We start from the raw sequence: 128175 nt of genomic DNA, 5'->3' as shown, positions 1-128175 counted from the left end.
TGACTAGTTCCTAATCGGAGTCAGTCCATTCGTTCACATTTCACACTCACAACAACTCTACCATTTAAGCAACGATCAAGGTTTTAAAACTTTCAAGATGATTGGAAGTTGTATCAGTGGACAGGATAGATTACAATTGAATCAGTTAAGGGACTAGACATAGCAGATTATATTTGTACTAGTTGTGGGAGTTGACATAGCATTTTGCACTTATATTTGATAGACTTCAAATTTATATTCGATTATACTTTATTTCATTTTACACTATCCACGAGTTCATTGTAAATCCTTATTTTTTTTCACATTTATGCATGTATCTAAGCCTTGTAAAGCCTTTAAGGCTATTCCCAAAGCATGAAATTGACACTTATATGATTGGAAAGAATGAAAACTTGATGTGTATCAATGGGACTCATTGTACTTTTGATTTATCAAAGTAATTATAGTTTGTCAAAGTACCTAAAATTTTTGTTGTGCTTTAATATAAGATGGATCTTGAGGCTACAGCATTTATCAATGGTATGACACTGAAATGCAATGGAAGAATTTATGCCCCAAAGGACTTCACAAACTGGACCGTTGTTGACATAACAAAGAAAGCATGGTCCTTGGTACCTTACTAGGAATAAAATTTGAAAAAGATAGTAGTACAATGATGATTTACACAAAGTCAAGAATGAGCAACAGATTGTGAATACTTTTAGGGTGTCATTGAACAAGGTTCAACTTCATTGGAGGGACTTAAGGTGCAAGAATCCAAACATGAGAAAGGAAGTGATGAGACATGCCATGTAGACCTGGTTCATGGTAATAGAAATGAGAGAGTAACTGGAGCAGATGAGACATAACATATTGTAGCATTGGATGAGAGTCTTGTACACATGGATTCTTACAAGGGATCTACATCTTAGACAGGAAGTGAATTGGCTGAGACACGACATGCATCAGATGATACAGGATACCTTGATCGAGGTATGTCAGCTACCACGATACCTCGATCGAGGTATGTCAGATGCCATGTTGGATGCCATATACCTCGATCGTTGCATTTGACATGCAGCCAAGTCATCGGTCCAGCACACCACGGTCGAGGTTATTGGACTTGCCATGCTACTTGGATCGAGGTATGTCATCCGCCATGTCGGACGACCTATACCTTGATCATGGTATGTGACACGAGCAATGTCATCTGTCCATGATACCTCGATCGAGGTATAGGTGGCTTGCCATGATACCTCGATCGAGGTATAGGCTCAGTTCGGTGAAAGTAAGTCTACAACCTCGATCGAGGTATTGGCTTGGTTCGGTTGTCCTCGTGTGCGAATTTCATTTGGAGATGATACCTCGATCGAGGTATTTCACACCAAAGCAAAACCTTTGTATTTTCACTCAAGGGGGTGTCACACTCACCTGCAAGTGGTCCGGAAGTGGACACCCTTAGCTTGCTACCTCCCTGGATCTCAACTCATCTGGCACATGAACATAGGAAATGCAACCAAAAACTTTCAAATGAGAAATATCTAGTCTCCTACAAGTATACCTCTCCTCTGGTGTCATGCCATGTATTGCTTGGAAGTCCTTTTCATTATGTAGACTGCTGTAGCAATTGCTTCAACCCAATAATAATATCATGCCAGGTTTTTTCGTTAAGCATGGCACGAGATATCTCTCCAAGATGCCTATTTTCCTTTCTACAAGTCCATTTGTTGTGGGGTATGACTGCATGAATATTGCTGCTTTATGCCATGCTCCTATAGAAAACTTGCAAACTCATTTGAGAGGTTCTCTCCCCCTCCATCTGACCTTAGGCATTCTATTTGCGACACCACCTAGGCACTAGTTGAGTAGATCCCCATTCATCTTGGCCCACACTTGGTATTCCCTTGCCCCTAGTATCATGGATTTACTGTAGAGGACATAGACTCGTCCCATCATATGCCTCGCTTTTTGATGATATTTTCTAGGACTTCCGCGGGAGTACAGGCCCATCCTACCTTCCATTCGCTAAGTGGTTTGGCAAAGATGTCTGCAAGCTTCTCTTTGCTATCACAATGATGTAGTGTGATGTCACCAAGTAACACTCTTTCTCTGATGAAGTGCTCTTTGACATCAATGTGCTTGGTCTTGGAGTGATATACTGGATTCTTGGCCAATGCTTGAGCCAATTGATTATCACAGTATATTGCTGTTGGCTTGGATTCATCACAACAATCTATTTCTAACAATAATCTTCTAAGCTTGAGTGCTCTATATTGTGCTTTAGTTGAAGACAAAGAAATGCTTGGCTGTTTGTTTGATAACCATGATATAGCACCTTGACCAACGAAAAATGCATATCCTTGTGTCAATCTCCTGGTCTCATGATCTTCAGCATAGTCTCAGTGTCATAGTATCCATGCAACCTTGGATGATTTTCTTTGTATTCTATTCCAAACTTTCTTGTACCTCTGATGTATCTCAAGACTCTTTTGGATGCATTGCAGAGAGACTATTTTGGATTTACCATAAACTGTGCAAGTGAGCTTGCTTCAGAACAAGTATCTAGCCGTGTGATAGTTAGATATATAAGAGATCCGATGAGCTGCCAATAGTACTTGTCATTGACATTAGGATTTTTTGAAATTTTTGTAAGTTTCAAACTCTGTTCCATGGGAGTGGCCGCAATCTTGCAATCTGCCATATGAAACTTCTTCAGAGACTATCAACATACTTTACCTGACTCATGAAGGTGTTGTTTGAATCTCTCTAGAACTCAATTCCAAGACAATAGTGTAGAAGTCCAAGATCTTTCATGTCAAACTCTACAAATAAGTCTTGTTTAAACCTTTTGATGAAGCTATCATTGCTTCTGATCAGAATCAGATCATCTACGTACAAAAGTGCAATAGTAGTGTCTTCCCCTTGAACTTTGTAGTAGAGAGTATAATCTGCATTGGATTTCATGTATCCCAGATTAGCAAAATACTTATCTATTCTGTTGTACCAACTTTGGGTCTTACTTTAAGCTGTAGAGACTTTTCTTGAGATGGAAAACCTGATTCTCTTTTCCTGGTTCAACATAACCTACTGGTTGTTGCATGTAGACTGGCTCATCTAGGTAACCATTGAGAAGAGAATTCTTGACATGTAGCTAGTACACATTCCATTTGCTGTGTCACTAGTGATATCAAGAACCAAATGGAATCCATCTTTGCTACTAGAGCATAAGTTTCATCATAATATTGACCATATTGTTGTGAAAATCCTTTCGCAACTAGTATGGCTTTGTATCTTTCAATGCTTCCATCTGGACTGTACTTCACTTTGTATACCCATTTGTTTTCTATGGCCTTCTTTCTTGGTGGAAGGTCACATAATTCCCAAGTATTATTCTTATATAAAGCTTCCATTTCTTCATTCATTGAAGTTTTCCATTTTGGCATGTTAACTGCGTCTTCGAAGTACACTGGCTCTTCTACAGCCATGATGATCCCCCATTGCCTATGGGGCTACGTAGATACTCAAAGGATTTGGCTTGTGTCTTTTTGAATAGTGGCTAGTGCACAAGGAATTCACTTGGGGGGGATGGTAACATGGCTCACAGAGGGTGGGCACGATTTTTCCATCGGCCCAGTGTCACTAGCTTAGAGGATCCATGGCCAGCAGGTCTCTCGAATAGAGGCCTATGATGCAGTACCACCTTTTCGCTCATGCCCCTGTTTCTCACTAGAGAACAATGTCTAGGAGATAGTGGCTAGCATCACCGCCTGGTGCATTTGGGTTGGTCATTTTGCAGCTAGGTGATGGGGGCACCAACAACGACTCCCACGACCATTTTAGTGGCCATTTGGTAGGATATCATCTTCACATTATTGCATGGTACTTGGGAGCATGGAACTCTAGGTTTGAGAGGGACCGTCAAAAGGTGAGACCAATTCTACAAGGCTTGGCCTGTAGGGATTTTTTACACTTTTTCCATGGGTGATATCCGTTGGATGTATAGACCACCTTTGTGGATGTTAGCCCCTATTCTTAAGGCAACCTAGGCAGTAAGCAAGTGCCTTGGGAAGATGCTATTTTTCCTTTCCTAATAGCCTTTTCAATGTATTTACCATCTCTAGCCCCTTTATAAAGGCTAGAAGCACGGGTTTTTTCAAGCCTTAATAGAAGTTTAAACACAAGAGTGGCGTGGTGGTCCTCCTCTCATCAATGAGATCGTGGGTTCGAACAATGGTTGCTTTTTGTGAAAGAGGACATGCTATTTGGGCATCCTTTAGAGGCAGCCCAAGTAAAATTCAAATTTTGTTCATGACTCAACTCCATGTTGGATTGCCCTTCACCCATGTCCACTTGTGTGTGAAGCCCCTCTCCATCAGCTCTTGAACCTTATTGGAGGATGACCCTTTCTTGTACATGTTCGTAGACATGTGTGAATCTGGACTTATGCTACCTTGCAAACCCCCTTCAAGTGTTGACATCCTCCCACTAGCTCGCCCTGTTAGCTTCGATCCAGCTTGTCCCTTAGATCCATAGCCCAATTTCAGTTGCTGCCCTCATCATAAGTTGCCATTCTAGCCTATTTTCAGCTGTAACTTTCTCAGCCACTACCCTTAGCTTTGTTCCAGCCAACAAGGAGCCTTCAAGTTCATGCCAGTAATTTGTCCGTATACAACACAACAATAATAGATTTTGAACTAGCTAGCAAGTTTAAGGTTCAACAAGTTTAGTAGATAACTTTATTCTAGTTCATTTCCTCAGTTATGAACAGGTCTAATGGGGTTAAAAACAATAGATTTCATTTAGTTTACCCAACATTAATAGAACCTTGCTTTTCCTTTCTCTAAACCCCAAGCTATGATGACCCCCTAGCCCTAAGGGTTAGTTTTAGCTAGGGGTACTTAGACTTATGCAAGCTAACATGGAGCTCCCCAAGAAGTCATTTGCTACTTCAACTTTCGTAAGCAAGCCCTCATACTCATCTGTCATAACATTATTGTCAAAGTTATTCAGAAGTTTGTAACTAGCCAAATTATATTCTAGCCATTTTTTATAGCCTAAAACTAGGGGTACTCAAACATATGCAAACTAGCATGGAGCTCCCCAAGAAGTCATTTGCTACTTCAACTTCAGCAAGCAAGCTCTCATATTCAGCCATTGCAACATTATTGTGAGAGCTATTTAAAGGTTTGTAACCAGCCAAATTATGCTTCTAGCTATTGTTTCTAGCCCAATTACACTCTAGCGATTCTTTCTACCCAAATTATGTCCAGCAATCCTTGTGTCATTTAATGATTGTTAATCTATGTAGGTACAACTGGCTTGAAGTGATAGAAGGTGGGAGCTGCAGATTATAGAGCTTCCAAAATTCCCAAAGGAGTACACATATTCTAATATTGCCTTGGTTGAGGTAATCTATATACTGTAGCCCTCTGGCCATGTTTTATTTGCATGAATCATACCCCTTTCAATGAAAATTGTGTTTTTCCATCTTTGAAAATCTTAAGCTCAAGGCTTTTTAATATCCATCTTCCTTTATGTTTCGGTCAGACCGATAACTATTAAATTACATGGCGCAACAGAATAAAAACTGAACAAAGAATAGAGATTACATAGCAAACTGGATATGAACAAAATTTTCCTTCAATACTGATGTAGTACAGATGATGGCTCCGTCCACCTGTGTGCTCCCCCAGTGGAGCTTAGATGGCGATCTAGACAGATACTAGGTGAAAAGCTACTAGCTGGAAGATCTTATCTGGTACAATGGACTCGGGAGGTTGCCTCTTTATAGCTATGAGGGCAGTAGTTGGATCAAGGTAGTTGGTGGAATTGACTAGTCAACCTAGTCGATGAAGTCCACCAGTTAACCTAGTCAGTGGAACCGACTAGTCGTCCATGCAATATTCAAGAAATATTCCCTATACCATCGCCTTGGGGGCTCTCGCCTCCAAACCCCCACTAGGGGCATGCTGGCCCCCCTACCTAGGGGCCAACTGGCCCCCAGGCCTTAGCAAGAATAAGGGGCTCCCATGCAATCACCTTTCTACCGTCAATAGTCTCATTGATAGTCCTCATCTAACATGCACGTTACAATCCATCTAGTGTCCCGAGCTCACACATGGCTTCTCCTCATATGGGGGCCTTACAACTTGAGTACCTTGGACCACTAGTGGTTACCAGGATGGTGGGGCATTGAGCATGTCTAACAATAACACCTAGGAGACATGATTTGGGAGGTGATTTTGATAGGACCAGAAGAGGGTGCTCCAGGTGATATATAAATTCATGCTTTATGTGATATGAGATAGAAGAGCACTTTGCATTTAGATGCCTTGTGTACCATGAGATCTATAGATGCCATCACTATTTATTCAAGAACAGTTTTGTCCCACTCAAAGATTTTTTGGCCCATCTTGATTAGTGATGTGTGGCGCTTTTCTGCCTTGAGACTCAATGACTTAGAGATCGGCTGATGAGAGTGCAAAGAAGAACACAAGAAGACCCATGAAAGCCTAGCTAGAGGACAATCATGGGCTTTTTCTTCAATGACCCTAAACAAGGGTAGAAAGGGATGAGATATAGTAGAGACATAGAGAGTACAACTCAATAGATTGGGACCTCGGGTGGACTCTCACATGAGGACCATAGACATCTCCTCTCTACTATGTGACTAGGAGAGACAAACCACTAGAGTGACAATAGCACTTGATAGATGACAAGCTACCTCCTAGATATTACATTTGGTGGAGCGGGGAAGGAATTAGATAGATTGATCAAGCTGAGCACCAATAGTGTTCCATTATTGATTTTCTTCCATGATGGCACTAGCCCTCACTAGACCCAGAGCCATTGATGGCCGAGATCATTTGACCTATCCTTGGCTGACCAATCGAGTTGGTGCTAGAGATAGCATACATAGGTCTTCTCATTGAGGCCAATGCCTAGGGACCTCCCCTATTTTTTCTTTGCATTTGGGTATCCTCCCAATGATAGCACGATGCTTTTATTTTCTTATCTTAGACACCAGCCATGGGCATGGGTGCTGTCAAGGTACTTATAGATTCATCTTTCCAATGTAATAGGGGATACAATGGTCTAGATCAAAACTTCATCCCATAGATCAAAACTTCAACCCATAGATCAAACTTCATCCCATAGATCAAACTTCATTCCATAGATCAAACTTCATCCCATAGATTGTTGCCACACTACATAGTAGAGATTTGAGCTCTATAATTGTGACACACAAGAGATGGAGAAAAAGGAGCATTTCTTGATGCAATGCCCTAGATACTATGAGATGCAGGGGACATATGATTGTCTTTACCCCATGGGTACACAGACATGGATAGAGTCATTGATTCCAAAGACCAAAGATACACCTCACTCTCTATGCATGATGCTATGTCATTAAGGTCTATACTCATGAGGTTCAACACCATGAGTCTCGCCTCCAAACAACAAGAATTACACACTATTCAAAAATTTTAGATTTTCTCTCTTCCTTTGTATTCAAATGGCTTTTGGCCATGCTAAAGGAAAAGCTATTGGAATTTGGAAAGTACGAGAAGTTGTTTTCTAGTGTTCCTATCAAAATCAAGGTTTCAGATTTGGTGGAAGTTCTAGTAAGGGCATGGAAAGATGGAGTTCAATGCTTAGTATGGAAAGGCAAATTTGGTCATTTATCAAAGACGCTATTTGTGATGGCTTGTGCTATTGGTTTAACAATTATCAAGATGTAAATGATGCTTAGCAGCTGCATCTAGAATGGATGCACTTTAAGCAGTTGCCTTATGTAATTTGGTCACAACTGATGATAGGTTTCTCCCATACACTATTGTTGTTGTAGAAAACTACTCTCTATTTCTAGTTGCTTTCTCTAGCTATGTAGATAGGAAGATGTTCCTTAGGGATGATGGTGGATGGATGTTTCTTCAAGGAATTCTATGTAGCTACTTATTCATGGTGTAGTGGTTGACCCTACCGTAGTGAGCACAATATTGCATTTTACGAATCATGGAGCTACATCTTTTGGTCCATTATTTATATAAGCGCTCTATGTAAATCCATGATGATGTCAAAGTATCGAGATGGATTTTTTTAATAGCTCCCACTTGTTCAAAATCTTTTCTTGCAAGTTCTTTTCTGCTTTTTTTATTCCTTTGTTTTTTTTGTACTGAATCAATAATACATCTAACCAAAATAGATAAATTGACATGTTGAAGCTAAACTAAATCAATTTGACATAATATTTCAAATCAACAAAATGAATTATTTGCGATGCTTTGGGTCTATAGAACTTACATGGTTTTTTGATCATTGTTTGCAATGTTTTTGTTGCCTTGTGATGGGTAGTTCTTTGGAACGTTGATGATATGTAGCAAACTATGAATTTTATTCTTGGCCTTTTAAAAGAAAGTCTCTTTGAAGACATTTGATAAAAAAATTTCCTTTGATAAGCTACTCATGCAATCTTATTATTGATAATGGTACTATTTGACTAAATACCTACATGGAAAGGACAACATGTCAAGCACTTTCAAATTAAAATCACATATCATTGATTGGAATCCTTTGTCTATATCATTTTGTGTCACACACACAAAAAATCACATATACAAATAGATCATTTTTAAATTACATAGGAGGTGCTGATCATAGGGTTGAATATGAGAAGCGGGGTGAGGTTTCATGGAATCTATATAGATAATATAGGCTATCACCCATGTCAATGTTTTTGTTATCTTTTGCAATTTAATTCCATTATACATGATGTCTATGGATTGCATGAGGATGTTTGTGTTCATCAAATGAGTTGTGCTTCAATGTATTGAGTGGGATAGAATTTAGAGATGCCTAGCAGGCAAATTCGATGCCCATTGCATACAATCTCTCCGAAGGTTATGTATAGGGATAGGCGTTAACATCTTGTAGCTTTAAATATTTGGCCCAAACATGTTCCTATTTCGCTAATAGCCTAAAGTCAATGACCATTGCATGCAATCTCTCTAAAGGTGTTGTATAGGGCCTATGCATTAACATCTTGTAGCTTCAAAGTGTTTGTGGAAGGACTAGGATGGAAGAATACAAGTGCACTAAGGCACGATGTGTTCGCTATGATAAGGATAATGGTTGGAATAAAGTGAGAGAAGCATTGGGAATGCTCTACTATAAGTGAGTGGAGACTGTCCAACTGAATAAAATTTTGCAGAGCATTGGGAATGCTGTACTTTAAGTGAGTGGAGCATTGGGAATTGATACTTTGGAGTGAAATATTACATCATCACATATTCATATCAAAATTCTCATCACACAAGGTTATATTTCCAGATAATCACATCATCACACATTCATATCATAAAATTGTGTGCATGAAATAAATATATAAATATCATGACTAAATGCCACGTAAGTAATAAGTCACAAATTGGTGTATAATCAACAAAAACTACATCATGATTCATACATTGCAACAAATAAATGTCAACCATAATATTCATGGAATAAACAACATCATGAGAATATGCTCCTCATGCATATATACAAACACAACATCATACATGCATCACAACTCTTCTGATGCTTCCAGTGGAGACTGTGGCAACTCTTTTGATGCTTCCAATGGAGGCTGTGGTGCTCTAGATGTACACTCAGTCTCTACTTCTTCTGTAGTATGTACTGCTTTCGGAGTAGACTCAGTATCCTCTTCTTTCAATGCAAGTGGAGGCTGTGGCAACTCTTCTGATGCTTCCAGTGGAGGCTGTGGTTCTCTAGGTGTACACTGAGTCTCTACTTCTTCTGTAGTGTGCAGTGCTTTCACAGTAGACTCAGTCTCCTCTTCCTTAAATGCAAGCTCTGATATTGCTTTAGTTGCACGTTGTATTCTAATGGCAGCAATTAGGTCTCGAATGATTTCAACCCTAAACAATTGTATATCCTCCTCTGAATATTTGAGCTCCAAAGAGACTTCTGATGAGACCTATGGCTTAAGTGAGAAAATTTATTTAAAAATCAATATGCAGTTATAGGCAACTCTAATGAATGAATGGAAAGAAGAGTATAGATAAGAAAAACTAGCCCACTCCTCCCACTCACGAATAAATTTGAATTTTTAAAAAAGAGAGGGAAATTTGAATTCATTCTTCTAGATAAATTTGAATTCAAATTTGTGTTCAACATTCTTCTTGATACTTTCTTCTCGTACATCCCTCTTCATTCTTCTCTAAGTCAAATCTTATTGGTCGCTCTTGCCCGTGATCGTTCTACTCTTAGTTGTAAGAATTCGACCTCTCTCCCTCTACTCCTCTCCTCTTCTCTATGTAGTGGGCTCTCTCTCTCTCTAACAGAGCTCCCTCTCTATGGATGGAGCTTCCTCTCTAGTCGCATATCTCTCTCTCTCTAGTCGCATACCTTCCCAACTTCCTCTAGTCATGTACCTTCCTCTCTCCCTCAAGTCTTCTCATCTCTCCTCTCTCTCTAGTTGCTTACCTTCCCTTCTCCCTAAAGTCTTCTCATCTCTCTTCTCTCTCTACTAGTGTTTCCCTCTCCATCACGTCTTCTCAACCCTCTCCCTCCCTCACTCCTCTCCCTCCCTTACTTCTCTAACTCTCCTCTCATCCCTGAGGGCCGCGGCCCCCAGGAGTCCTCTCTCTATCTCTTCCTTCTCTCTCTCTCTCCTCCCCTCCCCCCCCCCTCTCTCTCTCTCTCTCCCCCTCCCCTCCCTCCCCGCACTCCTCTCTCTCTCTCCCCTCCCTTTTCCTCACTCCTCTCACCCTGGCAGCCACGGCCCCAGGGTGAGAGGGAGGGGAGGGAGAGAGAGAGAGAGAGAGGAGGATGAGAGGAGTGAGGAGAGGGAGGGGAGGGAGAGAGAGAGGGGGGGTGGACCCCCCCTCTCTCTCTCCCTCCCCTCCCTCTCCTCACTCCTCTCATCCTCCTCTCTCTCTCTCTCTCTCCCTCCCCTCCCTCTCACCCTGGGGCCGTGGCTGCCAGGACACAACATCATACATGCATCACAACTCTTCTGATGCTTCCAGTGGAGACTGTGGCAACTCTTTTGATGCTTCCAATGGAGGCTGTGGTGCTCTAGATGTACACTCAGTCTCTACTTCTTCTGTAGTATGTACTGCTTTCGGAGTAGACTCAGTATCCTCTTCTTTCAATGCAAGTGGAGGCTGTGGCAACTCTTCTGATGCTTCCAGTGGAGGCTGTGGTTCTCTAGGTGTACACTGAGTCTCTACTTCTTCTGTAGTGTGCAGTGCTTTCACAGTAGACTCAGTCTCCTCTTCCTTAAATGCAAGCTCTGATATTGCTTTAGTTGCACGTTGTATTCTAATGGCAGCAATTAGGTCTCGAATGATTTCAACCCTAAACAATTGTATATCCTCCTCTGAATATTTGAGCTCCAAAGAGACTTCTGATGAGACCTATGGCTTAAGTGAGAAAATTTATTTAAAAATCAATATGCAGTTATAGGCAACTCTAATGAATGAATGGAAAGAAGAGTATAGATAAGAAAAACTAGCCCACTCCTCCCACTCACGAATAAATTTGAATTTTTAAAAAAGAGAGGGAAATTTGAATTCATTCTTCTAGATAAATTTGAATTCAAATTTGTGTTCAACATTCTTCTTGATACTTTCTTCTTGTACATCCCTCTTCATTCTTCTCTAAGTCAAATCTTATTGGTCGCTCTTGCCCGTGACCGTTCTACTCTTAGTTGTAAGAATTCGACCTCTCTCCCTCTACTCCTCTCCTCTTCTCTATGTAGTGGGCTCTCTCTCTCTCTAACAGAGCTCCCTCTCTATGGATGGAGCTTCCTCTCTAGTCGCATATCTCTCTCTCTCTAGTCGCATACCTTCCCAACTTCCTCTAGTCATGTACCTTCCTCTCTCCCTCAAGTCTTCTCATCTCTCCTCTCTCTCTAGTTGCTTACCTTCCCTTCTCCCTAAAGTCTTCTCATCTCTCTTCTCTCTCTACTAGTGTTTCCCTCTCCATCACGTCTTCTCAACCCTCTCCCTCCCTCACTCCTCTCCCTCCCTTACTTCTCTAACTCTCCTCTCATCCCTGAGGGCCGCGGCCCCCAGGAGTCCTCTCTCTATCTCTTCCTTCTCACTCCTCTCACCCTGGGGCCGTGGCCGCCAGGACCCCCCCTCTCTCTCTCCCTCCCCTCCCTCTCCTCACTCCTCTCATCCTCCTCTCTCTCTCTCTCTCTCCCTCCCCTCCCTCTCACCCTGGGGCCGTGGCTGCCAGGACCCCCCCTCTCTCTCCCTCCCTCCCCTCCCTCCCCTCCCTCTCACCCGAGGGTTGCGGCCGCTAGGACCCCCTCCTCTCTCTCTCTCTCTCTCTCTTTCGCTCCCTCCCCTCCCTCCTCTCTCTCTCTCCCTCCCCTCCCTCCTCTCCCTCTCACCCTAGGGGCCGCAACCACCAGGACCCCCCCTCTCTCTCTCTCTCTCGCTCCCTCCCCTCCCTCCTCTCTCTCTCTCCCTCCCCTCCCTCCCCTCCCTCTCACCCGAGGGCCGCGGCCGCTAGGACCCCCCCCCCTCTCTCTCTCTCTCTCTTTCGCTCCCTCCCCTCCCTCCTCTCTCTCTCTCTCCCTCCCCTCCCTCCCCTCCCTCTCACCCTAGGGCCGCGGCCATCAGGACCCCTCTCTCTCTCTCTCTCTCTCTCTCTCTCTCTCTCCCCCTCCCTCCCTCCCCTCCCTCCTCTCTCTCTCTACCTCCCCTTCCTCTCACCCTGGCGGCCGCAGCCGCTAGGACCCCCCCTCTCTCCCTCCCCTCCCTCCTCTCTCTCTCCCTCCTCTCTCTCCTCTCTCTCTCTCCCTCCTCTCTCTCTCACCCTGGCGGCTATGGTTGCCAGGACCCCCTCTCTCTCTCTCTCTCTCTCTCTCTCTCTCTCTCTCTCTCTCTCTCTCTCTCTCTCTCTCTCTCTCTCTCTCTCTCCCCCTCCCTCCTCTCTCTCTCCCTCCTCTCTCTCTCACCCTGGTGGCTGCGGCTGCCAGGACCCCCCCCCGCTCTCTCTCTCTCTCTCTCTCTCTCTCTCTCCCTCCTCTCTCTCTCTCTCACCCTGGTGGCCGCGGCTGCCAGGACCACCCCTCTCTCTCTCTCGCTCTCTCTCTCTCTCTCTCTCCCTCCCCTCCCTCCTCTCTCTCTCTCTCCCTCCTCTCTCTGTCTCACCCTGGCGGCCATGGCCGCCAGGACCCCCTCTCCCTCCACTCCTCCTGCCACCCCCTCTCCCTACCCCCGCTCCCCCTACCCGCGCCACCCCCCCTCTCGCCTCCCGCCTCCCCCTACCTCGACACTCCCTACCCTCGCTCCCTCCCCTCCGTCCTCTCTTTCTCTCTCTCTCTCTCTCTCTCTCTCTCTCTCTCTCTCCCTCCCCTCCCTCCCCTCCCTCTCACCCTGGCAACCGCGGCTGCGGCCGCCAGGACCCCCCCTCCCGCCTCCGCTCCCCCCGCCCCCTACCCCGCCTCCCCCTCTCCCTACCCTCGCTCCCTCCTCTTGCCTCCCCCTACCCCGCCGCCCCCTACCCTGCCTCCCCCCCTCCTGCCTCCCTCTTGCCTCCTGCCTCCCCCTACCTTGCCGCCCTCGCTCCCCTCCTGCCTCCCCCTACCCCCGCTCCCCACCCGGCCTCCCCCCTCCCCCCTCCCCCTACCCCTGCTCCCTACCCCGCTGCCCCCTACCTGGCCTCCCCCCCTCCCTACCCTCGCCTCCCCTCCTCCCTACCCTAGCGATCGCGGCTGCCAAGACCCCCCCTTCCGCCTCCCCCCCCCCCACCCGCCTCCGCTCCCCCCTCCTACCTCCCCCTACCCTCGCTCCCTACCTCGCCTCCCCCCCTCCGCCTCCCCCTATCCCCACTCCCTAACCACACCGCCCCCTACCCCGTGTCCCCCCTTCCCTACCCCTGCTCCCCCCTCTCACCTCCCCCTACCCCGCCGCCCCCTACCCCACCTCCCCCCCCTCCCGCCTCCCACTTCCCCCTACCCTGCCGCCCCCTCTCCCCTCCTACCTCCCCTACCCCCACTCCCTACCCGGCCTCCCCCCCTCCCACCTCCCCCACCCCATCGCCCCCTACCCCGCCTCCCCCCTTCCCTACCCCTGCTCCCCCCTCTCGCCTCCCCCTACCCTCGCTCCTCCCTCCTACCTCCCTACCCTGCTGCCCCCCCTCCCGCCTCCCCCTACCTCCACTCCCTACCCCGCCTCCCCCCCCTTCCTACCCCCGCTCCCCCTTCCCTACCCCCGCTCTCCCCTTCCTCTTACGCCACTCTCTCCCTACTCCCTCCTTGCTTCCCTCTTCCTCCCTCCCTCCCCTCTTCTATCGCTCCTCCCTCCCTCCTTTCCTCCCTCTCTCTCCCCCCTCCACTTCCCTCTTCCTCCTCCCTCTCTCTCCCCCCTCCACTTCCCTCTTCGTCCTGGAGGTTGCGGCCTCCAAGGCTTCTCTCCTTCTCTCTAAACTTTCTCTCTCTCTCTCTCTCGTTCCTCTCTCTCTTTTTCTTTCTCTCTCTTTAAATTAAAAAAAAAAATCTAGATAAAGAATTAATCAAAAAAATTTACAAGTACCTGGAAAAAGTTTGTAAGTTTGCTCTTTCTTGCTTTCTTGCTCTTCCTGCTCGTCCTTGCTTTCTTGCTTCAATGAATGAAATGAGGGGAGAATGAATGAAGAAGGAAGACTATATATAAGAAAAACTAGGTTTTCCTCCTCCTCTCCTATTGGCTTTCCATTCCTCCCCTCTCTCCTATTGGCTTTTCATTCCTCCCCTCTCCCATTGGCTCCCATTACTCCCCCTCTCCCATTGGACCCCCATCCCTCATCCCAATCTTCCATTGGCACCCCCCCATCCATTCTTCTTCCTCCCCCATTGCCACCACTCCCATCCCACATTTCCACCACGTCCTATACTCCTCCCATTTTCCAAAATCCCATATTTCCCCATCTCACCCTCCTCTTTTTCATCCCCTATTAACTCCCCTCACTCATTTCACTCCCTTATTATCCTACTCCCCTATTACCTCCCCCTCTCCCATTCCATTCCTCCCTCCCCACTATCACTTCCACTTCCCATTACTCACTTGCCATTTGCAAACTATTAATATATTATTAAACTATTTTTTATACTTATTATCATACACCCCTATTACCTCCCCTCTCCCATTCCACTCCTCCCTCCTCACTTCCACTTCCACTTCCCATTACTCACTTGCTATACACATTTGCAAACTATTAATATATTACTATACGATTTTTTATACTATTTGCAAACTTACATGTGGGCAAAATCACAGGTGTCAAAGTGATCCTATCGTGGTCATACAATAATTGTGCTTTTATTCAAGGGTGTATTTATTCTCATCAACAAGCTTATTTCAGCTTTTATTTTGACACAATACTCAAGGTATGAAGTGCATATTTTGTGCACTAGGTGTTTACTTTGTTGTATCAAAATTGTTTGCCACACATATACACATATACACATACCGAGAATTTGCTAATATTATCGCATCTACATTTCTCCGATGGGCACAAAACTTTGTACACGCCTCAACCTAGGTCATATTGACTTGCATACAAAGTGGTGCACCCATCCCATAAGTACTTGTTCGGATAACACACCTGCAAACATATTTTATGATGATTGTGCATAACACTAGGAACAAAACGGTGTATAATGTGCAATCGACTATGCAAAGCATATCAAATGGACACAAGACTTTGCACATTCCTCAACCTAGGCAGTATTGACTTGTGTGCAAAGTGGCATCCCCATCCGATAAGTATTTGTTTGAAAAATACACCTAGGATCATGTTTTTTGACGGTTCTACATGACACCAAGGCAAAAACAATATTTAATACTCAATCCACCATGCAAAGCATATTGGATGGGCACAATACTTTGCACATGCCTCAAAAGCGGTGGTATGGTGTTCCATGCGAAGTGGAACACCCATTCAATAAGTACTTGGTATGATAATACACCTAAGAGCATGTTCTTTAACGGATATGCATAACACTAGGGGGAAAACGGTGCATAATGTGTGATCCCCCATGCAAAGCATAACCGATACACACAATATTATGCACGCACACCAACCTAGTTCAAATTGACTTTCTTGCAAAGTGGCTCCCCCATCCGATAAGTACTTTTTGGAATATCACACCTAGGACCATGTTTTTTATTGGTTGTCCATGACACTAAGGCAAAAACACTATTTTATGCTTGATCGACAATGCAACGCATATCTGATTGTCACAATACTTTGCACACATCTCAACCTAGGTATTATTGACTTACATGCAAAGTGGCGTGCCCATCCCATAAGTACTTAGTCGAATAACACATCTAAGACCGCGTTTTTGGATGGTTGTGCATGACACTAAGGCCAAAACGGAGTTTAATGCTTGATCGACAATGCAAAGCATATCCGATGGGCACAATACTTTGCATGAGCCTCAAAAATTGTGGCATTGCATTGCATGCAAAGTGGTACACCCATTTGATAAGCAGTTGGTCGGATAACACACCTAAAAACGTGTTTTTTTATGGTTGTGCATGACATTGAGGCACAAACGGAGTTTAATACGTGATATACCATGCAAAGTACATCCGATGGGCAAAATACTTTGCACTCACCTCAACATAGGTGTTATTGAGTTGCATGAAAAGTGGCATGTCGGTTAGATAAGTACTTGATCCGATGACATACCTAGGACCGTGTTTTTTTACAAATGTGCTTGACACTAAGGCAAAAATGGTATTTAATGCTCAATCAACCATGCAATACATATCCGATCCGCACAATACTTTACTTGCACCTCAACCTAGGTGGTATTGACTTGTTTGAAAAAAGGCACACCCATCAGATAAGTACTTGGTTGGATAACACACCTAAAGGTGTGTTTTTTTACGGATGTGCATATCACTAGGGGAAAAACCGTATATAATGCATGATTGACCATGCAAAGCATATCCAATGGTCACAATACTTTTCATGCACCTCAACCTAGTTTAACTTGACTTGGGTGCAAAGTGGAGCCCCCATCCGATAAGTTCTTGTTTGAATAACACACCTAGGACCGTGTTTTTTTATGGTTGTGCATTACACTAAGACAAAAACGGTGTTTTATGCTTGATCGACAATGCAAAGCATATCCGATGTGCATAATACTTTTCACACACCTTAAACGAGGTGAAATTGACTTACATGCAAAGTGGAACGCCCATCCCATAAGTACTTAATTGAATAACATACCTAGCAGCGTGTTCTTTTACGGATGTGCATGACACTAGAGCAAAAATGGCATTTAATGCTCGATCGACCATGCAAAGGATATCCAATGGGCACAATAATTTTCCTATGCCTCAACCTAGGTGGTATTAAAATGTTCTCAAACAGGCATACCCATCCGATAAGTACATGGTCAAATAACATACCCAAGGGCGTATTTTTTTGCGGATGTGCATATCACTACGATAAAAACGGTGGATAATGCGTGATCGACCATGAAAAGCATATCCAATGCTCACAATACTTTGCACACACCTCAACCTAGTTGAAATGGACTTGCGTACAAAGTGGAGCACCCATCCCATAAGTACTTGATCGAATAACATACCTAGCAGTGTGTTTTTTTTACGAATGTGCATGACACTAAGGCAAAAATGGTGTTTTATGCTTTATCGACAATGCAAAGCATATCCAATGGGCATAATACTTTTCAGACACCTTAAAATAGGTGAAATTAACTTACATACAAAGCGGAGCGCCCATCCCATAAGTACTTGATCGGATAACATACCTAGTAGCGTGTTTTTTTACTGATGTGCATGACACTAGAGCAAAAATAGTATTTAATACTCGATCGACCATGCAAAAGATATCCGATGGGCACAATAATTTTCCTACGCCTCAACCTAGGTGGTATTGAAATGTTCTCAAAGAGTCACACCCATCTGATAAGTACTTGGTCAGATAACATACCTAAGGGCATGTTTTTTTGCAAATGTGCATATCAATATCGAAAAAACGTTCTATAATGCGTGATCGACCATGCAAAGCATATCCGATGGTGACAATACTTTCAATGCACCTTAACCTAGTTGAAACGGACTTATGTGCAAAGTGGAGCCCCCATCCGATAAGTACTTGTTTGAATAACACACCTAGGACCGTGTTTTTTAATGGTTGTGCATGACACTAAGGAAAAAACGGTGTTTTATGCTTGATCGACAATGCAAAGCATATTCAATGGGCACAATACTTTGCACACACCTTCAACTAGGTGGAATTGACTTACATGCAAAGTGGCATTCCTATCGCATAAGTACATGATCGAATAACACACCTAGCAGCGTGTTTTTTTACGGATGTGCATGACACTAAGGCAAAAATGGTATTTAATGCTCGATCGACCATGCAAAGCATATCCAATGGGCAAAATACTTCTACGGCTAAACCTAGGTGTTATTAAAATATTCTCAAAGAGGCACACCCATCGGATAAGTACTTGGCTAGTTAACATACCTAAGGCTGTGTTTTTTTGCGAATGTGCATATCACTATCGGAAAAGCGATGGATAATGCGTGATCGACCATGAAAAGCATATCCGATGGTTATAATACTTTGCACGCACCTCAACCTAGTTGAAACAGACTTGCGTGCAAAGTGGATCCCCCATCTGATAAGTACTTGTTTGAATAACACACCTAGGACCGTGTTTCTTTATAGTTGTGCATGAAACTAAGGCAAAAACAGTGTTTTATGCTCGATCGACAAGCAAAACATATCCGATGGGCACAATACTTTGCACACACCTTCAACTAGGTGGAATTGACTTACATGCAAAGTGGCATTCCCATCGCATAAGTACTTGATCAGATAACACACCTAGTAGCATGTTTTTTTACAGATGTGCATGACACTAAGGCAAAAATGGTATTTAATGCTCGATCGACCATGCAAAGCATATCCGATGGGCACAATACTTTTCCTATGCCTTACCCTAGGTGGTATTGAAATTTTCTCAAAGAGGCACACCCATCCGATAAGTACTTGGTCAGTTAACATACCTAAGGTTGTGCTTTTTTGCGGATGTGCATATCACTACCAGACAAATGGTGGATAATGTGTGATCGACCATGAAAAGCATATCTAATGGTGACAATACTTTGCACACACATCAACCTAGTTGAAACGGACTTGCGTGCAAAGTGGAGCCCCCATTAGATCAGTACTTGTTTGAATAACACATCTAGGACCATGTTTTTTTATGGTTGTACATAAAACTAAGGAAAAAACGGTGTTTTACGCTTGATCGACAAGCAAAGCATATCCGATGGGCACAATACTTTGCACAAACCTTCAAATAGGTTGAATTGACTTACATGCAAAGTGGCATACCCATCGCATAAGTACTTGATCGGATAACACACCCAGTAGCATGTTTTTTTACGGATGTGCATGACACTAAGGCAAAAATGGTATTTAATGCTCAATCGACCATATAAAGCATATCCGATGGGCACAATACTTTTCCTACACCTTAACCTAGGTGGTATTGAAATGTTCTCAAAGAGGCACACCCATCCAATAAGTACTTGGTCATATAACATACCTAAGGGCGTGTTTTTTTACGGATGTGCATATCACTATCAAAAAAACGTTGTATAATGCGTGATGGACCATGCAAAGCATATCCAATGGTGAAAATACTTCACATGCACCTCAACCTGGTTGAAATGGACTTGTGTGCAAAGTGGAGCCCCCATCCGATAAGTACTTGTTTGAATAACACACCTAGGACTGTGTTTTTTTATGGTTGTGCATGACACTAAGGCAAAAACGGTGTTTTATGCTTGATCGACAATGCAAAGCATATCCGATGGGCACAATACTTTGCACACACCTTCAACTAAGTGAAATTGACTTACATGCAAAGTGGCATTCCCATCGCATAAGTACATGATCGGATAACACACCTAGCAACGTGTTTTTTTTCGGATTTGCATGACACTAAGGCAAAAATGGTATTTAATGCTCGATCAACCATGAAAAGCATATCCGATGGGCACAATAATTTTCCTAGGCCTTGATATAGGTGGTATTGAAATGTTCTCAAAGAGGCACACCCATCCGATAAGTACTTGGTCAGATAACATACCTAAGGGCATGTTTTTTTTTTGCGGATGTGCATATCACTACCGAAAAAACGTTGTATAATGCGTGATCGACCATGCAAAGCATATCTGATCGTGACAATACTTTGCACACACCTCAACCTAGTTGAAACGCACTTGTGTGTAAAGTGGAGCCCCCATCCGATAAGTACTTGTTTGAATAACACACCTAGGACCGTGTTTTTTTATGGTTGTGCTTGACACTAAGGCAAAAATGGTGTTTTATGCTTGATCGACAATGCAATGCATATCCGATGGGCACAATACATTGCACACACCTTCAAACAGGTGTAATTGACTTACATGCAAAGTGGCATTCCCATCACATAAGTACTTGATCGGATAACACACCTAGCAACGTGTTTTTTTATGGATGTGCATGACACTAACGCAAAAATGGTATTTAATGCTCGATCGACCATGCAAAGGATATCCGATGGGCACAATAATTTTCCTATGCCTTAACCTAGGTGGTATTGAAATGTTCTCAAAGAGGCACACCCATCCGATCAGTACTTGGTTAGATAACATACCTAAGGGCATGCTTTTTTGCGGATGTGCATATCACTACCGGAAAAACGGTGGATAATGTGTGATCAACAATGCAAAGCATATCCGATGGTGACAATACTTTGCACGCAACTCAACCTAGTTGAAAGAGACTTGTGTGCAAAGTGGAGCCCCCATCCGATAAGTACTTGTTTGAATAACACACCTAGGACTGTGTTTTTTTATGGTTGTGCATGACATAGGCAAAAACGGTGTTTTATGCTTGATCGACAATGCAAAGCATATCCGATGGGCACAATACTTGGCACAAACCTTCAACTAGGTGGAATCGACTTACATGCAAGGTGGCATTCCCATCGCATAAGTACTTGATCAGATAACACACCTAGCAGCGTGTTTTTTTACGGATGTGCATGATACTAAGGCAAAAATGGTATTTAATGCTCGATCAACCATGCAAAGCATATCCGATGGGCACAATACTTTTCCTAAGCCTTAACCTAGGTGGTATTGAAATGTTCTCAAAGAGCCACACCCATGCGATAAGTACTCAGTCAAATAACATACCTAAGGGTGTGTTTTTTAACGGATGTGCATATCACTACCGGAAAAACGATGTATAATGCATGATTGACCATGCAAAGAATATCCGATGGTTACAATACTTTGCACACACCTCAAAATAGTTGAAACGCACTTGCGTGCAAAGTGGAGCCCCCATCCAATAAGTACTTGTTTGAATAACACACCTAGGACCATGTTTTGGACATTGACACAAAAACGGTGTTTTATGCTTGATCGAGAATGCAAAGCATATCCGATGGAAACAATACCTTGCATACACCTTCAACTAGGTGCAATTTACTTACATGCAAAGTGGCATTCCCATCGCATAAGTACTTGATCAGATAACACACCTAGTAGCGTGTTTTTTAATAGATGTGCAAGACACTAAGGTAAAAATGGTATTAAATGCTCGATCGACCATGCAAAGCATATCCGATGGGCACAATACTTTTCCTACACCTTAACATAGGTGGTATTGAAATGTTCTCAAACACCCATCCGATAAGTACTTGGTCAGATAACATACCTAAGGGCGTGTTTTTTTGTGGATGTGCATATCACTCTAGGAAAAACGTTGTATAATGCGTGATCGACCATGCAAAGCGTATCCAATGGTGACAATACCTTGCACACACACATGAATCTAGTTGAAACAGACTTGCGTGAAAAGTGGAGCCCCCATCCCATAAGTACTTGTTTGAATAACACACCTAGGTCCGTGTTTTTTTATGATTGTGCATGACACTAAGGCAAAAACGGTGTTCTATGCTTGATCGACAATGCAAAGCATATTCGATGGGCACAATACTTTGCACACACCTAAAACTAGGCGGAATTGACTTACATGCAAAGTGGCATGCCCATCGCATAAGTACTTGATCGGATAACACACCTAGCAGTGTGTTTTTTTCGGATTTGCATGACACTAAGGCAAAAATGGTATTGAATGCTCGATCGACCATGCAAAGCATATTCAATGGGCAAAATACTTTTCCTACACCTCAACCTAGGTGGTATTGAAATGTTCTCAAACAGGCACACCCATCTGATAATTACTCAAGTGGTCAGATAACATACCTAAGGTCATGTTTTTTTACGGATGTGCATATCACTCCTAGAAAAACGGTGTATAATGCGTGATCGGCCATGCAAAGCATATCCGATGGTGACAATACTTTGCATGAACCTCAACCTAGTTGAAACCAACTTGCATGCAAAGTGGAGCCCCCATCTAAGAAGTACTTGTTTGAATAACACACCTAGGATGTGTTTTTTTATGGTTGTGCATGACACTAAGGCAAAAACGGTGTTTTATGCTTGATCGACAATGCAAAGCATATCCGATGGGTGCAATACTTTGCACACACCTTCAACTAGGTGGAATTGACTTACATGCAAAGTGGCGTGCCCATCGCATAAGTACTTGATCGGGTAACATACCTAGTAGCGTGTTTTTTTATGAATGTGCATGACACTAGAGCAAAAATAGTATTTAATGCTCGATCGACCATGCAAAGGATATCCGATGGGCATAATCATTTTCCTATGCCTCAACCTAGGTGGTATTGAAATGTTCACAAAGAGGCATACCCATCTGATAAGTACTTGGTCAGATAACATACCTAAGGGCATGTTTTTTGGCGGATGTGCATATCACTACGGGAAAAACGGTGGATAATGCATGATCGACCATGCAAAGCATATTCGATGGTCACAATAATTTGCACGCACCTCAAGCTAGTTGAAACAGACTTGCGTGCAAAGTGGAGCACCCATCCCATAAGTACTTAATCGAATAACATACCTAGCGGCATGTTTTCTTACGGATGTGCATGACAGTAAGGCAAAAACGGTGTTTTATGCTTGATCGGCAATGCAAAGAATATCCGATGGACACAATAATTTGAACACACCTTCAACTAGGTGGATTTCACTTACATGCAAAGTGGCGTGCCCATCCCATAAGTACTTGATCGGATAACATAGCTAGGAGCGTGTTTTTTAACGGATGTGCATGACACGAGCAAAAATGGTATTTAATGCTCGATCGACAATGCAAAGGATGTCCGATGGGCAGAATACTTTTCCTATGCCTCAACCTAGGTGGTATTGACATGTTCTCAAAGAGGCACACCCATCAGATAAGTACTTGGTTGGATGACACACCTAAGGGCGTGTTTTTTTACGGATGTGCATATCACTAGGGAAAAACCGTGTATAATGCGTGATCGACCATGCAAAGCATATCTGATGGTCACAATACTTTGCACACACCTCAACCTAGTTGAAACGGACTTGCATGCAAAGTGGATCCCCCATCTGAGAAGTACTTCTTTGAATAACACACTTAGGACCGTGTTTTTTTATGGTTGTGCATGACACTAAGGTAAGAATGGTGTTTTATGCTTGATCGACAATGTAAAGCATATCCGATGGGTACATTACTTTGCAAACAACTTGAACTAGGTGGAATTGATTTATATGCAAAGTGGCATGCCCATCCCAGAAGTACTTGATTGGATGACATAACTAGCAGTGTGTTTTTTTACGGATGTGCATGACACTAAGGCAAAAATGGTATCTAATGCTTGATCAACCATGCAAAGCATATGCGATGGGAACAATACTTTTCTTACACCTTAACCTCGGTGGTATTGACTTGTTTTCAAAGAGGCATACCCATCCGATAAGTACTTGGTCAAATAACACACCTAAGGGCGTGCTTTTTTACAGATGTGCATATCATTAGGGGGAAAACGGTGTATAATGCGTGATTGACCATGCAAATCATATCTAACTTGCATTCAAAGTGGAGCCCCCATCCGATAAGTACTTGTTTGAATAACACACCTAGGACCGTGTTTTTAATGGTTGTGTATGACACTGAGGCACAAATGGTGTTTAATGCATGATATACCATGCAAAGCATAGACAATGGGCACAATACTTTGCACGCACCTCAACGTAGGTGTTATTGAGTTGGATGCAAAGTGGCATGTTCATCTGATGAGTACTTGATCGGATAACTTCTCCCACTAATAAATTAAGTACTAATTAAAAAATATAATAAATGAGTAGATTATTAAAAAGAGACTAATATTTATGTAATTATTGCTACTGCAGCTTGCTTGCAAAGGACTCTCACAAAGGAGATGGCTATAGATTTTGTTCTAGGGATGGATGTGATTTTATGTAGCAAAAGCGAAGTAGTTGCATTTGCTATAATCCATGATAGTGATCCCAATTTAGCTTGCCACTTTCAAAGACTTGGCGAAGATAAGGTGGTAGTTACTGTATCAAAGATTCTTAGTGCACATGTTGAGCTAAAGTATAAATGTTGAGATATGGAAACACTTGGAGATGTTATGCCCTACAATACATCCAACAAATCATTTATAGCATGGGACAAAAATGAGACTTATGCAACAGACATTATCAAGAATACAAAGTGCACCACCTTGGATTTTACTATAGGGGACATTTTACAAATGAGATCATTTGCAAATAAGACTGTAGCAGAAGGTGAAGTATTGGGATTTGAACAAGTGGAGTAATGGTCATTTGCACAGATGAGGATTCTAAAAGTCACTGATAATGGTATGATTGATAACATAACATCCTTATGTGATCCCTACTATGAGGTAGGCAAGAACATGAGATGGAGCATGCAATTTTTAAACATGAGAAAGAGGCATGTGGTTTTCAATGATAAAGACAAGGTATACTACAATATCAAAGAACCTAAAAAGCGTGCCCATGTGCTAGGCTCTATCACTTCAAATGTCGATGATTTCAATGTACTCAATTATAGAAGTGACATCTTATCTGGAGTGGATGAGTTCATTGGTTCCGAGAAACAAAACGATTTTAGAAGCAAAGCCTTATCTGGGGTGGATGAATTCTTACACAGTGAGATGGGCAAAGGTTTCAATAGTAATGTCTTGTCAAGTGTGGATGAGTTCATGCATATTAACAAACCTGGTGTCAATCAAGCTTGTGGATTTGTGAAAGCCATGCAAGATGTCCCAATGAACGATGTTCTCTCAGGAGTGGAAGAGTTTCAAGGTTCTCAATACTCTCGTAGAATATTGAATTCATTGAATGGTCCTAAGAGTATGTTAAAAATGAGGATGAGATCAACAGAGGATTATTAAATATTTAACTTTGATTATAATATGGCCAAGGATGCGACGACCAATCATGGATGCATGGTTACAAATAAATGTGAGGAGAAGAAGTCCATAAATACAAATAACAACATGCACGAGGAACGAAAACGGTCATACATATGTACGAAGAGAAAGCGAATCTAGGCAGATCCACAAAAGCAACCAAAGAGGAAGAGAGTAATGAAGGAGGAGAACATGTTAAATGCATTGGGATATCTATGTTGCAAGCGAAGATGTATGCACTTCATTGATCTTATAGACATCAGGGAATGTAGAGGACACATGTGGCAAAGAAGAGGAAGCGAAAGAAATGAATACCTTCTCACAAGTCTCTCTTGCTTTCTTCAGAATGGCAATAAAAGGCTAAGTTCAAGACAAAAGGTAAAACCTCTCGTAAATGGAAAAAAGATTTGCAATAAGGCATATCGCAATATTCCTGGATTATCCCATGGTACATATTGGGATTTAGTCACCAAGGCAAAGGGCGGCAATAAATTTAGCATTCACGGTAATAGAGGAAGGTCCAAATCAAGAATCTCAACTGTCAAGGTAGCAACAATTTTGCAAGACTTCATACATGAAAATGCTTTACCTCAACCCCATATATCTACCAAACTCCCTAACGGTGACGCGATCACTGAAATGCACCTTCCAATGGGCTTGACAAAGCTCGAAGTATTTGACTCTATTGCAGAAAAGCAAAGGCAAAGAGGGGATGCCATAGCTTCTTCTCATACTTTGTATACTCTTTGGAAGAAGAACTTTGGATATGTTAAAATCCCAAGGAGGCAAAAAATGTCAAAGTGCAATGTCTGCCATGATTTAAAGCAAGCGATTGAGAGTGCAACATGTCCAAATCAAAGGGAATTATACAAAAAAATTCAAAAATCTCATCATGACCTTATTCGACATTCCAGATAAAAATATGCATTTTGGAAGGAGCAAGCTATTTCATATCCTGATGACTACATGTGCCTTATTGGAGATGGCATGGATCAGAATACAACAACATTGCCTCGTTTTGTTGCCACTCCACCTAAATTACAAGGAAAGTACTTTCTAAGGACACATCTATGTGGAGTGTTAGTGCATGGAATTAAGTTCTTTGTAGATATATGGATTGATTCCTTGCATCTACATGATAGCAATCAAGTTGTAACATCTATTATGAAGGCAATTCGCAATGTACATGCAAAAAAGGTCGCCTACCACCGACTTTGAGAATACAAGCTAATAATTACTGGCGAGAAAATAAGAATGTCCTCATGTTTGCATTTTGCTCCGTGCTAGTTACTCATTGAATCTTCAATGAGGTCGAATGTGAATTTTTGTATGTTGGGCATACACATGAGGATATCAATCAGGATTTTAGCACAGTCTCAAGAGAGCTTAAATGCAAGGATGTGGAGACAATAGATGACTTGGTAAGAAGATGTGGCAGGCAAATTGGTGGTCGTAAGGAAAGTACAGTATGTGAGGCTTGAAAGAATGTATGATTGGAAGAGCTTCATTCTACCTTTCATACAAATGAGTGGTGATGCATTGACAGGTCATACCAATCCACACTACTTTCGTTTTTTTTTTAAAGATGAAAAACCCGTAATGCAATGGCAACAGTATTCTCATGATACAAAATGGAAACCTGAAGAAGCTTACATTCTCTTAACTTTAATTCCCAGCAAGGAAAGGTATCCAACATGGGCTCCTATACAAGAATTCAATGAGAGGTCTAGTTCTGAAATAGAAGGATTAAAAGCATTTATAACATACAAAGATACTTCGGAGATATCCTGATTCAAAGCTTACTTGGAGAGAACACACTACCACTATAATTAACAAGACACGAAATTTAATAAAGGACCTTGAGAGAATGCGAGGCTCAAAGGATGTCAAGGAAGAATGCAATATGTTTTGGCCAAATGTTCACGATTTGTGCCTAGCTCCAGTCTTTGAAAATGAATTTGTATCATTACTCCCACGTCCATATTGTGGACCGAAGAAGAGAGAGTTTATGCCACAAGTAGATATAGAGGTTGATTGTTTTGTTGTGGTTCAGCCATCGGATGATGAATATGAGAATGTGAAGTTTTGGGTTGCAAAAGTAGTTGATGTGCAAGTAGATGACCAAGGGAGAGCTACAACATTTACGGTGGTATGGTATGAGCCAAAGGGCAGGAAGGAGAATATGGATAATAACACATTGTATACTAATTGTATAATGAAGGAGTGGGTCCCAAATGATGAAGCGGTCTCACAAGTTTTGATGGAAACAATCATAGTGTCTTGGCATTCAAGGGCAAAGAAATCAAAGAAGCGCATGGGATATGAGGTAGAAGGAAAAATAAAAATACCACAGCAAAATATTTTGCATATACACGAATTTTTAAGGATGCTCGCCATGGAGGAAGTGAAAGGAGATAGCGCAAATGAAGAATGTCCATGATTAAGGCTTTGTATTGAAGTCCATTGAAGGATTTTATTTGGGTACTAGGCAAGAAGCCAATTGACAATTATAATCAGAGTCATCACCTCCTATGTGAAATGAGAGTCAAAATATGCACTGGATGTCACCCAAGGGTCAAGGCTTGGCAAGACAATAGGGAGTTAATGCAGATGGCACTTGGCCAGGGACTGTCACATTGAGCAATAAGACAATGGGGAGTCAATGCACCCAAGGGGCAAGGCTTGGCAAGACAAGTGGGAGTTAATGCAGATGGCACCTGGCAAGGGACTGTCGTGACATTGAGCAATAAGACAATGGGGAGTCAAATTATGCAGATGGCACGAATTGAGGCTCTTTAAGAGCAACAATTATTTAAATTGTAAACATATGTTCAATCTATATCATTTTATACAAGGACTCCAGCTGAGAACAACGTCTCTCAATGTAAACATATAATGATAGCTATAATTGCTATTATAATTCTTTGGTTCAATACAAAACTTGGGTCTTATGGCATCATGTCTTTTTTCTATTTATTAAAAGTTTTAAAAATTTTGTGTATATTGCGAGTGACAATGTTATTTACATGAAATATTTAAGTCTCCTTTAATGGATTTATAAATTTATCACGTCAAGGAAAAATATTGAAAATAATTAAATTAACAAATAGCTTAGGTATAGCTAGAATTTCTAAAATAGGATTATTTCAAATTCTTGCATGTTGGTGCAAAAGTATAGATTGAAAAAACCATATTTTTATGTGAATATGATAGTGCCACAAAGTAAACTTTTGATTTGGGAAGAATATTTTCAGAAAGTAAAATTTTGATTTGGGAAGGATATTTTCACAAAGTAAACTTTTCATTTGGGAAGGCATGTATGCTATTTCTAGCATGCTCCTGTCACACATTCTATCCTTTTTTGGCGTATCTCAAGTTCTATATTATCAGAGAGACAATTGTGTTCTCATTCACTGTCGTGAGCTTTGACACACGTGTATTTTTTTGAGGTATGATGGAAATGTCTATAATCGTCAACAGCTTTCCTTCTGGCCAACGATCTGTTCCTTTGTTTCAAGGACAAGGCTTTTCTGGTTGGAAAGTGAAGACGTTATTAATACTCAAAACCAATAATCTTTCTGATATTATTCTTGGTGATCTCGTTTGTCCATCCCAGCCTATTCATGCCATTGCAAATCACACTCTTGTGACCGACGGCCCTCTCTTTGAGCAATGGAGATCTGACTCTGCCGATTGGCGTTCTCATCGATATATTTTATTTGCTCTACATGGTTCTCTTATGTTGGATGTATTTTCCCTTCCTTCTTCTCATGCAGTATGGGAATATCTCATTGCTACTTTTGAGAAGAAATCTATTACAGAGATTATTTATTTTCATAATTTTTTGAGCACTCCATACAAAGTTGGAGCTCCTGTGACAACTCATATTGAGTCATTTTGCTACTGCTGCTGGTGCACCTATTCCACAAAACCAATTGGTGACCTATCTTCCCAACACAGTCCAGGATCCATTATATGATAATATTGTTACCATTCTTTCTAACAAAAATGAGATTGATTTTGATCAAACATGTATTTCTTTGACTGAGTATGCCCAACGGCGCGAGCATCGTAAAGACCCTCATGAAACTGTCATGATAATAACGGATGATGTAGATTCAGAGATAGCTTGTGTTGCTCGAAAGAGTCCTTTCTCCAAATATGGACATGGTGGTCATTTGTACAGAGGTGGTAGTTCTTCTCATCTCAAATATCATGAGAAACATTGTTCTTATTATGAGATAAGCATGGTGATCTTATCTTTGATTGTTGCTAGGCTTGACAATATGATGAGAAACATGGTGTTACCACTAAGCAACCCTGCTTATCAAAAAATTCTCCTTGTGAATATTTTGGTGGAAATCATCCATCCTTTCAGTGTTACAAGAGGTGCTATGATTGCGAATGTAATCAAGCATATGCTGCTCAACAACAAGATGCCCATACACATCAAGAGGCAAATCATATATGTTCTAATGTCTCTCCAGAGAGGATACTTCATGTTCGAGATGGTCCCAATTTTATTGTTGGTTCTGATGCTACTAGTAATATGACATATCAGTCTCAATGGTTACATAATTATCATGCTCTTCCTCATAAGAAATCGGTTTATCTTGCAGATGACACTACTTGTCAAGTCATGGGTGTTGGTGATTTATATCTTGGCACTCTTTCTTCAACAAGAGTCTTGTGAGGCATTCTCCATGTTCGAGATCTTCAGAGAAATCTTCTTTCTGGTGCACAACTTGTTCATCTTGGTCTCTTTATTGGCTTTGACCACACACAGTGTCGAATTGAAAAAGATGGACATACCATAGCAGATTTGGATCAAGAAGGTCTTTAGCTACTCATTTATTCCTTGTGTACACAGTTTCAAAAGAATTTTACCAATATAATAATATGAAATTTATGGATTTTCTTAATTTCACATACTCTCATTATATTAAAGATATTGAACATGTGGTATAACAAAATTGTGTGACATAATGACATGGGGAATGGCACTAGTGTCATTCTCCCTATGTGGGGTTATAGATAAGAGGTACTATTGGGATTCTATGTGATCTCATATGGAGAATGGCACTAGTGCCATTCTCTCTTTGAGGTTATGTAGAAATGGTAATACAGTATTGCTCCTTTCTTGAATCTATGCTAGTTGAAAGCATTATAGAGATTAAAAATTGTATAGTATTAACTATTTAGTCAAAGTATGGATGTAGGTTCTTTCTACAAATCTATTGGAGCCTTGGGAATGGCACTAGTTTCATTCTCCCGATAAGATTATAGGCATTATCCATGTCATAATTTGGAGAATGGAACTTGTGCCATTCACTCTATGAGGTTATGGATATTTTATGTTCCTTTGTCCACTTGTGTGCTCTGACTGAAACAAAGAGAATAAAATTGTAATACAATATCTATGCTTTCAGATCATGCATTATACATTTATTTTGGGACATGCGGAGAGGCAATAATGCTATTCTCTCCTCCGGCCAATGAGTATACAGAGAAAGGAACTAGTGGCATTCTCTATAACCTTATAGGAAAAATGGTAGTAGAACCACCCCAAGAGAAGAATGGCACAAGTGCCATTCTCTCTATGAGTTGAGAGAGAAAGGTTGCACTATTTGCATTCTCTATGGAATTTACAGAGATTGGAACTAGTGCCATTCCCCAATAAGACAATGGAATCAATGAGACGGTGATAGATAATGGTCATACTTTATAGTTCTTTATATGGTTTTGTGCAGAAGCCAGCAACTTCAAGGAGAATTTGGATCTGCATCCACATACAATCTCTTTGGATATGCCATGAATAACAATCATATTAGACCTGAATGGCTTGCTACTAAGTTGCTACCTAATAAGTCGCCAATACATCCGTCTATTAGGTACGACAAAAATCATTATATGGTTGTCCTAGGTGCAGAGAATTCCTTAAAATCTTGTGACAGAGATTTAATGTAGGTATTTGTTCAGCTACGATAGAGCATAATGTCCTTGATATGGTAGGAGAGCTACAAAAGTATGCAAATGAGAGCCTCCCTTTCTTTGTTATATGGTCTCAGCAAGGATGCTACACTTATAGTAAGATGAGGATAAATAGGCCTAACAAGGTTGGTGTTGAGGCAATGTTCAAACCCTTAGCAAAAATCTCAAAGGCATTTGGATGTGATGCTAGAAGGACAATACTTGTTGATGACTCCCCATACAAGGCTTGCATTAGCCCTTCATCAAATTCCATATTTCCTTCTACATTTGATGTACAAGACAAGGATGATAATATTCTAGTGGGAGAGTTGATGCCTTACTCACTACAACTCAATGATGCAAAAGATGTGTGCAGCATGATCAAGACAAATCGGTATGGAAAATTACCTATGATGGAGGGCATAAGGATTTCAACCTCGTCCAAAAAGTAATTGATGAATGGAGGGAGGAAAATCATGCATGGTCAAGAATGGAATATAAAACAAGAAATCTTCCTCTTGCAGACCAACTAATATAGGTGGTAATATACAACCAAAGGGTGTGCACCCTAGGGTAACCCATGGTGGTGATGGCTAGGGGTCTGAACTCAATGCATCCCAATTAATACTTCTAAGGAATGCTCCACAACTCTCTAGCATGAATGCATGTCTTGAAAGCCTTTATAAGATATATTTTATTCAAATCTTTACATATGTGCATCTACTTTAATGTTTACTGCAACCTCAATTGACACATCTAATTGTTGAGCAATCAATTAAGGTTATGGGATCTTTTATCTCTAGCCATTAATCCTTGTATACCTCTTCCTCATCGTCTTCCATTTTTAAGGTATTCTACAAGCTTTCTCTCTTACTTTGCGTACAAGCATTCAGTTCAACTAGTGCTCCCATATTCTCTGCCGTGTTGAGATATTGAGCTCCACTCGTGATATGCCAAGGTGACCGTTGTGCATCAGCGACTTGTTAGCTGCAGATGCGGTTGGTACACCATCCATGAATAATAGCTAGATGATAGCTATATTTATGTACTCTAGTTACTGGCTCAGTTAGTATGCCACCTTAGTTAGCTAAGTTTGGTTTGAGACCCACATATAAGGTTCACCTATTCTTTTGTCCTTAGAGTTCTTTTGACTTTCACAACTAAGAAGAGGAAAACTGTTTTCAGCCTCCACCTTTGTGTATATTCCCCCATTGTGTATGTGAGAAAGTTGCAAGTGAGACTCCTTCCTTCTCTCCCACTCTCTTTACATGGTATCAAAGCTCGGTTCATCGTATGGAGCTCAAGAAATCAAACCAAGTTCACGGTGTCCTAGTAAGAGGATGAGTGTTGCTTTCCTTTTTTTCGGAGTTTGGGAGCAAATCTCTGCAGGTAGCACAGCCAAAAAGTGCAAGAGTGCACTGTCTCAGATTGGGATGCCCTTTGCGATCATTTCAAAGCCATTTCGGGGCCATTTCGGGGCTCGTTTTGGTGGCACATCATTTTGGGGCCCCGTTTTGATTCGAGGCCATTTTGGAGCCCGTTTTGGTGGTAGAAGTTTTCCGCAGGCACTTTGGAAAGTGCCCTATTTTTGCTGTGCAACCATTGTTCTATAGGTCAGTGAAAAGTTATCACAAAATTACATCGTTTTCCTGTGCGTAGAGATATTGGGAGTGATAGAATCATTCTTATTGCCTGTTGATGCATAATCATCACTAGGAAGTGACTGTGTGGTCAAATACCACTCTCGTCAATTTTGCAGATTTGCCGTTGTGAGGCAGAAGTTGTGTTTTTTTTGCAGTGATAGAATATTTTACAGTGTTCTATAATAGCGTCTAATGTTGTTTCACAGATTGTCATTGAAAAGCTTGACAAGTACAACTTCCAAGCATGGAAGTTTAGAATGATGAATTTCCTTAAGGGAAAAGACTATTGGGAGTTCATTACTAGAGCTGAACAAGAACTAGTTATTCCTAATGTTCCCAATCAACAGAAGTTGCAGGCATTTAGAGGCTGGCATGAGAGAGCCAGAAAAGTTATGTACTGGCTATCTATCAGTATTTCAGATTCTATGATTGTGCATATTCAGGATGCAAGAACACCGAAGGAGGCATGGGATACTTTGGCAAAAATGTATAGCACAAATACGCAAGTCAAGAAAATGCAGCTCAAGCACGACTTGCATAATGTGCAAAGAGAAAATATGAGCATCAATGACTACCACATGAAGGTAAAGAAGATTGTAGATGCACTTGCTTCTATTGGGTCGCTAGTGGAAGATGATGATTTAGTTTCTGTGACCTTGAATGGTCTAGGAAAGGATTATGCACAGTTTCGGACATCCATTGCCGTCCGTGAAAAATTTCCTGATTTTGAGGAGTTGATTTCTCTTCTAATTTCTGAAGAGGAGAGAAATGGTGGTGCATCTTCTTCAGGAGGAACTTAAAAAGAAGTTGCCTTCTACTCAAATGCTAGAAGAGGTAGAGGCAGAGGTAGAGCAGGCCGATTTGGAGGCCATGGCAAAAATCAGAATATGTAGCAAATTCAAGAAAACCAGTCCTATGGAGGAGGACATGGTAACTTTAGAGGTAGGGGGAGCCAAAGAGGTCATGGTGGATGGTAGAGAGGCCAAAATGCAAACAACAATATTGAATGCTACTACTATGGTAAAATGGGTCATATGGTTAAAGACTGCTATAAAAAGCAAAATGACATTATGACTAGAAAATTGTAGCAAGGCAATTATGCATCCTCTAGTAGACAGGGTGATGACAGAAATGAGCATATGTTTATGGTGCAGCACATGACCAATTCTATGACAAGTGTAGAAGAAAGCAATGATGTGTGGTATGTTGACTCAGGTGCATCAAACCATATGACAGGTCATGCAGAATGGATGCATGATGCAAGGAAAATGGAAAGACTAGGATTTGTGGAGACTAGTGATGATACTGCACATCCTATTGTGCAGATTGGTAAAATTCCTTTTTCTATGCAGGATGGAAAAAAGAAATACCTGTCTAATGTATTTCATGTCCCGAATATCACCAAGAACCTAGTTTCTATTGGTCAAATGGTTGAGAAGGGCTTGCAGGTCAAATTTAATCCTCATGGATGCTTTGTTGAGGATATGAAAAATAAAGGTTTCTTGATAGAAAAAGGAAAGAAGAAGGGCAGGATGTTTACATTGGATGTGGACATGCCTGAATTCAGTGCAGCAATGTTTGCACATGGGACCAATGTAGTTGTAGATATTGATATCTATCATAAATGCATTGGTCATGTTAATGTATAGAGACTAAAATTAATGCAGGCCCAAAAATATTATTGCAAGATTGCCTAAGTTCAAGGTTGCAGAAATGCATAAGGTATGTGAAGCCTGTCAATTTGGAAAACATGCAAGGAAACCATTTCCTAGACATGTTCAAGAGAGTAAGAGGCCATTGGAATTAATCCACTCTAATGTGCGGACTACTAAAGCTACATCTATTGGAGGCTGTCATTATTTTGTCACTTTTACTAATGACTACAGCAGAAAAGTTTGGGTGTATTTTATGAAAAAGAAAAGTGAAGTGTTTGGGCATTTCAAAGCTTTTCAAGCTATGGTCGAAAAAGAGGAGGGATGGATGAGAAGGAGCAGAGCTATGGCGAGGAGAAGGGAGCTTCACGAGCAGGGAGCCACACCACTCTTTGATTGGTGCCATACTTCCACTATAAAAAATACATAATGGATTCTTGTCTTGGACGTGTGTGAATCAAAGGGTAGACGAGAATCTCAAAAATGACTGGGCATACAAATCACATATTTCAATTATCCGTGCGCGTGTGTGAATCAGGCCAAGAGGGCTTGAGGTGAAGTATCTTGTGCTCGAGTTTGCTAACATGCTTTAGAAAGGTTATCCAAAATGTGGATGAAAGATCAATAATAAAGATCTCTAATAGATGAATTTTTACACATGATTTTTTATGCCACCTTATCTTACATAAAAATACACGCTGATTTAAGTAGTCTTGTTGATAGCATTTGTCGACCTCTTTAAAGCTTAGGCATACATGTTAATCCTTTGAATATGATCATGTTGAAGCGTACAATCTCTAGAATGTTAGTTATAAGGGAGCAAGGTTGGACTAGAGTTCAATATTGAATGTAGAAACTCTATACTGGTTGTCATAATCATTATGAAAGTACAATATTTCTATAGTAATTTTAATTGGTCAATTCAAAGATTAGATTCCATTAAAATTGTTATCATCAAGTACAATTTACTTAGATTCTCTATTTTCCTCTCTAATCAACCTTTTTTTTAGTTTTGTTTTCAACTTGCCCCTCTAAACCAAATACACATTTGCAATGCTTGACAATTCTTATGAATGCACAAAAATAGATCCTAAAAGCAATAGAATCATATTCAAGCAAGAAAGCAATGACGAGGAAAAGTTTATGCCTAAGATCACACCAACTCAAGTATGGAGATGGGAGCAAGAGTAAGACTAGACGTAAAATATATTTTCTTCTTTTGCGTGTTTTGACAAGATTAAGAGTGGCCTCTCCCCAAGCTTGGATCTATCTTCAAAATCTTCTATTTATCAATTTCAATGCTCAACAACAATGGAGACCTAAGATTACAACTTAGCTAATGGGAAAGAAAGATCTACTTTTTGTTCATCATTTCATTTGACATCGAAGGACAGGTTGATTTGACAATAGTATTAGATGATGTTGCTCAAGTTGCCCACACAAAAAAAGATAATATATCTTCTTTTGATGTTACAAGAGGTTTTGTTGGCTATAAGTTAGCTAATCTATAGAACTCATAATGTGGGAAGTGAAAGAAAGATCTACTTTTTGTATGTATTACATCTTACATCCAAGGACACGTTGATTTGACAATAATATTGGATAAAGTTGCTTAATATATCTTATTTCAAGGTTACTAGAGGCTATGACTATAACTTAGCTAATCTATAGATATATATACCTTTCTAAGACTAGAATATGTCGAATCTATATTTCATAATGTGGGAAGTGAAAGAAAGATCTACTTTGTGCACTTCATTTCATCTTACATCCAAGGACAAGTTGATTTGATAATAGTATTGGATGATGTTGCTCAAGTTGCCCAACATAAAATGATAATATACCTTATTTCGATGTTAATAGAGGCTACGTTGACTATAGCATCTCATGTCCATTATGAATATAAGTCCAACCCAATAATCTCAATGAAGGTTGAAATGATCCATTTTGTATTCTAATTGGATGATCACTTGGATGATCACTTACACGTATTCTAATGTCCTAATATAACAATGTACAAGCCCTTGTTAAACACACCCTTGATGTTTGTCCTTATACTCAACCCTTTGCTTCCATCACTTGTGCAAGACAATAGGCCCTTAAGCAAGGACAAGTGGAGACAAGTATACATGTGGTCCAACCCAATACCTACAAATTTTGAGTTTGCATTTCTATTGGAATTCAAATGTTGAATTGTTATGCCTATTGTATCTATGCGACACAAAGTCGAAGTTCCCATTGCACACATTGACAACTGTAAATGCTTCTATAATCTTTTGTAGTTTTGCTTGCAATCATCTCAAAGCAATATTAATTGACTGAGTAATTCAACAAAACAATAGTAGTTCACATTTTCCATGATCTTAATAATAGCAATCTCCTTTGCCAAAATTTGATCAATTCATACATGTATTCCCCCATTTATCCAATAAATTTGTTTGAGGGAAAAAAATGTTTAAACCTATGACGTTTTTATTTTACTTCATTTTGGCAATTGGAATTTTAGTCTTATAACTAGCCTGTGGATGATTGGTTATTGAAAGTAATGTAAACTTAAATTGAAAATTTTATTGCACTTAAAATTTCATTGGTTTCTCTCTTTCTATTTAATGCAACAGGGAGCATTTTGTTTCTGGTTCCCACCTAAGAAAATCCAGGATTAAATTTATCTCCACTCGCGAATGCACTAAGGTACACTAGAGACCATATAAGCAGAGCCTAAATGGCATGCAGTCCTGCAGCTCTTTTAAAGGATGCTTATAACAATCTTGCGTAGTCCAGCTACCAGCTCTTGCACACGGCCTGGTGTAAAGACTGGTAATTGTGTGTACAGAAAAAGAGAAATCTAGTTTTCCCCTGCACCAATAACTGTTCTTCAAGAACAAGGTTGTAATTAATGACAAGTAAACTAATAAGATAAACATCCAAATAGTACAAGCACTGAAATTTAGTGCTAGAACATAGTTACCAGCCGAAATGGAAATGGAAGAAACGAAAACGGAAGAAACGGAGTTTCCGGGCCCCGTCGAAACGGAAACGGAAGAAACGGCAATATGATACAATTTATGTATAAAAATTTATTTTTTATACATAATATAATTATCAATAGAGTGCAAATCATACATAATACAAATTACAATTATCTATACTTGAAGGCTGAAGCTTCAGGCTTCAGCCTTCAAGCATCAATGCATCATTCATGATTCATGCCTCTACGATTCTAAATTCTTGAATGATGCTTCAATAATCTGAAATCAACATGTATCATGAGTCATGACTAACAAGTTTGGCATTACAAGAATCTGAAATTTAGAAGTTTGAAGTACTTAAAAGTTTAAACTTAGCACGCAAGTTGAAACTTGAAACTTGAAACTTGAAAGTATTCAATGTCCAGACTCCATAGATGATCATGATTCATGGTCCACAAATTTCATGATCATGATTCATGACTCATGACTCATGAGTCATGCAAGACTCAAAATAAAAGCACTCATGGATGATATAAAAAAAATTAGCAGGACTACTGATCATCTGCATCATCCATGGACTTCTCGTCATCGTCATCCTCTGCGTCCTCAGATAAGTTCGAGGCATCTGTGTCACTGTCTGAAGAAGAATCATCAACATCAGGATCAGGACCATCGGGTGCAACTGAAGTACTAGCACCATCTCCAAATGGTTGAGTGTATGATCGTGTGTGGTGTGCTGGTGCTGACAGCTCCTCATACAACATGGTGTATATGTCCAGCTCCTCCCGTGGGATATCTGATATGACCTCCATCTTCTCCACGTCCACCTTGTCTACATTCACTTGGCGAGGTTCGGGGCAACCGACGATGAACTCAAGGAGACGGGGGTTGCAATGACAAAACACCAACCGCTCCAATTGAGCCGTGCTCAATCTGTTCCTCTTCTTTGTGTGAAAGAGGGCCCAAGTGCTCCAATTCCTCTCACAAGGACCGGAACTGCAGTCCTGTGAGAGAACACGTATAGCAAGGCGTTTCTGCCATAAGCCAATTACGCCGAGATAAGTATCAGGAACTTGATAACTTTAAACATATTTGTAGTAGATAAAACTTCAAATTACTTAACGACTAAGCTCCAACTAGTGGCGTTGAAACTTGTCTCTTAGACTCTTACCAAAGTAGGAGTACAGTTGCCATATTTCTCCCACCAGGAGACAGGTTGCAACTGTGTCTCTCGGAGCCTAGCTGTAGGTCGACCAAAGGAGAGGCTGTGATTACGGAACAATAGAAGTTCATCCTCCAGTCTTCGTTGCATCTCCAAGTCACCACCCATCCAATTTTGTAGATACTGTTGCATCCCCTCCTCCAACTCGTCATTCTCATATTGCTCTTGACTGCGCCAGAGCGGATGCAATACATGTGCCACCGCATGGATTGGGCGGTGGAACCAATTCCACCGCTTATTCCATATAGCACGGATGGACTCAACCCTAAATCATGCCACAAGAAATTAGAATGCATTATGCATGCAAAATTCATAGACTATAAATAATAGTACATACATAATATATATCTGAAAATTCCAGGCTTCATGATAACAAATTGCCATTTAGTAACTGCAATAATTATACATATTACAAAAGTAAAAAGTCTTACTTATCAGGCGATAGGGAAGTGTTTCTATTGAGGACCTCTCCAATCTTGTCCATAAACTCGTACAAGAGCCCTAATGTGCTTCCCTCCATGTCTGTGATGCGAAGCACCGTGTAGATAGGATTAATCGATTTGATTAATGCCTCCGCCTGATTCCACCAAGACTCATCCATGATCATGCGAAAAAATTTGATAGACTTTGCTTGGCCTCTATCATCCCAATCTCCCCACTCCCGAGACACAACCGTGCGCAACAAGCCCTGGCGCACTCGCACAAGCCTCTCCACCACTACGAACATGTAAGCAAACCTTGTGGTTGGAGGTTTCAATAGCTCAAGGTCACTGTAAGCCCAATAGATACTGAGGACTTTGGGTCTCTTCGTGACAAACTTCACAATACTGCGAGCTGTGGAGAAGATGGCATCAATCCAAGGTATCTTCCCTAGGTCCTCGATCAAAAGATCAAGGCAATGTGAGGCACAGGGTGTCCACACAATCTTAGGGAACTCATCTTCTAACATGGCACCCATTGACACACAATTGCTGCCATTATCTGTCACCACCTACACCACATACTCAACACCTATCTCCATAATGGCTGCCCGTAAATGCTCCCAAATATACAGCCCTGTAATCACTGTACCTGCAGTGGAAGCGTCTATGGCTCTCAAGAACATGGTTCCCTTGCAAGAAGACACTAAAATATTGTACACATTCCTCTTGCGTGCATCTGACCATCGCATAAGAGTGTGCATCCATATTTTTTCCAAGTCTCTTTCAAGGGCATCATTTGGTCTTCCACACATTCCCTCTCTCTTCTTAGCTCTCTTGTCCGCAAGGCCTCATATGTAGGCCCTTCCCATTCATACCCAATGCGGCTTACGGCTCTCATGGCCTTCCTCCATCGTGTAGTCTTCGCCACATGAAAGGGTATTGCACAGCTCACTAGTGGCCTCCTTCACTGCTTGCTTTTGCAAGTGTGCTTGAATGCTAGACCTTTGCAGTGATCCTCTTTTCCCCGCACTAGCATCCACACTAATTGATCCATGTGGCAAGGATGTTCTTGTGGCACTAGGACCTGCGCTCGATGTAGTTGATGCCCCTCTACTTCTCTTTGCAGAACCCAATGTGCTGGCATCATCCAATGGCTCAGTGTCAGCAGCCTCTTCTTCATCTTGCAGCCCTTGTCCTCCACTTTTTGCAGCCAAGGCTGCCATACACGCACGCTTCCATTCTGTTAGGCCACCTTTCACTGCAGTAGGCACGAACTCACAAGGTCCTACATCCTTGCAGGGAACACCTGCTAGATGGTCTTTCACCCTTGTGACAGACCCTGTCTTGCTTATGCCACAATAGTTGCATCTCCACTTCTTGGAGCCACTGCCTCCTTTATAACTATCCAGGAGGGAGACATGGACCCAATAAGCATCTCTCGGCATTGAGGAGGATGGAGAGGTGAGAAGGAGGATGGAGAGGTCACAAGTGACTCGTGAGAAAGGATGGGAGGTAGACCGTAGAAGGAGGATGGAGAGATAGAGGTAAAAGAGGATGGAAAGGATGGAGAGGTAGAAGTGAAGGAGAATGGAGAGGAGGAGGATGGAGAGGTAGAAGGTAAGATTAAAGAGAGGATGGAGAGAAGAAGGATGGAGGGATGGAGTCAGGAGAGCAGGCTGCCAAGCTGCAAGCTGCAGCTTGCAGGATGGAGAAGATGGAGCAAAGGATGAAGAGGATGGAGAGAGCTCAGAGAAGGATGGAGGTGAGGGTAGGTCCAAGAGCAAAGGATGGGATGGAGAGAGCTTGAAGAAGTGGAGGAAGGATGCTGAAAGGATGCGGGAGGCGGCGAAAGACGAAGGCGGCGAAATTCTGAAAGAAAACCCGTTTTTAGGATTTCTAGGAAAACAGGAAATACGAAACGGCGTTTCCGTTTCGCCGTTTCCGTTTCTGCCCACGAAACGTACGTTTCGTGCAACTATGTGCTAGAAACGGTGCTTATGTAGGATCTATTAATACCATACGCTTTGAAGAGATCTCAAAGTCAACTCTTTGTTGTTTAAACAAGAGAGATATTCAAAACACGAGTCGCTATGTACCCTTGACAAGGTCATACAACGATGGATGTACCTTGGTCACCGACTTCCCACACATGAATCACATTGCAGTATTCAGATTTCGAAGTCACACATCTCGTTATGCATAAAAATTCTCCTTATGCTGCACGAATGCAACTGTAGGCTATAATAGGCAAGGATTTACAATCTTGAAGCAATGCCTGGTTCTATGATTGCTGACCTTCATGTTTTATGACATACCTCAGAAATAGCACTACCATTTTCCTGAAGACCTTGCTAGCACAAGCATTGAGTTATGGTCTGGGAGATTTATCTCACGAGCCCATGCTAAAAGACATGTAACCCCACTGCCTGCTTGTACGTGTGCACCTCTCCTCCGTATATAATAAGACGGCCTTGCTTTGCTGAATGCTTTGAATGCCACCTTTGCCAGCCTGGAAATTCTGAGGCAAGTAGGACATGCCAAAACTGGACCAACTGATGAACAGTCTGCAAGCAGCTAATCAGGAATCCAGCCTATTATTCAGGGTGTGCCGAGACCTACGGCCACCTTTGTCCTTTGAAGCATTCCTTGAAGCATGTGACCTACTTCCTCCACAAACTGCGGCCACAGCTCGCCTCCTTTGTTTTTCAAAACCCTTTGAACGTTGTACATTGTCCTCGTCACCTGTTATTGAATGCTTGGTTTCCAAGAAACTTATCTGCACCAAACAACTAGTAAATTAACAAAAATGACTGCAACTAGAAAAAATATTAAGCATCTTATATGAGCCCCTTAGATGAGATAAAAAGGGATATAAAGAGGGACAGTTGCAAACTTAATTCATGGGAATCATGATAAACTTCTTCACAATAATCACCTCTGTACCTGGATAGATGAACCTCCGTCGGGCAAAGCACTTTCTGTTAAGTTTTCATCCTGCTTGTCCTCAGTTGTGATGCTGCAAACACCTGAAACATGAGAAGCAGTGCTTTCAAGGCCAATATCTGACACTCGTAACCCTTGCAGCTCAGAAGTTACATCCTTAGCATCCTCCTCTGAGCTGCTGCCTCCATCAATGTCATGACCCTCATTCGGGCCAATACCATCATCTGTGTTCCCACGTGCATACTGCAGATGTTTCCACAGGCCCAAGCTGTCAGATTAAAAAAGTGTTTGCAATACAGTGTCTTCATACGTCATGGGCAAAGCAGATTTCTTAAATCTGAGATTTTGATACGAAAACATTTTCAAGATTCTTCACTCAATTAATATATATCCCAACTAGCTCATTGTAAACTGGCCTGCTGCGGGTCAAGACATACCAGCTAAAGAGATTTTTAGCCAGTTTCATCCTGATTGAAGTGCACAATCTTAATCATTAGCAATTTTTAACCATTTTACCCAATAGATTACCATTACAGATTTCAAATGAGACCATGTTAAATCTAGAGACCTGCTCTAAATCCTCTTGGTCTTGATTTGTGAATCCGCTTGCAGAAAGTTCCTTGTCCAAAGATACGGAGTTATTTGCAACCTCCTTGAAGTTCGGTTTGCCTTCTTCGTAACCATCCATTGAAAGAGAGTGACCAAACCTGGTTCAAGCAAACAATTTAAAGGTCATTTTGCTTTGATAACATTTGAAGATCACACATTATATGAGTTGAAATTGAGCAAGAAACAAACATTTGCGGAACCCCTGTGCACCCTACCTACCCCTCCCCTTCTTTCTCTCTTCAACTTCCATTTCATGCATTGTACAATACTTATACATTTCACAATGTAATGTACTTGGCCTCATATACCTTTTTGGTCTTTCAAACATGTTCATAAGCTCTCTCTCTCTCTCTCTCTCTCTCTCCACGGGATTTGTGGAGGATACATGGGGGGAAAACAAGCCTTGGATAATGCTATGACAGCCTACATGGCAGGTACGCCACACAAGGCTACCTCCGATGTCCTTTCCCATCTCAACAAAATTTGCCTATTTTGATTGAAAAAATTGCTAATTTGGAAGCCACAAATGTGGTCATTTGTGGCCTTGCTAGCTGAGAAAACACATGTAGACAAAACGGTGTCTGAAGTGAAGAAACAAGGGGAAACATACATGAAGAATGGAGAAAGGAGAGGAACAAACATGAAGAATGGAGAAAGGAGAGAAGCATGGAGAAAGAAAAGGCAGAATGGGACTCAGAAAAAGCCAACCTCGAAGATAAGATGCAAGCAATAGGAACTGTACTGCAGCAACTCAAAGACGTGAAAGGGGCACTGGAGGTGACACACACAGCAAATGGTCAGAAGATGAAACTCAAAAAAAAAGGTGGCAGGTAAGTAGGCCACCATGCACAGGAAACATGCTGAATTCACACAGCAGATTACCAAGGGGAGATACTGGAGTGGAAAAAAAAGGCACATCAGCCCCCCAAGGAGTCCATATCCCATGCGTTGGACGAGGATAAGAGACGGAACAGCAAGTCCTTACATGTCCTAGTTAGCAGTAGGTGATACTCCAATGGCAGATGCTGGAGCTTCGTTCGCCAAGATGGGTGTCAGCCCCTTACCTGTGAGACAGCTTGGAGAGTGGGTAAGGCCCATGCACTGAAAAGGCCATTGGCAGTGAGATTTCAGACAGCAACAGACACGTGAGCATGAGGGCAACACTGAAGGGAACCAAGGCATTTTTGGATGATCATCTCACACTCCTACAGCAAGAACATCGGAGGGAGGGGATGATACATCTGATAGCAGCAAGACAAGAAGGGATGCAGACTGCTTTATAGATGGCAAAGTTACTATTCAAGAAAGCAGAAAGGGAAGAAAGGAGTGTGAACAGCACATGACGGTGTCAAGCCCATGGGACGGGGGCGATCCAAATTAAGTATGGCGGTGTGGAGCCCCACGACAACATGGAGTAGAGGAGGAGATAGCCAACATGAGGGCAGCATAGATCGGCGGTAAGTGACCGTGTGGAGAGGTGGAGCCAGAGACACAAAAACCATGCACAGTGCAAAGTTTGACTAGAGCACACGCGATAGAGGTCCAGCCCATCCCTACTCTACTCGGAGGAGACAGTCCAAGCAGGGTTATCATTCTGGATATGGCTCATTGGATACAGGGATCACGAAGATCACGCCCCCAGCTAGAGCACAGTTGCCAAAAACAGCCGTTTCTTGGCAAGAAACGGAAACAGCGTTTCTTCAGAAACGCCACTTCGTAAAACCTGCTTTTTACCTAAACCCCCAAAAACGCAATTTTCACAGCCTGGCTCCATTTTTCGCCGCCTCCCGCCTGTTGCACTCCTTCTATCCATCCTTTCTGCTCTCTCTACCTTCTCTGAGCTCTCTCCATCCCTCCATCCTTTGCTCTCGGAGTCTCCATCCCGATTCCCTCGGACCTCCATCCTTCTCTCTCCATCCTCTTCATCCTTCTCTCCATCTGCTCCATCCTGCAAGCTGCAGCTTGGCAGCCTGCTCTCCATCCCTCCATCCTCCTCCTCTCCATCCTCTCTTACCTGTAACCTCTCCATCCTCCTCCTCTCCATCCTCCTTCACTTCTACCTCTGATCCTCCAGGATCCTTCCACCTCTCCATCCTCTTTTACCTCTGAGCTCTCCATCCTCCTCCTACCTCTCCATCCTCTCTCACTTGTGACCTCTCCATCCTCCTTCTCACCTATCCATCCTCCTAAATGGCGAGACAACCTTATTCCTTCTTAGATAGTTATAAAGGAGGCGGTGGCTCCAAGAAGTGGAGATGCAACTATTGCGGCATAAGCAAAACGGGGTCTGTCACACGGGTTAAAGACCATCTAGCAAGTGTTCCCCGCAAGGATATAGGACCTTGTGAGTTTGTGCCAGCTCCACTGAAAGGTGGCCTAAGAGAATGGAAGCGTGTGTGCATGGCAACCCTGGCTGGAGAAAGTGGAGGGCAAGGGCTGCAAGATGAAGAAGAGGCTCCTGACACTGAGCCATTGGATAATGCCAGCACACTGGGTTCTGCAAAGAGAAGTAGAGGGGCATCAACTACATCAAGCACAGGTCCTAGTGCTACAAGAACACCCTTGCCACATGGATCAGTTAGTGTGGATGCTAGTGTGGGAAAAAGAGGATCACTGCAAAGGTCTAGCATTCAAGCACGCTTGCAAAAGCAAGAAGTGAAGGAGGCCACTAGTGAGCTCACAAAGCTCTTCTGTGCAATACCCTTTCATGTGGCGAAGACTACACAATGGAGAAAGGCCATGAGAGCCCTGAGCCGCATTGGGTATGAATGGGAAGGGCCTACATATGAGGCCTTGCAGACAAGAGAGCTAAGAAGACGGAGGGAATGTCAGGAAAACCAAATAAAGCCCTTAAAAAAGACTTGGAAAAAATATGAATGCACACTCTTATGCGATGGATAGTCAGATACACGCAGGAGAAGTGTGTACAATATTTTAGTGTCTTCTTGCAAGGGGACCATGTTCTAGAGAGCCATAGATGCTTCCGCTGCAGGTACAGTGATTACAAGGTTGTATATTTGGGAGCATATACGGGCAGCTATTATGGAGATAGGTGCTAAGAATGTGGTGCAGGTGGTGACAGATAATGGCAGCAATTGTGTGTCAATGGGTGCCATGTTAGAAGATGAGTTCCCTAAGATTGTGTGGACACCTTGTGCCTCACATTGCCTTGATCTTTTGATCAAGGACCTGGGGAAGATACCTTGGATTGATGCCATCTTCTTCACAACCCGCAGTATCGTAAAGTTTGTCACGAAGAGACCCAAAGTCCTCAGCATCTATCGGCCTTACAGTGACCTTGAGCCACTGAAACCTCTAGCCACAAGGTTTGCTTACATGTTCATAGTGGTGGAGAGGCTTGTCCGAGTGCGCCAAGGCTTGTTGCGCACGGTTGTGTCTTGGGAGTGAGGAGGTTGGGATGATAGAGACCAAGCAAAGTCTATCAAATTTGTCTGCATGATCATGGATGAGTCTTGGTGAAATCAGGCGGAGGAAAATCGAGCTTCGCATCACGGACATGGAGGGAAGCACATTAGGGCTCTTGTACAAGTTTATGGACAAGATTGGAGAAGCCCTCAACAGAAACACTTCCCTATCACCTGATAAGTAAGACTTTTTACTTTTGTAATATGTATAATTATTGCAGTTACTAAATTGCAATTTGCTATCAAAGCTTATAGCTAGAGCCTGTAATTTTCAGATATGTATTATGTATGTACTATGAATTTTGCATGCATAATGCATTCTAATTTCTTGTGGCATGATTTAGGGTTGAGTCCATCTGTGCTATATGGAATAAGCAGTGGAATTGGTTCCACCGCCCAATCCATGCGGTGGCACATGTATTGCATCCCCTCTAGCGCAATCAAGAGCAATATGAGAATGACGAGTTGGAGGAGAGGATGCAATAGTATCTATAAAATTGGATGGGTGGTGACTTGGAGATGCAATAAAGAATGGAGGATGAACTTCTATTGTTCCATAATCACAGCCTCTCCTTTGGTCGACCTATGGCTAGGCTCCAAGAGACACAGTTGCAGCCTATCTCCTGGTGGGAGAAATATGGCAACTGTACTCCTACTTTGGTAAGAAACAAGTTACAACGTCACTAGTTAGAACTTAGTAGTTAAGCAATTTGAAGTTTTATCTACTACAAATATGTTTAAACTTATTAAGTTCCTGATACTTATCTCTGCTTAAATAGCTTATGGCAGAAACGCCTTGCTATATGTGTTCTCTAACAAGACTGCAGTTCCGGTCCTTGTGAGAGGAACTGGAGCACTTGGACCCTCTTTCACACAAAGAAGAGCAAAACATTGAGCACGGCTCAATTGGAGCGATTGGTGTTTTATCATTGCAACCTCCGTCTCCTTGAGTTTGCCGTCGGCTGCCCCAAACCTTGCCAAGTGAATGCAGACAAGGTGGACGTGGAGAAGATGAAGGCCATACCAAATATGCCACGGGAGGAGCTGGACATATACTCCATGTTGTATGAGGAGCTGTCAACACTCGCACACTACACACGATCGCACGCTCAACCATCTGAAGATGGTGCTAGTACTTCAACTGCACCCAATCATGATGTTGATGATACTTCTTCAAACAGTGACACAGAGGCCTCACGCTCATCTAAGGAGGCAGAGGATGACGATGACGAGGAGTCCATGGATGACGCAGATGATCAGTAGTGATGTACCTGGTCCTTGACTATGACTATACAGACTACAATGCTAGCCTACTCCTGGTCATGACACTTCACATGCATCATGCATGCAGCATGATGCATCCTAGACTATGTTATTTCTTTTTTTATGATAGTAGATACAATACTAAGTATACTTTGGACCTTGGTGGCATCTGCTTTTTTTTATATCATCTATGGGTACTTTTATTTTGAGTCTTGCATGACTCATGAGTCATGATCATGGAATCTGTGGATCATGATCATCTATGGACATTGGATGCTTTCAAGTTTCAAGTTTCAACTTGTGTGCTAAGTTTAAAGTACTTCAAACTTCTAAATTTCAGATTCTTGTAAAGTCAAACTGGTTAGTCATGACACATGTTGATTGTTAAAGCATCATTCACGAATTTAGAATCATACAAGCATGCATGATGCATTGATGCTTCAAGTATAGATAGTTGTATTATGTATGATTTGCACTCTATTGATAATTATATTATGTATAGAAAATAAATTTTTATATACAAATTGTATCATATTGCCGTTTCTTCCATTTCCGTTTCAACGGGGGCCGAAAACTCCGTTTCCCCGATTTTTTCCATTTTCATTTCTTTTGTTTCCGTTTCGGCTGGCAACTATGAGCTAGAGGCAGCTCGGCATACACATATTACTACACATCTTCGCACCCCTAGCTTTGAGTATTGGAATTGTTTTTTTTGTATAGTTTTTGAGTTATTAACTTAGCACTCAGCAAGGGCGTACCGGGACTAGCACACAAGCTAGCCAAAAAAGTACTTACTGCATCACAATTTGTAATATTTTCTCTCACAGGATGTAGGGGATCACTATTAGTTGATAGTGATCGCCAGTCCCATAGATCTTGAAGGATCTAGGGCCTCCAGATGTCTCTGCAATTCCTCTGCTGAAGATGATGTGAGGACTATGTCATTTGCATTTAGTAGTATCTGTATCATCAGGTCGGCAAATAGTGATTCCTTGCCTCCCAAGCAGGATAAAGGATGTGATCTCATCAATGTAGAGCCCAAAGAGAGTTAGTGAAAGTGCTTTTAACCCACTCTGATAGGCCTCCTTAGACACAAACTCTCCCCTTGATGGACTCAGATAGGCTCACCCCCCAAATCACAATCTTTGGAATCTGCATCTCCTGTAATCTCCTGATCAGGCGGGATTGTGGGACAGTGTCGAAAGCCTCCTGAAAGTCTACAAAGCAAGTGTAGACTTCTTGACATCTTGACCTTGCCTCTCAATGATTGCCCTCGAGTGAAGATGTGGTCTAGGGTGGAGTGCTTCCTCAAAAATCTTGCCTGCCGTACAGCTTGCCGCCCCTAAGTCTCTGTGTGGCTACTGATCTCGCTCTCTAGTGATCCATAAATCTCTAGTCCCTTGCTTTGTGTATCGGCCAATAATGGTAGTCCTCCAAGCAAGTGGAAAGTCGTGACATACCTCATGGTTGAACATCCACGCTAGGACCGGAGCTAGGATCTCCTGCCCATGTGCGAAGTGCTCACTCCGTAGTCCCTCATGATCCTGTGCTCTCCGGTCATGGAGCCAATAGATTTCAGCACATTACATTCTGTGCAGTGAATAAATGGCAAGTAGTGGGCCCATGCATAGAGGACATATCAAGTGGTGCTTGCATCAGGATGTCATAGAGAGAGCATGCATATGTGTGCCAAACATTTGGATCTGTGATGGGAATAGGCGGCTCTTCCCCTTCGATAGAAGCCCCCATCCAATGGTAGGATCTCCCTCGAACATAGTCACAAGAAACGTTTCGTCTGTTTCGCCGTTTCGCTGTTTCGACAGGTTTCGTTTCGTTTCGTTTCGTGTTGTCAGACGAAACGGTTAGGTTTCGAATTGATACTTAATATATACCCTTATAGGTACAAAAAGATATGTTATATTTAAGTTAGAGTGAACAAAGAGAAATATAAAGTCAAGATACTAAAAGGAAATTCAAAACATAAACACCTTGGATTCTAGAAAAAACGGGGCAAAAATGTTTATTTTGATTTGGGCGAAACAAAGGTTTCGTTGAGAGCATTTTGTCCTATTTCGAAACGTTTCGTCTGTTTCGCGTTTTGAGGTTTCGAAGAGGACGAAACGGGTTTTCATGTGACTATGCCCTCGAAATATTTGATCACCTCATTCATCTTTTTTGGGGAAAATCCATCTCGTACGAGGTGACAATCGTCGTGAGATCCGTTGTGCCTCAACTGACATCAGATGGACTAAGGCTTGCTCACGAGTGAGGTGAGCTCTCATCTCTTTCCACTCATCGTCGAGCAAGGGTTTTGATGAATCTTCCCAATTGGGACATGTGCACATTGAGTCGTGGGGAAAGATCTGGTGGCAACGTCTTGTACCACAGAGGTAAGGGTGTTCGAGGCGCGGGTGAGGTCTACATCATCTCCAAGTAGGGCCAAAAGCTCCCAGGCTAGGTGGCTCACATAGACTGGATCAAGGGCACAGTCAATGTGGATTTAGACACGAGTGGGGGTGGGAGGGGCCCTCCCTGTGATTGGCATAGTAGCAGAGATACAAAAGGCTAGGTATGAATGGGGTTAAAAGAGAGGGGAGAGGTACAATGTACTAGTGACTATAGTCCATAGAATATACTGACTAATCACCATCGACAATCAAGTAGATTCTACCATAGTTGACTCCTCATGTGCTCTCCTATGTGCTTGTATGAGCTGATCTCTTTGTCTCTGGGCCTCAAGAAGGAAAATAGCCACCCAAGTTAATCTGGATGTGCCAGGAACTCCTTGAGCAGACTGAAAAGTTCTTGGGTGGACCGAAACCAGTACTAAAAAGACAAGGGTGCCGTCCACGCATCTCATAGTATACAGGGCATCTGAAAGCATTTGCCTCAATCTCCCGCATATAACATAAAGTGCAAATCCGTCTCTCGCAAAGAGAGAAAGAAACAAAGTTTATTAAAAATTATTAAAGTCTATTAAAGACTGATGGGTCTATGAGAGAGAGAGAAAAAAAACCTGATAAAATGAGCAAAAGGATGGAGCTACATAGCGAGCATCCTATACCTATGCTAGAGAAAACTGTGTAGACATAGTCAACGATATTATCATACATGTCACCCTAGTCATAAAACATAAAACATTCCTGGCATCAACATCACCATGGAAGATGCAATCGGATCAAACGTCAAGATACACCCGATGATGAACTAGGTAGTGTAGGCAAGAAGCCCGTGATAGATCATTGTTTGCTATATGTATGAGAGATATGTCATGTCCTCCTGGTATCTATCTGACGCTTGACGACCGCCCCGATAACCCCCCCGACCTGAAAATGGAAGAAATATCGGTGAGTGTGATCTGTGTGTCTATCCTCTGTCGAGTGTGCCGCATCTTGATCTCGGAGTCCCTGCCTAACCTGCTATCTGTGGCCAAGGGGGTAACATGCTCCGATTGGAAGAACTCCGTGATCATACTCTGGGATGAACCACGTAAGCCCCCCCGCTCCTGTCTTCATGATCTGATGAGACGCTCCCCATGTCGAACCACCTCATGAATGAAAGCGGCCAAGCATCTCTGGTTTGGGTATGAGAGGAGTATGGAGAGGCCCTCAAATCTGTCTCTGAAAAGGCAGTGGTATCATCTACGGATCTCATAGTAGACTGGGCAACGAAAGACAAAGTACTCCTCTAATTCCACCTCATGTCGATCACATAGTGTGCAGATACAACTCTCTCTGGGGATCCCATCCACTTGTCCACTCTCGATACAGAGTCGGTGTGGGATAATGAAACCCTCCTCAGACGTGTGCAAGCGGTGGTTCTGATAGAAACTGAGCTTCATGGGAAGCTCTATCTGTGCCAACCAAGTCCTGCATGTGTAGCTGTAAGAGATCCTCTCGGATGATTGGGTTGAGCTCATTGCCCTGAAACGGAACAAACGGGGCATCAGTGCTGTACTGAAAGGGAGGCAGCCTGTCTATGTGGAAACCCAATCTCTCAAACCATATGCATACCAATATCTCTGATCACCCTGAGCTGCCAATGCCATAGAAGACACTAATGCCAACCAAGGTAGCCCGCGTTGCCTTGCAGCACAAGAGCCATATGCTCGCACACGGTATAGATAAGTGATAGTCTGAAAAAATCTACAAACTTTGAAAGAAAACTAGGGAGAATTCCACTCCTTAATTAGACAATGTTGGCTGAAAATGCAATTTAGCTTGAAGAGAGGCTGAATCATGGGTGTTATTGAGCTTCGTCAATTCAGCTCGAAAACATGCATGTGAGCTTGTGCTTTGCCCGTATAAAATCAAGAGATTATGCCCATATCTGGCAGAGACAACATAACGTACATGCTGATAAAAGTGTTGTTTTTCCTGTCACGCTGAATAAGAAGCTCATCTAAGGCTAAAAAGGTACCCACAATTTTGGTTGACTTTCCTTTTGTCGGAGCTCTTTAGTGATGCATAACTATGGGAAAAATCAACATCCTGTACATATGTGTCCTTTAGAACCATCAATTTATCATGACAAAATACACTTATACATTTGATTCTTAGTGTACAAGAGAGTGCATCAGTAACAGCATTCTCTTTTCCAGGAGTACATGGCAGCCCACATAGAAACCCACATGCTACCTGCATCAGAGCCCCAAAGCATAACAATCCTGTAAATCCCATTGTCCTCCTCATATGGGACGTAAGTGTGACCTACTCTAACATGTTCTAAGACAATATTTGCATTTACTACATAAACAAAAGTCACTTCACTCAATGCGTCTCTTGAGAACGATTGCAGATGCCATGTCTTGACCTTTTTCATGCATGTAGACCTTGCTGCAAAAGAGTCTGCAATCAAGAGACCCGAATCACAAAAACATTTCCAGCGACTCACCGTTTGTTGAAAAACTTGAATATGCACTCCACATCTCGATTGAAGTACCTGACATTTCAGTGACATTTTTCACAAAAAGCAGGAGTTATGAACTTAGCTTTTCAGGCCCTTAAAATTCTATCTTTTGATACTAAGAGCTTGCCGAGCTTTGACATGCAGAGCTCTATGACTAAACGACACAATTTCTTCCTGTACATTTCAAAATCAAACATATCTGGAATCTACCAAGCTATGTTGGAATAGTACATTTCAGCATTGCGATGTGAAACCGACACCATCTGTGGGAAATCAATCATGGTTACAGCCTCCTTGTCATCAATCTGCCCAATCAAAACATATTCAACTCGAAAAATGCATCACGTCACAAACACGAAACACCTCAAAGAGTTACGAAATGAATCCCTGAAACTTTGAAATGATGCACACATAATAATAATGACATAATAATATGACAAATTGATTTCCAAAAAAAAAAGTAATTTTACAGCAAAATTTTGAAAGACTGTTCATGTAAGGCTAGAGGAAATTCCAAAAGGTAAATTCCAACTTAAATTTATCTTATTAACTTTTCTAACATCCTATCTCCAGTTCTCTATCTGTGTTTAAAATCCTGCTGAATTATGTGGCGGGAAGTTACCGTTGAGCCAAACCACTAAATGCAGAGAATACTTGCTAGCATATGTGAAGGGAGCCAAACAAGGCATATAACATGGAAGATATTGCTCAAGACGCAGTTCATACTATACATCAAGTGATCTACAACACTACCCAGGAAGAAGTCAAGTCTTTACTGATGCTTCTTCGAAGTGAACGCCTTGTAATCAAGTTAGAAAATTGGCACTTCGAGCATTCTTGTCTGGACATTCTCCTTTTTTCGAGAGGAAGAACGGATGTCTCTTCTACCTGCTAAGGCTGAAGGTGTGAAGTACGGAGAGAGAGTGAGAGTGCAGGTACAGGACGAGTCGAGGAAGAAATCACGTCAAACATAGATTGATGGATAAGGTACCTAAACACAAGTACAAAGTACTTGTATCTAGGCCTAGGACTAAGTGTCCTAGGTGTCACATAGGACTAAGTGTCCTATGTGGCATAGAACTAACACTATAAGTGCCTACACTTATGCCTACAAGGCACACACCATGGCCTATAGGGCATCACTAGAACCACCAAAAGATGGCCTACAAACACCCCTCCATGGGATGGGCTGAAGTACTCTGGAAACGTCTCAGAATACCTAGTAGTTTCTAGTCATGGTGGCACATGTTCATCCAAAAGGATATAGCCACCAATGAATGTACAAGGAATGTCAGATCATGTAACAAAGGGAGCCAAGTGTAAAGCCTGTCGGAAGACTTCGAACTTGGGACGAGGAAGTGCCTTTGTAAACATATATGCGATGTTGTCCTCTGTGGGAAGATAGGACAACTCTATGTCTCCTGCTGACAACCGTTCCCGAACGTAATGATAGTGAACCTTAATATGCTTGCTACGTGCATGAAACACTGGGTTATGCGCAATGGCTAAAGCACTCTGGCTGTCAGTGTAGACAATAGTAGAGGATGTCTCGCAAATACCAAGATCTGTAAGTAACTGTCGAAGCCAAACACACTCTACTGTAGCGATGAAGGCTGCCCTGTACTCAGCCTCACAACTAGACGTGGCAACTCTTGGTTGCTTCTTGCTGAGCCAAGAAATACATGAATTGCCAAGCAAACAACAATTGCTAGTATGTGACACTCTGGTGTCGGAACATCTTGCCCAGTCACTATCCGTGTAAGCATGCATGGTAAGTGAACCCTGATCACCATAGAAGAGGGCTAAATCTTGAGTGCCTCTGAGATATCTGAAGACTCTCTTCACTGCCTGCCAATGCTGTGAACTGGGCATGTGCATGAATCTGCTGAGCTGAGATACTGCATACTGTAAGTCAGGTCTGGTGTGACATAAATAAATAAGGCATCCAACAGCCTGCTGATAAAGAGTGATATCACATGGTGGGCTCCCATCATGAGCTGAGAATTTGAAGCCAGGGTCCACTGGAGTAGAGATTGGCTTGCAATCCTCAAACTGAAAACGATTAAGGAGCTGTCCAATATACTTGGACTGAGACATCGTGATACTCCCCTCAACATGAGCAAACTGAATGCCCAAATAATAATGGAGCTGTCCCATGTCTGACATGTCAAAAATCTACTGCAAATCAGCCTTGAAAGCTGCAATTTGCTGAGTATCTGGGCCCGTGAGAAGCATATCATCCACATATAAAATCAGCACTAAAAAATCAGATTTACTCCCACGGAAATAAAGAGTGTGTTCTATAGGACTATTCTAAAAACCAAGGAATAGTAAGTGTGCATGAATTTTGGCATACCATGCCCAGGGTGCCTGCTTCAAACCATAGAGGGCTTTTCCAAGCCGGCATACCTTATTTTCAGAATTAACAACCTCAAAGCCAGAAGGTTGTGTGACATAGACTTCTTCCTGCAGATCCCCATGAAGAAAGGCAGTCTTGATGTCAAGTTGGTGCACTTGCCAATGATGATGGGCTGCAATGGCAATGACACATCGAATGGTAGTAATCCTAGATGTGGGAGCAAATGTCTCCTCAAAGTCAATGCCTTGTTGTTGGGCATACCCTTTTGCAACAAGATGGGCTTTATATCGATCTATGCTGCCATCAGATTTCCTTTTTAATTTGTAGACCCACCGCGTTCCAATGGCATGCTTGCCAGGTGGGAGATCTACTAATTCCCAAGTGTCATTTTTTGAAATAGATTGTAACTCAGCTTTCATTGCATCCATCCACTCTTTGCTGTCAAAAGCATCTTTATGGCACAAAGGCTCTTCATTGCAAGCTGTAGCAAGGATTGCAAACTCAAGAAAGTGACCATGCTGTCTATTCCTTGATCTTGTCCGGGCAGCAAAAGGCTGATCTTGTTTGCTGTCCCTCAATGTGTCAACATGCCATCTAGGAACTTGCCTTTGCTGTCTATTGACAGCTCTTTCTTCAATGACTGCATCATCAGTAATGGGATCATTTTGTGCAGGAAGAGAATCCTGCAAATCAGCACGAGGTGGTGGCTGATTATTGCTTAGTGGAGGGCCTGCAGGAGGCTCATGTTGCTGCTCAAAATCCTCTTCTGATGATGGTAGAGGTAACCAAGATTCAAAGGCATCAAACATGTCAATATCTGGCTTTGCTTTGCAGTCCACAAGAGGAGACGCTGAATGTTCAGCAAAGATCACATCTCTACTAACAATAATCTTCCCAGTATTTGGTTGATATAACCGATACCCTCTGCTCTCCTAGCTGTAACCAATGAATATGCATTTGATTGCCTTGTCATCAAGCTTATGTCTCAGCTGAGATGGTACATGAACATATGCAAGAGACCCAAAAACTTTCATGTGTGAAAGTGAAGGCTTCCTGCCTTTCCATGCTTCATAAGGTGTAATAGTCTTTAATGCCCATGTAGGTGATCCATTCAGCACATAGTTGGCACACATTACTGCATCAAGCCAAAATTTATTGGGGAAAGACTTGGCCTTAAGCATGCACCTGGCCATCTCCATTGTGGACCTGTTTTTCCTTTCAGAAACAAGATTCTGCTGAGGAGTGTAAGGAGTAGTGCATGAGTGAATAATGCCCTGTGAGGATAGAAATGCATCAAACTCCTTTGACATTTACTCACCCCCCCTATATGTGTTGAGGGTGACAAGCTTGCATCCTGATTCATTCTCAACCATATTCAGCCATCTCTGAAAGCATAAGAAAATTTCAGATTTGGCCTTTAAAGGATATACCCAGCAATACCTTGTGAAATCATCAATGAGAGTCATGAAATACTTGTATCCTCCAATGGCATTTGTCCTCATTGGGCCACAGACATCGCTGTGTACTAGCTGCAATTTCCTTTGTGAGAGTTTTGGACAATTCTTTTGAAAAGGAAATCGATGCATCTTACCCAAAAGACAGCCCTCACACACATGTTTAGAAACTGTGTGAGTCTGAGGTACATCATTTGCCATTTGCTGTGAATGTAACTTTGCAAGAGCTCTATAATTGAGATGGCCCATTCTCTCATGCCAAAGATGAGTTTCAGCAAGCTGTGAATCTGAAATAGCTAATGCTTCAGCAGAAAGTGCAGCTGAATGATGATCAAGGTGATAAAGCCCTTTTTGCAAGGTGCCACTGAGAACTATGGCATTGTCATCACGAAGATCATATACTAGGCATCTGTAGCCATCAAAAATTACTCTGAAACTTGAAGTAGCAATTGCTGAAATTGAAATCAAGTTGACTTCAATGCGAGGTACAAAAAGAACATTTGTCAGAGTGACAGGATGGCTGGAAATGGATGTGACCTGCACATCTCCAACTCCTTTTACAGCATATGAAGCATTATTAGCACATGTAACAGTCCCCCCTCCAGGTGCATCAGCTAGAGAATGAAACATCTGTCTGCAAGATGTGACATGCTTGGAAGCACCACTATCAAAGTACCAGGACTGAGCACCATTAGCAGTAAAGAGTGCATCAGCTTTGGAGGGATCAAATGAGATCCTGAAGAGCATGTCCATGTGAAGAATCTGCTGGCTCATGGGATTCAATGGCATGTGAGGCATTAACTGTCAATCCTGCTTTCTTTTTCTCCAAAGCAATGCGCTTCCTACATTCCGAAATGTCATGTCCAGGCTTGCGACAATAGTTGCATCTTTTCTTCTTTCCCTTATCTGCTGTATTTTTAGATGTTGCAGCTGCTATCTGTAGAGGAATTGCACCTGCTGTGCACAGATTTTGGCTTGCCCATAGGTTTGGAAGCCTTGCCTCTTCCTGTCTGCTGTGAAGCAAATGCATGATCAGGAATAATGGCTTGTCTGTTAGCTCTACTTTGCTCTTCCTGCAAAAGCAAAGTAACTAGCTGATCAAAAGAATAGTGGTTTGGATTACCCATGGCCACTAATCGAAGGGTTGTAGCAAACCCTTGATATGTATCTGGTAGTCCATTCAATGTAGTACTGACAAGCTGTGAATTTGGCACCATCTCATCAATGTTGGCAAGCTGTTCCATGAGGTCCTTGACCTTTGTCAAATATGCATCCATTGACTCACCTTCATTCATATTCACTTCCTGTAATTGCCTTCTCAAATATGCAACACGAGCTTCATTGTGAATCTGATATAGAGAAGCCAATTTATCCCAAGCATCCTTTGTTGTCCTGCAAGACCGGATGTGTGGAATAATGATTCTCTTGCATGAATGTGCATTTGCATCTCTTGCATCCCATCTTGACTGTTCTTGAGTTGGAAGAGCAGCAGCAGGAGTGCTAGAGGAAGAGGCATCAGGAGGAGTACCACCTGCAGAAGGACCAGCAGTAGAAACAACCACTGTAGCATTGGCTGGCCTCAGATCAGCCCCAGAAACAATATTCCACAAATGCTTTGCAACAAGAATATGTTTCATGAGATAAGACCACATCGGATAGTTGATGCCATCCAACTTATCATCTTCACGAAGAACTCCAAATAAATCTTGATTGTTCCCAGCCATAGCAACTGTGATAACCTCTAAAAGACCTGAAAACCCAAAAGCCTCAAGGCTATCACTGCAAAAAGCTGGCTGTCCCAAAAATGACAGCAAATATCTGCAAATTTCTGACCCAAATCAAAGGGCAAATGCAGATCTGACCCAAATGTGATTGTGACAGGCAATGTTCACTGCAAAAACAGCAAATTTGGTAAAAGCCCCAAATTTATTGAGGGCAAATAGGCCAAAAAGAGGGCAAATTCAGAAAAGTCCCAAATTTTGCTGAAATTTTGCAAATGTGACCCAATGTATGCAAATCTGACTCAATGTCCTGCAAATGTAGCTGTCTGTCCTGCAATCTGACCCAATGTACTGCAATCTAAACAAGAAATTGTAGAACAAATCCCAAAACTCCAATTTCTTGGTAGAAATTGCAATTAAAGGAGGTGAAAGGAAATGAAAACCCCAAATTTTCCAATGTCCTGCAAAAGCCCCAAATCTGCAAATGTCTGTAGATGACTGCAGTGAGACCAAGGACCTGACTCCAGCCAATGCTAAAATAGGTACAGAACCTGTGGTGAATCTGTACGGAATACCCAAATGAAGCTGTACGGAATACCACTAAAGGTACGTAGTACAGGAAGCTGGTACAAAGTGCTGACGACTGAAGGTACAGTGAAAGTACCTTGTACTCCTACGCAGGTACAGTTGTACGGCGTAGGTACCTTGTACGACGAAGGTACGAAACGGCGTACGGTATGGACGTACGACGGATCTATCACAGCATCGTACGTACGACGAACTGCAGGTACGGGTGTACGATTTCAATACTGCGTACGGCGATGCACGACTTCAGTACATCGATGCAACGGCTACGTGCAATATGACGCAGGTACGGCGAAGTGCCCGGATTTGCAGTACAGTAACTACGCAGAGTACGGAGCAGATAGCGCTGAAGGGCCTCGAACAGGCTGGAAGGTACTCAAATATGTACGAAAGGAACGGACTGTACGATGCCTACTTGTCAACCAGCGGGGCAAAAAAAATCTCCAATGAGCAATGGAGGCTCAGGGCTGAGGAGAGCTAGAAGGCTAGAGCAAGACCTGCTCTGATACCACTGAAGGTGTGAAGTACGGAGAGAGAGTGAGAGTGCAGGTACAGGACGAGTCGAGGAAGAAATCACGTCAAACTTAGATTGATGGATAAGGTACCTAAACACAAGTACAAAGTACTTGTATCTAGGCCTAGGACTAAGTGTCCTAGGTGTCACATAGGACTAAGTGTCCTATGTGGCATAGAAGGCACTAACACTATAAGTGCCTACACTTATGCCTACAAGGCACACACCATAGCCTATAGGGCATCACTAGAACCACCAAAAGATGGCCTACAAAGGCATTGGTCCATGTATTGTAATATGTTATTAGCTGCTATAGCTATCCTTTTGTATTTCTTGCTTTTAACTCCATTGTTCTCGCACACACAAAAAAGATGGATGCTTTACCCACACACTCAACTTGTGGACCTTTTGCTAGCGTCGATGTCCCCTGGGAAGTGTTAAAGGGTCGTTTTTGACCTGTTAAATTATGGCACGTTAGCTTTCCTTCGCTAAAACAACCTGCGAGATATACCCTAGGATGGTCGTACGTAGGCGCTGTTGGAGACCTTCTCTGTGAGAACAATCACTATGGACGCTCAAAGACGTTTTCACATCATCGCAATTTCGTTAAGGTTGCAGGAGCGTGGACGTAGAGTGGAAAAGGACAAACGGACGTCGTCAAGATTGCAGGAGTTTATGACTTTAGTCTTTTCTGTACACACTCCACATAGTAGTTGATTGTCACAAGGCTTTCCAGGCAAAGACTAACACACGTTTAATGCTTCACTGATTTGCCATACGAAGGCTTGTTGATGATTGGGTGAAGTTGAATTTGATGGTATAGAGAATTCCGTCAATCAATGATGGAATCCCGTTTTCTCCTTCTAAAAATTGAAGAAAATGGGCAAAAATCCATATTAATGGCGTTTTATGGGGTTTTCATCATCCTTGCTCACTTGGACATAAAAGTAGAGCAGCTTCGGCATTCTTCTACAAACTAAGGACGACTTGATTAGGGGGCTTTCTATTTCCTCTTTTAGTTTATGGTTTATGTTTGAGTTTTCGGGTATTTGCCATATAAGTTCCCGTGCACTTATTTAAGATTGCAGAGATTTTCCTAGTATACCGAAACCGTATGTGTTTCAATTGTGAGTATTTGTATCATTTGGATAGTGGGTTTTTTTTTTTTTTAAGGGGCAAAGCTATTGCAATGGAAGTTGAAGAACAAGCTTCTAGGGTGGATCCTGTAGAATCGGGAGTCCGGCCGACCTCACAGGTGTCGCACGCAGCAAGCCATACATTGTCTGGTAGAATTGCATTATTGGAGGATGCCTTGCAACATATTCTAGCTCAACAATAGCAAGCAAATATAGGGCAATCCGAGCTAAGGAAATTGGTTCACAGTATGTCTACTAGACCATCTCATGAAGAGAAAGGTAAAGCTCCAATGGAGCCTAAAACCAGTGTTCATACGATCGAGCCTAAAAGGGCTAAGGTGTCTAATATTACTAATTATAGGCCAAAAAAGTATTCTGGTCGGATGTCTGACTGTAGTTCTGATATCATAGAGACCTGGTTACACAAATGGGATGAGGTCTTCACCATTTGTGTGATATGAAGAAAATCCACAAGGCCACCTACATGTTTAATGAGGCAACGGATAGATGGTGGATAAAACAGCAAAAAGATGGAGTGACGTCCACTACTTAGGAGGGGTTTAAAAAAGAATTAAGAAAACACTTCTTACCTCCTGACGAAACATCCCGAGCTTGGGATCAGTATAGAAACCTTCGTCAGAGACATTTATCAGTGGCTGAATACACTAATAAGTTCAAAGAGAGTGTTAAGAAAATTTATGAACCTCTACCTCAGTCGGGTGCAGCTAAAAGATTTAATCTTTCGACTGGACGATCGGATCAAGATGGAAGTTTGGGCTAAGTATGCGAACATGCTAGATGAAGCCTTGAACTATGAGGATGCCAAAGAAAACAAACCAAGTGGGTTTGTGCAGGTTGGGACTCGGTATGAGTACCCAAAGAAAACTCGGTTTAAGAAGACGTGGATTAGCAAAGGGAGTGCATCACAGCCTAGTGGCCAAGCCAAGCAGGCGAAGCCAGTTGAGACTCCTTCTAAACCAAGTACCACCATTGGAGTAAAAAGAAAAGTAACACCAATGGCAGCCCAGGCTTGGTCGAAGTCTTCTTTGACTCTAGAGCAAAAAGAAAAAGCGAGGAGAGAAGGCTTGTGTTTTGGATGCCTTCAACCTCATCAATGGAAAGATTGTCCATGAAATAAGGATCGTCGGATGGCTAAGATGGTTATCGTAGAATGTGACGTGGAGATGAAGGGAAGTTCCAGAGCGAACAGATGCAGATTCAGTTTGCCGGATCTTCTTAGAGATTAGACTTGTTTTATTGTGTATGTATGTTGCGAAGCTAGTAAACAGTGCACCTGATAATATCCTATCAAAGCCCGCAACAACGGGATATACAGCCTTTAACAATGCGGAGTTAATTAAGATGAAGGAACAAGTAGTCAATCATGACGTCATTGTGTTGTTTGACTCAATATCAACGCACAATGTAATTAACTCCAAGCTTGTAAAGAGGCTGAAATTAAAGACTTAGCCCATTTGATTATGCATATACAGTCAGGATGGCACACATAGCTTGCTCACGCAGATATAGCCCTGGGTAAGGCTTGACATTCTAGGAAGAATCCAGCCATGGATTGGAAAAAGCACATTTATCAATTCAAGATGAATGATGTGTTGTATGTTTTACGAGATGAAAGGGATTTGCCTCAGGGACCGTTAGTTTTCGTAATGAAAGTTTAAAAAACTCAAGAAGAGCTTTTGTTTCTTTCTACAGCGTCGGTAGAGCCGATTGATAGTCCATCGGCTAGCACTCATGGTACCCAAGATGGGGAGATGGCCAAGTTGGCTGATCAAATAGCAGAGAAGTTCTCTAGCTGTTTTAGGGATGAGTTACCTTATGGGTTACCTCCAAAGCAGAATGTTCAGCATAAGATTGAACTAATCACGAAGGAAGAACCTGCAAATAGACCTCCCTATAGGTTTAAGTTTTACCGAAGAAGAGGTGCGAAGACAACTGGAAGAATATCTCAAGCTGGGGCAGATTCAGCCCAATTTCTCATCTTTTTCTTCACCAATGATATTTAAAAAAAAGAAAGACCATACTTTCCATCTCTGTATAGATTACCGAGCACTAAATAATATCACTGTTTTCAGCAAGATAGATCTTAAGTGTGGCTACCATCAGATCCGTATTAGACCCGAGAATGTGCAGCAGGTTTGGACATTATGAGCTTTTGGTAATGCCATTTGGACTTACCAATGCTCCAACTACATTCATCATGCTTATGAACAACTTTCTACACCCGTATATCGGGAAGTTTATAGTACATTTTATTGACGACATTCTTGTTTTCAGCAAAAGTATTGCTGAGCATCACGAACACTTGAGAATAGTGTTCAGTACTTTGAGGAAAGCTAGTCTCTATGTAAATAAAAAGAAAATTGTACTGTGTATGGTAAGACTTGAATATTTAGGATTCATTATTACTCTTGAGGTGAATCCAAAGAAAGTGGTTGTGATACTGAGTAGTGGGGATCATGCAAAAACGGATGGTCTGACGGAAATAGTCAACCAGATTTTAGAGGATATACTTACAGCATATGTTTCATTGAGGCAACACAGGTGGAACAAGTGGTTGCCACTGTTAGAATTTGCCTACAATGATAGAAAACATTCCTCTACAGGGATCAGTCCGTTCGAGCTGAACTATGGTTATAGACCAACAAATCCAACTACACTTCGAATACCTCAGAAAGTGCCTAGTGCCGCGAACTTTGTGGTTCACATGCGGGAGATGCTAGCACTTGCGAGAACTAACATCCGCCAAGCTATGGATAGAGCTAAGGCATATGCGAATGAAAACAAATCCGTTATGGAATTTAAGGAGAAAAAGTTTTTCTCACAGTTCCTTCACACTCCAAGTCTTTAACTGTAGCAGAGTGTGCTAAGTTATCACCTCGATATTGTGGGCCGTGGTTAATTCTAAAAAGAATAGGCAAGGTGGCCTATAAATTAGAATTCCCACAAGGTTGTAAGATGCACCCAGTGTTTCATGTTTCTTGTTTAAAGAAATTTTTGCATGCAAGTGACTCGCTAATCGAGGGTGTTGTTTTGTTTGAGGAGGTAGTAGATAATGCAAGGCGCAAACCAACAAGAATCCTAGACCGAGGAACAATGCAAGTACGCAATCGGAAGATACCCACGATGTTGGTTGCATGACATGGTTTGCCTCTATCAGAATGTTAGAATTATTATCATATTCTAGGCAGTAGCCAATGTATTATAATAAGTAGATTAGGGGCACTTTTCCCTCTCTGAGGTTTTTCTCCCTAACCACAGTGTAATCCCTAACTACGGTTAGTGGATAAGATAGGGTTTTGTCACTTAGACAAAGCCCCTCAATTCTCTTTTGTACTCACTTCATTTCAGTCCACTATTCAGCAAACTTATGTTCAGCTCACTCTCTCACTCTTGCTCTCATTTTGTTCACATTTGGTATCAGAGCAGGTTCTTCCTGCCTGACCTCCTGCCTCTAGCCCGCAAGCTCCATCTTCCTGCCCATCCGTACATCGGTATGGATCTCGTATCTGCGTGTCAGGTCCGTATGTCTGTACAGCTCCCGCGCCATTCGTCCGTACGATCTCCATCGCCAGCAAATCTACACCGACATACTGCCGTACAAATTTCGTTGACGGCCATACAGCCCGCATTCCATACATCTGTACAGTTGTGTCAGCTCGCCGTACTGTTGCAAGTCCGTATCAGCTACCATACATCCGTACAACTACGCCACACGTGCGAACTCTATTCCTACTGCATCAGCACCGTACAGCCCCGTACCGAGTTCCATACACCATTCTACACGTCTTTCCACACTCATTCCGTACAGTCGACCGTACAGCTGATGTCAGCTATCCATACAAAAGTACAGTCCGTACTGTACGGACTATTACTGTTCTTCACGTCAGGGTGCCTTTACATTGTTTGGCCTGCATTTTGGGAGCAAAGTTGGGGCTTTTGCATTTGTTGCAAAGAATTGCACAAATTTGGGGCTTTTAGTCCATTTTCCCCTTTCAGGTGCAATTTCTTGCAGAAATTTGGGGCTTTTGCATTGTGGACACAATTTGGCAGTTGAAAGAGCATTTTGGAGATTTGCAAGCAGTTTTGGACTCAATGTGAGTCAATTTGCAGACTTTTGCCAAAATGGAATGTACGTCTTTAGCCAAGAAATATGAAATGTCTGATGGATTTTACCCCATGATGGTGGTAATTCCAATTTGTAACTTAAAGGTGAATTTTTCTTGACGATCCGGAAAGGTTCATAGTATCTTGGTCGCAACTTAGGAAACACAGACTTAACCGTCTTGTAGCAATGTCGGGCTACAAATAATAGCACCATGTCACCAGTGTCAAATTCCAGGTGACGTCTATGTTTGTGTTGAAAATGGGGAGAGGATGAGAGACACTCAATCACACGTTAGAGACAAGAGCTGAGGCACAAATTGATGTTGATAGATTGTGTGATCATAGCAAGTACATGGCCTCATTTATAGGCTGGGCAAGCCTTATCTTCCCACACTGACACCTCATAGATGAGGTTACACACAAGAGAATCTAGATCCTATAATCTAGGGGAGGAATCACACCTACCACATGAGGTGGCACAAGTGGCCTCAAGACTTCACACTCACACAACTGTAGGACACTCCTAGGACTCTAGGACCACACACACTAGGACTCCGAAAGTTCCAACAAACCCCCCTTCGGAGCTAGGGTGAGAAACTATGACATCATCCAGACTGTGCATCCCAGGCAATCTCAGAGGCTAACAGCTAAGCATAATTCAAAGGTTGAACCAAGCACTCTCATGGCTTAGGTGTCAATGTGATCAGAGACTCAAATCTGAGCATGGATGCATGACGAACTCATAGGTCTAGGGAGTAGACCAACATCTTGGAACTCGGCCAGGCCTGATAAAGGAAAGACATAATAACCCCCCTGTCTCCTAACTGGGTACATGGAAATAAGTGGAGCCTTTTATAGAACAAGGCACACAAAATGACAAATTATTACATTATTTTAGGGGGACTACCCAAGGCAGAGTACCTACTAACACACATGAATCTAGAAAGCCCACTCTTCATCTATCACCTCATGGGGGGATAGACCAAAAACAGCAACAGTGCAGGCTTGTTCCTCAGGTGTAGCTTCATCGTCTTCGTCCTCGTTCTGCTCCGCAACCAGATTGGCATGTTCTTTGGCTTGTACCTTTGCCATCTTCTTAAAGCAACGATCCTCTGGATGGCCAAGCTTCTGACTGTAATTACATTTAAGAGGTTTTCCTTTCTTCTTGGGCTTATTCTTGAGAAAGAATGCTTTGCCAGATTCAAAGGAAGATTCTGCTTTCTCTGTAAGCCTACGGTCCTCATCAATGAGATGAGCTACCATATCCTTAAAGCTCATATTGCGGCTGACTCTTAGGACAGCAAGGATCTCATTGTACTTAAAAATGTCTTCAATACTTGAGAGAAGTACAACAACTTGATCATCATCTTCAACTATGGCTCGGATGGCAGATAACTATTGGAGAATTGACCCAAGATTGCTCAAGTGTTCATTGAGGGTTTCAATTTCCTTCATCTTAAGCTTGAAGAGTTTTTGTTTGAGAAAGACTTTGGAATTATTGATCTTATTTCCAAACAAATTCTCTAATTTTTCCCAAACGTCATTTGCAGTCTTATCAAAATCCACATGGTGGATAAGGTTGTCAGCTAAAGCTAGGCCAATGATAGCCATTGCTTTATCATTTTGGTTCTCCCACCAACTGATTGTAGCATCATCACTTTGGGGTTTTGGCTCCTTGCCATTGGTGATATTCCATATGCCTTCTCGCATAAGAAGAAGCCGAAGTTTCGTCTGCCAAGTTGGGAAATTGCTCCTTGAGAATTTCTCAATGAACGAGTGTCTAAATCCCTTACAATGTTTACTCAAATTTTGCAAAAGAAGCCCTAAATTTTTGGGTTAGGGTTGCTGCAAAATTAGGGTTTGCAGAAAATTGGGGCTTTTCAAAATTTCCTAGAGCATAGTGTTCTAGCAATACTAGGGAAGCTTCAGATCATAAAAGCCCCAACAAATTCACCCAAAATGAGGCAAAATTCTTGAAAATCGCAATTTAGGGATTTAGGTCGTCACGGAGCAGAAATGCTGGGCTTCAAGGTCGGTCTGAATCCCCTCCAAATGTGGCGGCATTTTTGGAGCTGGTGACAGCTTGAACAGTAAGAAAAACGAGCTGGAATTAGTTCATTTCAGATGCAGGTCGTCTAGGAAAAGGGCGCATTCAGCAACAATAACAACCATGCTTTCCTGCAGCATTTTGTCAATCTTCAGCTTCGAAAAATTAGCTCCATATGCAACAATGAATCAGCAACAAACAGTCGGCTGTTTGGTGCAGATCTGGTCAAAATGGAGTTGAAGATGGCGGTGAAGCTCTTTCTTCAAGATCTTCAACGGTGAGGCTGTGACGTGCGAGTCGATGGCCACGACCCTCACAAGGTCGTCAGTCGCCGGTACATGCAAGATGCCGCCAAATCATCGCAACGACACCTTCGCAGGAGCTGTCGTAGGTCATTGGGGCAGAATGCTGCTGCTGGAGATTGCGCAGATCAGGGGCGGAAGGAGGAGAGCGGAGAGGCGGCAGCAGCAACGGGCAGAACTGGAACGGCCTGCTGGACAGCATCGTGGAGATGGCGGGCAGACTGCGAGGGAGGCGTAAGCAGATTGTGAGGGAGGCCGACTGCTTCAATCTGTTGCTGGTCGGCAGCTTCTCCAAATCTGGTGGGCGTGGAAGATAGGCGTAGAAGCAAGTCGGCATCAAGATGGAAATGTGTCGATTATCTCCAAGCGATTCGTGCTCATGGCTCTGATACCAACTGTTGAAAATGGGGAGAGGGTGAGAGACACTCAATCACACGTTAGAGACAAGAGCTGAGGCACGAACTGATGTTGATAGATTGTGTAATCATAGCTAGTACATGGCCTCATTTATAGGCTGGGCAAGCCTTATCTTCCCACACTAACACCTCATAGATGAGGTCACACACAAGAGAATCTAGATCCTATAATCTAGGGCAAGAATCACACCTACCACATGAGGTGGAACAAGTGGCCTCAAGACTCTTCACACTCACAACTGTAGGACACTCCTAGGACTCTAGGACCACACACACTAGGACTCTGATAGTTCCAACGGTTTGTTGGTAGACCGTTGGTACCGCTCTTGTGCTTTTCGCATATGATCCCTGACTTGCAATAGAATGTCTTGCATTTCTTGAACCAGTTGATCAGCTAGGGCCACTTAATGTTGAAGTACAAAATTCGTTGATACAATCGGAGTGTGTCCATAAGCTGCTTGGAATGGAGTCATGCCAATGGCACTATGGAAAGAGTTATTATAAGCAAACTCAAGGAGTGGTAGATACTCTTCCCAAGCTGCTAGGCGTGACTGAATATAATGTCGAAGCATTTCTTCCAGAACTTGGTTGACTCTTTCAGTGTGGCCATCTGATTCTGGGTGGTAGTCTGAACTAAACAGTAGAGTTGTACCCAAAGATTCGAACAGTGAAATCCAAAAGTGACTGGTAAACTTAGCCTCTCTGTCGGATATGATATTCTTGGGCAATCCATGGTGTCGGAAGATGTGTTGTATGAAGAGTTTGGCGATGTCCGAAGCCTGTGCACTGCTTTTGCAAGCAACGAAGTGTGCCATTTTGGACAATCGATCAACAATTACCATAATCTGAGTGTTACCTATGGAGGATCGTGGTAGTGTTGTAATGAAATCCATGGAAATACTTTCCCACCTTTCAGTTGGAACTGGAAGGGGCTGAAGAAGTCATGCTGGATGTCGTCGGCTTGCTTTCATTTGTTGACAAGATAAGCAAGATGTAACCATTTTGATGACGTCGCTTTTCATCTGAGGCCAGTAGTATGTTGCACTGAGTAACCTATAAGTCTTGTTGATGCCTGGATGGGCAGCATAAGGAACTACATGATGCTCTTTTAACAAAAGACGTCGAACATCCTTGTCATGTGGTACACAGACGCAATCTTGATAATACAAAAGGTCGTCCGTATAAGAATAGGATGAGAAAATCTTCTGTTCGGAGGTCGAAGGTTGATCTTTTGAAAGAACTTGTACTACTGTGCCGAAGTCTTTATCATTGAAATACTTCCCTTTGAATGAATTTGGAACATCCACAGATAATGTAGAGATTACCATAGCTGATGCTAGAGTTAACCTACTGAGAGCATCTGCAACTACATTGCATAGTCCTGGAATGTACTCAATGGTCATGTGAAAGTTGGCCAGAAATTCAACCCAGCGTGCTTATCGAGCGTTCATGACTGGCTGAGTAAAGATATACTTTAGAGAGTGATGGTCTATCTTGACCACCGAGTCGGCTCCCATGAGATAATGTTTCCAAGAGCGATAAGCATGTACAACGGCAAGAAACTCTTTATCATAAACCGGGTATCGGGTTTGGATATCAGAATGTTTATAGCTGTCAAAAGCAATAACTCTGCCTTCTTGCATCAAGACTGCTCATGTAGCAATGTCGGAAGCGTCGGTCTTGACCTCAAATGGAAGGTTTGGGTCAGCAATAGCCATAACTGGTGTGGTAGTGAGTGCTTGCTTGAGTTGTTGGAAACTATACTCTATTTTGGTAAGCCACTGAAAAACTGCTTTGCTTTTCAATAATTCGGACATAGGAGCTACGATTTCGAAAAATTGATAGACCTTTGTATGGTAGAAGTTTGCCAATCCGAGAAAAGAGCGGACATCATGAACATTCTTAGGAGTAGGCCAGTTTCGGATTACCTCGACCTTCTTGGGATCCACAGAGATGCCTTGAGCTGAAATAACATGTCCCAAATATTCGAGTTGGGTCTTGAAGAATTCACTCTTCTCAATGTTGATGTAGAGAGAATTTGCGCGGAGAACTTCAAAAACTTGGTGAAGATGTTTGTGCTCATGTAGGGATCTGCTGAAAACGAGGATGTCATCGAGGTAAACGATGACGAACTTATCGAGGAAAGGCCTGAAGATGTCGTTCATTAGTGTCATGAATGTGGCCGGGGCATTGTTTAACCCAAAAGGCATGACCAAACATTCATAGTGTCCATACTTTGTTTGAAAAGCTGTCGTGTACTCATCGCCTTCTCGTATGCGAATTTGATGATAACCTGAACGAAGATCAATCTTTGAGAATTGTGTTGCGTGTAGAAGTTGATCGAAGAGATCATCGATGCAAGGCAATGGATACTTGTTTTTGATAGTGAGCTTGTTGAGGACTCGGTAGTCAATGCAGAGGCGCATTGACTTATTCTTTTTTTCCACAAGTACTACAAGAGATCCAAAAGGACTGCGACTGGGCCGAATGTGACCTTTGTCGAGTAGTTCGGTCACCTGTCTTTGGATTTCTTCATTTTGAGTGTAAGAAACCCGATAAGGAGGTTTCGACGGTGGATTACTGCCGGGAATAAGTTCGATTAGGTGATCCACTGGTCGTCGAGGTGATAACTGGTTTGGCAATTCCTGTCGAAAAATATCCAAGTAGGGCTGGAAAAAAGGTTGGTTGAGGTATTCAGGAGGATCCTTTGTTGGTGTCTCCTCTACTGCCGTAACCAACAGAAGTGAAGTCTTTACTTGATGTTTACGAACCCACTTCTTTACTTGTAGGGCAGAGGCAACTGGGATTGAAGGAGAATCCCTAGAACCAGTTAGCTCAATAAGTTTTCCCTGGTGGACAAATTGGATAGTATGGCTGCGAAAACTAATTGATGGATTATAGTCGTAGAGCCACTGTTGTCCAAGTATGACATCGTACCGAAAAAGAGGCATGATGTCGAAGTTCAACTTGTCCTATAATGTTGGATGCGAAAAGATAAGTTTTTTATCCTGGTGTTGCACAAGAAGGTAGTTCCATTTGCGAGTTCAATCTGATAGTCCATGAGACTAGGATTGGTGGTCAACCGAAGTTTGTCGACCATAGAACTCGCTAGGAAGTTATGAGAGCAGCCACTGTCGATGAGAATAGTGACCGTTGTTCCACGAATTGATCCTTGAACACAAAGTACTTGAGTGGCCAAGGAAGGTTTGTGGTTGCTGGCAAGGCTCATGTGGATGGTATTTGCCATTCGAACAGCTTTGCCTTTCTTGTCTTGTGCTGGGGTAGCATCTTCTATTTCGGAAGTGCTAGGTTCCATATTGGAATTTTGCTTTGGTCGCTTGGGACAATCGAACCATCTATGGTCGCCTGTACAGATGGTACAAAGTCCTTTTGTGCTGGAGTTGTTCTTCTTGTCAGTGGCCGCACCTTTATGTTGGGGATGACGGTGATGACTTTGTGAAGAAGAAGAGGCGCGATCCTTGGAGGAGTGCTTCTGTTGAAATCCAGCATATGATTTCTTAGACTTGTCGGGATCTTGAGACTGTTGCTGGCCTTGATTACCCGAGTTTTTTCTAAACCTAGGGTTATCTTGAGGATGAGCACCTTTGGCCATAGTAGAGTTCTGTGCTCGATTAGCACTCTGCTTCCCTGTGTTTTGGAAATCTGTAATGCGCTCTGCGTAAGCAATAGCGCCAACTGTGGTGGTGATGTTTGCTTTGAGGACATCAATGCGTAACGAGGAATTTAGGCTTGAGATGAAAGCATGAAGGCGATCATCCTCAGTTAAACCATCAATCTCCAGCACCAATGTGGTGAACTAAGAGATGTAGGAAGACAGGGAGCCTGTTTGCTCCAACTGTCGGAGTTTTGAACATGCTTGGAAGTCCGCATTGGCAGGTATGAACTGCTTACGGAACACGTGTTCAAAACGTTCCCAAGTTAACACACTTTTGCCATCCTTTAAGCGTCGTTGCCAGCATAGGAAAGCTGTATCCTTGAGGAGGGAGGCTGCCAAGGCAATCTTTTTGCCTTCAGTGAGGTCGACAGTATCAAAGTACATGCGTAGTTTTGCGAGCCATTGGTCAACTGTTCGTCGATTTCGTTGACTAGTGTAGGCTTCCGGAAGTTTAATGTCAAGTCTTTTAGTTTTGGAAGCTTGGAGTAAATGGTAGAGGGCACGGAGTTCAAAGTTTTCTACCTCTGGTGGTAATGAGTCCACATAGTCGTCTGGTTGCGACACGTCATCCTCTGTATGTGTGGTACTGCGAGAATCTTGGAGTTGTTGGACTTTCTGGACCAAGTCGGAGATGCTGTCCTGAAGTTGGGAAATTTGAAGTTGAAATACTGTAAATTTGAAGGGAGTACAACCTATATAGGAGGATATCTGGGAGCTGAAGGAGGTGGAGAGTACCCTGGAGATGCTGAAGCTGAGGGATAAAAACCTCTCCAAAGATGGACAGCAAACTCGGGAGGAATATCGGGTTCTGGGTATCTACGTGTCTCGTGGAACACAACCTGGACTCTGCTGAGGAAGTAATGTAACTAAGGTGCCTCACACAAAAGGTATAGGATGTGGTCCAAGTCACTCGAAGGGCACATGACACAGAAGACCCACGATGCAAGAGCTCCAAAATGGGCTGGTTGTGCAATCTGAACACGATATTGTGTGGTAGATGATGCCTGAGGTGTCCTTGCAGGGACTGGGGAATTACTAGGGGTTTCCATGCTTTAAGGAGGATGCTTTCATTTGCTGTAATTTGATAATGGACGCCAAATAACAATATGAAAGAGAATCCTTAGAAATAGAATGGAAAGAATCCACCTGGCATAGATTAGATCTGCCAATTAGTTGCATAGCAAGGCTTGAAAATCTCTTGTCCGGAGGTCCATCGATTAAGAGGCGCCTGGCGAGACTTTCAAGACTGATTGAGGCGTGGCAGAGGCGTGGTGCAGAAAAGGGCAGATTGCGTGGAACCAAACACACTTTTCCTGCGTTGAATTCAAAGGCAAAGTACCTGTGGGATGCGAGGAGCAGATCTAGGCCTGGCTGGTCGGAATTGGAAGGCAGCAAAAGGCCGTTGTTCACAGGCTAAGGTGGCAAGACGAGCCAGCAGGATCCAAGCTGGTATGAATCGCGATATTGGGTCAGCAAGGCTGATGGGCACAGGTAGCTATGGTGGCGATTGCTCTAACAAGGGTTGGCTGCCAAAAACGATCCAGAAGATTGTAGGATGGAAGCCGGACAAAGGGCACAGCCTGCTTGCATCTGGCGCTGCTTGCTGCTTGCTTCCAGGGCTGATTTGCAGTAGAAAAAGATGGCGAATTTCTGGCACCTACGCTGTTTGCAGAAATCGAGGCAGCAAGATGACGATAGGGGCTGCAAGGGGATCTATTCAATCACAAGATCTTGTAGGCAGGGATGCAAAAGAGTCGGCTGATGCAGGCCATGACGCAAGATGGAGGCCTGACGAGGGGCAGGGCTTGCTGCAGGGATATGGTGCAAAACATGTACGGCTGTTTTGGAGCAACGAAAACTAGAACGTGAAATCACGATTGGATTTCGCTTCTTTTTTTTTTTGTTACTTGCTGGTTGGTGGTTGCCAACAATTAAAACGTGGGTTTAATTAACCCTTGGGTGGTCTAGGGTTAGGCCTTGGGTATAGGGCTGGTTCCCCTTTTTAGGCCCTCTAGGTACCCTTTTATAAGGTGCTTGGTGCCAAAAGGTGTGCCTATTCTAAGGGGTGTGACCCTTGGAATAGGCGTACCTTTTCATGAAGGGGTGTGACCCTGTTTTAAAAAGGTGTGTCCCCACACGAAAAGGTGTGTCCTTTTTTCCACGATGGGATGTGTCCCTTGGGTGAGGAGTCCAAACTCTTTATCAAAAGGTGTGTCCGATGGTGGAAAAGGTGCGTCCCTTGGTTTTGGGACAGCCAAGCACATCAAAAGGCACGATTTTTATCGTGTCCTTTCACATCAACTCGTGATGTGGGGGAGATGGAGAGGCCATTTATGACTTTAGGTGGGGTTGGCGCTAAATATTTTTACGCTCATTCTCTCCATCTCTTCCATGCACAATGTGCACGGAATCCTTCTAGCGGAAAGAGATGTATCAGATAGGCGCTAGAAGGTAAGGAGCATTTCCTACAGGCAGGAGCGAAATTTGCTCTTGTAGGCCATCTTCTGATGGTTCTAGTGATGCGCTATAGGCCATGGTATGTGCCTTGTAGGCATAAGTGTAGGCACTTATAGTGTTAGTGCCTTCTAGGCCACATAGGACACTTAGTCCTATGTGACACCTGGGACACTTAATCCTAGGTCTAGGTACAAGTACTTTGTACTTCTGTGTTTTCAAGTTATCTAAGGTTTGACATGACTACTCTGAATCGACTCGTCTTGTACCTGCACTCTCTCTCTCTCTCTCTCTTCGTTCCGTACCTTCAGTGGTATCAAAGCAGGTATTGCTCTAGTCTTTCAGCTCTCCTCAGCCCCCGAGCCCTCCATTGCTCATTGGGAGTTTTTTGCCCTACTGGTCGACACATTCCCAGCCTATTCGAGGCTCTTCAGCTGCTATCCAAGATCTAGGCATCTAGCTTCCCAAACAAAAGGTGTAATTGCATTCCCTTCCGTACAATCGTACGAAAGGCCTGGTATTTGCGTTCGTACTACACGTCCATACCTGCCCGTCGCTTTGCCGTACTGCACGTCCGTGCACGTCCGTACCTGCATCGCCATACCTTCAATTCACCGTACAAGGTACCTACGCCGTACAACTGTACCTGCGTAGGAGTACAAGGTACTTTCATCGTACAGTTGTACCTGCGTAGGAACTGCATACAAGGTACCTATGCCGTACAACTGTACCTGCGTAGGAACTCCATACAAGGTACTTGCACCGTACCTACAGATCAATCGTCAGCAACCTATACCAACTTCCCGTACACACGTACCTTCAATCGTACAACTTGTACTTGATCTGGGTATTCCGTACAGTTTCACCACAGGTTCCGTACCTGTTTTGGCATTGGCTTGAATCAGGTTCTTGGTCTCACTGCAGTCATCTACAAACATTTGCAGTTTTGGGGCTTTTGCAGGACATTCACAAATTTGGGGCTTTCATTTCCTTTCACCTTCTTTGATTGCAATTTCTTGCAAGAATATTGGAGTTTTGGGATTTAGACTGCAATTTCTTGTTTAAATTGTAGTACATTGGGTCAGATTGCAGGACATTCAGTTACATTTGCAGGACATTGGGTCAAATTATCATACATTGGGTCACATTTGCAAAATTTCAGCAAAATTTGGGGCTTTTCTACATTTGCCCTCTTTTTGGCCTATTTGCCCTCAATAAATTTGGGGCTTTTGCCAAATTTGTTGTTTTTGCAGTGAACATTGCCTGTCACAGTCACATTTGCGTCAGATCTGCATTTGCCCTTTGATTTGGGTCAGAAATTTGCAGATATTTGCTGTCATTTTGGGGACAGCCAGCTTTTTGCAGTGATAGCCTTGAGGCTTTTGGGTTTTCACGTCTTTTACAGGGTATCACAGTTGCTATGGCTGGGAACAATCAAGATTTATTTGGAGTTCTTCCTGAAGATGATAAGTTGGATGGCACCAACTATCCAATGTGGTCTTATCTCATGAAACATATTCTTGTTGCAAAGCATTTGTGGAATATTGTTTCTGGGGCTGATCTGAGGCCAGCCAATGCTTCAATGGTTCTTTCTACTGTCGGTTCTTCTGCAGGGAGTACTCCTCCTGATGCCTCTTCCTCTAGCACTCCTGCTACTGCTCTTCCAACTCAAGAACAATCAAGATGGGATGCAAGAGATGCAAATGCACATTCATGCATTGCTTTATCATGCAAGAGAATCATTATTCCACACATCCGGTCTTGCAGGACAGCAAAGGATGCTTAGGATAAATTGGCTTCTCTCTATCAGATTCGCAATGAAGCTCGTGTTGCATATTTGAGAAGGCAATTACAAGAATTGAATATGAATGAAGGTGAGTCAATGGATGCATATTTGACAAAGGTCAAGGACCTCATGGAACAGCTTGCCAACATTGATGAGGTGGTGCCAAATTCACAGCTTGTCAGTACCACATTGAATGGACTGCCAGATACAGAAGTCAACTTGATTTCAATTTCAGCAATTGCTACTTCAGGTTTCAGAGTAATTTTTGATGGCTACAGATGCCTAATATATGATCTTCGTGATGACAATGCCATAGTTCTCACTGGCACTTTGCAAAAAGGGCTTTATCACCTTGATCATCATTCAGCTGCACTTTCTATTGAAGCATTGGCTATTTCAGATTCACAGCTTGCTGAAACTCATCTTTGGCATGAGAGAATGGGCCATCTCAATTATAGAGCTCTTTCAAAGCTACATTCACAATAGATGGCAAATGATGTACCTCAGACTCACACAGTTTCCAAACGTGTGTGTGAGGGTTGTCTTTTGGGTAAGATGCATCGATTTCCTTTTCAAAAGAATTGTCCGTGCAGCTAGTACACAGTGATGTCTGTGGCCCAATGAGGACAAATGCCATTGGAGGATACAAGTATTTCATGACTCTCATTGATGATTTCACAAGGTATTGCTGGGTATATCCTTTAAAGGCCAAATCTGAAGTTTTCTTATGCTTTCAGAGATGGCTGAATATGGTTGAGAATGAATCAGGAAACAACCTTGTCACCCTCAACACAGATAGGAGGGGTGAGTATATGTCCAAGGAGTTTGATGCATTTCTATCCTCACAGGGCATTATTCACTCATGCACTATTCCTTACACTCCTCAGCAAAATCCTGTTTCTAAAAGGAAAAACAGGTCCACAATGGAGATGGCCAGATGCATGCTTAAGGCCAAGTCTTTGCCTAATAAATTTGGCTTGATGCAATAATGTGTGCCAACTATGTGCTGAATAGATCACCTACACGGGCATTAAAGACTATTACACCTTATGAAGCATGGAAAGGCAGGAAGCCTTCACTTTCACATATGAAAGTTTTTGGGTCTCTTGCATATGTTCATGTCCCATCTCAGCTGAGACATAAGCTTGATGACAAGGCAATCAAATGCATATTCATTGGTTACAGCCAAGAGAGCAGAGGGTATCGGTTATATCAACCAAATACTGGGAAGATTATTGACAGTAGAGATGTGATCTTTGCTGAACATTCAGCTTCTCCTCTTGTGGACTGCAAAGCAAAGCCAGATGTTGACATGTTTGATGCCTTTGACTCTTGGTTACCTCTGCCATCATCAGAGGAGGATTTTGAGCAGCAACATGAGCCTCCTGCAGGCCCTCCACTAAGCAATAATCAGCCTCAACCTCATGCTGATTTGCAGGTTTCTCTTCCGGCACATAATGATCCCACTACTCATGATGCAGTCATTGAAGAAAGAGCTGTCAATAGACAGCAAAGGCAAGTTCCCAGATGGCTTCTCGATACCTTGAGGGACAGCAAACAAGATCAGCCTTTTGCTGCCCGGACAAGATCAGGGAATAGACAGCATGGTCCCTTTCTTGAGTTTGCACTCCTTGCTACAGCTTGCAATGAAGAGCCTTTGTGCCATAAAGATGCTTTTGACAGCAAAGAGTGGATGGATGCAATGAAAGCTGAGTTACAATCTATTGCCAAAAATGACACATGGGAATTAGTAGATCTCCCACCTGGCAAGCATGCCATTGGAACGCGGTGGGTCTACAAATTAAAAAGGAAATCTGATGGCAACATAGATCTATACAAAGCCCGTCTTGTTGCAAAAGGGTATGCCCAACAACAAGATATTCACTTTGAGGAGACATTTGCTCCCATATCCAGGATTACTACCATTCGATGTGTCATTGCCATTGCAGCCCATCATCATTGGCAAGTGCACCAACTTGACATCAAGACCGCTTTTCTTCATGGGGATCTGCAGAAAGAAGTTTGTCACACAACCTCCTGGCTTTGAGGTTGTTAATTCTCAAAATAAGGTATGCCGGCTTAGAAAAGCCCTTTATGGTTTGAAGTAGGCACCCAGGGCATGGTATGCCAAAATTCATGCACACTTACTATCCCTTGGTTTTCAAAATAGTCCCACAGAACCCACTCTTTATTTCCATGGGAGTGGATCTGATTTTTTAGTGCTGATTTTATATGTGGATGATATGCTTATCACGGGCCCAGATACTCAACAAATTGCAGCTTTCAAGGCTGATTTGCAGCAGATTTTTGACATGTCAGACATGGGATGGCTCCATTATTATTTGGGCATTCAGTTTGCTCATGTTGAGGGGGGTATCATGATGTCTCAGTCCAAGTATATTGGACAACTCCTTCATCGTTTTCAGTTTGAGGATTGCAAGCCAATCTCTACTCCAGTGGACCCTGGCTTCAAATTCTCAGCTCATGATGGGAGCCCACCATGTGATATCACTCTTTATCAGCAGGCTGTTGGATGCCTTATTTATTTATGTCATACCAGACCTGACTTGCAGTATGCAGTATCTCAGCTCAGCAGATTCATGCACATGCCCAGTTCACAGCATTGGCAGGCAGTGAAGAGAGTCTTCAGATATCTCAAAGGCACTCAGGATTTAGCCCTCTTCTACGATGATCAGGGTTCACTTACCATGCATGCTTACACGGATAGTGACTGCGCAGGATGTTCCGACACCAGAGTGTCACATACTGGCAATTGTTTTTTGCTTGGCAATTCATGTATTTCTTGGCTCAGCAAGAAGCAGCCGACAGTTGCCACGTCTAGCTGTGAGGCTGAGTACAGTGCAGCTTTCACCGCTACAATAGAGTGTGTTTGGCTTCGACAATTACTTACAGATCTTGGTATTTGCTAGGCATCCTCTACTATTGTCTACACTGATAGCCAGAGTGCTTTGGCCATTGCGCGTAACCCAGTGTTTCATGCGCGTACCAAGCATATTGAAGTTCATTATCATTATGTTCGGGAGCGGTTGTCAACAGAGACATAGAGTTGTCCTATCTAGTATCTTCCCACAGAGGACAACATCGCAGATATGTTTACAAAGGCACTTCCTCGTCCCAAGTTTGAAGTCTTCCGACAGGCTTTACACTTGGTTCCCTTTGTTACATGATCTGACATTCCTTGTACATTCATAGGTGGCTTTATCCTTTTGGATGAACATGTGCCACCATGACCAAAAACTACCAGGTAATCTGAGGCGTTTCCAGAGTACTTCAGCCCATCCCATGGAGGGGGGTTTGTAGGCGATCTTTTGGTGGTTCTAGTGATGCCCTATAGGCCATGGTATGTGCCTTGTAGGCATAAGTGTAGGCACTTATAGTGTTAGTGCATTCTAGGCCACATAGGACACTTAGTCCTATGTGACACCTAGGACACTTAGTCCTAGGTCTAGGTACAAGTACTTTGTACTTGTGTGTTTTCAAGTTATCTAAGATTTGAAGTGACTACTCTAAATCGACTCGTCTTGTACCTGCACTCTCTCTCTCTTCGTTCTATATCTTCAGCTCTGATACCACTATAAGAAATCCTAGATTTACTATATTTAGAAACGTGCTAAGGAACAGAAAGTAGACTGAAATAGCAGAGAACAAGAAATATTTGTATTGCTCGAGTGTCTGTAGTGTCTGTACTGTCCGTAGCGTCCCATCCATACAATTGGACCTCTCTTATATAGAGAGTGAAGAGTCACACATGAAAAGGTGTGTACTCCAAAGTGTGTGTGCATGAAGAGGTGTGTACCCCTTGTGAAGGGTGTGACCCTTGATGAGACGGTACATTACAATAGGAGTGTCTCTTCCATAGAATGTCTCTTGTGAAAGGTTGTGCCTCATAAAAAGTGTCCCGCCGAAAGGGCATACCCTTCCACAAGTGTCCATTCATCAAACCATCCATAAGTCTAAGATATAGAGAAAGGAATACGTCACGGATCGTGACAAGCGTCCCATCACCGGCTATGCACCAGCTAGGGCGACATGACATACGGAGGATTCCGCTCCACTCCAGTCCTTTTCTTTTCATTGTTACATCCAAATGCATTTGATTTGATTATGTATGATCAGACTTAGGATTCAGCATGGGTGATGATGCTCGTTTCAGTAGCTCCATCCTTACTGTGATTTGTATCAGGTTTTCTTTCAGTCCCATAGACCCATCGGTCTTCCGAAGACTCTAATAAAATTTCTTTCTTTCTTTCTTTCTTTCTCTCACTCTTGCTCTCATTTTGCTACCTCGAAATCCATATAGCAGTTGCGGAGAGCGCTCCCAGACTTCATCATCGAGGACGTTGATGCCTGAAGAGGGAAGGAATGTTACGCTCAATCTGAGGTAATGTGACCTCAAAAGGGTCAGTGGACTTGTATTGTATTTTATTGGACTTCATGTAAATGGTCAAAATGAATCACTGTCAAGGTCCTTGATGAGGGGCACGGACTAGATGGGTCTAAGGCTATGAGTCTTAAATGCATTAAATGTGTAAATGTGCCTAGGGGCAAATGAATTTAATGTGATCCCAAGAGAGGGGTAAATGATGAATTTAAGAGGTATCCTAGAATGATTGACATGTGGTAGACTGGATCCATCTAGGGATTTGTGGGCTTTGTGGATTAGCAAGCAAGAGCCTTAACGTGAAAAAATATATGTCTCGTGAGCTTGCTAACACAGAGAGAGGCTGGGTGCCATAACCCGTGATTTGCATGAGAGAGACCTGAATTTTGGTTTTATCACATCAGTCACCATTGTTGCTTATAAAGAGCTGCACATTGATTACTGATAGCACGTGGCAGCCAGGATGGACAGGATGGCTGTAAATTATATGGACATTCAAATCAAGATCCGATCTGTCATTCAAGATAGCTTCGATATGCTTCAATATATTTGGCCCTTCATTCAAGACTACATTCAAGTCAACTCTATTCGATACCATTTGAATCGTCCAGTGAACCTCATCTAGCAGTACTCCTTTTCATCAATGATCAATCATTCATGATCACTTGTTTGAATCCAACCTAGCATGTTTCAATTCCCTAGGCAAGTGTTTGAACAAATTTGAATCCTCTTTTCCTTTTCCTCCTAGTATTGCTATATCAAAAAAGGTGCGAAGTGTATTTGTCATAAACTTTTGCCCCAAAAGTCACCAGTGGTCAGCAAAGGACTCCAGCATTCTCCTGTGTAGGAGCACCTTTCATTCTACACTTTCCAATATTATGAGCTGGTTCCTTCTATCAAACTGGGGAAGGCATTTATGTGCATTTTGAGTAATTAAATGAGAGTTTTTTTTTTTCAGAAGCTTATTGTTCCAGCCCAAGAAACATCATCCATGTACACTATTTTTAAGTTATCCAAGAATGCCAGTATGTGCAAGCATGGAAGACGAAGAGCAGGAGGGGTCTTTTTAGGATAGGAGCCAAGCTAGGAGGTGCATTTGTGGATCTAGTTGTGTTGGGGAAAATAAGTAAAGAAAAGTAGAAACTAGCAACGCTATACCGTTAGTTTTAGTTAGCCAGCGTATTTATGTGCTTGACTTTTTCATGTGAATGAACCCAGAAACTGGCTGAATTCTCGCAGAAATTGAAATTGTACCATTTGACCACATAATAGTCACCTAAAAAGTCGCAAATCAACAAGTAAATCGTGCCTAGCAGCACTACATGCACTGCCGTCGGCAGTGAATATACATCATTGTCTAGTCAAAATACTTTGACATGCACATGCATGGGCATACTTGGTGCTCGTGAAGCCTAGAAGGCTAATTACAAAAGAATTTCACAAATTCTTAAATAATTTGCAAAGAAGAAATGAATTCCTTGTAGCCTCTGCCACGAAAAGAGTTCACTAGGTCAGTTTCCCACAATTTAGTCATTCTGAAAAGTAAGGAATTGTGTTTCTACGCACAGAAAAGTAAGGTATTGTGTTTCTACCCACAGAAGAAAAGAACGAAAAATGATCATGTTTCTGCCCACAGAAAAGTGTATCTCAGAATGAGGACCTCTGATGCGGCAGACGACACCCCTTCTCCTATTTTGTTCAATCTACATGCAAAGCTGAAGATAACTCTTCTCTGCAGGCCTCTTGGCAATAGTAGAATCAGGAAGTAACCCTTGGTAAACCAAAGCCTTGTCCAATACAAAAAGGGTGGCCTTTGAAAGGCATTGCAATTTTTTCGCTAGAACAACCTAACGGTGGTCAGTTGAAGTTTATGAAGAATTTCTGACACCACAACATTTCCATGCAAAATATGAATGTGATACAAGTACAGCACAAGCCAAAATCGATTCTTATGCTCAGCATCCGATAAGGAATTTAGGTGCACTTACCAGAATATTGAATTCATTAAAATCACAATGAATCAACCCATGCTCAGCTAGACGAACAATAAGGCCAATAATTGTTTCAAAAACCAGACCAGAGTTCTGAAGCTCTTTCACCTGCACCCTGTCACATTTAAACCAAACAATATTCAATTTTAAGAAACACTCAATATGCAGGTTTTCCAGCTGTTTGCAATCATTTAAAACAACACCCATGGTTTGAAAAATTGTTTTGCGAGAAACAAAAAATCATGAAGAAGATATTGCAAGCATGCCTTGATGTTATATTCATAGGATACACATATGCAACTGAGACACATTGATCTGACTTGGGCCTGGATTTTCATTGGCATGCTGCCTGCCCAAAGAGGCTACATTTCAAGGTTAAATACCAACCACTTGAATTACCATATTTCGCATCAGCACATCTCAATTCCTATGCACTCACTTTGCCACACCTTGCGCTTTGGTCTGGGCACCAGCCATGGCTTACATTCCTGTGGTGGGATCAAGCCGCTCTCTTTTACAAGTGTACTTTACAAGTGTACTCTGGATGTGGATAACAATTTTATGCAACAATACCTACTTCAAAGTTAAAGATGAACCGGAAGACAAGATATGATGCTAAGAAAACAAAGGCCAGGGGAGGGAATCATTTGAAATTCGCAATTATTTCATATGGTCAGCTCTCACGAAAACCAATATCTGAAAACTCTAGAATGGAGGAATACATGAACCAGCTAGACTCTAGAGTAGCAGTCCAACAAAGCCTTTCCAATGGAGTAAAAAGTGAGTCTCCTAGCCAGACTGCACATTGAATGAAGGCCCAATGCATAACCTGGTGGAGTTTCTCTCTCCTCTCCAAACAAATCATGGCCACTGCACACCCGCAACCATGCCTGTCTCTAGGGAAAGCAATCTGGAAGGTGGCACTGCAACCGTGTGCTAGCCACAATTCCCTTCCCATTTGTCCCAACCACTCTTGCAGCATATCCATTATCTGGACCTTCAACATGAGGTTAAAGAGAACTAACATCCATTGCTTCTCTCCTGTGGCTGCGAAGTTGAAGGCCCAAAAAGGATGGGTGTGTTGGAGAGATGATCTTCTAGGGCAAGCAACTTGGCATCAATTTATTGGGTCGCCATGCTGGCTTAAGTCTTGATAGGGCCATGCATGTGCATTAGTTCGGTTGGTGGACTGCATGGGAAGATATACAAGTGGCAAGTGACTCTAGAGAGCTCTCTGGAGGCATGGGCGGCATCTTTACATGATGCATGGCGGTGATATGAGGCGGTATATAACTGATGCGAACGTCAAGCTCCTTCCTTTTGTCAAGATAGGCTTCATGCCTAGGTCATAGAGCCGTCTGAGAGAGCATCGTGTTTGCTAGCTCTTTGATAGGGTTCCTAGAGTGTCGTGTGTATTGCATGCAATAGGTGTTGAGTTGTAAGCAAGCGACAAGGCCGGTAGGCATGAGCTTGCATTAGATTTCGTCTCCTCATCATAATCAATAAATAGATGCTTTAGAATAGATTTTACCTAGGCCCATGCATAGGGGGTTTAGTCTAGCATTCTATTTGACACAATGATGTCGGACCACTCTCCTATTGTGTTACAGCTGCAACAACCACAACATTCTTCCCAACACAATGATGTCAAACCACTCTCGTATTGTATTACATCTAGAACATCCATGCTAGGGGCTCCCCTAGAAAGGGGTGAGGATTCCAGATGTGTTGTTCCATGAGAAGGAGGTCCTACGAACCATTGAATAGATTTGGCAGGTGGTCACTCCCCCACAGGAGGGATGGGCTAGTTAGGCGGCCGATGACATTTAGGGGAGCAACACAGTCCAATCTATCGTGCTATAGCACAGGAAAGCCCTTTAGGGGGGGGGGGGGAGAGAGAGAGAGAGAGAGAGAGAGAGAGAGAGAGAGAGAGATGATATGATTGTGTTAACGTCCTCGTGAGACCCTTTAGGATCTAGGGGACATTGATCATGGACACATGTATCAAACACCAACCTCAACATCTTGGCAATTCGAAAACTTGAGTTAGGACTGACAACATTATACAAACCCTAAACATGCGATTATTAGCATCCCACCATCAAATGTAACTATGATCTTCAAGCATTAGATGTAATTTGCCTTAATGAAACAAGAACTAGAGATCCTATCATCTACATAAATAGACAATATTATTTCACAATAACAACCTTTGACAAGATGGTTATCGCATTGTCATCCAAAAACAAGCTTTGTCTAACCTTTCAAATTACACCAATTAATCAGAACACATTTCCAACCAAACTCAAGACAAGCAATCATTGTTATGGTAATATATCATATGAAAGCATGCAATTTGAATACAATCTTAGAATATGTAAAGGAGATAAGGAGATATTCAACCAAAAACCTTTGAATTATCCAACATGCCTAATTCAGGACCTAAACATTGACTTCAAGGTTCACTCATGCACCAAATCCACCTATATCTTGCAAACACAGCCCCTATAACAATTTACAAATCCCAAATTGATCACATTTGGACAAGCACGCCATACAAAATAGTCACATAGGCACAACCAAGGCCTATTGGACTGATCATGTCCCTATATACATAACTTCCATATAATGTATTTCAAAACAAAATAAATCCAAACAATGCCCAAGAGGTAACATTCTTTCATGTAATGTATTTCAAAACAAAATAAATCCAACCAATGCCCAAGAGGTAAGATTCTTTCAAAGGATAAACATACGTCCTTCAATGTTTAAGCCCATCAATATATTGATATTTCAGTCTACTTCATGAGAAAAAATTCAAGCCTACTTCCTCTTAGAAAACAAGGTGGCACAACCACTAAGGCCCCGTATTAAGAAAATGTAAAGTAACAGAAATTGACTTAAAATAAAGATGAATGAAAAGGGAGGAGGAGGAGAGACGTGAAAGAGGGGGAAGGGCCAATAGATGTAGGGGGGACATGGAATGGAAAAACCTTAAACATCTCTTGCTAAAGGCAACATTAAATGCTAAATGAATCTTAAATACAATTAAGGTAGTCTAAAATACTTTTAATAGGGTCACCTTAACTGAGCACTCATGCAAAAAGACCATGCTAAAGCGATATTAATTGCTAAATGAATCTTCTTACTATATACTAAGGAGGCTAATCCCAAACCTGCAACGTGGACGAAGTATGAGGTTCAGGATGAGCAAGAGGGAGGTTCATGGAGCTTGGAGGAGGGTTGTGGAGGACAGCGAATTGAAGAGAGAGCTGGTGTGATGCCACATAGAGGAGGGTGGAGTCAAGGGAGAGATTTCAAACATGGCACAGGAACAACAGAGTTGTGGTGTAATAAGTAGTGATTGTTTACATCCATTGAAAGAAAATAGCATAAATGTGCTATGCAGTGAGTACTTGTTGTGCTAGCATGTGTGCTAGACCAAGTACTTTGTTGCGATATTCTAAAATTTCCTTTATGTAGTTGCCTAGCTCTTTGGCTGGCCACTCCAGTAGGGATTTCAGGTTGCTTATATTGCCCCCATAACTTTCTCTGATTTGCGCATATGCTCGACATGTTAGGAGAACATGCTGCTCATTTTCTACTTCTCCTACAGGGCAGATTTTATAAACTCTTTCCTCTCTTGGTACCCTGGGTCTTGCTCATCTTCCCCTCTCCACCTCGAGATCATGTGAGCTGGTTCTGATTTTACAGATTAAATGTATTTTAAATATTGATATGTCTTTCCCGAGGTATTTCTGCATTCCATAGTTGTCCATCGGATTGATTTCCTGCTTATAAAACTGCATTTTTGCCCCTGGTTCTTGCCATAGCTTCTGTAGCATTCTCTGCGTCACTAACCCCCTGATTTCACATGCATCTTCGGGGATGTCAGCAGCGGTTATACCCCATAATTCCATCCATTTCAGCGATTCGTGTAGCTTCCATTGCTTTGTGTGTTATCCTATTGGCGTCCATCTTTCCAACTTTGTTGAGGTATGCCATGAATTGGCACAATGCCTCTCCTTCGAGAGGTATCATACATGTCTCAGCCAACAAGATGGGGTATGGTGTTTGTGCCTTCACCCCTATGAGAAATCGTTTATGCAAAGTCTCTATTCAGTTCCAGTATGCCCTAGAGAGCCCAGGTGCCCAGGCTGGACACCCGTAAAGGACCACTTTTAGTACGAGCATGGTATACAAAAACTTTCTCATTTCCCAGTTCCATAAGTGTGCCTTTCTGCACTTGTTTTGGAAGCTATATAAAGCTTTCAAACCTCCCAAGATTCTTCTTTCCACACATGCATTCCACTTGTAAGTATCTGCAAATTCCAGCCCCAAATATTTGTATGTAGTGACACTATCCAGAGGCTCCCCCTCAAAAGTGAAATCAACCTGTTTATTGGCAGTATCAAGATTCCAGATGCCTTCTATGCAGAGGTCTCACAGAGGCAATGTTGTGGACTTGGGTATCTCACATGCACGATTGGAAGCTTTCCTTGTCAGATATAGCTGCAATCCTATTAGATATTAGTGACTTTTATCATTCAATTGCTCGTATAAGAAGAGGTGAGATCCTCAGGCAAGAGATAGGTATCCACCAACAGTTGGCTGCTCTTCAGAGGGAAGAGCAGAAGAGGCATGTAGATGCTTGGGTTTAGGAGTGCCTTGCTATAGCAAGGGCTCAACAACAGTCACCGTTAGATCAGAGAGCAGAGTATGCCTTTCATTCCGAGTCCCAATCACCATCACTTTTGTCTTGGATATGTTGACTTGCATTCCTCAGTGTTTGCAGAATTTTCCCCGTGTATCCAAATGTGTTTGCATCTCTTTCTTGCTTTTTGCGAAGAAGACTACATCATCTGCATAAATAAGCAAAGAGGGCATAGCCTGCAATCTCGACACCTTCGCCGCTGTGTGTTCTCATCCACTCTTCCAATTCATCAATGAACAGACCAAAGAGAGTTGGTGAGAGGGGGCAGCCTTGCTTGACTCCTATGTCACTGCTTATGGTGACTTCTCCTTCAGAGCATGTGCCATCTACAAGTGGTTGCACTAATTCAGCTAATACTCTCTCATATAACATGTATGTGGCTTCTTTGATCTCCTGAGAGACTTTGAGCTTTTCAAGTCTTTCCCATAGCTTTTTGCGTGGAACTGTGTCAAATTCTTTCTTAAAGTCTACAAAGCAACAGCAGACTACTTCTTTCTTATTCTTGACCCCCTCCGTTGCAGCCCGTATGGCAACCAAGTGGTCTATTGTCGAATATTTAACGAAACCCTGCCTGAGATGCTGCCCTGGCTCCTTGCTCTTCCGCCCATTTGCTGAGTTTTTGCTCAAGTATTGTGCCATATAACTTGGCCATTAGGCTATTCACCATGATGGTGCGGTAGTTTTTGGCCACTTTGCTGTCCCGCTCTTATGGATTGGTGCGATCCTACTAAGCTGCCATTCCTTGGGAAAGCATTCTTCTAAGGCTCGATTCATGAGTGTAGTGAGCATTTTCTTTGTCTTCTCACCCCCCCATTTCAGCATTTCAGCCACTAGCCCTTGTGTGTTTGGAGCCTTTCCGTTTGCTATCTTTTTCAAACCCTTTCCCACATCTTCCTCTGTTATGACAGCATTTACAGCTTTGATGGAAAAGTTATTATTGACCCTCTCTTCTCCCTCTCTCTCATAGAGGCCTTTGACAAAATCTATCATGTCTTCCCATGATGCTTTCCTCTCTTGGGGTGTGCTGCCATGTAGCTTTTGGAAAAACTTTCTGGGATTTTGCTTCAGCTCATCAAAGCTCTCAGTTTGTTTGCTCTTGAGAAACTCTCTTTTTTTGTTTCTTACCAACTTTCTGTAGGCTCTAGCTTTGTCCTCCTTCTCGGTTGTGTCTGCTGTTGTCCATGCTTTTTTTGCTACTCTGCATTCCTAATCGTTGATGCCTACTTAGAGCCTCCACCCCTTCATCTCGTTGTATCAGATTTTCTTAGTTTCATAGACCCTTCTGTCTTTCAAAGACTTTCAATAAACCTTCTTTCTTTCTCTAAAGAGCATGTAATTATCCTCGCCGGAGCATGTAATTATCCTCGCCGGAGACTTCAACGCAAGGACAGGATCATTACAAGGTAAGAGTGGAAGGGAAAGATCATATTTGGATGTAGGAAATGGAAGAGGACAATGCAGAAAGAAAAGGCTGCAAAAGGACATCCAGAGATGACGGAGAAATCACCCAAATGGGAAGGCAACTCCTCGCCCTATGCGGATGCTTTGGAATGCAAATTTGCAATGGCACCCCGTCTTTCAAAGAAACAAAGAGATACACATGCAAAACTCCTCAAGGGTCAAGCGTAGTTGATTATGTGATCATGAACCTGCATGAAAGACACATACTTGAGCACTTCAAGATTGAAGAGGAGTCTATTGATTCCAATCACGGAGCAATATCTATGGGCATCGTAGGGACAAAGCATATAGTAAAAAAACAGGAAATTCCTGCACAACCCAGGCTGAGATTGGATTATAAAAAGGCACACATATATGAACAGAAACTAGAAGAAGAAATAGCCCGCTGTCAGACGCCTTCCACATGCCAAGAAATAAGTGAATGCATGACAGACTTACTGCAGAAAACAGCTCATGAATGCTTTACAAAAAGCAAGGGGAGGAGCAAAGGCATGCCTTGCAACCACTGGTATACCCATGACAAATAACAAAAAGAGCCATAATCATAACAATGCCGATACAAGATGAGAAACCCCTAGACTCATGGAGAAGATGGCGGCTGGTGACATTCTGATGGTCACCTGGGAGTTGGCGAAGATGTCAAATGTCCTCCGAAGACCTCATTAGTCTATGGGACAAAATACACACACCAAAAAAAAAACTACAACATCAATTAGAGACTGAGAGTCTGTGGGGGAGTACAACAACTCTACCCCAAGTTATTATAATAGCATAACATAACTACGTTCAGGTATTATGAGAGAGAGACAGAGAGAGACTTCGAACAATCAAAGGATCTATGAGACTGAAAGAACCTGATATAATGACCTAAATGGTGAAGCCTCTAAGCAGGCATCACACCCAAGACAAATATAGCATAACCATAGAAACACTAATACATACATACATATATATATATATATATATGTGAGAGTGTGTGTGTGTGTGTGTGTGTGTGTGTGTGTGTGTACACATACATACATACATACATATATATAATATATAATATATATACATACATACATACATGCATACATATATGTGTGTGTGTGTGTGTGTGTGTGTGTGTGTGTGTTACATACATACATACATACATATAATATTATATATATATGTAATACATACATACATACATACATATAATATTATTTATATATATAATATTATATGTATGTATGTATGTATATGTGTGTATGTATGTATATGTATGTATGTATGTATATGTGTGTATGTATATATAGTACAGTCCATTGGTCCTCTAGAGATGTATATATATGTATGTATGTATGTATATGTGTGTATGTATGTATATATATGTATGTATGTATATGTGTGTATGTATATATTGGTCCTCTAGAGATATTTCAGCCTTTATGTCTCAAGCCATGGAGCTGTTATGGAGGACAAAAACTGCTGTGAAAGCATTGAGACTGATGAAGATGGAAATGGTGTGCTCTCCTAGGATGCATGGTGGACTTAATGTTCTCAATATATGATATCATGTACTTGCAAGGAAGGTGACTATGCTCCATGCTTTTTTCCATCAACAACAGCCATGGACTTGTATGATAGCATCCATGTGTGTCAACATGAGGACATCTGCTTATGGCCATTGGACTACTGATCATTGGGAGGTTGTCATTGGGAGATTTGTAGGGAAGATACCTAGCTGTCCTTTCTCTACTGCTCTGATACTTGATTGGAAACAAGTACTTTCTAAGGTCAAATGGGCTTCCGATAATCGCTCAGGGACAAACTCAATGAGGAAAGAAAGTATTCATTGGAGTGCCATCTTTGACATTCCACTTGCTTTACAAGAACCTGTTCGGGCATATAATCTCATGAAATTGGGAATTAGATACATCAATGATGTGGTAGATGATCAGGGCTATGTCTTATCTTTCCCTCAAGCCACTGCTTCCTATGCATTGGGAATGCATCATAGGTCGATATGGAAAAAAATTGCTGATTTGTTACTTCCTTTTCTACCTGTTCCTCCTATGGCTAGCACACACAGGCTTATGGATTGGCAATTGCAACCCTATGCTACATGCTCTCATCCTGTTCCTCTGCCTACCTTGACCTCCATCAAAGCCTACAGGCTTCTTCAACCTACTCCATGGATTCAGTAATATGCTAATACTCTGTGGCATATCAGGAAGCCCCTCTCACGGTGGCGGAAGAATCTCCGAATATTATGGAAGTGTAAAATGCCTTTGAAACAAAGACTTTTTCTTTGGAGATGCATGACAGGCACATTGTCAGTGGGAATCACACTTGCCAAACGTCACATGGCACCATCCACATGTTTACCATGTCAGGCTCCTTCAAAGATTGTCCCTCATTTGCTTTGGCACTGCCCGGGTTCTAGGAACCTTCTTGGGAGAATTTCAGATCATCTTCGACTCTGTTTCCCGAGTCACAGATTTCGGAAACACTTTTGGTTATTTGGCAGATTTATGAGGTCTTTGTCTAAATACTCACTATTTCTCTCATGGGTGAGATATTGGGCTCTTTGGACAATCTGGAGTGAGCATAATTTGGCATACTTGGGTCGACAGATTCACAAGTCATATGAATCTTTTCGAGTCTCATTGCCGCAATCCTTATATGATGCCTGCCATGAGGGTGATATACATGCTTCTTGCATAGAGCTTTTCTTTCTATGTTTCTGATCTTTGGGATACTCTCCATTTTGGAGACTTCCCATCTTGTAAATTTATGAGAACATAAATACACTGCACTGGATTTTACTTTTAAAAAAAGTGTATGTATATATATATGTATATATGTATATGTCTATATATATATATATATATATATATATATATATATATATATACATATATATATGTCTATATATATATATGTATATGTATACACACACACATATACAAATACATATATATATGTATATGTATATGTATATGTACATACATATACATTTACATATACATATACATATATATATACACACACACACACACACACACACACACACACACACACATATACATATATACATATATATATATATATATATATATACACACATACACATACGTACGTGCTCTTTCCTTCCTCCGAAAGCTCCTCTTTCCAGGCTTGCTTGCATGGATTTCCTTCTCTCACAAATAGCCACGTCATAATTTTTTAAGACCACTCTATCCACACACTGAAGAAATACTAGTACCAAGGCAAAAATCTAGCACCTCCACTTCAAATTTCACTGATGACAAACCTCCTCAAGCCCATAAAAACCCGCATACTTGTCATAGGCACTCACCCAGGGCACATATACTTCACAAATGTAGACTCCACATTAACGGGAAGCTCCCTCAATGACAAAAAAAACCTTCACTGAGGACCACAAAAGGACACATCTAAAGATAAAAATATCCCAAGCCCAAAACCAGTTACACAGGGACTCTACATGTTCTAGGATGCCTGATGCATCTACACTGCTTTTCATCATCTCCCAGAAGTCCCTGTAGAAGTATCTACCGTCTCAAGAAAATATATCATCAGTGAAAAGTCCTCTTGAGAGTGTCCATAGCTCACTTCCACCACCAACTAGCTATGTACATAGCTATGCACCTACCCATCAGCATGCAACACGTAAAAAACATTTTACATTTTTATCCACACAACGTCATCAGCGCCCAACAGTGGGTGTAGACCATAGTATAAAAATATGCTCTCACACATACAAATCCAAACACCTACACATACTTGAGCATCCTTTTATACAAAGTCTTCGTACTGAGTTTTTTGTCGGCACTCCCGAGGTGAAGGGCAAACTCAGCCATGATGAAGGCTAGGTGTGAATTCTAAACGATTCCATTTTAGTCTCTCCCAAACGAGCATCTAAATCTAGCTGATAGGGCCACGCACCATTTAAGATAGAAAGAATATCACAATATCAACAGGCCGCAACTTGGACGAAAACTTCACAAGGTGAAATTTGCATGTCCGATATCTCTATTCATCAATACTTCATATTTACTTACATATTCCTTGAAATAATTTGGAATTTTGAGCTCCCCAAAAATGACTTGAGACTATATATTTTGACCCCTCCCACCTTTTTCCACTCATCGCTTGAGGGTTTTCGCTCAAAAAATGGAAACCCCCGGCTTATCCTATGCATGCAGATTGGTTTCTATGAATATCTCATTGAGGCTCATCTTCCCAATTGAGATGTTTTCTAGTGTGTGGAGAAGAGGTTTGATTCGTTGAAGTATGAATTCATCTACCACAATATTACAAGTCATGATGATGCAGTCTTTGTGTCATTGTTACACCTGTGAATTGAACCTATGTACTGAGCACGAGCGCATGTTTTGGATGCCCAAAGCGCTGTTCGCCATGGCTCATATTGCCATGAGATAGACGAGCTGTTACCTGGGCCGAGCTATGATGTCTTGAGTGTCATTTTTTGGCTGTTTGCACAGCCTTCTTATGATCAAAGTGATGGCAATCAAAAGTATGGAGTCTTTTTCACCCATGCACGCAGCAGCTATCGGGGCTGATCAGCATCTAGAAGGTGTTCCTGGCATGTTTTGGCAGTTGACAAAGCTTTTGGATGGAAGCTACTAGCCGAATCCTCTCAATGTTGTAAATGCATGTGGTTGTGCTTTGCACACACATGTTGGAAGTCTTGCATGCGAGTGCATGCATGTGATTGATTGCATGTTTGAGCATGCAAAGCTGCCCAAGGACTGCATGTGTACAGTTCAATTCCTTGTATGGTCATGCATTTGTATCCTTGTGTTGCATGTCAGTTTGCATGCTCATGCATGGGCTGAAAAGTCATGCATGCGAATGTTCTACTCTGAGTGTGCATGTGGCTCTTGGATTTTGGAGTGTATGTGAGGACATGGGAGAGTACATGTAACCTTTGCTTCTTAATTCACACCAGTTTGTAGAAGTCCACATTTTGCCTTGTCACACTACTGTGCAACAACTGTATGCATGAAGCTTACTATCAACTGCAAAGTCAACACTTGCATCATAATACCCGCCTGAATTCAAACCAGAACCGACAGAGATTCTGAAGGCTGTTATCCATGCAATTGACGATGAGATCTGGAGAGGCGAATTGGTATGAAACAAAGAACAGATATGGAATGTCATCGGTTTCAGTTAAGATCAAGATCTGGATGGCTGTCAATTAACTGAGAGGGGGCAACTTGTAAAGGCAGGATTTGCCTTTGCTTCTTCCATGTTGATGTTTAAATTATATTAAATCAGAGGGCATCACTCCCGCATAACTCCCTATATTATGTAAGTTCACAGTGTACAGTTTTAAGAGCGGATGCTCTGATGACTAAACGCGGATGTCTCAGAAGTTTTTAGGTCTTCTGCATTTTCTTCTGTTCAGTTCAAAAGCTCTGAATTAGATGACTGTAACGTGTATATCCCCTTTTTTTGAGAGTATTATGCTATGAACTTGAGATCATGAACGAAGGGGGGGAGGAGGGGATTTGTATATCGCATTGGTTCAGCTCTATTCAAGGGGCCATTTCCCATCACCAAGCTCAGTGTTCAGCATACTCAAAAGCACCAGGCAGCAGCCTGTAGAGCAGCAAGACCAGAGAAGGAACAACCCCACAGTTCATCCCACATGAAATTCCAGGCTTCCCCCCATTTGGATAGAGGAGTCTGCCTTATAATTGTAATCATTTGAGCCTTTTTGTTCATCAATACAGAAACAAACCTTATGCAGGAAGGGGGGGAGGCAAACCAAGGATGAGTTGAGCAACTAATTTGTGCTTCTGTACTCAGTCAATTAGCACATGCATGCGCATAAGATTCAGCAGATAGCTGGCATGAATGTTACAGACATGGAATGTCGGCTGCTTTACTGCTGCTCATCTGGCTGCTCCCCTTGCTGTCCCAAAAGCTATGCTGCTAACTGTTCTGCATGCTATCGCAACTATACCTATATTTGTACATAGTGAAGCAGCTCACAACTGCATTTGAAAACCTCAACAGAGATTTGCATGTCTGCTACAAGAAGATGCATCAAATTATAATTGGAAAAAACAAAGGTATACTTACATGGGATAACCAGAGACAAGTGACATCAAGACACAGTGTCGATTCCAATCCACTGCTTCAGGTACCGGAAAACCATGCTCACCCAATGCCTGAGAAGCAAATGTGAGCATTATAAGGTCAACTACCTTTTTACACCGTATTTCTTGCACTTAACTCAATCCAGGATCTCATATTCAGACCTTTGGTTAACACAAAAAGGTAGAAAATTGATAGTGGCTAGACCTTCATAAAAGCGTATTCTTTTAATGCTGCAAGCCTAGACAGATAAAGCCAATTGAAACTCGTACGATGCTTCAAGTAATCCCTCTTTGACTTTACAGCCCTGAATGATGTGCGACCTAGCCTGTGCAGTTTCAAAGCAAGAGTTCGCCCATCCTCTGCTATGACTTCAAAGATGTCTTCACACATGTCACAAAACATGAAATATGCAACTCGTCATCTTTTTGTACACACAGCAACTGAATACAAAAATAAACTAGGAAACAATCAAAGGAAATTCTGTTCCAAAAACGGAGAACTAAGGAATGTCTGATTGTTTATTGTATTTAGTGAGCTTCTCTACCATTGGTAATGACAACCTTTTGGTTCCTCCACCTTAAACATGTTAAACTATAAATATCTCTAGATGAGTCTAGGAACACACCCAAACTCATCCTCTCCATACAAAATAAACATGAAGTTTCCACCTCATAACAGTACACCCACAAGATTGAAAGATAATATGACATCCCCATTAATGTCATTAGCAACAAAAGGTGGGTGTAGACCATGGTATAAACATTTTCTCTCACACATATATATCCATGTACTCACACAGACTTGAGCATCCATACAAAGATTTTCATACTAGTCTCTCTCGCTTGACCCAACAGCAAATGAGTGTCCCAGCACAGCTATACTAAAACGTGCTGTTAGGTTCATCATGCGCAGTTGAAGTCCAACTCTTTGGCATAACAAAAGCCATGTGGTGCCATAGAATCATCAGGCTTCGTTTGTATTCACAAAGAAAACAAATGAAGCCTGACGAGCCTTATTACCAGATTTTTGGCTTCTTGGTGATCTCGCTTTGCGAGAGTCAAGATAGGCTTCAGAAATGCAAAGTTACATTGCAGATCCAAGGTGGAAGTTGAGACAGATTTCATTTGAAGTTTGGGCAGACAGTGTTTGTTCATGATCAGAGGGACTACGAGCTCATTAATTTTTCCACCCATCTAAAGCTTTGTCTAAGGGACCAAGTAAAGAGCCTTGCTATACTTGGTCATGATTGCTGTAGACTGCAAGTGCTGGACCACTGCAGTCAAGTGCAGTCTGGTGGTATTACTTCCGACAGTGCATGCACAAGAGCACACAGGGCAGACTGTGCAACGTGCAGTCTGCCATCTCCGCACGTGTATCAACACACCGAGCAGACTGTGGAAGCAGAGGCCAGCCTGCCCATGCACACTCTGGGCTCTGCGATTTCTGCGCAGAATACCTGTTGGGGACAGACTACATAACATCAGACCGCGGGTGCTGGAACAGATTTAGTGAAGCCTGCCTGAATGCTGGCAGCTTTGCACATAGAATTAGCTCTGAAATAGAGAAATTTCAACAGGGGTATTCGTGTGTGGCTGATAGCGTGGTAATAGTCTAATGGGCAATTCTGCAGAAGCTCTTTATTATTGATTTGGACCGCGAGTAAAAGAGGTAGACAGTCCCCTTTACTAGTACTAAGGTATGTGTTCTGTACAACTTTGCATGTAAGTAACTTGTTATAAAGAAAACCTTCTGGTATTTTAGTCAAGGTCTTGATGGGATTTAAGAAAGCCAAATGCTCTAGAATACGGTGGATAACCAGGAGCTCCCCCCTACGACTTGGAGATGGATAAAATACTTCTGCGAGTCCTTCTTTTGTCCCCAAGACGTTTGACGGGGAGAAGAAGGAGAATAAAGCCCTTACATGGTGCCAGATTTGAAGACAAACTCCTCATATGGGATGAATTTCATGAAGTCTTTTGTAAAGGATTCTTTCAAAAAGGCGATGAGGTTAATCACTTGATAAATTAGCACGCTTGCAAATGAACTCCCAACGTTTGGATCACTATGTCCAATAGTTTCGGTGATTTGAGTGTAGAAGTACCCACTAGGGATCCTCTTAAAATTCATAACATGTCTATAAGAGGACTTCAGCGGAACTAGCAGAATGAAATTCGTAGGAACAACATTTCATCTCTAGAAGATGTAATACAGTTTGCAAAGACATAATGACACAATTGCAGCCACCTGCCAGAAAAAAGAATGGAGGTTTCAAGAACAAATGAAAATTTTTATCTACTTTCAGTAAAGACAACCTAATGCTAGCCGTTCGAAGAAGAGAACCAATCCTGCGAAGTTGGCCAAGGCACACAAAGAACGTTTATATTTCACGAGCATGCAACACAAATGTTTGAGCAAGGATTCTTCCATGAAGACCAGTAAACTGTCTAGATGATGGAAGTCATAAGTGGATCAATGGTTTCCTCTATTGAAATTTTAGATTTGGAATGTAGTCAGTGTTATGAATGATTTAATTATAATTAACAGTACAATCTTAGGTCATCATGTACGCATCCTTTTTTACCCTGGATCTACTCCTACTTTCATTGATCATAAACTGATGCAGAGACTCCAACAATGGAAGAAGACCAGTAAACTGTCTAGATGATGGAAGTCATAAGTGGATCACCCCCAGCTAGAGATCAGGCAACCTCCGACTATAGTCCATCCCAAGTAAGGCAATGCGTCCCACACCATGCAGCCCCATCCGTGCACAGATGTTATTAGGGATACACAGGCCTATACAGGTCTCAACCTAGCTGGGCATTCGCAAGAGGCTAGACTCCGAAGAATGACCCAAGTGAGCAATGGCTCTCCCTTATATAGATGTAGGGTGTCTCAAGCCTAAGACTCCCCTCAGTGTACCAAAGGTACCACGTGTCCTAACTGTTCCATGGTTAGAACACATGACCTTGGGCTAACCTAGCCTCCATAACACTAGCCAGGTAGACATAACAGACATGCCATTCATTTTGTTCAAAATGGACGTGATTATCGTCAAAAGTAATGTTGTTAAACCATTTTTTAGTATTAAATGCTTTGGAAGCATTAAATGTACCACATGATGCTGATTTGAAGCCGTCTAATATATATATAGCCATTTCTTTTTTAGACCTAACATACAGCCGTTCCTTTTTCTTTTTAGTGTCTTATTGTATGTCATACAGAAATAATTCTGAGGAATTATTAATCAAAAGAATAAAGAATGATTACACTGATCTATTTCCAGTAGAATTGCCTTATGGGTTACCACTTGCTTGAGGTGTTGACCATAAAATTGAACCACTTTCTGGCACTCCACCTATTTTTATGAATCCTTATCAGCCAAATTTGAAGAAAAAAGATGAGAAACAAGACAAATTAAGAAATATTTGATAATGGGTCATATTAGGCAAAGTAAATCCCCATGGGATGCACCAATATTATTATATGATAAGAAGGATGGCAGGATATGTATGTGTATTAATTATATGAAATTGAATAAGCTTGCAATCAAAAATAAAAATAAAATGCATGACCTCGTGCATCGATTAGCAGGTGCTAAATATTTTACTAAATTGATCTACATACTTGGTATCACCAAATACAAATTAATCAAAAGAATTAAAAATGATTATGCTGATGTATTTCCAAAAGCATTGTGTTATGGGTTACCAATCGCTTGAGGTGTCAACCATAAAAATGATCTACTTTCTAGCACTCAACCTGTTTTTAGGAATCTTTATCAGCTAAATTTGAAGAAGATAACAAGGCAAATTAAAGAATATTTGACCATGGGTCATATAGACGAAGCGAATCCGCAATCCAAATATTATTAGTTGATAAGAAGGATGACGGGGTACATATGTGTGTTAATTATGTGAAATTGAATAAGCTCACAATCAGAAATAAAAATAAAATGGATGACATCGTGGATCGATTAGCAATTGCTAAATATTTTGCTAAAATTGATCTACGTACCTGGGTATCATCAAATAAAAATTGATGAAGAGGATGTTTATAAAACTAGGTTTAGAAACTATGAATCCCTAGTCTTGGCATTTAGTCTCATGAATGCCCTACCACCTTTAAACAAATGAACCATGATTTATTCCAGCCTTATTTGGACAAGTTTGTAGTGGTGTTTTTAGATGATATCCTACTTTATAGTAAAACATTGGCGAAGCATGATATACATCTTAGAATTGTTCTTGATATTCTAAGGATGTAGAAGAACTTGTATGAGGCGTCACAACTTGTATCTTGGCTATAATCTCTGCTGATGAAATTCATATAAATCATAGTTACAATCAAACGTTTGGACTTTCCAAACGTTTGAAAAGTTTGAAAAACCAAGGTAAAGTTTCGATAAGTGGTCTAAGATTTTATATCATAATAGTAAAAGACCACATATGTTCATCATGAATTCACTCCAAATTGGGGCATACAACTACGCGAATTAATCACCCCAATTATGAGTGTGAAGGCCCCTTTAAGGAGGACAAGGTCCAAGAGCCAAGAAATGAGAACACCCCAATGTCCAAATTAAAGGGGAAGAAACTCCAAGCAAGGACCAACCTCAAGAGGTTGCAAATGAGCATGCTAAAAAGAACAATTATGGCATGTACCACCTCACTACAGATCATAAGATTGAAAGTTAACCTTTGAGAAAGCCAAGAGATCGGCCAAAGAATATATCAGTAGTTCATATGATGAACCTACTGAAGTCAAAGAATATATTCCGTTGTAAGTCTAGAAAGTATCCAATCGTACAATTACAAAGCTCGGGGCCTGGACCCATAAATTGAAAACAAAATTACAAAGTCAAATATGAAACCCCATTCCTCAAAAAATAGCCTACACGTTCCACCTGACAAGTTGCAAAATATCAATGTGACTTCAAACTTCCAAGTTCGCATTGATCAATGAGGCCCCAATGTCAAGTCTTGACCCTTGACTACTCACTACTAACTAGTTGTCACATTGATCAATGAGGCCCCAATGTCAAGTCTTGACCCTCAACTACTAACTAGTTACTACATAGCTAAGAAAAAACAAAACATCTGTAGACTCTAGAGTGACCCTGGATAGCCTACAAGTTACATAATTAGAATGCACATTCTTCCAAATTTACCTGAAGATTAGAGGCTGGAATTTTTCCCATGCACAGAACTGCAAAAGTTGCCTCGTTTGATAGGGTTATCAAAAGTTTGGAAACATTTTTTTAAAAGCACGTTTCAAAACTCCAAAAAACGGTGCTTTGATAGCACAACTCCAAACGTTTGAAACATCTAACATTTGAAATTATGCACGTTAACAAAACGCTTAAGTCCAAATTCACATCAATTCTGGGCATTTTGTTGACATTTATACCCACGCATGACAGTGATCTATTGCTTGAGTCTCCACTCTCCTACTCCCTCAACATGTCACAAGCTCACACTGCAAAGCCCATATGTTGGTAGTAACCATGGTATAAATGGTGCCAAGGTTAGAAAGATATTGGAATGGCCTATCCCTCAGACGGTTATAGGCTCTAGACTTTACCGTATTCCTTCGGAATTATGCTCAAATAACTCTCCCATTAACCAAATTTCTTAAGGGGGCTCCCAAGAAAAGCCACAAGCTATAAGTTGGAATAATGATTTGAACGATAGTTTCAAAACTTTGAAAACATCTTCTTACTATTGCACTTATGCTAGCCATTTTAGATCCTTACAAGCCAAGTGACTTTGCAATAAGTGCTACTCTATTTTAAGACGAGAGACCAGGTACCTTCAAAAGTAAGAAGTTGAATGATGCTCAGCTAAAGTCTTACATGAAAGAAAAAGAGCTACATTCGGTGATACATGCCTTAAAGGTATGGAGACATTTATTTATATGGCTCAACTTTTGAGGTTATAGTTGATGATTGATCATGAAACCCTTAGTTATTTTGTAACCAACCTGACTTAAAAGGAGATGCGCAAAGTTAATGCTAATTTCCAGATTAGATACCGTAAAGGCGAGATAGAAACTTGATCCTACCAATGCAAGCGACTATGTATTTCGGTCAGATCTGGCACGAAGTCCACGATGGTAACTCTAGAGTGGATAACATTCTCATGATGGAGAAAATGTTACCTTTAGAGAATGAGCTTAGAAATCAGTATACATCCATGATGGATTGTTATTCCATAAACGAAAAGCGTAAATACCTGAGAAGGATGACATTTTAAAAATAATCTTATATGAATTGTCATGACAGTCCTAGTGCAGGTCATCCTCGTATAAAATGGACCTATGGCTTGGTCAAGCAAAACTTTTATCGGATCAAAATAAAAGTGTATATCCAGGACTATCTGGCAAAATATCAACAATGTCAAATTAACAAGGTAGAATGCTTTGAATTAAAGACATGTTGCATCCTCTACATATTCCCGATGTTGTATGGGAAACTGTATTTATGGATTTTGTCACACTTACCGCAGAAAACAAAGGACATGATGACTGACATACCAAACTTGCCTGATTTATACCTACTAGGACAAACGTAAAAGCACCAGATTTAGAACAGCAATTTAATGAACAACTCTTTAGACTTTATGGTTTGCCTAATGATGACCTTACTGAACACTTCTGGCAAGCGGTCTTTGAGGAATTAGAAACTAAATAAAGGCTAAGCTCAACTGATCATCCTCAATCTGATGGGCAAACAAAGACAATGAATCAAGTAGTGGAGAATATTGCTTAGAGCATGTCTCCAAGAAACCATCAAACTGGGAGACGTACCTTCCAATGATGGGATCTGCCTATAATAGTGCTAAGCATTCGGCTAAAAGATTTAATCCATTTATACTTATGTAAGGATACCAATCTTATGCAAGAGATGTTAGTACAGACTAAAGATTTCATAAGCATGCTCAAGACAAAGCAAAGTTTTGTGTGATCAGAAACGCTATCTCTTATGTGTTTATCCAAAGATTTCCCACAATTGCAGTTGTTTCCACATCATTTAGAAAATCGATGATGCAGCTTATAAGTTAGAACTCCCTTCCAATCTCAGAGCTAATCTAATTTTTCATGTCAGTTCCAAACAGAGAACAAAAAGAACTCAGAAATAGGATTATTACTGAGTATTACATTAGCTGTAATGCCATCCTTTCATTGAGAGGGTTGGATCAGAAGAAAGATGTGCCTTCCACTCTGGAGGTATTGGCAAAGACGTGTCTCTTATTGGCAATGAGGCTGTCAGAGGGTTGAAATTGTGCTGTCATAGTTCAAAAAGTTTGTGCAAGCTCTACAGGATGATGTGGGAGGGGAATACGAGACGTTCATGCTTTGATTCATACAAGAGTGTTGACGGGAGGTATGCCTTTGATTTGTTATTCTAAGTTTTCCCAAATTCCATGTAACTGATATACAGCTTCCCTTTTGGGAAAAAAAGCCTTGTGTACAATTAGGATTTGGAAACCTGATGATGCGGCAGTGCCATGGAGCAAGTCAAAATTCAGCTACTGCATAGACATGTAGAGCACCTGGCCCATCCTCAACTACGCTGATGCCAGATTTTTTAATCACTAATATTTGGTCCAAAATCTCACTTGAAACGAACATCAACATTAATATCTACATAAAGTAAGCATTAACTTCTAAACATGTAGTGAACCAGCACAACTATTTCCAAGCGAAAGGTCATGACAGATTGCGAATATGTCATGAATAGATCAAGACTTTAAAGAGTTAAAAGAATATACCAGATTCCTTTCCCACACCTATTTGACGCCCAACACCCACTATAAGGCCTCGATTCACCATTGTCTTTATGGCCAAAAAGTCATAACCTAAGTTGGTCAACCGATAACCATCATCTGTAACGAAACAAAATATAGACAATGAGGAGAGCCCATAAAAATTGGGTAACATTTCTAGCATGCCATGTAAGTCCAAGGTTATCCATTTCTATGATATCAGAGGAATCTAACATTTGGAGGAATCATGGTGAACTAGCTTGTGCTTCAACAAAGTCTTGACATTCTTGTAAGCTCCCCCGTGCCTGGAAAAAGAAATATCATCGAATCGAACCATAAAAATGGGTAAAACAGGTCCCATAGATCGATGCATTTAAAAAAAAGCTAGATTAGAGAATGACTACTTAGAGATTAATCATACTTGAGGCCAGCTATACGTTCGACCAGCTCCGTTGGTACAATTTCATGCTGCACAAAGCCAATACAGCAATCAAAATAACAATATATCGTGTGTGCTACCGAAGCTTGTAAAATATCATTAAATGTGTATTTAACGACATTCAACTTCGGCATGGTTTTTATCGTAAGCAACGGAAAGACGATCGTTCCCGATTCCCGAAAAACACAAAATCACCGGTGCTACGCAATCGAAGCTAAAGACTACACAGAAAGCAAGATGCAGAGACTCACATTCTTCATGCCCATTTCCACAGCTGTGAGCACTCGAAACTCATCTTTGGAAAGGTATCGGAGAACATTAACATCGAGCTTCATGATAATGGGAGACAATTACAAAATTAACCCTAGTGCTCGATGAAGTCCTTGATGGGAGGAAATAGGAACGGTACGTCTTAAATGGTTTAAACTTTGGGCTTCTAAATTCAGGTCATGCGTTCAAAATCTTATGTGGTGTTTACACTAACTCACGTGGTTAATTTCGAGCCACCCAATCGCACAAACTCCGACCCCACCGCATTTATGTGAGAACTGGGGCTCCTACGTGGCATCGAAGTCTCAAACAAGGTGGCACAACCACTGAAATCCCCGTGTGTTAGCACAAGAGAGCACATGATCTGCCCGAGATCTCTGCCTTCATTATTTCGATGTTTTTTGCCTGACCTCACCTGACTTGTGTGGGGAAGGCTATAGTAAAGGTTTCCTCTCAGAATTTCAAAACCCAGAAATTCGGTGTATTTCTTTTCTGAGGCGCACGTTATACGTTCATTTCTTATTTGAAGGTGCGTGTTTTTCACATGCCAGAACAAGAGTTTTTGCCTCACTACGTCATGCCATGTGTTCTCAAACTTCGTAGGAGACCTGCATGTTGTTGTGGCACAACATGATTACACCTCGTGGAAAGTGGAGTTCCTAGCAAGTGTGAAAGATATACAAAATAAAGGAGTAGTCTTAGATTATAGTTTAGGTGGTGGAGAAAGTATCACTATTGGTTTGTTAGCCTAGTGGTCAAGGCTCTTAAGTGTGATGAAAGTGGGCTTGGGTTCACTACCTAAATGTGTACGGGATGATTCAAGTTTCGATGGATAGCCTGTAGCCACATGGAAAGCACAAATGGTTGCCTTCTTTGCTCTAGTCCATGTGCATAGCTAAATCGCCATATGGTAGTTGCATGTTCATTTGCCTCCCGTCCCATTTGCCAAGCAACTTGCAATTTCTTCATTTCTAAAAACCTCATTTTTTAAAGCTTTCTTGAAGATTGACATGTGTAGAGAGAGAGAGCATCAATTTCTAAAGAGATAACAACATCGATTGTGTATAATATAGATGTCTTTAAAGTAACACAAAATGACAATAAACTAGAATACAATAAATTAGGATAGAAAAAAGCAAGTGAACATAAAATACATATGGGGAGAGAAACATGAATGAAAAGGGAGGAGGAAAGAGGTGGAAGAGGGAGAAGGGCCAATAAGTGTAGGGGGACCATTGAATGGAACCCACTATCATACATTTAAGAACCTTAACCTCTCATGCTAAAGGCAACATTTAATTATAAATGAATCTTAAGTACATACAAACAATCCTTAGTACTTACATTGCCTCAAACCCACTACTATACCTATCCCATGTCACCTCTGATAGCATTAGATATACTTCGATCAATCCAAATCACCTTCACCATCTCTATCCCTCGTTATCCAACTCATCATCTATACTCAAGTCGCCAATTGTGTTAGTTGTTACAATCAATTGATGAATCATTACACCAACTAATCCCAACACAATTGTACGCTTGATATACAAACATCAAAATACACACCTTGCTATCAAATAGCACTAGTAACACTAGCGACATTAGTATTAACATGGAATCACCCACAATACTAACCATCTAGCTTGGCAAAAACATAGGTAGTTAGGCATCCCCAACTAAACCCCACAAAGCATCCACTAGGACCCACGCTGCGTTCGGTGTGCTCCTATGGAATACTTTGCCATAGTCACACTTGACTAAAATAAAATAATTTCCATAGTAAGAAATATCAGAAATACAATTCTGTAACATCCCTCTTGCTTGAATTGCAACTGACCTTAGTTGTGTATTTGACTTTCGGAGTCAACAACTCGAGATGTGAAGAGTAATCTCTTGGATATTCATCAAGTATCATGATGGTCAAAAAATTTCTTCAAGAGATATTAGGCTCTCATTAACCAAAATTTAGCCAATTCAAAACTTATAAAAGATTATTATTATTCTTATCTGGTACTAAGAGAAAGCACTATACCACATCTATTCATTGCTTATGTTATTCAATAATTATATTTGTCATATTCCTCAATATCTATACCATTCCATACTAGTATGATATTGAGAAATAATAACAAATACAAAGCGTAATTCTTTTTTCTTTTGATAAGAGTAGCAATAAGTGACATATACTATTCTGTGATCAACAGAAGGGTATATGTACGTCATTATCTAATCCCACATCAAAGTTTCTGATTTAACTTTGTAGCTAGTAATGATCCAATATGTATTTTCTTCAGCTGCTTGAAATACATAGAAGATATTATCTAACATACCAACTGTTTTTTTAATTATCTATAAAAGCAATTCCATAAAGAAACTACTAGAGCGAAAAGCTTACCACCACCAAACAATCATGCCTAACCTCTTGCTTAGCAAAAATGTCATATGCTTTTTCTTCTCTTTAATTTTCTTCGATTCAGTTCACATTAATAGAACACTTTATCGAAGCATACCATATGTATCACACAATAAGAATTTTGTTATCTATAATTAAGCTAGGATTGGCATTTACTCAAGCAAGCTATGAGGATACAAGCCCTCTACGTAATTGTATTTCTTATTTCATACATCCCATAGGATATACGTCTTCTTATCCTTATTAATGCACATAATCATGCTTATTTAATCATAACAAACTCTTAGCTGAAATAATCATGCTTATTTAATCATACCAACTCTTAGCTCACCTAGATTATCCTAGATTCCATATAGGCTATCATATTTTATTCTCTTTTTCATGCTATTTTAATTTGATGTATCACTCTTCTTCAAATTCAATCGTTCCCTTCCGTCACCATACCATTCTTTCTTGTCTCTATATGAGTATTTCAATAAGAGTAAGGAAAATGAAAATATAGATAAATAAAAACTATGGAAATAGATACGTATCTCTTTTGTCCTAAATATCATCAATTCTATAAGAATACGAATCTTTACTGTCCTAATGCCCTAAGGTTAAGTCATCCCTGGTCGTGGATGTTCATCTTTCTATCCAAAAACTGCTTCTACCAATTCATTGACAATATTCAGTGAAAAGAAACAACCATAAATTTCTTACGTGAGATCCAACCACTCAAAAGAACCAGCACAAACGCTTTGAACAAGCCAACATGGGCCGTTTAATATGCCCTCATCCACAATTTATAAAATAAATTAGCCCACGACTTAAAATTCATTACTTTACAATATGGCCCATGGCCTTTTCTCCGTTCCTCGTTATCCAACTCATCATCTATACTCAAGTCTCCAATTGTGTTAGTTGTTGCAATCAATTGATGAATCATCAGACAAACTAATCCCAACACAATTGTACGCTTGATAAACAAACATCAAAATACACACCTTGCGATCAATTGCAATAGCACCAATAACACTAGCGACATTAGTATTAACATGGAATCATCCACAATACTAACCACTAGCCTAGCAAAAACACAAATAGTTAGGTGTCCCCAACTAAACCCCACAAAGCATCCACTAGGACCCCCGCCGCATCCGGTGCGCTCCTATGGAATACTTTGCTATAGTCACACTTGACTAAAATAAAATAATTTCCATAGCAAGAAATATCAGAAATACAATTCCGTAACATCCATTAAGAAAGGAAATAGGACAACTCAACATTGCCTTGGAAAGGGGTCATAGCCAACATAGAGCTATTTAAAAATTAGCCTTTGGACCCTACTCATTGGTTAAAAAAGAGAGAACCACTAACATGCAACCACTACAAACTATAATCTTCCCCATAGCATAAGCCATGTAAATCAAATCTCTATTATTTTCATAATTGCATCCCTAATCTTCCTCTATACCCTTGACTTTTATGGCCTTTATATAAACACAATTGAATACAACATTGAATCTAGAGAGCCTTGTAGGGTGAGAAATCTTTCAACCCTATGTTTGAGTTGATTTTTGGTGTTCAAACATGATTGCAGCTTATAATAGAAAATTTTATTCTAAATATGAGCCTTATGGATAATATAGCACGAATTTAGTTGTCACTTATATAACCACAAATTTTTATTTCTAAAACTTATTATTAGATATTTTTCCTTATTACAAGAATATTCAAAAGTGTATAGTATTTATTTCTCCATTGGGAAATTTACAAGTAGTTTGGATAATATTTGGTGCATCATTATGTCATGTTTAACTCAAAGGAAGCATTAACTAATCATTAACTTTACAACAAGACAATCAAAACATAATGTGTATTTTCAAGAATGGTAGTTGCCTCATTCCTTGTTTGTTGCAATATTATAAGTTTATTAACACTCCTCTCCTAGAGAGAGTGCTTAAGGATTGGGTTGGCCCAAAGTTTTGTGATTATTTGTGTTTTTAATTTAAATTCCCAAACTCCATTTTTGGGTTAGGAACTCCCACACATGGATTTCATCCCGAGTGTTATTATTGGCACGTGAATTCATCTCCCCTTTGTGATGCTCCCTCCCTCTCCATAGCTCTCGCCATGGCCATATCGGTCCACCTTACACTTCGCCATTACCCCTCTCCCCTTTCTTAGCCATGGTTAGGAGAAGTCAGAATTTAGGAGGGAGAAGAAAAGCGTGGAAGCTGCTCCGGACTCTGAAAGAGACTCTGGGGATGAAGGGGCCTAAGGCGTTAAGGTCCAAAGCGATGGAGCCCAAACAAGAGGAAGCGCACCGATGTAGAAGCTACTCCTGTGTCTGCCTTTAAGTCCCGTAGCGCGGGAGGAGGCAAAAGAAGATCACATAAGCGACCTGCAGAGCAGCACCCAGATTGCAATGAGAGGGCTTCTCTCTGTGCCCAACAAAGCAACTGCCAAAGCTCAGAGACTCCAGACAAGGATATCATTCACCGCCGCTGCAGTAGACATGACCATTTGACCAACGTCGGCCGTGAGAAGCTTACGCTCTGCTGGCATTCGAGCCAGCACTGGAAAAGCCGTGGATAGACAGCCCCATGAATAAAATAAAAGGCACAAACATCCTATCAGAAGCTGCCTTCCCTTCGCGCGCAATACCTGAATTTATGTCCTACTGCTGTTGAGATCTTGGGCCTGGAACGATCCTCAGCTATAGTGTTGTCCTGCCTGTACGTTAAACTACTCCCACAACGGAAGTGGGTCTCTGTAATTTGCTCGCTTTCATAACGTTTTCACAGGAAAATCTTGTAGGCCGTGACTCGATCACCGTCGTGGTCTGTAGGAGAGACGCCAAACGACCGGTAGCGCGTTTTCTTTGATAAACCTTCCAAATGGACCTCTAAAGCAAGCTCCACCCCGCTCATCCTCGTGTGGTCATCTGCAGCAGACCCCTATCATGGGAGCGCTGGAATCTTACCGACGGCTGTAGACTGCCTTCTGTCACCAAAGAGCGTAAGCACAACGCTAAACTCATGCGCGCCTATGCCGATCACTATAGCTGAGAGCCTCTGCGCTGAAGCGATAGCATTACGATCACCTGCTATAAATGGAACACAGATCCCCATTGCCGCTATCGCTAAGACCTTCCGCCTGTAGATCAAGCTCGTGCCCTACGAGTAGGCCCATATCATCCACTGTCTCTAGCACAGGAATGCTTTGCTTCAAAAAAATATTCTCCATATACGCAGAGTTGCGACCGAATGCATACGGTCCGAGAAAAATTCCCTCCCTGCACACAACAGGTATGATTCAGAATCAATTCATCTACATTCTGAGACAAGACAGTAGGTTGCAAATGGAACAAGAGTTTCAATACATGCGATGATTGATGCGATGATGCGGGGCTGTCTCAGTGGTCTTGAGCTAATCACATTGGATTGGGCTCTGAATTTCATAAACTTTTGAATCAACGACGATCTTTCGTTGTAAAGTATCTTACTGATTCAAGTTCTACCACGGTTATTGGGGGAGTACACATGTTAAAGCTAGAATCAAGCGGGAAACTGACATCTCAAGACCAGCACCACCTCATAAGGTCGCAATCCCGTTTGAACAGAGTCACAAGTTATGGCCCTTATCACTCAGCAAACAATCTAAAACGAGCCTGTCAATGAATTGCATGTGGTCGTCACCCTCGCTTGCTGGCAACGATAATTCTCCGCTGGTCGTCCCTGCTAGTAAGTGCCGCAATCTCAGATCTGTCATTGAGTCTCCAAGCATTGTCCCAGCGTCGTCGGAGAAAACGCCGTTGAATTCTGTGCGGAGGTCCGCCGGCTATGAGAGGAGTCCTGATGCTGCCCCTTTTGCAAACAAAATGGTTATGGTGAGCAAGAAGTTCATTGGGGAAGCTATTGCATTAACCCAAGCGCGTAGTATTTAAGGAGGAGGATTCAAGCGACAGCGACGACGAGATCTTGGAGTTTCCAAAGAAGAAGGATCGGCCTTTACCAAGAAGCACGCGTCTGGGGGGTGTTAGCGGACCTCAAACTTGCCACAATTCGAGAGGACTCAGACTCTGAGTGATGTGAGCTATGGCGGAAGGCTCTTGGCTTGGCAAGAGGTGAGAAAATGTGTCCTCATTTTGTCTTTATGATTTGCCTTCTGCATGGCAAACCCAAAAGCAGAGTGTCTAACATTAACATTGCTCTCAGTTTCAATTCCTCTGAGGAGGACTCAGACGTTGCTACGTATTGCAAAGCCCCACAATCAACTCCGTGCAAATCAAGCAAATGGCAAACGCCACCTACAGTCGATCATAAACACAGCGCCAGGTTCTCAATTTCTCACCTGTACCTCTTCTCCTTCTCTAATATGCATGCTTGCCCAACCAAGATGATTAGCTCCTGATTCAAGTCTTGCGTGGTGCCCTTAATCGCTGCAATGCCCATCCCGATCAAAGGCAATTTGGTTGCAACTCGAGAAATATCAATAACCAATCAGTTTTTTGATGATGCAAACATGTGTGTATGCTCATGACCTCTGATTTGAAGGGCACTCTCCTCCTCCCCCATCTCCATGTGCTGAAAGTGGAGACGGAAGGTGAGAAGTACTGCTAATTGGAACCTTCATATATGGTTTCAGCACTTCCATATTGGTTTGGCATTTTCCGAGTAGTTGAAGAAATTACTTGATTTTGAGCCTCTTTTTGAAATTGAGAGCCCACTAACTCGGCTTCTCGTTTGCAGAACATGGACCTTTTTCTCTGACGTCATCCTCCAATCTGGACACTAGCACAAGCTTTGATGGGTTGGGAAGGTTTGTTGGGAAACTCGGTAGCTTTGCAAGAGAATGAGGTGATCAACGATCCACATCCAGAAGCCGAATTCGAAATCGGATATCATAACTGAGTTTCAACTAGTTGCTTCAAAGCGCAAGTGGTCGATGACCCCGTAGGTGACATAAGTGCCCTGCGAAGTAGAGGATAAGGAAGATGGGTTGATGTGGATAAAGAATTGAAGGACGACAACGAAGAACAACTGGGTCATCCACTTGTACGACTAGAACAGGTGAACATCTATTTCAGCAGGGAGGCGTTGAATTGCCACAAGATGCCTGGTGGATTACAATTTGTGAGACAAAGCATACATTGTGTTTCAATCTGAAAGCAAATGAACCTTAGCTCTTCTCTGGTTTGAGGAGACGTGCAAACAACACATCAACAAGATTCCATGGTTGCCTCCATCTCAGGAGAATAGGAATAAAAGAGAAATATTTTTTTGGTTTTAAATTCGGTCGAACACTTCGATCAACAAGTGCAAGGACTACATATAGTCAAGAACACAAGAAAGATAGAGATGCAAATGTTCTAGGTGAGATGCAAAGCCTTCAAATTATACGCACAAGGTTAATGGCAATTGGTGTCCACCCTTGACAAGGAGTTTGCGATTCTTAGATCTCCACTCTAATTGTAGCACAAAAAAACGTGCACACCTCTCTTTTCTCTCAAATTCTAGCACTACGATTTGAGTCATGCTCAAGTGCTTCGTCATTCTTCATTTTTCTTAGATGTACACAATGAATTGTCGTCGTGAGTCTCACTTGCTATTGTGGTATAATCGTCTTTTGATCTTGTAGTTTCCCCCTGAGCTTGGCCAATTGTATCTCCTGGACTAATGGAGTTCCGGAGCACTTCATTTGGGTAGCTTGGCAAGTTGGTGGTCCTTCATCTACATAGCTACGCTTGGATGCAGAGGATTCCGACCACAATGGGAAAACTAAAATGACTATAAGACATGCGAGTGATAGATGCACCCCGCTTGATTTACTTGCCAATGGAATTAGGGAATCTAGTTTTCTTTGAAAGCGATAAACAACCTCAACTGCAACATAAGCTGGTTGCTGCATATAGGCCCCCATCCAGGATTACTCTGAAGAACAATGATATGGATTCGGTGGCATCAAAGTGTAACACACTTGGATGAACAGTCATTCACGTGCCGTAGTAGTTGCAGGTGAGCATGTTAGTCATCCTAGTACAAGGCTTGTCCACAGTGATCCACGTCCTCTTGTTGACGACTAAGCCATGAGTCCGCCAGGACTTTGAGGGTACTATAATCTATCCCGTATATTGCTACATTTTTCATTCATGATTCAAATTTGTATTTTCCTATGATTTCAGTGTTTGGAGATTCCCATTTAGTGTCATTGAAAGGCTGGTTAGATTAACAAAACCAATGAAAAGTATTCTCGTTAGAGCCCCAAGGCCTTGAAGTGAATGTTATGAATTGAATTTATCCTTTGCACTTTGCAAAAACACTTTTTGTTTGGAGCAAGGTGTGCTTCTATACATTCGATTTTATCTATGAGAACATTGTGGAATGTTTTCATTGTACTTTGCTTTTGTGCATTCCACCTATTCTTTTTAATTAAATGTTTCATTAGTGAGTGTGTGCTAGTCCTATCTGCTTTGGAGAATTACTAGAAGGGTTGCTCAGATGGCACATGGGATTTGAGCGTTATTGTATATGTGGTTGGTCAATGAATGTGCTCGTTCTCTTACATTAAATGTTTCATGAGAGAGAGAGCGATTGTCCTATCTGCTTTGGGGTATTCCCGGAAGGGTTTGCTCAGATGGCACACTAGATTTAAGCGTTATTGTATATTACTTCCATTAGGGGCACATTTCTCATATTTGTATGGTTGAGTGCACTTTTAAATACTCCTAAGTGATGATGGTCTTAATTTTCTTCTAATCGATCTTTTGAAACTAATCCTACGTGTGCACGTTTTCCATCTTCTTTGGGGTATCCCTGCAAAGGTTTGCTGAAATGGTGCATGGAATTCACAAGTGCTAGACAATATTATTTAGGTTGCAACCTACAAAAGCATGGGTTATGAGCTCTTGTGAGAGGGTAGCCTTATTCATGTATTTGTTGGGCAAATCTTTGCACATCACCAAGGTAATAATGAAACACTACCCGTGACATTTGCAGGGAGGATCGGGTCTTGATGGAACCTGTGTCGGTGTCTCATGTTTATATATTTTTTGTTATTTTTTCTCTCTTTATGATATTTTCATTAAATGGTAGGATCCAAGTTTTAGTTTAAGATTGTAGTTATGTGCTCCATGACAAAAAAAGGAACTTTGTAATATAGAGAGCTATAAGGGACAATAAGCGGGTCTCTCAAGGCTAGGTGGAGGCTATCCACTTTGAAGTAACGTTGCATTTTCAACTACATGGATGTAAAATTTGTCCTTAAATTTCTTTTCAATAGAGCCTTAATTGACAGAGCCTCATAAGCCGAAGCCAGTGCTTTTGTGCATACATGCACCCTTGTTAGATGAAATTGGTGTACGGTTTCATCTTAATATTAATAGGATATTTATGTTTTAGGAAGTATAGCCTTTTTAACCTTTTTAAACACTTTGGGTCTCCTAGAGGCTGTTATATCCTAATCATGGAAACAAATTGTAATTTCAAATGGAAAGATAATATGTGAAATGCATCGAGTTATGTATAAAGGAATAGTTCATGGTCAAACAATTTGAAAGCATGAGCTTAAGTACGCTGAGAATTAACTCAATAATTGTATCCAAATTTTTATATAAATGCTTAAATATATTATTAGAATGTTGTTTTTACAATTATTATTTCTCGTTTCGTTCAAGAATGTGTGAGTAAGTCATCCTAAAACTTAAGAGCATTTAAATATTTTACTCCTAAATGAGTCCTAAAGCTATTTAATAATAATTTTTTGTATGTAACTTTATGGTAATTGCTTTTTAATGGTAATTGTTAAATAAATTTATGGATGATATATGCAATATTTATAAATGTCGATCTACATGTGCATTCTTTTGCAAAAAAGTCCAATAGCTCAATAAATTAACTAGTCACACTTCCATAACAAAATAGCTCAAGAAAACTCAAATCAAAAGACAAATATTTTTACACAATTTATTCAACAAAGATTGTTCACTTTGTTGCTTTCATTCAATTTTTATCAATTTAAAATGTATTTACATGAAAATATATTATGTTGCATAAAGATATTTAAAATGCAAAATGGAAAAAAAAACTTATAAATATAAGCATATCATTTGAGACTATATATCTTTTTGTTGTTGCTTTTCTTGCATCACAAAATCCTAACTTGCATCATTGCAATAAATCTAGCATAGAAGCTAGTATACATATATGCAATAAACCAAATAACAGCCCTTCTAAAGAGGATATCAAAAGTAATCACAAATCATGCTTTATCCATACACTTGATTAAGTACGTGCAATATTCTATTATTCGATTTTACACAATACTCTTGTCTACAATGTATTCTTAGAGGCCGATTTATTTAAATCCATGTCATTCTAAGTTGAGGGTTCTTCTTTCTTGAAGGTCGTGCATTCAATGAATTAGTAGCACTTTAGGTGTACAAGTACATTATTTGATTTGGATATCCATTGAGTATCATCACTAAGATGATAAAAAAACATTTCCCAAAGACTTTCATCAATCAAGACAAAGTATTTAACTTGAAACTTATGAAACATTACTAAATTATAATTCTTTAACTTATACTTCATTGATCATGTTAGTCTAGTACAAGTCAGAGCATTGTTATTGTTAAATTCTCAACATTTATACCAGTATGACATCGATAAAAATAATAAAGATAAAGTTTAATTCTTTGAATATTTCCCTTATAGTGTGAGCAACAATAAATGGCATTTTAATATATGTGGCCAAGGATAAAATATATGTACATCATTGTCTAATCGCACTTAAAGGTTGATGGGTTAAGTTAATGCCTTGCCAGCTAATAACAATCCAATATGTATTCCTTTTGCAATTCAGAAACGCATATGAAACATTCTAGAAGAACCATCCTTTAAGATATTCTAGAGTCTTAACAATATCCATATATTCAATTTCACAAGGAAGTTTGTCAAACCTATCCTATCCTTATCTAACATTGTTTCCCCTTCTTAATTAGCAAGAATGAGAATCATATGATTTTTATTCTCTTTATTTTTTTTCCCAAGTGTCATTGATAGTACATAGAATCATGCCTTGCTCTTAGAACTTATAGAAATACCACCTAAAGAACTTATAGAACTAAAGATCATAAGGTATGATCAAACATACAACACATTATATAGATCTTATCATTTTAACTTCTTGATAGGTATATAATGTCATCATGTATATTTATTTTGTACAAAAACCATTTCAATGTATTAATCACGAGTTGATGTTTTTTGGAAACTCAATGCTTGCTAAGAGATTGTTTAAATATATAAAAGCATCAACCTTATAGTGCAGCTTTATAATCCTTATTTGACTACATGGGTGCTGATCTGATTGGTTGGACTTAATTTCTCATGCTCATTCAATCTTGGCAAAAGCACACAATCATCAATATCCATGATTTTCCTAGAAAGCCCTAGATGTACTATACGTTATCATATTATCTGCTTCTCGTAATACTTTTACATGATCTATCAATGTTCCTTTGGGCATTATGCTAAAATATATACTAACATTAACTCAAGGCTTGTTAAATATCATACCTTTTGAATTTAAAATCTCTAGAATAAAGAATATATATTAGCGAATATACACAAGTTTTGTTGCTTGTGGTACTACATATGCTTTTTTGCGTGCATCATCCCAATTTATTGGTTGTTTGGTTGCCACCGTCATTGGTACCTCCAATGGCTGACCCATAGGTGGCCAGTTTGAAAGGTAAGTTTTTGGAGTTTTAGGGTAAACCTGCACATGTTTCTGTGCTATGAGCGTTGTATCTTCACTAGGTCTATTGCAAGTCTTGCACGTAATTGCCAAGTCAACATGTCTACATTATTTGGATGGCTCTTTTGTCTCTATTAGATAGTCTACGCATTAGTCCTTGCATGTTAGTCCTGTGTTAGCTATTTTCCCATGCTCTACCCACCAATCTACTTGTCCTCTACTTAAGTGTCGTGTCAGTGCATAAGCTCATTGCCATGTGCCACTTTTGGCTACATTGCATCAGTCCAATGGCTATTGCAATACTCTGAGGCTTGCTTGTGTCATGCATTGTGCATGCTACATTAGTGCATGCTTGCCATGTATGCACTTATCCAAATTGCTCGATAAAGTTTTTTTGTGTTGTCCATGTCATGTGCAGTCCATAAATTGTGCTAAAATATTCCACCTTTTGCCATGTGTGCTCAAAGCATCATATGCATGGTCCCATCACACGTCTTTTGGTGCTATGTATAGTTGCCCAATCATTGCCCTTGTGCCACATCGAGAGCAAGCTTCCACCCATTCACCTTTCTCACGAGCAATCAGAGCCACTTGCTTTGATACCATGTTGAGATTTGGGACATCTAGCATTATCTACATTCGTGTAGTGAGGGTGGCCCAACTCTCAGCTAGGATGCCCCAAGTCTAAAGCTAACTAGCCACTCTTGGAGCCTCATCCCCAACAACAGGCTTTGTATGCTTTTACCTAATTTGTGTGTGGGATCAAGCGCTTGTTCATTTTTCCCCGTCATTCCAAGGTGAGTTTAATTAAGCTCTCTACCTATTAACACTTGCTCCTTCATGCAATCATGATTGCACACATTCCAACATGTATGTATGTCTCTCTCTCTCTCTCTCTCACACACACACACACACACACACACACACACACAAAAACACTGTTATGGATAAATTTGACCAAGGTAAAAGGCATAAATATATGTGTGTGCTTGTATGTGTGGCAATAGTATAATAAAATATGGTGTGCATGGGGCCCAAGGTTGAGGTGGCAGGGCATGACCATGTGCCACCCTTCCACATAAGAGGACCCATAAGGTGTGTTGTACATAATCCATGGTAGTTATATTATAAAATGGTAAGGTGGCATGGTTCCTCCATGTGCCACCCCTCCACCTAGGTGGCCCCATGCCTGCATTTAGTGAGACATAGCCCAAGGACCATGGGAGAAGTAATATAAAATAGGTGGAGATGGATATTATATTGGATTATTCCCTCCATGTAGGATAGGCCCATGTGGGGCGGGTGTAGATAGTCAAAGAATGCAAGCTAAATAATGGGGAAAGTAGGATGAGGTGGCAAGACTTCTTGTGACAACACTCCACTTGTCCTCCTAGATGTTTGAACGAATTATAAAATTGGGAGGAGACCAAGGGAGTATCTTAGACTTGGAATATGGGGTTTGATTTGTGTGGAAAAATGAGGCAAAGGGTTGTCGCACACAATTGAGAGTGCGTACCCACCTAGCCCCCATGGGAGACTCTTCCACACACACCATGCATGTGGGAGGATGCATTTATTGGGGGAGACCCCCTCTCTTGGCTATTCCTTGATGGGACATGCTCATTCTTGTAAAGCCACCTAGATAGTACTTTAATTTCCCCCCCCCATCCTTCCTTTTAAATAAAGCATGACTCTCTTCCCTTGATGTCTCCATGTCTACATTCCACCTCCCATCATGTACATGCTCCTCTTCCCCCTCTCCCATCCCCCTTGTGGCATAGTCCCTCTCTTCATTCCCACCCCTCTTAATCCTTTTTCCCCACCTATGTTAATGCTTCTTCCCTCACGTCCCCTTTTTCCCTATGGCTCTCGAGCATCGCCATGCCTCGCATCTAGCATCATGCCTTGATTTCTTTTCTAGATAATAGAAGTGGTGTGGCATAAAATTTGTTACTCCTATGGCTGGGTGTAGTTCTGCAGCATCTTCCGTGTGCGTTTCTCCACTTCAGTGCCTCCAATCTGCATCTGCGCCATCTTACGTGCGGCGCCGGCCGCAAAACTTGTGTGCTTCTGTGCCTCCAATCTACGTGTCTTTGGCTCGTGGTTCTCCATCTCTGTGGCTACAAAACCTCTCTGTTTTTGCACCTCCAGCCTGCGTGTAGTTCTTGCGCATCTTCTGGATTACAGTGCGTGCATCTGCAACAGACCTCGCCCCCCCCCCCTCTATCTTCTCTTTCTCTTTCTCCTCTCCTCTCCTCTTCTCTCTTTTTATTAAGGAGTGGGAATTGAACCCAAGACCTGCCCATTCACAAAAGGAAGACTTACCAATGGGCCAGCAAATAGGAAGTGATGAAAGTGTAATGATATTGCTTATATGGTGAAATCTCATAAACTGTAACTCTCTAACCATAGGGAGTTTCCCCTTGTTGTAAAAAGCAAAAGTATTTCATTTCGTGTGCTCTATTCATTTTTCATACTAGATTGCAGATTCTGAACTTTTTCAAGTTCATTTCTTGGACGCATGCCACATGAGGAGGGTGGATATTTATGTCACTTCTCGACGAGTTCAAGGATTTGGTGCTTGGTCCTTCACTCATTATGGCTACCAATTGGCGAGATCTCTTTCTTGATCTTCATGTTGATCTTTAACAACTGATTACAAGTACAATCCATTGCTCAAGGAGATGATGGGTGGGATGATACACCGTGGATGATTCAAGGTGAAGAACTAGTGATACACTGGGAGGACTTTGATTTCAATTCTACTCATTGTGCGGTGATTGAGCTACTTGCTGCATCGGAGGTAATTAAAAGGGTGATATTCTTCAAAGGGTGGGAGGACTTTAGATCATTCTCCTCCAATTTGACGGTGCATACAAACCTTCAACCAAGGCTATTGGTGTGGGTGTGAAGCTCACTTCAAAAGGGGGTGAGGTGTATTGTTATAGCAAGTCTGCACCAGCAAGTACTTGCAACCAAGATGAGTACTCGGCACTCATTTTTGGGCTACAAAAGGAGGAAGAACATCACATCAAGCAACTTGAGGTGCAAGGAGATTCTCAACTCGTGTGTGAACAAGTTAGTGGAAGGTGGAAGGTGCGGAGCGAAGGCTTGGTTCCATGACATCAACAAGCATTGGAACTTTGCCAATAATTTGAAGAGGTAAAAATCCAGCATATCCCTCGAGCGTAAAATTTAGTTGCTGATTTCTTGGCATGTGAAGCTTGTACTTCAGTCATGCATGAAGCGAGTGGAAGCACCGCCCCAATAAAGCCACAAGCCACGAATGAGGGTGATCATTTGTAAGGAATGCAAAGGTTGTGGTCATCATGAAACTAAGTGTTGGGCATATTTGATACGAGTTTACCGACTTCGGAAGATTATCAGAAAGGTCCTCAAGGACATTGCTCAAAAGAAGGATGCCAGACCGCACACCCCTTGAAGAAAGAGCATGGCGACTACAAGAACTGGAAGAAGCTGAAGGTGATGTGCAAGCTCTCCAACTATTGACATTTATCATGGCATTCTTGTTTGCCTTGATGAACAACCTCATGCAGCGCCGCGTCTCTAACCCTCACTTGTAAAGATGGATGCAATATCATGAGGGTTGGTCCTTTTAAGATTGTTTATGAGCTATTCTATGCTGAAGATTCTTCCCATGTACTATTTCACTATACACCAGTCACACCCTACCTTGCCTATGTGTGCTTTGTGGATGTATCTTCACCTGATTTTTAGTTCAAGCTACCTCTTTCCATTGTTTGCCAATAGATAAGCCTCATTTCGTCTCTCTCTTTTTCATTTTCTAAGCATGGTTGACATTCTCGTGTTCATTGGATGGGTTGAAGAAAATCCAAATGAGTATCTTGTGGCCTTCAAGCGCCGTTGTGTTTCTCTCAACTTTCTTACTGAAGATAGATGGCTATTGGTCCTTCCAACATTTCTAGAGGGTTTGGCTCAAGTGTGGTATGAGAAACAGGCCGAAGACGTTCATCTTTGAAGCTAGCCAAGGTTGACAGCAGCTATGATCGAGTATTTTGGCAAAGAAGAGCCGGAGAATGTGTACCTACAAGTGGCAAACCTGAAGCAGTGAGAAGGTGAGACGGCGTGTCAATATGTAGATCGAGTGGCTGTGCTCTTAGACCGTTTAATTGCCACGCAGGAGGACAATGCCAGATTTCGAGTTGGAATGACTCAGCATGTGCTGAGCTACCTTGTAGCAGGAGCAAGTGATGAATTCCACCTCAAGCTTAAATGGGAGAATCCAGAGACCATGGTGCGAGCACAAGAGATTGCTCAAAAGTTGGATAAAGTTCAATCTGACCCCGCTTCAAAGAAGACGATTGTCCCTCCGCAACCCCCTCAATTCTTGCAACAACAACCTGGGGGGTCCAACTCAGGGACATACCCCCACCCCTTATCAAGGATGTATCCACTGCCTCCACCTCAAATGTATGGTCCTCCCTTAGATACTTACCCTCAACAAGGTGTATATCCTCACTCTCCACCTGGAAAATTTCCCCAGCCTCGCCCATGAGCTCCCCTCCTTCCTACTCCCCCGACGCCTCTTGCTAAAGAACCCGGAGTCAATGACCTAGCCAAGGCCTTGAATGATCTTTGGCTTGAGGTGGTAGGCATTAGAAATCAAGCCAATCGCCCTCCAAGAGAACATGCCAATGTTGTGTGCTACGAGTGCCACTAGAAGGGTCAGTATCGCACCGAATGTCCCAATATTCCAAGGGTGAATCTTCTAAGTGAGTCAGGCACCGAAGATTCTAATGTAGAGATCCTTGACCTCGGGATGAGAAGTCGTACCACCTCGGACCCCTCTCCAAACCACCGGTCTGCCCTAGGAAGAAGGTATCCTTCTCAGAGCCCTCAGATGCTGAGATGGCAGATCCACCAACAAAGAAGACTGAAAGATCTCACAGGAGTAAGTGGTCACCCCCGGATTTTCCTATTGGCTCAGGGCAAGAAGACTATTCAGTCGTTCAAGATCTTGCTCATCGGTCTTTGAGCATCACGCTTCCTCAACTAATAGCATTAAGCCCTAAGGTGAGATGTGAGCTGCAGAAAGGGCTCTCAACAAGGAAGAGCAAGAAAAAGGGAAAGGTACAAGAGATTTCTTCTATCTCTGAAGAAGTTGATCGTCACCCTCATACAGTAGATGTCATCATAGATAATTGCCGTATCGAAAGTGTGTGTGTTGGTGGGGGAGTTGCATGTACGTATCATGAAGAAGTTGAATTTGAAATGGACCATGCGTTCCTCCACTCGAATCAAGGTAGTAGATGGTCGACGACTCGCCACCCTGGGAGTCATTGAGGATTTGCCCATCACGGTCAATGGGTTGACCACCAATGTCAATTTCTATGTAGTGGACATTGAAGATACAGGCAAGTGTTACCCAGCCATACTTGGGAGACCATGGTTGAGAAAGAGTTATGCAGTCAGTTATTGGAAGACATGACACATGTCTTTTGGTGCTTCAAAGGAGAAGATCCCAGTGCAACCAGGTGCCACTGAACCAGAAGAAGAAGAGGAGCAAGACAGTGATACTCGCTCATCCTCAGTGTTTGAGTCAATGGAAGATTCAAATAGGGGGGAGGAGTTCTCAAAAGAAGAAGTTTACATGATGGGGGTGTCTCCGACCCCGCCACCCGTGGAAAAGGTAACAGCTAGTCCTCAACATCTTGAATCTATGCTTTTCCCTAACCTCACTTTGAGTGAGAAAGATGAGTTCCTAGAAATGTTCAAAGATTTCCCTGACCTCTTCGCAACTAGCTACCACCACCTTCACCATGTGACTGCCATAGAACACAAGATAGAGCTGAAGCCTGATGCCAGTGGCTCAGAAGTATCGAAGGTTAGGGCCCCTATAGACCGACGCTTTACGCTCAAAGTTGCGGAAGCTTGTAGAAGCTGGGTTTATTGTTCTGGTCCACAATACTAAATGGGTTTCACCAGTGGTAGTTAGCCCAAAGAAAAACAACAAGTGGCAGGTCTGCATCGACTATAAGAAACTCAATGCAGCCACCAAGAGGGACCATCATCCTCTTCCCTTTTAAGACCTTATTCTTGAGAAGGTAAGTGGTCATGAGATGTATACTTTATGTGATGGTTACTCCGAGTTTTATCAAATCAAAATTGCTGAGGAGGATGTGCTTAAAACCACATTTGCCACACCTTGGGGGACGTTTGCATTGTAAGTAATGCCATTTGGCCTCACCAATGCTCCTGCTACCTTTCAAAGATTTATGCAAATGGTGTTTGCTCCTTATTTGGGGGTTTTCTTGGAGGTGTTTTTAGATGATTTTTGTATATTACTCGGCACGTAAGGAGCACGTCATGAAGGTTAGGTTGACCTTCCAAAGGGTCAATGATGAGAATGGCAACCTCAACCCGGATAAATGCACCATTGGAGCCACTCAAGGGAGGTTACTGGGGCATATTGTCTCATCCGAGGGTGTCAAGCCCGAGAAGGTAGAAGCTATCCTCAAGCTCTCCCTACCAACAACCAAACGTCAGGTATGCTCATTTGTCAATCTAGTAGGATACTATCGCCGCTTCATTGATCAATATGCTGCTTTGACACGACCCATGACTATGCTATTAAAAGATGGAGTTGATTTCTCTTAGGATGAGGATTGTGATCATGGGTTTGTACAAATTAAGAGTGCTCTGGCTTCAAAACCCATTCTATGCAATCCTGATTGATCAAGGACTTTCTATATCAATCCTGGGCTTGGTGAGCACACTCTGGTAGGTATTCTTCTCCAGTAAGGGGAGGATCAGTTCATGTATCTCATTCGATTTGCTTCTCGACAATTGCTCGAAACTGAACGATGCTACTCTGAGACTGACATGCATGCCTTGTCTTTGGTGTTTTGCATTGAGAAATTTAAGCATTATGTGGCTGGAAAGTCCTTCATTATAATCTATAGCAATGGTCTTGCAAAGCGGGTCCTTCAATCACCAAATCCCATGGGCCGGTTGGCCAAATGGTTGGTAGTTCTACAAGAATACAATTTTTCTTTCAAAATTGTAAAGGGGGGTTGTTCCAACTTGAAGAATGCTTTGATTGATTTAGAGGAGTGTCTCGATATAACCCTTGTAGCGGCCATAAAAGTTGGGGATTCATGGTATGGTGGTATCTATAGATTTTTGACTGCTTTCTCCTTTCCTCAAAAAGTACTAGCTATGAGAGAAAGAAGATTCGCAGAGATAGTAGGCGCTACACTCTCTTGGATGGGGTGTTGTACCATCAAGGCATGGATGGGGTACTAAGACAAGCCATTGATGCAGATGAAGTACCTAAGGTATTGAAGCATTATCATGATGGATTTTGTGGAGACCGCTATGCCAGTGACTATACAGCTAAGAAGATTTTACATGCTAGGTACTATTGGCCAACCTTGTTCAAGGATGTCACTATGTATTGCAAAACTTGTGAACCATGCCAATTCTTTGGTAGGAAGGATTTGCGTCCTGGGCAACATCACCCAGTGATGTCCATCCATCTGTTTTAGAAGTGGGGAATAGATTTGTTGGGCCCTTGCCCATGATTGCCCGCAAAAAGAAGTATCTTTTGGTAGCCACTCAGTATGTCACTAAGTGGGCTGAAGCTATCGCCCTCCCTGATGGACATCACCCACTGATGTCCATCCATCCGTTTTAGAAGTGGGGAATAGATTTTGTTGGGCCCCTGCCCATGATTGCCCGCAAAAAGAAGTATCTTTTGGTAGCCACTCAGTATGTCACTAAGTGGGCTGAAGCTATCGCCCTTCCTGCTGCAAATGGTAAGGCAGTTTCAAATTTCAAATTTGAACATATGCACAAGGTTTGGGACACCCATGGAAATAGTATCTGACCATGGGAGTCCATTCTTAAATGAAGCAGTGGAGTTGCTCATGGATTGCATGGGTATTGATCACCACACTTCTAGCATCTATCATCCAGGGTCCATGCGACAAATGGAGTGGACCAACAGCCTCCTTTGTAAAACCATGGGAAAAATGGCCATAGGGAAGGAGCTAGTGGGATCAAAAGGTCACCGAAGCCGTGTGGGCTTACAACATCACCCATAAAACGTCTATAGGTCACACTCCTTTTGAGTTGGTGTATGGTACTGAGGTAGTTTTACCACTAGAGATAGAGATTCCAACCTTGAGACTGGCACAAGAACAGTGGATGACAGAAGATGAACATGTAGAGGCTAGGTTGGTACAACTAAAAAAGTTAGATGAAACCCGACGCCTTGCACTACATCAAACAGAGATCCAAAAGAATCGACAAAAGGCCCACTTGGATGCTAAGATTCGCAAGGGATGGGAAAGACAGTTTGCTGAGGGGGATGTTGTGCTATGCTTTGATAACAGATTGGACCACCAAATGGATAAAAAGTTCCTTCCACTATGGATCGGTCCATACAAAGTCATCAAGGAAAGTAGCAATGGGTCTGTACAAGTACAGGAGCTGCATGAGCCATATGGCAAGAAGGTGATCAACAAATGTTATCTCAAGCCCTTCTTTGTTCGTGATGGTCCCAGGCATGGAAATGTTGTGCATTCCCTGCCTGGGGGGGGGAACTGTTATGGATAAATTTGACCAAGGTAAAAGGCATAAATATATGTGTGTGCTTGTATGTGTAGCAATAGTATAATAAAATATGGTGTGCATAGGGCCCAAGGTTGAGGTGGTAGGGCATGATTATGTGCCACCCTTCCACGTAAGAGGACCCATAAGGTGTGTTGTACATAATCCATGGTAGTTATATTATAAAATGGTAAGGTGGCATGGTTCCGCCATGTGCCACCCCTCCACCTAGGCAGCCCCATGCCTGCATTTAGTGAGACATGGCCCAAGGATCATGGGAGAAGTAATATAAAATAGGTGGAGATGGATATTACATTGGATTATTCCCTCCATGTAGGATAGGCCCATGTGGGGAGGGTGTAGATAGTCAAAGAATGCAAGCTAAATAATGGGGAAAGTAGGATAAGGTGGAAAGAATTCTTGTGCCAACCCTCCACTTGTCCGCCTAGATGTTTGAACGAATTATAAAATTGGGAGGAGACCAATGGAGTATCTTAGACTTGGGATATAGGGTTTGATTTATGTGAAAAAATGAGACAAAGGGTTGTTGCACACAATTGAGAGTGCATACCCACCTAGCCCACATGGGAGACTCTTCCACACACACCATGCATGTGGGAGGATGCATTTATTGGGAGAGACCCCCTCTCTTGGCTATAAAAGGAGGGGGCTATTCTTTGATGGGACACGCTCATTCTTGTAAAGCCACCTAGCTAGTACTTTGATTTTCCCCCCCCATCCTTCCTTTCAAATAAAGCATGACTCTCTTCCCTTGATGTCTCCATGTCTACATTCCACCTCCTATCATGTACATGCACCTCTTCCCCGTCTCCCTTCCCCCTTGTGGCATAGTCCCTCTCTTCATTCCCACCCCTCTTAATCCTTTTTCCCCACCTATGTTAATGCTTCTTCCCTCACGTTCCCTTTTCGCCTATGGCTCTCAAGCGTAGTCATGCCTCGCGTCTGGCATCATGCCTTGATTTCTTTTCTGGATAATAACACACACACACACACACATGCATGCACACAAACACTTCCTATTCCTTTCCCCCTTTACATTCACTTTACTCTACTTCTTCCCCTGCCCCCCTTTTTTTTCCTCCCTCCCCCACTATTTATTTTTTTACTTAACCCCCCCTCCCCCTTTCTTACCTTAATTTTTCCTTTCCTATCTTTTCCTCTCTAATCCTTTCTAATATTTCATTTTCTCTAAATTTTTTTACTAAGTTCCCTTAGTTCCTATATCCTTCCCTCTAGGTTCCCTTACTTTCTGTCCCCCTTTTTCTTTCTTCTTCCTATTTCTTGCCTAAATTTCTCCATATTTCTCCCTACTTTTTTCTTATTTTCTTTCCAAAATTTTACCATACTTATCAGCTCTCTTCCCTTGAAAACCTTTTCACAACTTATCCCCCCCCTCTCTAGCTCATCATACTCCCCCTAGTTCTTTCTTAATTTTCAAAGTCTTTTTTCCTTTTTTCTTCACTCCCTAGCTTATTTACACCCCCTATTTTTCCTAAATTTCCTCAAAAATTTCCTAAAATTTCTCTCATTTTTTAAACTTTCCCTACTTTCCTTTATGATCCTAATACTCCTAATCTCTCTATTTTCCCATTTCCCCTAATTTCTTCCTACTATCCCTAATTTTTTAAAAAAATCTCTTCCCAACCTAGTTTTTCCTTTAGTTCAACCCTTATACTCAGGTTTTTTTTTTCGTTCTAAGTTCCCTCTTATTTTTCTTCTAATTTTTTAAAACCGTTAAAAAAATAATTAAATTCTAATTTAAACTCTCTCCCTTTTGCTACTACATTTTCCTCCTTATTTTTCCTAAGTCTCTACTAGTTTCCCCCTTATTTACTTAATTCTCTCTTAAACCCCCCCCAACCCCCCTGGCCCGCCAATTGCCCGAGTTCACTTCACTACCCCAACTTTTTTCTTCCCCATGAGCCGACTCGACTCCCCACTCCCTGAACCTTTCCTCTCCAAACCCGACTGCCATTCTCCTCTTATTTATTGGCACCCTCCCTAACCTCATTACTCCAAATCCTCTCCAATCTAGTTGCATGCTCTCCTCGCTGCGCTACCATTCTCCCACCATTCTTAGAGAGCATTCCCGCGTTCGCCCTTGCTGGCTCAATGCTCATCGTCTCAATATTTCTTAGCATTTTTGAGTGATAGTTCCCACGATGGATTTTCTCAGCAGCAGCGGCAGTGAACTATCTCTGACAATCGTCCCTGCAACATCCATATATGAGAGGTGACCCGAAATCCTACTGGATGCAAGGGAGCTGGCCTCGAAATGCCCATGGGGAGACTCATTTTTCCTATCTCCCTCGGGGCATTGCAATACTACACAATTGCGCCTTGATTTCCGAGGCAGCCAGAGGGAACGACGTAAACTTTCCAAAGTTTTGTCACATAGAGGCATTTCCACTCGACTGGCGGTGCGCGGGAATGCTCTCTTACTGAATCGGACGGCGCTGAGAATTCTCCTACATCTCACTCTCTATTCCTCCCTTCAAGGCTGTACCTCCCTAGTACCTACCAGCTATGCTTGGGCAGCCATCCTCACGATGCCTCGAGCCCTTGACTGTGGTTCCCTTGTTGATGTTGTCTGCTCACTACGACCTCGACTATAGTGCACTACCTATCTAATCGTGTCTACCATGATAGTCCGTTCGCCTTTTTGCCTTTTCGCTTCGCTCCAAGACCCGCCTCATGACATGGATGCTTGACTCTACACGTCACTTTTTTTTTGTTGAATGGAAATAGGTCTACTTATATATTAATCAAAATGACTAGATTACAACTAAAACAAAATGCTCTCAAGACGAGCTCTTCTCATCAAGCCAACTAACAACCAACCATTTGGTTTGGTTCACTATATTCATAACAGCCTTTTTACATGGCAGGGAAAACATAGCAGTCTTGTTCATAGAGGACTCACATCTGGCTAACCATATTCTATGGAGTGTTGAATATCTAATAACATCCCACATAATGGACTTATTTGTCCTGAGGTATGCTCCAAAAATGGCAGCACCCTTGGAAATATACTCCAAACCTAGGTCCTTAGCACACCATGCTCGGATAGCTCCCCAGAGATTTCGCACCCAGCGGCATCCCCAAAACAAATGGGTAAGAGTCTCCCATCCAGCTTTGCACCTCTAACGTTTACTCCCTCATACTTCTTTACTACTCCCTTATAGAGCTCTTCCTCCAAGCCTCGCATCTCATGCCCACTCATTAAAAACCCATCAGCTCAGTCACCCGTGAGAACTATTTAAGTACCTTCCTGTATCTTCCACACTCCCCGGAGTCCCCACTACCTTCTTTGTTACTGTAAGTGACATTACTGTTGCTGTAGAGCGCAGTGCTACAACGTTGCTCCAAGGCTCCAAATCCCTCTACAGAGTCTACGCCTTCTTCCGCCCCCGCTACGCATTCTAATGCAACCTCACTGTGTGGCTGTATTGGCAGTGACTCCTGTGACGCCTGTGGCCCTCGATCCTTTCCCTTCTTCTTATTTTTTTCAAACACCCCCCCCCCCCCCCTTTTTTTCTTTTATATAATCTAGCCCCTCCCTCTTTCCTTTTACTACCCCGCCCCCCCCCCCCCCCCTATTTCCCTTCTTCTCAATAGTGTCATCTTGTTAACGTCTTAATTTTGTTTTACCTCTCTAAACCTTACATTATAAACCTCGTTATTAGCAATTTTCTAATTTCTTAAACTTTTTATTAGTTCTTACTTATCTTCCCCCCCCCAACCTTCTTTTACCCTCCCCTCTTTATCTTTAAACGTCACCGGAAACCTCCAACAATCTCTTTCTATTCTCCTAATGGGTTCCTAAAAGTCTAAAAAACTATATCTTTCGAAATACACATCGAATCAAGATGCCGTTTTTTGCATTGCGAAGATAATTTTCTCCTTCAATCATTCACGGGCAATAGATTTCCATTTGCTCACACGACAAAGAGAAATTTACAAAATTCATTGCAAAAAGAAAACCTTTGCATTACTGTTACGATAACCGGTTATAGAAGCTATTACATAAGCATCAGAGCCATCATTACATCATATTGCCACATTCGTTCAGCATGGGATTTGTTGCCTACGATTGTAATTTTGCGCTTGAGTTGAATTAGCAATGAAGATTTGCATTACATCCACAGAACTCATGCAAGTTGGAAAAAAATGTATTAAAAGTTCGATCTTGCCCCTCTGTCTATCTGTTCCCTCATGCTTAACGATGCCTTCTCTACTTAGCTAATTCTCAGGCCTCCATTCTCGGGCGCGTCTCAATCTGAATACTCACAATAGCCCTTTGGAGAGCAGCAGCGGCGGTAAGGGTAGCGTGAGGACTTATGAGGCGCCCATTCCAATCGATGGGGTCTACCCAAGTAGAGGCCTTTGAGGCAGAAGATCGAATTGGGATATTATCTTCTCTTTCGAGCTCCATGACAGAATCAAAATCTGCTGGTGACTCTACGTTTGCTGATGATCCTAGAGGAGGATAGATGAGGAGGACATCAGCAGGGGATGGTGAGCAGGGAGGGTCGACGACAATGGTGATTAGCATGGAATGGCAAGCAGGTGTGCAAGACACAGAGGGAGGAAATCACCAGCAGTGACTGTGAGGTCGAGGATTTAGAGTGGCTATGGTGGAGGGTAGTTTCAATCGCTTGGTGAGGTTGCGATCAGAGATTTTTAAAGGAGCTTTGAGCTCCATCTAGAAACATCTTTAATTTTTTCAATGCTACCTTAGGTTACGAGCCTTTCCTTTTCACCCCTCTTACTTCTTCTCCACAAATTAATGCATTTTTTTCTCTCCCCTATTCTCTCTTCTTATTTTCATAATCTCCCCTTAGGACATCCCCTTATCATTTTCCCAAAAAATTCTTCCCTCTCTGATCCACCTCCTTCCTTCAAGATTTTCCATGTTCAAAATAAATCTCTTCAAAAAATTTTAATACATTTATGTACTTATTATCTCTTGTACTAATCTTGGTGTGATTAGATGCTGACATTAAACTCCTTATTTATTATTCCCCTTTCTTTTTCAAAAATTACTTTAATTTAACTTTACACTTGCAAGTTCTCATTAAGCTTGATTTGTCTAAGGCTGAGTGTTAAATTTATTGTGACCCCGATAACAAGGGAGGGGTGTTTATGACACCTGACTTCCCAACTTAATTAGAGCTGGTTCTCACCATTTTTCTTGCTGGATGGTGGCAGGTAGGCAGACTCCCCTCTTCAATAAAAA

At 41.9% G+C, this 128175-nt stretch overlaps 1 protein-coding gene across 1 annotated transcript; it reads right to left on the bottom strand.

Annotated features, from left to right (window-relative positions):
* Nucleotides 1–41250: 41250 nt before the first annotated feature.
* On the bottom strand, nucleotides 41251–102282 carry LOC147895059 (protein serine/threonine kinase). The gene is made up of 12 exons (XM_087383567.1): nucleotides 102142–102282; nucleotides 101873–101919; nucleotides 101686–101756; nucleotides 101458–101571; nucleotides 93890–94065; nucleotides 93668–93756; nucleotides 81388–81505; nucleotides 52654–52727; nucleotides 52408–52455; nucleotides 42786–42924; nucleotides 42218–42460; nucleotides 41251–42050 (listed from the first exon to the last, which is right to left on the bottom strand). Exons 1-12 carry the CDS (start codon nucleotides 102223–102225, stop codon nucleotides 41853–41855), a joined length of 1401 nt encoding a protein of 466 aa, XP_087239693.1. The 5' UTR covers nucleotides 102226–102282; the 3' UTR covers nucleotides 41251–41852.
* Nucleotides 102283–128175: the final 25893 nt, after the last annotated feature.

This window comes from Dipteris shenzhenensis, chromosome 13, assembly GCF_047967505.1.
Source record: "Dipteris shenzhenensis isolate YYH24624 ecotype China chromosome 13, Dip_SZ_1.0, whole genome shotgun sequence".
Classification (NCBI taxonomy): Eukaryota; Viridiplantae; Streptophyta; class Polypodiopsida; order Gleicheniales; family Dipteridaceae; genus Dipteris; species Dipteris shenzhenensis.
This window is presented reverse-complemented; position numbering and strand designations above follow the sequence as displayed.

What these genes read in the sequence shown, in the direction of transcription:
- LOC147895059 (XM_087383567.1), bottom strand. Translation starts at nt 102,225, where the DNA reads ATGAAGCTCGATGTTAATGTTCTCCGATACCTTTCCAAAGATGAGTTT. An exon ending in TGGAAATGGGCATGAAGAAT is followed by an intron (nt 101,920 to 102,141) that starts GTGAGTCTCTGC and finishes GGCTTTGTGCAG; the next exon opens with CATGAAATTGTACCAACGGA. An exon ending in GAACGTATAGCTGGCCTCAA is followed by an intron (nt 101,757 to 101,872) that starts GTATGATTAATC and finishes TTCTTTTTCCAG; the next exon opens with GCACGGGGGAGCTTACAAGA.